General features: G+C 37.1%; 6 protein-coding genes across 7 annotated transcripts; all 6 read right to left on the bottom strand.

Moving 5' to 3' along the window:
* Nucleotides 1-19,537: 19,537 nt before the first annotated feature.
* On the bottom strand, nt 19,538-68,085 carry LOC134839505 (uncharacterized). The gene is made up of 3 exons (XM_063855083.1): nt 67,953-68,085; nt 21,170-21,384; nt 19,538-20,683 (listed from the first exon to the last, which is right to left on the bottom strand). The coding sequence occupies exons 1-3, from the start codon at nt 68,077-68,079 to the stop codon at nt 20,207-20,209; spliced, it is 819 nt and encodes a 272-aa protein (XP_063711153.1). The 5' UTR covers nt 68,080-68,085; the 3' UTR covers nt 19,538-20,206.
* Nucleotides 68,086-79,129: 11,044 nt separating this feature from the next.
* Nucleotides 79,130-80,201, bottom strand: LOC134839495 (AP-1 complex subunit sigma-2-like). The gene is made up of 2 exons (XM_063855070.1): nt 79,932-80,201; nt 79,130-79,662 (listed from the first exon to the last, which is right to left on the bottom strand). Exons 1-2 carry the CDS (start codon nt 80,186-80,188, stop codon nt 79,446-79,448), a joined length of 474 nt encoding a protein of 157 aa, XP_063711140.1. The 5' UTR covers nt 80,189-80,201; the 3' UTR covers nt 79,130-79,445.
* Nucleotides 80,202-80,512: 311 nt separating this feature from the next.
* LOC134839494 (protein ERGIC-53-like) lies at nt 80,513-82,471 on the bottom strand. The gene has a single exon (XM_063855069.1). The coding sequence runs from the start codon at nt 82,465-82,467 to the stop codon at nt 81,016-81,018; it is 1,452 nt and encodes a 483-aa protein (XP_063711139.1). The 5' UTR covers nt 82,468-82,471; the 3' UTR covers nt 80,513-81,015.
* A 1,042-nt stretch (nt 82,472-83,513) lies between these two features.
* LOC134839225 (uncharacterized) lies at nt 83,514-85,635 on the bottom strand. The gene is made up of 3 exons (XM_063854706.1): nt 84,869-85,635; nt 84,408-84,792; nt 83,514-84,102 (listed from the first exon to the last, which is right to left on the bottom strand). The coding sequence occupies exons 1-3, from the start codon at nt 85,601-85,603 to the stop codon at nt 83,657-83,659; spliced, it is 1,566 nt and encodes a 521-aa protein (XP_063710776.1). The 5' UTR covers nt 85,604-85,635; the 3' UTR covers nt 83,514-83,656.
* A 710-nt stretch (nt 85,636-86,345) lies between these two features.
* On the bottom strand, nt 86,346-93,172 carry LOC134839493 (nuclear cap-binding protein subunit 2-like). Of its 2 annotated transcripts, none has more exons than XM_063855067.1 (3): nt 93,007-93,172; nt 92,211-92,408; nt 86,346-86,697 (listed from the first exon to the last, which is right to left on the bottom strand). In XM_063855067.1, the coding sequence occupies exons 1-3, from the start codon at nt 93,073-93,075 to the stop codon at nt 86,479-86,481; spliced, it is 486 nt and encodes a 161-aa protein (XP_063711137.1). In that variant the 5' UTR covers nt 93,076-93,172; the 3' UTR covers nt 86,346-86,478. The 2 variants fall into 2 exon arrangements, with proteins under 2 accessions (XP_063711137.1, XP_063711136.1); XM_063855066.1 differs by having other exon boundaries at nt 86,347-86,697; nt 93,004-93,172.
* Nucleotides 93,173-93,270: 98 nt separating this feature from the next.
* LOC134839492 (uncharacterized) lies at nt 93,271-95,681 on the bottom strand. Its single transcript, XM_063855065.1, has one exon. The coding sequence runs from the start codon at nt 95,677-95,679 to the stop codon at nt 93,319-93,321; it is 2,361 nt and encodes a 786-aa protein (XP_063711135.1). The 5' UTR covers nt 95,680-95,681; the 3' UTR covers nt 93,271-93,318.
* Between the last annotated feature and the right edge of the window lie 30,330 nt (nt 95,682-126,011).

Raw genomic sequence — 126,011 nt, 5'->3', positions numbered from 1 at the left:
TAAGTTATTCTTTCCCTATCCCAGATGGTATTTGTCGGGAACAATTTACCTCCACTTGAATTAAGGGGCAAACAGCATTTAATTCGCTATTACAGATTTGGCAAAAATTTAACAAATGTCCAATTTGTTTTGCATGAGATCCAAAGCATGAGATTTTTGCTTTGGATTTTCTTTCAAATTAAACTCAGATTTTTCACTTTGGATGGATATCATTTTCAGCATTCAATTATTTGGAAACAGCCAATATGGCACGAGTGTGCACTGAGTGTTTGCAATAACTGCTTAAAAGTTGCCTTCTTTCTCCAGATTTTGGATGATTTGTACTCGACTTATTAACAACAATTAAAATTCATATTATTTAGAAGCCAAGATTTTTCATCGGTGACTCAAATTTAAGCAATTCACTGGAAAAGCTCAACAAAACACCAAAATTGATTCGCTGCATAAAGTTATATTTTAAATCAAAAACCAAAAAAGGAAAAAAAAGAAAAAAGAACAGCTCCATAGTGAAGTCCTGTCTTTGACGCTAATGGTAGAATGAAGATGTTTGATTAACATTCTCTCTCTGACATCTAAAAAAATGAACTTCTCGAATTTGTCTTCAAACAACAATGTATCGGACAAAAGTTTATCCCTTGAAAATTTTGAGGCCTATGCGATCGATTTATACAATTTGAATTATAAGGCCAAACGGAATTTATTTCGCTTGTATATCTGTTTTGCCAAATACTTCTAAAAAGCAAAAACGTCTGATATAACTGCATTGGATCTTTGTTTTGGATATTTTTTCATTGCTCTCGATTCTTTCAATTTTTTTGCCAAGTTGAAAACTTACATCGAAAGTGTGGATGGGGGTCATTTTCAGCTTTAAAAAAATTGAAAACTGCCAAAAGTTTATGTGCACAGTGTTGGAATGGGTTGCTAGAATTTCATCTTTTTGCTCTAGTTAAATGGGTAGCTTTGATGCAGACGTTGGCCGAAAGTTTTGGGTGCAGTCGATGCGCCTTTAAGCCGACATCCGAAAAAGCAGACGCACAGGCCTTTTCAGGTATTCTGATTGTGAATTTTTGATCGACGTGGAGCTGAGTTTTCGGATTTTTCCCGGTGATCGCTCCGTCTTCAAAACTTGTCCCACAAATTTTTTAAAACTTGATGCTATCAAATTGAAAAAGATGTTCTATATTCTTTTCCGACTCAAAGCGAGCTCCGAGCTCTAAAATTTTCTCGATACCAAATATTTTGTTCTTAAACCAGAGTACTACTTTTTCTCGAAACTGAAATATGTGCAATTGGTACGAGGACAAATTAATCTAGTTTTTTTCTCGATACCAAAATTTTTGACTAAAATTTTCAGGGTCTCAAGATCCTTGTGATCGGAACATACACAACGAACAAGTGAATAACTCGAACCCGCTGACTAAAAACTTTAAAAAACTTTGGGAAAAAACCTCAATTTTCGGCAAAAATATTCCAAAAAGTACCCCGAAAAATCAGTAAAACTTTGCTGTAGTTGATATCAAACACGAGTTAGGTGGTCTGTTAGTGTGAAATCAGGCAAATTAAGCTAAGTTTTTTCAGGCTCAGATTTTTCCGTGTGTTGTGTGAATTCAACCGACTTGCCTGACTCCTCACCCTCTTGGTAACGATTAAAACACACCCCGTTCCTCTCATAAGTCTATCGATTAGGTGGTTTCGCTGTTATGTTAAGTGGTCTGGTAGGGTGATAATACGTTTCATTTTTTTCAGCCTCAGTTTTTTCTTTGTGTGTTGTAGGAGTTACTTAGGACCTACTCAATCGACCTACTTAATTCCCAATCCCATTTGGTAAGACACCTGAGTTGGTGTGCGTATGGTGTTCATCCTAGGAGCTAGTTTGTTACGTCACGCGGTTCGCACACTTTCCGCACCGTCTCAAAAGCGCATAAAAAAGACTTGCTTCACGAAACCCGGTTTTAGTTCGAACTTCAACGCTAAGGCCTCGCAGAAGACTATTCAGTTCTATCTGCATCACTTTCTATCGCCACGAACCCACCTTGTCATTTGGTACGACGCCATTAATAAATCCAAAAGAAAACATAGCAGTAACACTAACCGTAGACTAAGTACTTTGCAAGTTACAAATTTGTTATTAGGGTACAAGCTAAACATTTGTGCAATAGTTTACTGCCAACGGAGCGGTACTGAAAATATAGAGAAGCAATTAGTTAGAACAGGTATTCTCGTGCTTAACTTGGTGAAAGACTTCATTTCTAAGCGTAAAGCTAAGGACCAGGTACTCCTTGAGAAGTACAAGGATCTTCACCAGCCCCCTCGTCTTCAGTTAAAGAATTTCCTCTTCTTGAGGCGTTACAGTGCTAGCCTCAGTGCCCTCAAAACTCGTAGGAAACAGAATTGTTTACCACTTAAAAACCGAAAAGCCATACAAAACAGGCTTAAGGCAGAGGCTTTAGGTAGTCAAGTTATTACCCCTGAAAGTTAAGCTGTCTGTGATAACATTCTCGTAATTTAAAAAAGACTGCGAAATTTCAAGGTCTTTAGCGCTTGCTTTAATAAGCAAGGAACATATAAGGCCTGTTCATTGATAGCTTGAATCTTCATGGTCTCCATTTTAGCTAATTCGCAAGTTGTCTCCTTTTTCGTCTTCGAGACATCTTTCCGCTCGTATACTGAGCCCCTCTCGAGCTTGCCAGTCAGCTTTTGAGCTTCCTTGAACTCAAAAGTTTTCAAGTCACAATTATCTTTGTAAAATTAATCGTAAATAAATGGGTTGTTAAAGTCGTAGTAGTTGATTGTTTATGCCATACAAAAATAAATTATTCTTTTAAGCTTCGTTTGTAATTCACTGAGCATCTAGCAAAGAGATTCGCTAAAAGCATGGATGAAAAGATACAAAAAAGATTAAATAAATTGTTTGAAAACAGAGACTCCACAGAAAAAGATCTTTACAAATGCAATGCTCTCGTACTAAAACACATTGAAAATCAAAGCTGCTCGACAAAAATCGAGACAGTTATCAAAAAACGCAAAACTTTAATGAAACAGGCAATTGAAAAAAATGAGGAAATCATTCAATTGGCTGGAAAAGCCGAACACCCCCACAAATACATACCAAAACAAGATCTTTGGCTCCACAAATTAACAAAGACTAGTAGTAAGATTTTACAGGAGGCTGAAATTTATAAATTTTGTTTAGAAAAATCAGAAGTAAATGAGACTGAAGAAAAGACTCCAAAATGAAGTAGCTGGCGACACTAGGATTCGCTTCAAATTGGAGGCACGGGGTCCAAAAGGTCAAATGTAGCTCTTAAGAAATCGAACACAAAACGAGCCATGATTCAAGTTCAAGCTCACGTTCGAGTCGGTATACGGATTGGAATCAAAGAACTCTATTGAGATGAACGCAATCTCGCATTAAATAAGTTGTAGTAAGAACTTGCCGGGAAGGCCAGCGTAGCTTTGAAGTTAAAACAGCAGCAAAATGAATTAGAATTGGAGGCCTTAGCTGAGGATCATAGGAGAAAAATAAGAGAAGTCGAGTTTGAATGATGGCAAAGGGAAGATGACCTATCTGCCGTAAGTGAAAAATTAGATAGGACGACGAGTTTAACAAAAGTCAGTCTTCAATTTGATGAAAAAAGGGAGGAGGATGGTACTAATGCCTCCTCGGTTTATTCTATCTAAGATCATACTTCTGCTGTCTCGGCCAACCAACTGGAAAACACATTTAATATTGAACAGCCAAGTCTTTCCACAACTGTGGTCGGATAGCAAGTGTTGGAGGCCTCGAGCCGGCCATATGCCCCTAAAACTACTAAAAACTATGTCTATTGATTGCCCGACCATACTAATAGCTTTTCTTAAATTATTCTTTCCCTATCCCAGATGGTAATTGTCAGGAACAATTTACCTCCACTTGAATTAGGTGGGCAAACAGCATTTAATTCGCTATGACAGATTGGCAAAAATTTAACAAATGTCCAATTTGTTTTGGATGTTTGCATGAGATTTTTGCTTTGGATTTTCTTTCAAATTAAACTCGGATTTTTCAGTTTGGATGGATATAATTTTTCAGCATTCAATTATTTGGAAACAGCCAATATGGCACGAGTGTGCACTGAGTGTTTGCAATAATAGCTTAGAAATTGCCTTCTTTCTCCAGTGTTTTGATTGGATGATTTGTACTTATTTTCGTAAAACTTGTCGCTTAATTATTATGTACTTGACTTACTTACAACAATTAAAATTCATATTATTTAGAAGCCAAGATTTTTCATCGGTGACTCAAATTTAAGCAATGCACTGAAAAAGCTCAACAAAACACCAAAATTGATTCGCTGCATAAAGTTATATTTTAAATCAAAAACGAAAAATGGAAAAAAAAGAAGAAAAAAGAACAGCTCCATTGTGAAGGGCGTCTTTGACGCTAAAGGTAGAATGAAGATGTTTGATTAACATTCTCTCTCTGACATCTAAAAAAATGAACTTCTCGAATTTATCTTGAAACAACAATGTATCGGACAAAAGTCTATCCCGTGAAAATTTTGAGGCCTATGCGATCGATTTTATACAATTTGAATTATAAGGTCAAACGGAATTTATTTCGCTTGTATATTTGTTTTGCGAAATGCTATTAAAAAGCAAAAACGTCTGATATAATTGCATTGGATCTTCGTTTTGGATATTTTTTCATTGCTCTCGATTCTTTCAATTTTTTTGTCAAGTTGAAAACTTACATCGAAAGTGTGGATGGGGGTCATTTTCAGCTTTAAAAAAATTGAAAACAGCCAAAAGTTTATGTGCACAGTGTTGGAACGGGTTGCTAGAATTTTATCTTTTTGCTCTAGTTAAATGGGTAGCTTTGATGATTTCTGCTGGTTTTCCTAATGCTTGTCGCTTTGTTGTAGTGTACTCGCTCAGTTAAACTAAGTACGACGATTTCCTAGCATTTATATTTGGATGCAAAAAATCATCTTAATCGTTGACCAAATTTGAGAAATGGAATAAATAAGCTAAAAACAACACCACTTTTGATTCGGTATATATGAGTTCAATTTTTGATAATTAAATACTTCCTGGACCTCTCTGACCCACAATATAATGATGGGCATCAAACCACAATATAATGATTTTATGGCGAGTGGCATCGATTTATCTCACTGGAATTAGAAGGGCAAACATCATAATTTTTCTCAACATCATTTTGCAAAAGGCTAATAAAAAACCAATTTGTGTTGCATGCTTGCATGAAAACTTTGCTTTGGATCTTTATTCAAACTTATCTGTTTTTCTTTCAGTTCTTAATGTGAAAGTTGAAGAATTATATCAAACTTTTGGATGGAGGTGAATTTCAGCGTTAAATTATTCGAAAACAGCCAATATTGTCAGGCTGAGCACAGGGTGATTGCAGTAGTTGGTCGAATCTTGTCTTCCTGCACTAGTAAGATTGGTTCCTGGATTTGTACTTGCTTTCGTAACAATTGCTTTGTTGTAAGGTTATCGCTTGGTATAACAAATTACAACGATTAAATATCATTTAATTTAGATGCAAATAGTTAATTTAGATGCAAATGGAGTTCAAATTTAGTTCATAAACGGAAATAGTGAAAAAAAAAATAAAAACGGCTCATTTGTGAAGTCTTGAATATGTCGCCAATGGTGGAATGGAGATGTTTGATGCTGGTTTCCTACCTGACATTTAAAAAAAAACAAATGTACTTCTCAAACTACTCTTTTCAAACAACAATGTATTGCCCAATGGCCTGTCTCGTGACTATTTTGGGGCCAATGGGATCTGGTTATACCATTTGAATTTAACTCGCTAATATATCTGTTTTGCAAAAAGCTCATAAAACACAAATATGTTTTGAACGTTTGCATTAGATCTTTGCTATAGATTTCTTTTTAAATCGAACTCAGTTCTTTCAATTTTTTTGTAAATTTGAAAATTTAACGCAAACTTGTGAGTGGGGCCATTTTCAGCGATAAAATATGTGAAAACAGCCAAAACCATAAGCGTCTGCGAATTTTACCTTTTTGCTCTAGTAAAAGTTAGTGCTTTGATGATTTGAGCTCGCTTTCGTAATGCTTGTCGTTTTGTTGTGTACTCGCTTAAATAATGGCTTACTTCACCATTTGAGCTTACGGGCTAGTTCACTGTAAATATCAATTTCACTGTCTGGACCAGCCAGACGAGATCCTCCGAAGCTCTTATCTCCGAACAAAAAACTGCAAAAAAGGCAAGAGCATGGTTTATTCCCACCAAAGGATACTTTGGACAGCTATGTTGACAATTTCGTATTTTTTTTTTTACTTTTTTTTTTCAAAAAAGTGGTTGTTTCAGAAATTCAACATCTGACACGTGACTAGGTTAGACACTCACTCTATTAGAGATCCTATGAAAAATTTTGCAGCAAGGGAATTATTAGCAGATCTCAGGTCATACAAACGCCGAAATAACGATTCAATAAAATCCCTGGCCTCTTGTAGGTCCCAACAGCTAATACTTTGAAATAACAGACATCGGATTTTTAGCGTAAAAAAAAGCAGAATCAATTACCTATCTGCAAGTCGAACTGTGTAACTAGTACTAGAACGCAATAACTGCAACTAGAACTTGATAACTGCAACTAGTTGTGAATGATGTACAATGCACCAACTACAGGGTGTTCCAAAACCTATGAGACTTTTGAAAAGGCTGTCATTTCTAACTGAATTGAGTGGACACATGAAAATTTGACGTTATAGACGAGATGTGGAAATATTTGTTAAAGTAAAAATCATTCATTTCAAGAGATGTTGAAAATGTTTCCCGCCATTTTCTTGACATTTGATCATTCGCTCGTGAATTGAGGCTGTGACAGCTGAAATCTGATCCTGTGTGATCCCACGACAGGAATTTTTAACCCTTGTGATCAGTTCGGCAGTGGTCCTGGGGTTTTCGCGATGAATTGCAGCACAACCATAGCCCCAGAATCAGTAGTCCAGGGGATTAAGGTCTGGGCTCTGAGCTGGCAAAGGAGTTTGGGAATTACGACAGATAATGCGGTCACCAAAAACAGTCTGTAGAAACTGTGATACTGCAGGGGTTTTATGGCATGTTGCGCCGTATTGTTGGAACCAAAGTTTCCTAATATCTCGCTGGTGTTCTACCAGGGGGCATACTTGGTTCCTGAGCATGTCGAGATAGACAACTTGGTTGACCGTTATTGGTCTTCCATTCTCATCTCTGAACCAGAAAGGGCCTATGACTTCGCCTTGTAGAAGGCCAGCCCAGCACAATATTTTGCTTTCGCCCTGATATCGAGTTTCTTCGAAATCATGAGGGTTGCAAGGTGCCCAAATACGACATTTTGGGTGTTCGACTCTGGGTCCAGAACCAACCATTTTTCGTCACTTCAGGGAACCTTCGAGTGAAAGTTTCGATCCTGAGATAAAAAACCACAAGCAAAATGTTTCTCACATTTCGTAATTTCCTTCTGATATTTTATGCAGTTTGTTGACTTTGAATGGAACAAACTTTAAGTCTCGCCTCAAAATCCGCCATAAACCGGTTGAGGGGATATCAAGTGCCCTTGATGACGCCCTTATGCTTGATTTGTGGTTGTTTTCATAGTGTCGGAACTCTCAGATATTTGTTATTTCGAATCTTTGGTCGACTACCTCTGTTGGTAACCTGTCCCACAAGCCTGTCTTGAAACCGTTGCCAATCACGTTGAAAATCGGCCAATCAAGGTGAACTTGCTTCTTTGCCTTCCCCAAATGGCATATGTTTCAAGAAATTTTCGCTTCACAGCAATTGCTGACAATTCTTTTGCGAATTGGAGGATAATGAATTTGCGCTGCTCATCATTGAATTTCATTTCTTTGATAAAATGAACGAGCTTGAAAAAACTGGCGTGAACAATTCAGTGAAGTATGGATTGAAAATAAAGAAAATGGCGCAAAACAATTTTTGTGTTTCTCCCAATTGTTATTTGTTCACGGATTCTCAAAATTCCACATCTCATCTATCACCCTGCGAAAAATCAGACTCATACATCATTTCAGTCAAAAATGACAGCCTTTTCAAAAGTCTCAAAGGTTTTGGAACACATTGTATATACCATTTTTAGCTTGATACGAATTCCAGGAACCTTTGAGTATCAATCCTGATTTAACTACAGCGCAACAAAAAAAACGTTAATGTTAATCAAATGTTCAATCGAAGCGTATTTGAGATATCTAAGCTCATAAAACAAAACTTCAACCTAAGAATTTGTATTACTAATTCGGCACCTTTAAAAATAGTAAGAACAGTGAAGTGCAGCAGAACTTTTTCCAGCCAAAATTATTTAATCAGAAAAAGTAGAATTAACTTCTGAACAGTATCGTCTGAGCCAGTGTTATTTTATCTTTTGATTCTAGAATGAAATTCAATTTGATTATAACTCACCTCCAATTATTAAAAACAATAAAAATTAGTAAAAACCTATCAAAATTTGGCAAATGGAAAGACAAATAACAAGTTTCTGATAAACTGACTAAATCAAACAGAATTGGATATGACTGAAATTTTGTTTGAAAATTTGCTACCGATCATCATACTTAACATCGATGCAACTCTGTGTTTTTAAAAATCTCCGGGTTATACATACCCAAAAGAACAATAAAATTTCTCGGTAAAACGAAAATGCTTTCTCCACGCCGAGTTAGAGTCTGATGTATAATTTCGTGGCATTAACAGAAAGAGAAGCATATATTATTATAGAGTGCGCTCTGCCGGTGTTGTTTCGGTAGAGTGTAATCGTGACCCGAAATTTAACACCGGCAGAGCGCACTATAGCTCCAGAGTAAATTTGGGCCAGCCTATCTGTACGAGCAAAACAACGAATTTCATCGAGAGAACCAGTCAAGTTAAAGTCGCCAGCTACTTCATTTTTGAGTCTTTTCTTCCGTCTCATTTACTTCTGATTTTTCTAAACAATTTATAAATTTCAACCTCCTGTAAAACCTTACTACTAGTCTTTGTTTATTTGTGGAGCCAAAGATCTTGTTTTGGTATGTATTTGTCGGGGTGTTCGGCGTTTCCAGCCAATTGAATGATTTCATCATTTTTTTCAATTGCCTGTTTCATTAAAGTTTTTTGAATTTTGGAAAAAAAATTACATACTTTTGATATTTATATGTGCGCTGTCGGCTTTTTAGCACTTCTACATTATTCATTAATTTTTAAAGAATTCTTAAGTTTTCTCTTTTTTTCTGGCACCATTTACCTATATTTGTTTCAAACGTACTCTCGAGTATAAAAATCAGTAACAAAGACACGCACAATCTGATGAGTTGGCTCTCAAATTTTGTCAGTCTTTTTCACGTTATTGAAAGCCTACTGAAAAAGAACGATTATTCTTCTTTTAAGCTTCGTTTGTAATTCACTGAGCATCTAGCAAAGAGATTCGCTAAAAGCATGGATGAAAAGATACAAAAAAGATTAAATAAGTTGTTTGAAAACAGAGACTCCGCAGAAAAAGATCTGTACAAATGCCATGCTCTCGTACTAAAACACATTGAAAATCAAAGCTGCTCGACAAAAATCGAGACAGTTATCAAAAAACGCAAAACTTTAATGAAACAGGCAATTGAAAAAAATGAGGAAATCATTCAATTGGCTGGAAAAGCCGAACACCCCCACAAATACATACCAAAACAAGATCTTTGGCTCCACAAATTAACAAAGACTAGTAGTAAGATTTTACAGGAGGCTGAAATTAATAAATTTCGTTTAGAAAAATCAGAAGTAAATGAGACTGAAGAAAAGACTCAAAAATGAAGTAGCTGGCGACACTAGGCCTAAATCTTCGCTTCAAATTGGAGGCACGTGGTCCAAAAGGTCAAATGTAGCTCTTAAGAAATCGAACACAAAACGAGCCATGATTCAAGTTCAAGCTCACGTTCCAGTCGGTATACGGATTGGAATCAAAGAACTCTATTGAGATGAACGCAATCTCGCATTGAATAAGTTGTAGTAAGAACTTGCCGGGAAGGCCAGCGTAGCTTTGAAGTTAAAACAGCAGCAAAATTAATTAGAATTGGAGGCCTTAGCTGAGGATCATAGGAGAAAAATAAGAGAAGTCGAGTTTGAATGATGGCAAAGGGAAGATGACCTATCTGCCGTAAGTGAAAAATTAGATAGGACGGCGAGTTTAACAAAAATCAGTCTTCAATTTGATGAAAAAAGGGAGGAGGATGGTACTAATGCCTCCTCGGTTTATTCTATCTAAGATCATACTTCTGCTGTCTCGGCCAACCAACCGGAAAACACATTTAATATTGAACAGCCAAGTCTTTCCACACCTGTGGTCGGATAGCAAGTGTTGGAGGCCTCGAGCCGGCCATATGCCCCTAAAACTACTAAAAACTATGTCTATTGATTGCCCGACCATACTAAAAGCTTTTCTTAAATTATTCTTTCCCTATCCCAGATGGTAATTGTCAGGAACAATTTACCTGCACTTGAATTAGGTGGGCAAACAGCATTTAATTCGCTATTACAGATTGGCAAAAATTTAACAAAGGTCCAATTTGTTTTGGATGTTTGTATGAGATTTTTGCTTTGGATCTTCTTTCAAATTAAACTCAGATTTTTCAGTTTGGATGGATATCATTTTCAGCATTCAATTATTTGGAAACAGCCAAAATGGCACGAGTGTGCACAGAGTGTTTGCAATAATTGCTTAAAAGTTGCCTTCTTTCTCCAGTGTTTTGATTGGATGATTTGTACTTGTTTTCGTAAAACTTGTCGCTTAATTATTATGTACTTGACTTATTTACAACAATTAAAATTCATATTATTTAGAAGCCAAGATTTTTCATCGGTGACTCAAATTTAAGCAATGCACTGAAAAAGCTCAACAAAACACCAAAATTGATTCGCTGCATAAAGTTATATTTTAAATCAAAAACGAAAAATGGAAAAAAAAGAAGAAAAAAAGAACAGCTCTATTGTGAAGTCCTGTCTTTGACGCTAAAGGAAGAATGAAGATGTTTGATTAACATTCTCTCTCTGACATCTAAAAAAATGAACTTCTCGAATTTATCTTCAAACAACAATGTATCGGACAAAAGTCTATCCTGTGAAAATTTTGAGGCCTATGCGATCGATTTATACAATTTGAATTATAAGGTCAAACGGAATTTATTTCGCTTGTATATCTGTTTTGCGAAATGCTATTAAAAAGCAAAAACGTCTGATATAATTGCATTGGATCTTTGTTTTGGATATTTTTTTCATTGCTCTCGATTCTTTCAATTTTTTTGTCAAGTTGAAAACTTACATCGAAAGTGTGGATGGGGGTCATTTTCAGCTTTAAATAAATTGAAAACAGCCAAAAGTTTATGTGCACAGTGTTGGAACGGGTTCTAGAATTTTATCTTTTTGCTCTAGTTAAATGGGTAGCTTTGATGATTTCTGCTGGTTTTCCTAATGCTTGTCGCTTTGTTGTAGTGTACTCGCTCAGTTAAACTAAGTACGACGATTTCCTAGCATTTATATTTGGATGGAAAAAATCATCTTAATCGTTGACCAAATTTGAGAAATGGAATAAATAAGCTAAAAACAACACCACTTTTGATTCGGTATATATGAGTTCAATTTTTGATAATTAAATACTTCCTGGACCTCTCTGACCCACAATATAATGATGGGCATCAAACCACAATATAATGATTTTATGGCGAGTGGCATCGATTTATCTGGAATTAGAAGGGCAAACATCATAATTTTTCTCAACATCATTTTGCAAAAGGCTAATAAAAACCAATTTGTGTTGCATGCTTGCATGAAAACTTTGCTTTGGATCTTTATTCAAACTTATCTGTTTTTCTTTCAGTTCTTAATGTGAAAGTTGAAGAATTATATCAAACTTTTGGATGGAGGTGAATTTCAGCGTTAAATTATTCGAAAACAGCCAATATTGTCAGGCTGAGCACAGGGTGATTGCAGTAGTTGGTCGAATCTTGTCTTCCTGCACTAGTAAGATTGGTTCCTGGATTTGTACTTGCTTTCGTAACAATTGCTTTGTTGTAAGGTTATCGCTTGGTATAACAAATTACAACGATTAAATATCATTTAATTTAGATGCAAATAGTTAATTTAGATGCAAATGGAGTTCAAATTTAGTTCATAAACGGAAATAGTGAAAAAAAAATAAAAACGGCTCATTTGTGAAGTCTTGAATATGTCGCCAATGGTGGAATGGAGATGTTTGATGCTGGTTTCCTACCTGACATTTAAAAAAAAACAAATGTACTTCTCAAACTACTCTTTTCAAACAACAATGTATTGCCCAATGGCCTGTCTCGTGACTATTTTGGGGCCAATGGGATCTGGTTATACCATTTGAATTTAACTCGCTAATATATCTGTTTTGCAAAAAGCTCATAAAACACAAATATGTTTTGAACGTTTGCATTAGATCTTTGCTATAGATTTCTTTTTAAATCGAACTCAGTTCTTTCAATTTTTTTGTAAATTTGAAAATTTAACGCAAACATGTGAGTGGGGCCATTTTCAGCGATAAAATATGTGAAAACAGCCAAAACCATAAGCGTCTGCGAATTTTACCTTTTTGCTCTAGTAAAAGTTAGTGCTTTGATGATTTGAGCTCGCTTTCGTAATGCTTGTCGTTTTGTTGTGTACTCGCTTAAATAATGGCTTACTTCACCATTTGAGCTTACGGGCTAGTTCACTGTAAATATCAATTTCACTGTCTGGACCAGCCAGACGAGATCCTCCGAAGCTCTTATCTCCGAATAAAAAACTGCAAAAAAGGCAAGAGCCTGGTTTATTCCCACCAAAGGATACTTTGGACAGCTATGTTGACAATTTCGTATTTTTTTTTCTCAAAAAAAAGGTTGTTTCAGAAATTCAACATCTGACCCGTGACTAGGTTGGACACTCACTCTATTGGAGATCTTATGAAAAATTTTCCAGCAAGGGAATTATTAGCAGATCTCAGGTCATACAAACGCCGAAAAAACGATTCAATAACATCCCTGGCCTCTTGTAGGTCCCAACAGCTAATACTTTGAAATAACAGACATCGAATTTTAAGCGTAAGACATGGTTTCTTCTTTTTTTTTTTAGAATTTCTCGACCTTTCGAATATCGAGCTGGTCTCAATTACGCTTGATAGCTCTTTTGAATTAAACAACTTTTTCTGCTGAAAAACTTCACCCTAATAAACAAAAAAAGCCGCTAATATGGTCGAATTGCAAGTGTTGGAGGCCAGAAGCCTGCCAAATGCCCCTAAACCTACTAAAAACTCAGCCTATTTTAGTGCCCGACCGTACTAAAAACATTGTTTCAACTTATTCTTTCCCTAACTCAGCTGGTAATTGTCAGAAACGATACGTTCCTTTTTGAGAATAAAAAGGCAGAATCAATTACTTATCTGCAAGTCGAACTGTTTAACTAGTACTAGAACGCAATAACTGCAACTGGAACTTGATAACTGCAACTAGTTCTGACTGATGTACAATGCACCAACTACAGGGTGTTCCAAACCCTATGAGGATTTTGAAAAGGCTGTCATTTCTAACTGAATTGAGTGGACACATGAAAATTTAACACGTTATAGACGAGATGTGGAAATTACATTTAAAGTAAAAATCATTCATTTCAAGAGATGCTCAAAATTTTTCCCGCCATTTTCTTGACATTTGATCATTCGCTTATGAATTGAGGCTGTGACAGCTGAAATCTGATCATGTGTGATCCCACGACAGAAATTTTCAACGCTTGTGATCAGTTCGGCAGTGGTCCTGGGGTTTTCGCGATGAATTGCAGCACAACCACAGCCCCAGAATCAGTAGGCCAGGGGATTCAGGTCTGGGCTTTGAGCTGGCAAAGGAAATTGGGAATTACGACTGATAATGCGGTCACCAAAATAGTCTGTAGAAACTGTTATACTACAGGGGTTGTATGGCATGTTGCGCCGTCTTGTTGGAACCCAAGTTTCCTAATATCTCGCTGGTGTTCTGCCAGAGGGCATACTTGGTTCCTCAGCATGTCGAGATAGACGACTTGGTTGTCTGTTATTGGTCTTCAATTCTCATCTCTGAACCAGAAAGGGCCTATGACTTCGCCTTGAAGAAGGCCAGCCCAGCACAATAATTTGCTTTCGCCCTGATATCGAGTTTCTTCGAAATCACGAGGGTTGCAAGGTGCCCAAATCCGACCATTTTGGCTGTTCTACTCTGGGTCCAGAACCCACCATTTTTCGTCACTCCAGAGAACCTTCGAGTGAAAGTTCCGATCCTGAGATAAAAACAACAAGCAAAATGTTTCTCACAATTCGTAATTTCCTTCTGATATTTAATGCAGTTTGTTGACTTTGAATGGAACAAACTTTAAGTCTCGCCTCAAAATCCACCATAAACTTGTTGAAGGGATATCAAGTGCCCTTGATGACGCTCGTAAGCTTGATTTGTCCTTGTTTTCATGGTGTCGCAACTGTCTTGAAATCGTTGCCATTCACGTTGAAAATCGGTCAGGGTGAACTTGATTCGTTGCCTTCCCCAAATGGCATATGTTTAAAGACATTTTCGCTTGACAGCAATTGCTGACAATCCTTTTGCAAATTGGAGGATAATGAATTTGCGCTGCTCATCATTGAATTTCATTTCTTTGATAAAATGAACGAGCTTGAAAACCGGCGTGAACAACTCAATGAAGTATGGATTGAAAATCAAGAAAATGGCGCAAAACAATTTTTGTGTTTCTCCCAATTGTTATTTGTTGACGGATTCTGAAAATTCCACATCTCATCTATCACCTTGCGAAAAATGACTCATACATCATTTCAGTCAAAAATTACAGCCTTTTCAGAAGTTTCAAAGCTTTTGGAACACCCTGTATATACCATTTTTAATTAGATACGAATAGGGCAACCTTTGAGTATCAATCCTGATTTAACTGCAGCGCAACAAAAAAAAATGTTATTCAAACGTTCAATCGAAGCGTATTTGAGAACTCTATGCCCATGAAACAAAACTTGAACCTATGAATTTGTATTACTAATTCGGTACCTTTAAAAATAGTAAAAACAGTGAAGTACAGCAGAATTTTTTGCAGCCAAAATTATTTTATCAGAAAGAATTAACTTCTGAACAGTATCGTCTGAGCCAGTGTTATTTTATCTTTTGATTCTAGAATGAAATTCAATTTGATTATAACTCACCTCCAATTACTAAAAACAAAAAAAATACAAACCTATCCAAATTTGGCAACTGGAAACACAAACAACAAGTTTCTGACATACTGACTAGTTCAAACTGAATTGGATATCACTGAAATTTTGTTTGAAAAATTGCTACGGACCATCATACTTAACATCGATGCAACTCCAATGTGTTTTTCAAAATCTCCGGGTTATACATACCCAATAGAACAATAAAGTTTCTCGGTAAAATGAAAATGTTTTCTCCGCGCGGAGTTAGACTCTGATGTATAATTTCTCGTGGCATTAACAGAAAGAGAACCTTATATAGTTACAGAGTGCGCTCTGCCGGGGTTGTTTCGGCAGAGTGCAATCGTGACCCGAAAATTAACACCGGCAGAGCGCACTCTAGCTCCAGAGTAAATTTGGGCAGTCTATCTGTACCAGCAAAACAACGAATTTCATCGAGAGAACCATTCGAGTTATCAAGTTTTTTGAATTTTGAAAAAAAATACTCACTTGGTATTTTTTTAATTTACATGTGCGCTCTTTCGACTTTTTAGCACTTCTACAATATTCCACAATTTTTAAAGAATTCTTAAATGTTCTCTTTGTTCTGGTACCAATTACTTATATTTGTTTCAAACGTACTCTCTAGTTTAAAAATCAGTAACAAAGACACGCACAAGCTAATGAGTTGGCTCTCAAACTTTGTCATTCTTTTTCACGAAATTGAAAGCCTGATCAAGTTTTCCAGCTTACCAGTAGGTAACGGTGCTTCTAGTCAACATGGTAAGGTGCTTCTTTTTATACATATAGACTATTGGAAACTATTTAAGAAAAAAACAAAGTTGTATTGAGCCAACAAATAAATCAAAATTCAGGCACAAGAACGTTCCGTGTCTGGACAATTGTTTCCAAGACATTTTTTTCCCGGACAAAAATTTCTGAAAATTAAAAAATGTCCAAGATATTTGGTTCCCAGACAACATTGTCCAAAACTTTCCAGCTAATTGACAACCCCGATAACAACCGGAGTATTTAAAAAAAATTTGAATAAGAACGATCAACTTGATGAGGCCGCGCAACTAGGCAATAAGACCAGAATTTTCACTGATTAGCATTAGAGACTCAATTAAACGAGGACTCAAATCAGTTACACATACCTGAACAATTATCGCTTGGTTGGTGCTCACGCCAAACGTAGCTTAGCTATGACTGATTCGAATATCCTTATAAAAGCCCTTGAGTTTGTGTTGAACCATGGAAATCCTTAAGGCAAAAAAAAACAACGAATTGCTAGCTTTTGATGCATACGCTTATTTCAACTATCGATTTCTGACAGACACTTCAATTTCGTGGCGATGTGTTTTATCAAAATGTGATGGCCGCCTGCGCGATTGGCTGGATGATCAAAGTGAATGCACAAATGATCACAATCACTCCCCAGATCCAGCTGACCTTGAAAAGCGAAAAATCAGAGCAGCTCTTAAAACTAGAGCAGTTGTAGCAGATGAGCCTTCTAGGCAAACAATTATTTCCGTTCAATGTGACCCTAACAGAAAAACATCAGCAGCAGTGATTCCAAACTGTTAACCCAACCAGAGAACCGTCCACAGAGTCAAGCCGGCCCAGAATGCAGGAACAAAAATTAATAATTGGTTTTGAACTACCAGACTTGCTGAAAGTCACTCACAGTGGCGAACGCTTCCTTCATTTTGACTCTGGTCCAGATGATACTAAGCGAATTATGGTTTTCACCACTCTTCCAGGACTGGATTTCCATAGTGGTGCTGATGATTGGTTCAACGAGGCACGTTTTCAACGGCACCGAATGTTTTTTTTTTCAGATAAGCACAAAACATGCATCAGCTGAAGGAGTTCTGGTCCCTATTGTGCATCCAGATTGCTTCCAGACAAGAAAGAATAGTCTGATATTCGACTGTTAAACTGTTTCGAAATAGAACTTCCCAAATAAGCAACCATTGATTTCGAAATAGCGGTCAAAAATGCACTTACATCCCAAGCCAAACATTTAAAAATTCAATATTGTTATTTCTATATGTGCCAAAGCATGTGGCGCCACGATCAGTCTACTGGAAAAACAAATAACTATAGACTTGACTGACCTGCAGTTCCGTGAGCATGTAAAAATAAAAATAACTATAGGATTGATCTGGAGTTCCGTGAGCATGTAAGAATGCTACTAAGTACCGCTTTCTTGCCAGTAAGCGACGTTTCCAAGGCATTTGAAACACTGCAAAAAACGTGCCCCCGACAGCTCAACCGATCTTCAACTATTTTAAAGATAACTACATAGGCCGACTGGCGGCAAATGGCTCTCGTCAAAAACCTAGATTTGACATTGAGAGTTGGAGTTGCCAAGCTTGATGAATGTAATCAAGCTTTTCTTTCTTACCCCCTTTCCTTCTTACCCAACCGAGTCAACTCACATCGAATTTGCCCTATTCACCCAACTTTGGGTTTTTCGTAAAGAATTTTCAACCAAATTGAGAAAGAAAAACTTTTTCCGATCCGAGATTTTAACTTCCGACCTTTCATCTTGAAACTAATGACTTCACCGCTCGGTCTAAATTGCTTTGAACTTTTTAAAAAATTGTTTATCAAAACTCGGCCTCGCTTTAATTTTTCTATGGCTTTTGGTACATGAAGAACCTAATAGGAGAACGATCAAACATACGGAAAACATCAAAGAATTAAAGATCACAAGGTCAAATGGAAGAAAATAATTTCAGACATTTTCGTCTGGACAAAATGTCTGGTACAATTTTATAGTTTAGGACAATTTTGTCAAAGACACAAATGTCATGGACACAAATGTCTATGCACCGAACTTTCAATCCTCGTATATATAAACAATCAAGTTGTGTCCAATTTTTCCAGTCTAAATAAGAATTGACTAAAACCCGAATATGCTTTTCAGCCAAGTGTTGTTTCATATTTTCATGCTACAGTTAAATTCAATTTACTCAAAATTCAACCCAGGAAAAATTATACAGATGCGAAGCACAGCTTTGAACAACTTGCGATACGACAATAAATAGCACAGCAGCTAGTTCAAAAAAGACAAACGCCTGAGTAAAGAAAATTGAAACGAAACATTTTTAAATCTGACTTTTTTGTTTGTTTGGAATGCGGTTGGGTTTGAGGAAAGTTACTGAGAAACAGAGCGGCCAGTTTTCAATATGCAACAAAAACAAAACTTATCAAGTGGATACTGAGCAGACTATACTTGGGTAGAAGACTGTTGAGCCGAGACAATGCGCTTTAAAACATTTTGAGCCTTACGAAAATTCTCTAGCTTGACGGCCTCTGTGGAAGCACAAAAAAATCAAAAATTAGTCCTTCAAACGACAACTTTTGAGAAAATTAAACAGAAATAACATCAGTCGAAACCATTTAAGCCGAGACAAAACCTTTAGAAGAAAAACTAAATCTGTCAATGGAACTGCCATTTAAAACGCAAACATGCTCAAAAAGTCTGTTGCCAGACATTGTCTTCTGCTATCATCAAAACTATCAAACTAAATGAATCAATTGATCTTATTAAACTAGTATTCAACCTGTTCAGTGGACTGTAGGAACTTCACTTGTGGGGTTGATTCCGGGGCCGTTTCCATATGTGTCAGAGAGCTGGATTGTTTGCAACCAGCTTGAAAGTAGCCAAAGTGGCAAGTTTTGGACTCACGCGCATTTTCTTTGGTATTTATTCGAGATGGCATTATTTATCGCGGTATTTATTTAGCGTTATTTATTTAACTGTCTTAGTTTAGTTGGCTAATACCATATGCCAAACCAGTATCACCCAGATTACAGGCATAAACTACCAGATAAAAAAGCTAATTATGGATGCATTCGAAAATGCTTTGTCACCAGAGGATTATTACGATTTTTAACGCTACCATTTTCGATTTTTTATGCCTTTTCATGGGTAGCAAAGCTTTTTCTGATTATTTCCTTTTTTTGGTTGAACAGGGACCGCGAAGACTTTGAGAGCGGCGTGTATCGTAATACACGTTCTCCTTCGCAACCAGATACGATTCGATGGTTTTTTCGCTTGCCCCCTTGGTGACGTAGATTAGCCTACGTCGCCTTTGATTTTAATTTTGACCAGAAAAGAACCGTCAAAAATCTCCTATTATGAAATTTTTTTGCGAGAAAGATTTGGTCAAAAACCACCTTGAAAAATTTTCGACCACGGAGATTATCATCATGCGAAAAGATTTGTTTTTAAAGATTTATTACCCTGACGAAACAAAATTGCGAAAAGATTTGTTTTTAAAGAGGGCATGTTTGGCATATATTTCCCAGGCAAAACAGAATTTCCCTGGCGAAATAGGTAAATTTCAAACTGAACTGTTAGAAAACCCCAGTCCATTTTCAAATAAGATTCAATTGGATATCATGATGAATTTACCAGATATGACATAATCTGCGACCATTACCTCAAGACAGACCATGTAAAAACATCGCTTGCACCTATTCCCTCGGCAGCGTATCAATAACCAATTCAAATAACAGGTTACTGAAATGCAGGCCAAATGTAACTAAAAATTTTTTTTCCAATCTTTTATCTAAAATTTGCTCAGTGCTCGCCTTATTTTCATCTTCTTCTAATAATATCATACAAAAATCACTGCTTATTTGAGCTTAGAATTACTTTTAGCCAAGAAAAAAGCACACAGTTGCACGAACAAATAAAAACATTAAGTAAAATATTGAAGGCTTAAGATCAATTTGAACAAATAATTGAACTAAGATGAATTCGAAACGAATGGTTCGTGGTTGTCTAGCAGCCATTTTTCGTCGAAATGAACAGTGGAATAAACACGTTTGGGGCTGCTTGATTCCGATTGTTGAAAAATTATTTGATTGCTGCAATAATTACTTCTGAGGCAGTTTCTAAACCACTTTGAACGGCTGCGAATTTGGAATAGATACAATTGTGCCTGTTCATCGGTTCTCTTTTTCCATCATTTGCAATTACCATTTCATTTTCCGATAGTTTTACCTCTTCCAATAATGAGCTTAAAGGCCAATTCACTGTAAATATCATCATCACTGTCCGAACCATCCTCGTCTTCAGAAACCCTGCATTTGTTCTCAGATGAAGACGAGCCAGACGAGCTCCTGCCGACTCTGGTCCCTCCCATTCCCAAGGCAAATCCGGAAGGAGCAGGAGCCTGGCTTCTTCCGACCGAAGGATAGCTTTGAGTAGCTATGTTGACACCATTCATTTCATATGAAGTGAAGTTGCTCCCCCTGCCTCTGCCTCTTCCCCGACCCCTTCCCACCGCTCTCGGGTAGTCACTGTTAGTTGAAGTCCGCAATCCCAAATTAACATTTGTTGCCTTTTGCGGTGCTAATGTAGTTTCCAGTAGAGCACCTCTATTCATTGAGTCAGAAGTGCGTAATGGGGTCGGTCCATTGAGGCAACGAATCATGTACGGCTTCCCGGGTTTGCCGGTCTGAATAAACAACTTCGAAAGTCTGAATTTAGAACTTCCAACTTCGGCTCTTTTCTCCTACCCCTACCCCCCCCCCCCCAACACACACACACACACACACACAAGCACGCACGCACGCACGCACACACACACACTCACAGAGGGGCGGATCTCGGATTTTCTCGAGGGGTGCGGATGTTCGGAAGTTTTTTAGGTCGACCAAAATGATGTCAGAACTCTCCCTAAGCACTAAAAAACCTTGATTTAGCCAAACTTTCTACCCCGCAGGTAAAATTTTGAAAAAGACTTTTTTTGAAAATTTTGACCAAAAAATAGTTTTTTTTTGGCACGCGCTTCCCACTAAAATTATTACATATTGGCGCCGAAGTTTCATTTCGAAAAATTCTAAACTCTACAGGAATCCAATTTATATATAAGCAACTTTGGTTTTCACGCCTATTTTTCCTGCAATGAAACTTTAACGAGCCCGTTAAAACTCTTGCCTACCATTCTGGCAAACGCTTTCGCGTCCTCAGTCGTCACTTCCGGGGCGTTCACAGGGGGTGGGAAATTGAGATTTCCGTGGATTTTGGGCACATGTGGCCTCAGGTCTGCCTCCAATATGCCCTTACTTTGACACTCCTCGTAGTGATCTTCCATGGACTGCCTGTCCAACCGAATCACGTGTCGGGTGTTGAATTTGCAAAATGCAATTGGGACACCTGTAAAACAATTTTATGTTGCTTTTTGGAAACAATTAATTACGGCTCTTTGCTATTATACCGCCCCCTTCTCGCAAAGCAAAAAAAAAAACAATTTAGGGCTCTGATCCACCATTATTGCAAACTTTCTAGTTTCACACTTGTTTTACGTATTATAGCGACCCTTTGCAGCTAAATCTCCGCCTGAAAAATGACAGCATTTATCTTAAACAAAAAATTCTGGTATATCTGAGACGGCTGGCTGGTTAAATAGCTGAACGGATGGACGCTGGATGGAAGGATAAATAAATGCTCGGCTGGCTGGAAAGACGATGTCTGGGGATAGATGTATGGATGGAAAGCAGGCTGGTTGGGCGATGGCTGGCTGGATGATTTACGGCAAAATAGATATAGGGCTTGATGAATTGACAGATGGCTTGATAATTGGCTGATGTAAGAATGATGGTTGGATGAATGGCATGATGGAATGCTGATTGATCAAATGGATGGATGCATTCACTGTTAACAGAACTGATGAAGGGACGATGGATGGCTGGCTGGCTGGAGGGATAGATTGCTGGAGGCACTGATCACTTGATAGAAAGCCGGTTGGATTGCTGGACGATGGATGGCTTGAAGGACGGCTTGATGGCATGCATGATGGATGGCTAGAGAGATGAATGTCTTGATAGATAGATGGCTGGCTAGACGAATGAATGAAGGAAAAAAACGGATTGTTTGAGGAATGGATGGCTTGATATACTGATATACTTTCTTGATATAGTTGATATGGCTTGATTTACTTTCTTTTGCGAGCTTATTTCGCGCAATCACTTTTAAAACTGATCCTTTTAAAGGGGCTCAATCGATTGTTTACATTGAGTCATACTCGAATAACAGGCATATTTAAATGTAGCACTTTATGGAAGCATGTTGTTTAGCATTGACATTTAAAAATTAATTACCTTGTAACTGCTTTACCTACATATGCGTGTAGCACTACGTGAAATCACCTTTCTTGATGATTCTTCCCTGGTCACTGATTAGGATATGCAATAAAAAAAATTTAAATACAACTTGAAATAAATAATCGTTGAAATGTTTGAATTTAAGGCTAGGCACTCAAAAATTCTGAGCACAAGAAATTTTTTAACGCAATTGACTATTATAAAGGGAATTACTGATATAAATTATGTACTTCTTAGCACACGATTGATCAAATCAATTTGACTACTTAACTAGTTTTGAATTCGAGAAATTTTGTGGAACTCTACTTGCAAACTCTTGTCCCTTTTAACTTGATATAATGTTTTGAAATATAGATGCTATTCATTTTGGAACCTGATCTAAACTATATTTTATGATTGGATAAATTAAATGTTTTACCAATGTAAAGTATTTAATATTAACCAATCACGATCCATCTAACTAACAACCCACTTATTTGTAAGTGCTGAAGTTACTTGTAATTTCAGCACCAGAGAGATTTGAATTTAACTTAGAAATTAGTTGGACTCTCCCGAGCACTTCAGCAGCCGCAATAAACCAGTATACCCTAGATCTATTGAGCCTAGCAGAGACTAGTTAAACAACCTGAGACTAGATAGTATAAGAGTAAGATTAGGATCGGTATTAGACTAAGAAGTTGCACGAATCTATCCGGCCGAAAATAAGATAGCGTGACGAGCAGACGGTGTACCCTATCCGAAATTACTCTATGAGTTAACCAACTCGGTCCTAACTCATCTGGTGCGACCATAAGTCTCGAACAAGACCTTAATAGCTTAGAATTAACCAAAAATAGATTAGAAATTAGACAAAAACATTTAAAAAATGTTATACGACAATAATTTAATCGAAATGTCTCTACGACTCAATAGATCAGAGCCAATATTCCGAACCATAACAGAACTACCCGGAATTGGAAGAAGACCTCGAACCAGAGACGACATACGACAAAGTAGAAACTTGCCATATAGCTATATGATAGTTAGGCAAAAACCAGAACAAACTTTTATATTTAGAATACTACTGGCAATGAATTTAGATTTTCATTTGCAAACATAAAACCTTGAAGTTAATCTTCAAAATCATTTCAGGCGCTAAACAAAATTATTAATATACAATAACGATTGATAAAAAGATCTAAGATCGTTTTCCTAAAACTCTGCAGTAATATACAAAACATGTTTGAAAAATATTTATTGAAAAATAAAAATAAAAATTAGTAGCATGACAATAAATGGTTAGTAATCATAAATCATCCTGTTGTTCCAGCTCCATCATCTAAAACATAACAGCAATCATAAACCCACTAATATCATCAAAACACTAAATCTTTCCTTTACACACATTTAAAAATTTATTAAAACTTAAATTCACTTAATTTTAAAACCAGATCATCAAGGCTTATCCTTGGATCTTAAATCATTTTCTCCTTAATTAAATTTTAAATTTGATCATCAAGGCTTATCCTTGGATCAAACAGAACAACTTTGTTCTCCCCCACCCACTTAATTAGTGTCTAACGACCTCAAACGTCGATTCACTACCCAAACCTTTCTAAAGACCTAAGACTAATAGAAATTTTTAAACAAAACTAATCATTCAAATTAGGATAAACAGTGAAGAACTTCGGTTATTCATCCTTCACTTGACCCCCCCTCTTACCAGACCCAGGATAAATCTTAGACTTAGTAAGTTTAAAATAGTATCTAACGAACTACTCGCGTTCTAATTATACCTGAACCTTGTGGATCGATTTACTATTCTCCAACCCTTGAACACAATCACTACCCCTAAGTAAGATTAAGTAAGTTAACACCTTAACTTATACTAGCCACGAGAAAGTAAAAAATCATTCTTCGGAATCGATATACTTTTCTCTCCAACCCTGAACAAATAGACCCAGGTTAAGCTAACCAAAAAATCGTAAGAACTAACAGTTTAGGAAAATAGAAATCATTTAACAACCTTTTGCATCCGTCATTCTAAACCTTATGTCATTTAAAAACCTAGGAAATAAACAAACAATCGTTTTACACAATTGTGAAATAGATAACAAAAAATACGACCTTGTAATCACACCTCATACACAAACAGTTGGATACATTCGAACAAAACGACAAACATTAAAAAGAAAAATAATAACGAAACAAAGACAAATAACACGAAAAAGATTTTCAAAAAATCGAAACGCATTTTCAGAATCAGAAACCAACAGTTTAGACGAACTTTACAAACTAAAAGAATCAATAGATAAAAATTACCCACTTCACGATCAATTATATTTTTCTGACTCAGAAACAACTTCAAATTCATCAAAAAGAGGAAAAAGAAGAATAAAAAAGCAGTACAAACACAAACCAGTACATTTATACAATTGGAATCAACCAATTAGACACATTGATAATTACATATTAACAGTCACCGAACGAAAAAATGAGCTCAACGCACACTCCAGGTGAAGAAAGTCCAGATGATGATGAAATCTTTCCTTTTATAGTAGATGCAGATACTGATAGAGGACAACACATATTTTGTCAAAATTTACTCGTAAATTTATTTGAACCCGGAATCAGTCCATGTAAAACAGAGTTCCCCGATGTAAAAATCAAAAGACAAATCATAGATCACTACTTAAAAGATATATGCAACATAACACAACAGTATGGAATCTACTCCATAGAATTCACCTCACCAAACCATAATAATAGAAAATATACAATTCAAACAGACGATCTTGATTTAGAATTTTCAAAAGTTTTTTCAGAATATATAAAAAGCATCCAATATCATAACTCACAAAGAGCAAACTCCATATTCACCAATGAAGTTTTCGCAATAATATATAGTTATATTTCGATATTAGAAAACGAAATCCCAATAACAAATGTCTCACCGACAGAAACATCTAAACATTTAAGAGTACGACATGAAATCACACTACTCTCTAGTTATTTAAACATCATTAAAGAAAATTTCACGAAAGACGACGTTTCACAACATACAAAACACGATCTACAAAAAATTTTGGCATGGTTCATAATAGATTATTTCACACACAATATTGATTTAATTGCACAAGCAAGAAAAAATTTTAGACCCCAAAACTCGAACGATGATACCGCTATCACAGAACAATCAGATTATGTTTGGGACCCCGAATGGTCTCATCCCGCATTTATAAGCTTCCCACAATCAATCTCAAGTCAAGCAATAAGCACGATATCTTACATAAGAGATTATGTAAAAGTAATACCATTAACCATTGATGCGACACCATTAAACTATAATACATTTTTACCCGATACACAAAATAATAGTTTAAACTCTACAGTTATACACAATGAAAACCTCAATGGAACTAGGAATCTTACTCAACAAGATATCCAGACACCATCACACTTCATAAATGAAGAAATTGTACACACAACAACTACACAACAAAGTATTTCACCAATACGCCCAAATTTAACAACACCAAGAAATACAAATCCTTCACAAACACAGGTAACCTTACAATCAACCGTTAAACCTTCGGTTGCCCCTAAATACTCACATATGGATTACCAAACATACAGACCCATGACAATACCATCAAAAACACGCAAAACATTCACTAGAAACAACTTTGCAGACCATAATTATAATTATACACATCCATCAAAAACATATAATCAACCACAAAGAAATTTTAACCAATATACAAGATCCCGAAATTGGGATAACCCAATGACCCAACCTAATTCAATAAATTTCCAAACAAATCCTCCACAGGATCACAGTGAAAATTACCCATTTTTTCAACAAAATAAAAATAAAAAACAGACATCTTATCAAATGGATTATTTATCCTCAGATGATGATTTCTTACAACCAGATATATTTGCACCAAATACTCAAGAATATCGTAGACAAGGAATACAGAGAACACGTACAAATCATAGAAATTTTTCTCCACAACCAATAGATGCACAACATCAACAACCAATTCAACAACAAAATCTAATTAATACACAATCTTTTCAACCAATTCAACAACAAAATCCAATGACTGCACACTCGTATCAAGCATCACAAATGCAAAATGAAATACCACTCCCATATTATCTCCAACAACATGAAATAACAAGAAACCAACTTTCGAATTTTTCTCAAATGCCAAATGCAGCAGAATCATTACAAATGACAATGAATCCATACCTTATGGGTGGATCATCAATAACATCAAACAAACCTTTAATGGTTTTCACAGGAACAGACCCTGAATACTCTGTAGAAGATTATTTAAATGCAGTAACAGCAAACCTGATTTTAAATATTGGACCTGAACCAATTAATACGCCACTACATCAAAATTGGATACATCGACGCACAGCGTTAATACAAACAACCTTAGATGGCGCAGCCCAAAAATGGTTTTCAGTACTACCTCTAGAAATAAAATCAAACTGGAAAAGGTTTACACAAGAATTTTCAAAAATGTTTGACTCCGAAAGAAACAAACAACAACAAAGAGTTTTATGTAATGAAATTCGCAGATTACCAAACGAAACCATCAAGCAAATAGCAGTACGAATCGAAACACTAGTTCGAAAAGCATATTCATTAAATACACATGACTATAAAAACACAAAGATGACAGAAATCTTAATGATGACCTTAACACCACAATTAAGGAAAATAGCAATAAAAAAGAGAGCATCCCATCCTTCTTCAATTCGAGAACCCGATTTAGATTTTCGAAAACTAGTAGACAAATTAGAACAAGCAGAAATCACGATGAAACTAGAAGAAACGGAAAATCTGAAATTACAATACGTTAATAGAATTGAAACGACTCCCACTAATATTAATAATATACAGGAATCAGAGACAGACCTCGTTGAAAAAATCACTGAAATACTCAATATCTACGAAAAGAACCCAAACTTTAAAGGCAAACCATCTTTCAAAAAATGGTGTAATTATTGCCGACGATACGGACATAGTATTTCCGAATGTAGACAAAAACAGCAAGACAATCAAAATAAACCTCAAAAATATAAAGAACCAAATAAATCATTCTATCAATACATGAAAAAAGATCAAAATCTACCGAACAAAACAGTCCACAGCAACAACAGTTCAGGAAAACCACTCCCGAACAATACAAATTATACAAGAAATCAATCACCATATAACTCAAGTTATAGAGGAAGATCACCAGAACGAAGAAACACGAATAATTCATCACAAAATCACTACAATAGACCAAATAGTCGAAATAACTACTCCAGATCAAATTCAAATACACAACGATTTGTTTCTAGATCTAATTTCCAATCAAGAAATAACTACTATCCAAACAACCAATCACGAAATTCATCATACAATAGGAATAGAAACTACTCCTATAATCGAAATAGAAGTTATTCAAACAACCGAAACCAGAATTACCCGAACAATCAATCAAGGAATAACTCATATAATAGATCGAACTATAACAGACCAAACAATAATTACCAAAACAGATCGCGAAATAATTCACAAAATCGACACCCAAGTTATAATAATCGTTATAGAAATTATTCCCAATCACCACACCGGAATAATAATAACTATAATAATTCTAATAATCGCCACAGAAGTAGTACACCTAAACATCAAAGACAAATCAATCAAGTACAATCTAACCCAGAAACAACATCAGACCCTCCAGGTATTGATGACACAGTAACTGATACGTTACAACTCAATCAAATAAACTGTACATCATCAGATTCAGAAAGTGATACTGAAAACACTCTTTCTATCAATATGATAAAAGTCGAAAATGACTATGAATCTGTCATATATGAACAACCCTTTCCATCACACATATATGAAAATCAATCAGAATTTCTTCAAAATTATTGCACTACACCCATAAATTCCACACCAACGACGCAAGAAACAAACGAGATTAACACTACAGATCAAACCAATAAAAATACCAAAACAAAATGCTTGAATACAAACCACATTTATCAAAATATACAAAAAGAACAACCCAAAGAAAAAATTTGGACAATACCATTTCTCTTAGAAAGCCCAAGAAATAAAGAATTTCAACCACCAGACCTTGAAATAGATTTTTTAATTGATTCAGGAGCAGAATCAAACATAATAAACATCCCCACATGGAATGAAATAAAAACCTTACACCCAAAGCTAACACCTCTTGAAACCTCCAGCAAACTAGCAACAGCACAAGGATCAACATTGATAAACTACGGAAAAATCCAATTATTTCTCCTCCCCACCAGAACAATGGAACAAAGCAAAATTTTAAATAAGCCATTTAAACAAATATTCCATATCACTGACATTAAATATAATATCATTGGAATACCATTTATTTCGAAGTATATACCAACAATTAACATACTAAATAGTAAAATATTAATCAAAGATAAATATACAAAAACAAAAGAAACATCCTTAACATTTTTTCAAAGATTAAATAAACAACCACCATTCTTTTCAAAATTCTACCCGATATTTAACCAACAAAGAAAACACCTAAAACCACTATCAGGAAATATCTATAATTTTTCAATCAAACAAGTTCACCAATATGATAAAGAACAAAACAAACAAAAATTTTATATGTCAGAATTTGAATTCAAACCTATTCACAAATTTTTCAAAATCACAATCTCATCCATAAAATATTTGAAAAATTCGAATTCCGATATCATTTCCTTACATGTCTATAATAACACACCTTACCAAGTAACATTACCTTTAGGACTTTTAGGATATTGTGAAACCAACGCTACAATATCACCAATACACGAAAAAGCATACCGCGTAAATAATATACTCCAATTACTAGATATTTGCCAATCTACAATTCTTAATGAAGAATTATCTATAAATAATATAATAAATAACGAAAACAGAAATACGGATTATTTCACAAAAACTCCATATTTCAAACCTACATTCAACATAAGTAACTACACAGAGGACCAACAAAAATTTTTAACAATGTTTAATTTCCAACATTCACAAATAACACAAGACGAATTCGAAAAATTAGCCAAACAGCTAATTAAATATTCATCAGTCTATGCAACATCAAAATTCGATGTTGGAAAAATCAGTTCATCACTACATCTCCCGTTAAAACCAGACGCAGTTTTCAAAAAACAAAGAGCAAGTAAAGTACCAATTCACTTACACGATAAAGTAAACAGATTACTCGATATTTTAGAACAATACAACATTATATCACCAGTTAATAAAGAAGAACAACCAAAAGGGAACACATTTATCAACCCCGTTATCATTCTAGCTAAAGGAGAATCATTAAAAATCGTTCTCGACGCTAGATACCTCAATTCACTCATAGATGAATCAAAATGTAATTGGCCCATTGAACCAATACAAGTTATTTTAACAAAAATAAACGGCAAATACTTTACAACCGCCGATATGAATAGTGCATACAATCAAATGCCACTAGATGAACAATCACGACGTTTAACACAATTTGTTATCGGAAACCAACAATATGAATTCAACCGCTTATTCTATGGAATATCCATAGGACCAGCAGCATTTTCAGCTTTTATGAGCAAAATTTTTAGACCACTAATACTCAAGAAAAACGCAATCACCTATTTAGACGATGTTTTTATGCAATCACAAACAAAAGACGAGATGTTCAATGTTTTAGAAAAATATCACCAAATACTTCAGAACGAAAATCTGAAGGCCGCCCCCGATAAATCACACTTCTTTTTGACAAGAGTTAAATTCTTAGGACATAATATAGAAAGAAAAACAATCACTCCATTGAAATCACGCATTGACGCTATTCAAAAACTTCAACCACCAACAAATAAAAAGAAAATCCAAGAATTTCTTGGAATGTTAAACTTTTTAAGTAAATATGTTTATAAAATGCAATTATATCTACGACCATTTTATAACATCCTTAGACAACAAAATAATTTTGAATGGAACATAGAACATCAAACACGATTTGAAGAAATAAAGAAACTTTTAACTGAACAAATTTCAAACACAATTCCAGATCAAATCAACCATTTTATGCAATGTGCGATGCTTCGAACTTTGGCATCGGTGCAGCACTATTACAATCACATAATGGTACAAATAAAATGAATCTCATATCAGCAAATTCTCGATTATTCACTCAAGCAGAGCTACGACTCTCAACTCTAATGAGAGAATGTACAGCCATAATATATACACTGACAGAATATGAATTTCTGATACTTGGATCAAAACATCCAACAGTTCTATTCACAGACCATAAACCAATCATCTTTCTCTTTACACAAAAATCTAACCCAAACCACCGAGTTTACAGATTTCAACTAATTCTAATGAAGTTTCCAAACTTACATATAGTTTGGACTGCAGGAAAAAATCTTGCATTACCAGACACCTTAAGTCGAAATACACCACCTGAATTACTTACACGAAAAACAACAGTTGAAATACCCAAAAACATAAAATTCTACCTTGCAGAAAACGAAACATCACCCCGATTGGAATGCAAATATGCAGTAAAAACTGATATTGAACAATCACAAATAAATAATTTACAACATTTCCCACTTTATTTAGATTGTCAAAATAATCATTATGAAGTTGATCTACTTGGCACATCAACTTTCAAACCAATCCCATATTCTCAATGGATAAAAAATAACACCCAACAAAAACGAACAAAACAACACCCGCCTAAGAAAGACCATTTTCCACTAATTGAAAAAGAAGATTTAACTGATAAAATAAATTTATCAGGACCACAAACAAATGATTCAAAATACACAATAAATCAAGTTTTTGACCTTCACGACCCACTTGATACAATACCCTTATCTAAATTCGAAATTGAAAACATTTTTCTCCCTCCAACAGAAACGATTACAATTTCAACACTGAAACAATATCAAAATCTTGACCCGATAATTAGACAACTGAAATCACGGCACAAATATAAAACTAAACCTATCAAAGCAGATTCAACCATTCTAGGAAACAAAACACTCCTCCGATACTTTCGCAAAATTAACAACACAACAATTAACGAAAATACAGACCTTTTAGAGTATAACCTAAATGAATCTACAGTTCCCTGTCTCCCTTTAAGTATGATTCTTATAGCTTTTAATATTTCACATACACAAAATATTAAAGGACACTCTGGATCAGAGAAAACATATTCAAATTTTATACAAAACTTTTATTTCCCAAATGCACCAATTTGGATAAAAGTACTATGCAATGACTGTATAGTATGTCAACTAAATAAACCTTACCCAAATCAAAAACAAATAGCACAAAAACAAGATTTTAAAGGACAAAGTTTGTACTTTAATCATCGTATCTCATTTGATACTAAAGGACCAATTTCACCCTCATCAGAAGGAAACTCGTACATTATGGTAATTGTTGACGCATTTACACATTATGTAGCACTTAACCCAGTACCACATTGTAACGCTTATTACGCTTACACAACACTCTATGAACACTGGATAGCAAAATTTGGACTACCAGAAATTTTAGTTACAGACAACGGTACAGAATTCATAAATAATGAAATTATCACACTATGTCATTTATATAACATTAAACACAAACCACGTACATCTCATGCACCTTGGACAAACGGCTTAGTCGAAGGTATGAACCGTTCATTACAAGAATATCTTAGATGTATCATCAACGGAAATGATACAAAATATACCGAATGGTCAGCAGATGTAAAATTATTTCCCTTAGCATATAATTCACAAATAACGACAACTTTAGGAATGTCACCATATGAAATGGTTTTTAACCAAAAACCACGCAAACCAATAATGTTTACAGCAAATTCTCATAAAAACGCACAAGGTTATTGTCAACCAAATAAAGATTCAATTTGTTATAACCTACCTTTACATACACACGATGAAGATCATTTTCATCATCCACAAATTCTTAAACTAGCCTCCGGTACACACACCGAATGGATTCTAAATAGAGATAAAAAACACAATGAAATTTATCAAAAAATAACAAAAAAGTTATTACAAAGACAAAACATTAATGAACAAATCAATTCACGTTTTACACCAGCCTCCGAATTAAAAATTGGAACATTTGTTTTAATACCTAATTTTAATACTCAAAAAGGAATTTCTAAAAAATTACAACCCCTTCGAAAAGGACCATACCAAATAATTGCAAGACCCACTGATGTCACATATAAGATTACCGATTCAAACAAAAAAGAAATCGTTCAACATCGAAACAACCTACTACCTTATTACCCAAAAGAATACGCACTCCGCGAATTAACTCAATTATATTCTTTCACAGGATTAAAAATCATTCAAAATGAACCACATCTGAAAAACACAGAACAAAATGATAACCCCACCGAAAATCAAAACACAAAACCAATCGCCACCAAAATCAATACACAAAACCATAAAGAATCACCAAAACAAAGAAAAAATAGAAAAATGACCGAACAAATAATACCCCAAGAACAAATCGACAAATCGGAAAATCGAAAAACAACAAGACTCCGAAATCAACCACGTAAAAACTATAAAATATTCATCCCCCAATCTAAAATTTTAAAGAAAGTGGAATTTCAAAAGTAATTTTAACATTATACTTCACTATCTTGAAACCTTTGAAACATTTTTCATTTACATTTTTCAAAATAACATGCTGACAAGTACGTAATAATTCTAGTTCAAAATAGACCAATAGGATTCATCCAATCCGTCACTTTCTCTAACTCAAACTAAGACCAATTAGACGAATCATATAGAACTCCAGGCACATCTATAACTATAACTTTACGACCTCCAGGTCAAAAATAAGCAAACCACTCCAACTTGACAACTAAAATAAATATCACCATAGTACCGTACCCCTCCCTTATCTAATAACCCAAAGATCAACAATATTTCCCCAACTCAGACCACGAATACCCCCAAAGCAAATTTGTTAACTTAGCCTAAAGTAACAAAATGAACATTTTAATTAGCCTAAAGTATAAAAATCTCACCATACCCCGGATCATTTGACAAACAAAAATAAAGAAAAAGACGACCTCCCAGTCACCATGAAAATTGCCCCCAACAATTTTTTACAGAACTCAACCCACTTGTCAAAAAACTAATAAATAATCCGACCACACTAGAAAATCGCCTCAAACAGCAAAAAATATTCGACCAAGAGATCATTTCTTAAATGCTCTTCTCTCAATCAGTTACTCAAATACTCATAAATCTTAAACATTTTTTTACAATACTTGAAACCTTTATAATATTTCTTTTTGATATACTTGAATCTTTTCTAATAATCCTAATAATTTTTTGTAACATTTTTTTAATTTTCTACACTATACTCGAACTATTCCTCCAACTTTCCAAAACCCTTGATTACATCCACAGGTACGATTCATATAACTTGTCTAAATGATACGAACAATTTTCAGTAGAACCGATATTTTTTTATTGTTTGTAATTTTCATAACATTTTTATCATCCCTCATTTTGACAATATGTAAATGTATAAAGAAAGCAATCTTCACATTTGCCCTAGCAACAATCCTTCTAATTCTTTTTTTGGAAGAATACTATAATAAACATAAACCTTCCCACTAAAGTAACAATTCAAAAATCCATCAAAAATTGCTACCCAACAGTCACAGAATCAGTCTTCACCGACATCATCCCAAGATAACCAAACACCACCTTCAACTACTCAAAATCCTCAAACATCTACACGAATTTCTTTTCAAGACAATCCATACACTTTTGAAGAACGACATGCTCGTTTATCAGAACCACTAGAACCAGTTCAACGACAAGCACCTTTAAGCGAACCAACATATAACCTATACCCAACACTACCACAAGAACTAAGTAGAATAAGAAATTCTAGTCAAAACCAAAATACAGTCGAAATAAATAGACAAATTATACATCCTCGACGAAACAGAAATCTTCAAACTCCCCGAGTTCATTTTGATATACCTCAATCCCCATCACAAAACACTCCAGAAAACCCCATTGGTATATTACCAGAAACCCCTACGCTTCTTTCACAACGTAGCACCTCAAGCCTACCATCAGATTACTTAGGTTCAACGCCAACATCTGAGCAAATACGTGAAAATCCTTTCAACCCCACAAACCAAACATCACGATTTCCATATTGGACTACACATTCATTTACACAAGGTGAACCAAATTTAGTCAATGACCCCATAGATATTTCTACGGATACAACAACATCCTCATCACTACCAGAAACATTATCACTACCATCAACACCATCAATAAGCCAATTTTCACCACCACCCTTTAACTTAAATTTTCCAAATAATCTCGACGCCAAATATCGAGAACAATCATCAATAAATATTCCTTTAAGACTAGATTGGAATACATTTACAGCACCTCCACCACTATTTGGACAACATCAAGAAAGTAACCGCCTTCATAACTGGGCACTTAATAGATTACAATATCGCCAAGATATTCACAACGATATCCGTGATCACAATATTCAAATACTCCAACAAAACAGTTTACAATTAAAGTTTGAAATAACAGTTAAGTTAAATAATATTACCCAACATCCCTACCCATTAAATCCACCTAACATAACAGCTCAATCACTACCACCACCGTTTATAACTACTGAAGTAATATACAAATACGACAGATATACCAAAAACACAATTGGCTACATTACATTTTATAATCCATACTCAGGATTATCATACACATGTATATTCTAAAATTATTAATTTTTCTCCAACTCCTTTTTCTAGTAATCTCAAATCAAAACATAAACCCTTCTCCTCGTACAGGACCACAAGATTTATTAGTAACACATTACGATTGTGAAGAAAATGAACAAAAAACACTACATAAATATGCAATAAATCAAGTATCACAATGTGAAACAGAACCACAAGCTATAGAAACCACAGATTTAATAGCAACACTCTATTCAAAAGCCCGAGCAACAACAGTTACAGGTTATAAATTCACAGCAACATTTTCCGAAAAGAAAGTACATTGTTCACAAGTCTCGAATGGAAACAAAAACCGACTTGACCATGAATCATTCTATCAAAGTAATATAGAACGTCTTTTACATCTCAATCCCGACGATTGTAAAAATGAATTACTTAGACTAAACATCACACAAAATAAAAACTCCCAAAGAAAGTTAGTTAATTTTCAAGTTTTTCCAGACTCTGTACATCAATCACAACTTGAAAGACATCAAGGACATATAAAACTAGACGAAAAATACCCGTATAACGGCGCACACGGACGATTAACCTATGACCTACACGATAAACATTGGATACCACACATTGGTATAAATGACCCATCAAACTGCAAAGCAGACACAAAAAATAAAGGATACCAAGAAATAATGTTTTTCGATTGGAAAATACAACTCGAAAAAATACAACTAACACGAGATTTATCAGATAATACAATGATCTATCAAGGAATCCGATTACCTTGTAAAAATGATCAAGGTTATTGCGACCCTACAACGAGAACACAAGCAACAATTGTTTGGTTCCCCGAAGATACATGTACAACATTTCAAGTAGCAAAAATACACGCTCGTATGATAAAATTTCACGAAAAATATTTTATACAATCAATTCCATATGAACAAGTCCATCCATCACGAAAACTAAGTTCTAATTTTAGAAACATAGACAATATAGAAAATAAATTGACACGTTTTCAAATATATCAAGAAACAGAACTTGCATGTAAATACAGGAATCCACTTCACAGAACACAATACTCTGAAATATTAGTTGAATACGAAAAAGGATTCGACATGACCACTGGAAAAGTAAAAATCGACCCATATGCAACAGGTCATCCTCTAAACGAAGGAACATCCTATATACCAGTTAATTTTGAAAAAAGCAACGGACAACCTGGTGGACATCTAAAACCCCATGACACCAGAAGCACACGCTTACAAGAATTATCACTAATGAATACTACATATTTCGGTAATATCCACTATGATATTCATTTAGATATGAAACTAGATTATACAATTAGCCGAATTTTTCAAGAAATGTCACTCTCCGAATTAGAAACACTACACCACCTATGCGAATTAGAACGAACACAAATATTACAATCACTTGCACTAGCAGTATTAAAAATACCCTATGCAGGATACTTATTATCTGGAAATAGATCAAATTTTTTAGACTATGAAGGAAACATCTTATGGTTTTATACTTGTACTAAAAAAGTATCACCACTATACGTTTTTGAAGATAAACGATGTTATAAAAGAATCCCTATCTTTTATAAGAATAAAGTACATTTCGTGGATACACTTTCACGAAGAACCTATTTCTGGGATACCGCAGTCCCATGTGGATCAGAAAATAGCCACAATGTAGTACAACTAAACCCTGATGAAAATAAATATTATCTTCTCACTCCATATCCCACATTAATGCAATCACTCAAAAAATTTTCACCAGAAAGCATTCGCGCTATTGCTCGAAACCCAAATATAGACTTACAATCAATAGGAATCTATTAAAAATCAGATATTCAACATCACATTAGAACACAACAATTCCAAGAATTATTAACACAAATGGACACTATACAAAGACAATCAATAGACCAAAATTTACGCAAACTTGCAGAAACCGCAGGATTTGCCGATATCTACACGCAAGACTATAGCGGATATTTTAAAGACATTAAAGATTATATATATCTAAACGGTGAAAAATACCGTCCCCAAGATATATCACCAATTAACATTTTTAGCTTTGTTACACTCAAAAATGAGATCCTCGATTTTCTAGGATGGCCCTACTACATCTTAGAAAAATTGACTATTTTATACGCAATGTTTAACTTTATTGGATTTCTTTTCTCACTTTTAAAAGGAATCTACAACACATGTGCTATACACACACAAGTCAATCGACAAGCAAGTGTAGCACGCATACTCTTTGCAGGATTTTTTGGAATCTTTTCTACATCTATAAACAAAATTCTTTTAGACGCACAAATAAAAGAATATAACACAAAAATAGCAACACGACAAAATACATACGACGAAGAACATAACAATGTAGACATAACGCCAACGGCACCACAATTACCACCCCTACCAAATAACCATCCACTATCCCTAGTCCCACGAAATTTTCGAAATTTAGCCATCACACATAATCCAAATTTTCGACTCACCACATCACAAAGTCCCATCCAACATATAATGACACACCAGTCACAAGATGATAATACTTATGAACAAATTATTGAACAACCCCATACCACCGCTTTTCAGTCTCAAAATAATCATTTTTTTAGCCCACGATGAGCCGCCAACTTGGATCACTACACCGATCAAATTCCCACCCAACCAATCTTACCTCTCCAATCCCAATAATACCACTTTTTGCTTTTCCGCCACCCGATTTCACATCTAGTAATGTAACATCAGGCATGAATTCCGACACTAATTCACACATCTCAGTTTTATATTCCATCTCACAACTCAATAACCCGAATATTGAAACCCCCGATGAATTTGCCGACTCAGAACCATCCCCATCCAATAATTTTCATAACTCTTCTAATTTTTCTCAACCCCCTTTTCAACCCATATTATCCAATAACCCTGACCCAATCACTCCCACACCCTCTTATGCTTCCCAAGTTACCCCAACCTACTCCTCATACCATTCTGACCAATCATCTCATTCTCCAGACACCCCCCGAATCTCCCCAGAGCTAGATAATTTTATTACCCTTCAACAACAACCCTACCACCTTAATACACCAACCATAAACCAAATCTCCTCCACAATAAATTCATCCAACCCACCTACCCCTACACCCTCTTCAAATTATACTGAATCATTAGCACCATCATCCACATCAACTGAATCTTCACTCAACACTAATAGAGCTTACCGCACTTTTAAAAGAAAGTTCCCCAACCATCCTTTCCCAGCAAAACCAGGAACAGCCCGTGAATACATCAACCACCCCAAGCATACTAACACAAAAGAATTTTTAGCCATCACCTTACCCTCATTCCCACAATACACCTTAAACACCCCCCACGACACTAACGAAACACGCAACTTTGTAGATGAATACGTTTTAATGCCCACTCTCTCTTGGACCTCATATTATCATTTTACTAACCCTCTTTGCTTACCTTTATCTAACACTCACATCGATATAGAGCGAAATACGGACATGCTATATCGACTCACTACACCACTAACCGCTAGACAATTTACTTACGTTGGATATAAAAAATCACTAAAAACACACACTGCACCTAGAGCTAACGAATATACACTCGAATACTATGATCACAACATCATCAGAGCTAACCAAGATCAATTCTTAGACGACGATCGCTTCGCTAATCCACAAATCACCGAGAAATTTTTCATTAAAACACCATATGTATTTACACTAAATATCTTCGATCGCAAGTTTGACCACATTATTTCAGAAGCACTAACAGACACACAAGCATACGAAAGTTTTAAAGAACGCTTCCAAATATTTTCACTAACCTTTCATTTCCTTGCACCACACGAAAGAGATTTACACTGCTCACACGATATTATGTTGCGCACTAAACAAACCCACACATATAGTTATTATCGCTTCATCCAAAATCACTTTGACCTACACACACCCTCTAGACAACCACACCATCGCTTTCAATTCATAAATTCCAAATACACTTCACCATTTTTCCTAAATTTCACATATTGCATTAAAGATACTAACCTTCATGGTATTCTTCGTAATTATGACCCCATAACCCAAATGTACATCTTCTGTCCCATCACCAAGACCTTCAACGCCGAAGAATCCCGACCCTTCCTTATCCCGCACGAGTTTGTACAACCTATAGAAATCCCAATTTTAGAATTCATCCACAACACTAAATTCAATCACAAATTATATAATCTAATCCAAAACACACCTTATGAGTTTGCAGTTGGCACTGAAGAACTAACCACTATCAAGGCACTTCAATTGCTTTGGCCACTGCTTCAGACTAAAAATATCATCCGCATCTTAGCTAAACTACTAACAACTTCAGAACTAATTCACGACATCTTCCCCCACGGTTTTTTCCCCGACGACTAACAGGTAAGTATGAATTAAATGAATATAACTAACTAATTGAAATATTAAAAACTTACCATACCTTATTCATGTTTTCTTTAGATTTTTAGCCTTCATCCGACGATCACCTACAAAAACCACAAAAGACAAATAAAAATCGCAAATTTCATCAAACAGATTTCAAAAATTCTATTAATCTCTTACACTTATAAATTTATAAATTTAATACCAATGCAGTAAATTCATTTCTAAAATTTTCCCCACAAGCAGTAAATCTAATTATGATGAAAATTTGTATCTTAAAATTCCCCCATAACTAGCAGTAAATTTCCAAATTCTATGCAGTAAATTAATAAAATGCAATTGCAGTACTAACCTTTTGATATTTTCATTCATTCGCACAGAAATTCTATCCACACTCGCACAGCTCGCCCACGAAGAATTGTTTAAAATAATGAATTTCAGTTTCAAGTTTTCACACTCAACAACTCTAACATATAATAACATGTTTCAAACTTTCCTTTAACCCGGTTGGAAAGGAATCATATACTAAACAAAACTAACCAACGCAGCTTACTAAATACCACAAATCATAGAATAACAGCATGACTAAGAAAAGGAAACCAACGGTACCCAAACCGGATTAACCCAGTTTAAAACTGGATAATTTATTCTTTTGAAGACTATTATAAAGTCTAAGAAAGAAATAATAAAACACAAAAAAGTCGAAAGACAAACCCATACCACAAACAATTTGATTTTTGAAAAAAGGACACAACCAACAAAACATAAGAAAAACCACAACAAACCCAACATAAAACGTTGTCACATAACAGGACCCCTCACAAAAACCGCATGAAATCATACTCCCACTCCTGGCCTAACCCACCAGGAAGGACGTCCTGAGCATGCTCTATAGCCGGCCTAACCCACCGTGCTACATCCACGCTTTGTGACCACACCTCTATTTTTAATAAGAGCTACTCAAGTGTGAGTAACTCTTCAAAATAACCGAACTAAAACAAAAAGCTTTTGTGAAAACAACTAACTAAAATCATTATTAAAAAATATTAAACTAATAAAAGTTTTATAAAATGTAAAATCACATGATGCAATACATAGATCAGAATACAACACCAAGGACGAACATCAAAAGACAAAACGACCCCACCACACTCGAGAGAGAATGACCAACTACAATCAATATGCCGCTCACAATCACAACTCAAAGGATTTAGAGTACGACTTGACCTCGCAGAAAAGGACTTCATTGAACTAGACCAATGACCACCTCGATGACCCAAGTGTACGTACAGATCCGAGTAACCAGGCATCCCCTCCACGCACAATCTCCACGCCATTCCCAAGCTAGATCAGACACAAAAGAAGTTCTCCCCGAAGAACAGAAAAACCTGACATAGCCAACCATTCTGAAATCAGAATTGATTTTGTTGCAGAGACTCAGTCGTTGTCACAAGAAGAACACAACGTCTTATGTCCCTAACTCCAGCTTCCTGAAACTTCTTTAACAAAGAAGAAGCGGAAGAAAATTATGATGTTCACCAAATACCAACGTCCATCATCCATCCTTGAATTACAGAAGAACTGTTCTAAAAAACTCTGTAAAACCCGGATGGGTGGAACCTGATCTAAACTATATTTTATGATTGGATAAATTAAATGTTTTACCAATGTAAAGTATTTAATATTAACCAATCACGATCCATCTAACTAACAACCCACTTATTTGTAAGTGCTGAAGTTACTTGTAATTTCAGCACCAGAGAGATTTGAATTTAACTTAGAAATTAGTTGGACTCTCCCGAGCACTTCAGCAGCCGCAATAAACCAGTATACCCTAGATCTATTGAGCCTAGCAGAGACTAGTTAAACAACCTGAGACTAGATAGTATAAGAGTAAGATTAGGATCGGTATTAGACTAAGAAGTTGCACGAATCTATCCGGCCGAAAATAAGATAGCGTGACGAGCAGACGGTGTACCCTATCCGAAATTACTCTATGAGTTAACCAACTCGGTCCTAACTCAATTTCAATTTATTAACATAGGCGCTACGCGCAATACACCGAAGGCATAGAAACTGAAGCAAAAACCAAACAACTTGAACAACTAATAATTGAAGAATAACAGTTCTAGAACAAAAAATCGTACTAATACATGTATACACCAAAATTTTGCTATATCGAGAAAGAGCCTGAAATAACAGTTCTAGAACTAAAAATCGTACTAACACATGTATAGGTCAAATTTTTGATATATCAACGAAGATCATAAAATAACACTTCTAGAACTAAAAATCGTACTAACACATGTATACACCAAAATTTTACTATATTGACAAAGAGCCTGAAATAACAGTTCGTGAGCTAAAAATCGTACGAACACATGTATACACCAAAATTTTGCTATATTGGCAAAGATCATGAAATAACAGTTCGAGAGCTAAAAATCGTACTAACACATGTATACGTCAAATTTTTGCTATATTGACAAAGATCATGGAATAACAGTTCTAGAGCTAAAAATCGTACTAACACATGTATACACCAAAATTTTGCTATATTGACAAAGATCATGGAACAACAGTTCGAGAACTAAAAATGGTACTAACACATGTATACAATAAAATTTTGATATATTGACAAAGATCATGAAATAACAGTTCGAGAACTAAAAATCGTAATGACACATGTATACACTAAAATTTTGATATATTGACAAAGATCATAAAATTACAGTTCGAGAACTAAAAATGGTACTAACACATGTATACGCTAAAATATTGCTATATTGACGAAGAGCCTGAAATAACAATTCTAGAGCTAAAATCGTACTAACACATGTATACACCAATGTAAATCTCGTTGGCAGCGTTCCCTGTAAATCGTTGTACGCTAATTGGTGATATACAGATCTTTCTGAAAATATCCTAAACAGAACAATAAATTGAAAATCATTTTTTGCTTTTAACTACATAGCTAAGAAGTAAAACATCAAATTTCACAATCAAACAACAAAGACGCTAACTAAATAAATGAACGAACAAACCAACAAATGAACGAACAAACCAACAAATAAATAAAAACAAACACACAAATAAATTCATCTTGGATAAAAAAGACAGAGCGATGAAACTTTTATTTGATCATCGTTGTATCTTTTATCCAAGATTCTATCCAAACAAATTTTCACAAATAAATACATAATTAAACAAATGGATAATTACAAAAATAAATAAACATAAATAAATAAATGAATAAATAAATACATACATGAATAATAAATAAAAGCAAAACTAAATGAAAGAAAATAATTAAATAAATATAGCAATAAATATCAACGAATAAACAAAACACACCTGATAAATAAATAAACAATAAAAAATTAAATCAATACATAAATAAATAAATACATACATAAATAAATAAATAAATAAATAAATAAACGCAAAACTGAAATGTACAAATAATTAAATTAAAATGAAAAAATAAATATCTCATGAACAAATAACCAAACAAACAGACCCATAATATAAATAAATGAAAGTGAATGAATTAAATAAATACACATACATAAATAATTAAAGCAAAACTAAATGAAAGAAAGAATAATTAAATAAATATAGAAATAAATATCAACAAATAAACAAAACACACCTGATAAATAAATAAGCAATAAAAAAATAAATCAATACATAAATAAATAAATAAACACATAAATGAATACATAAATAAATAAATATATAAATAAATAAAAGCAAAAGTGAAATGTACAAATAATTAAATAGACATGAAAAAATATATATGAACAAATAACCAAACAAACAGACCCACAATATGAATAAATGAAAATAAATAAATGAAATAAATACACATACATATATAATAAAAGCAAAACTAAATGAAAGAAAGAATAATTAAATAAATATAGAAATAAATATCAACAAATAAACAAAACACAACTGATAAATAAATAAGCAATAAAAAAAGAAATCAATACATAAATAAATAAATAAATACATAAATAAATAAATAAATAAATAAATAAAAGCAAAAGTGAAATGTACAAATAATTAAATAGTCATGAAAAAATATATATGAACAAATAACCAAACAAACAGACCCATAATATAAATAAATGAAAATAAATAAATTAAATAAATACACACGCAGAAATAATAAAAGCAAAAGTAAATGAAAGAAAGAATAATTAAATAAATAAACAAAACACGTGATAAAAATCTTCGGTGTAAAAACGCATTGTAACTATTGAACTTAGCACAAATTCATATTACAACGGGAAATTTAAAGGTTACAAAAACACGATATTAAGCATTAAATAATTTTTCTCATTGAGAAGACGGGTTAATACATGGAAGATATGAGAGTGATATAAATAGTTTGCAATTGACAGCTTGAATTTAGCTCAATCTCTCCTCTCTATCTTCGTTATGGGCATTATTGGTTCGGGTCTCCTGCTCTATTCCAAGAAAGAAAACTGAATTCTTACTTGATTGATATCTGGTAGGCTTCCAACTCGCTTTGAGGCAGCTCCATGTATTACACGCGGATCTGAGAGATCTCGTTGTTGTAACTCCTTTTTGTCGGCATCAATGCTAGTAGAGGTACGCCGAGGGATGCTACGATAGATCAATGAATTACAGGAATGTTTTGTTCTAGTTTGTCTACAAAAGTCGGTTTCAAAAGCTTCAAATCGTGTGCTAGTGGCTCCGCTATTTCATTGAGTTGACACTTCAGTGTGAAGTGTGGACTATCGATCAATTTGGCTTTGACATCGGACAACAAATTCACTGCTCCTGTATTTGATTCGAAGTATGGTAATTACCAGAATTCGGATAGCTCGGATAGGAGGTGCGATGAAGGTGCGGCAAATTAAAGGAGATCCACTTTGGTGGGATTTAATCGCAACTATCGAGGTCTGGTCTTGTCTTAAAACTCTTGCTACTTATGTATTTCACAGTCTAACGTTATCAAGCATATATTGCAGCCTGTACATTCATTTCTTTAGGGTGGGTCTATTTCTCATAAGTTACACTCTCTTAGCGAAAAAGTAGCACTAGCTAGGTTATGTGCTATATGGCGTACCCTACACTCGTAGCTTTCTCCGGCATTTTGCCCCTTTGACAAATTAACTTGGTTGGAGATGAACCAATTTCCTTGACTTGGTCCTGACTAATTACTTTGAGTTTAGGCGAACCAGTTTCCTTGATTGTTGATTATTGTTGATTGTTCCCATCACTTATCTCCTGCGTCGAGGGTTGAGTCTTCTGTTTCCTCTGGTCTGACAGCTCGCTAATTGAAGTGTTGCTCTATTTGCTCAACTTCATGAGATGTTGTCAACTTCATTAATGCGCTAATCCGAGTTTGGCAAACTGTCTCAATGAATTCATTGAACCCAGGATGGTCTTGGCTACGGCAGATAATCTTGATAATCATTTCGTGACGGGCCAAGTCAAATCATTCACTGACCGTAGCTGCTGCTGGTTCTATCATTTATAATTAAAGCCACGCGTATTTACGAACTGTCGTTTCATCTGCTCGTTTCTATGATCAGTGACCGCAGAAATACAGTACCGTCGTTTTTCAATGTAATCTCTGTCCACCAGGTCCGCTGCGCCAGCAGAATTACTAGGTTCTAGGTTAACGGGCGGTAGATTAGGTGTCATCGCGTAGGCGCGCTCTGCTTTCTTCGTGAGACTCAACAGATAATTCTCTGGTGAATCTCTAAGAGTCGAGCCTCCGCTGTTTGACCTTTAACACTTGTAGCAATTCAGGATTAAAAAATGTTGTCGTTATGCTACTAAACTGGCAGAAATATTCCCTCACGTCACTGCTGGCAGCGTTTGGTAAAAACGTAGAGCAGTATCTCGTTAAGGTAACAGAAAAAAGTTCGGCGGTTGTGCTACTAGTATACCTGCTCCTCCCATGTATCCCTGGAAAAGCGGTTCTGTTTATGCGATTTCTTCTTTCTTGATACACCCGAACGATTCGATTGGAATTTGCGCAATGGGACATCTCAGAGCAGTCAGTTAGGGTACAGTTGGTTATTTCAATAAGCACAGGACCAATTTAAAGTAGAAATTATCAAGGCCAATAGGTACATAAAATTTGGAAACAATGTTCTGCTCAAAATATTTCTTTAAATTTCTCAGTGTTGCAAACTACAAAAAAGAGTTAACTAACTCTAATTTATGTTATAGTAATATATTTCCGCTTTTCGAATACCTTTTCCTACGGCTTTGAAATTTTCAAAATTTTTCTTTTAATTTTGAGTTTGAATTTAAGCACTGCATAGTTTTAGATAAATCATACGAATGGTTTTGATGTGTCTGAATTCATAATGAGCACTCATCAAATTAGCTTAAGTACCGAAAGTTTCAGTTAAGCTAAATAATTCTGATCATTTAAATAGTTTTATGTGAGATGTAGCAAAACTGGTAGCTGTTATCAACACGCCAAAACCAGAAAGCAAGGCAAAACCTGAACATGCCTTAACTCTGCTCTATTCTTTCACTGCCCTAAGTCAGTCTTTAGTTTTGCCCCCCTTTTTCCTGTTTGAGCAAGAAACTGGAGACAGTGATCATTGCTTCAACGTCTGTGCGAAAGCGGAATTCGTCTTGTCTTGGGTGTTGAATTTGAATTTAAGCACTGGATAATTTTAGACAGATCTCACAAATAGTTTTGGTGTGTCTGAAATCAAAATGAGAACTAACCAATTTAACCTACCACCAAAAATTTCAGTTAAACTTAACATTTCTGATCACTAAAAAAGTTTTCTGTGAAGCGTTACAAATCTTGTAGCTGTCATCAGCACGCCGGAGCTAGAAACGAAGGCAAAACCTGAACATGCGCTCATTTTGCTGTATTCTTTCAATGGTCAAAGTCAGTCTTCAGTGTTGTCCTTCTTTTTTACTGTTTGAGAAAGAAACAAAGAGACAGTGATTTGTTTCAACGTCTGTGCGATAGTGGCTTAACCAGTCTTCAGTTTGTCCCTCTTTTTTCCTGTTTGAGCAAGAAACTAGAGACAGTGATCTTTGTTTCAACGTATGTCCTTGTAATCGATGTTCAGTTTGAGATCTAGATAATTTTAGATAGTTCTCACAAATGGTTGTGATGCGCCTGAATTCAAAATGAGAACTCATCAATTTAACTTTACCACCAAAAATTTCAGTTAAACTTAACATTTCTGATCACTAAAAAAAGTTTTCTGTGAAGCGTAGCAAATCTGGTAGCTATCATCAACACGCCGAAACCAGAAAGCAAGGCAAAACCTAAACATGCGTTAAATCTGTTCTATTCTTTCACTGCCCTAAGTCAGTCTTTAGTTTTGCCCCCCTTTTTTCCTGTTTGAGCAAAAAACTAGAGACAGTGATCATTGCTTCAACGTCTGTGCGAAAGTGGAGTTCGTCTTGTATTGGGTGTTGAATTTGAATTTAAGCACTGGATAATTTCAGATAGTTCTCACAAACAGTTTTGGTGTGTCTGAATTCAAAATGAGAACTCATCAATTTAACTTTACCAGCAAAAATTTCAGTTAAACTCAACATTTCTGATCACTAAAAAAAAATTCTGTGAAGCGTTGCAAATCTTGTAGCTGTCATCAGCACGCCGGAACTAGAAAGGAAGGCAAAACCTGAACATGCGTTCATTCTGCTGTATTCTTTCAATGGTCAAAGTCAGTCTTCCGTGTTGTCCTTCTTTTTTCATGTTTGAGAAAGAAACAAAGGGACAGTGATCTGTTTCAACGTCTGTGCGAAAGCGGAATTCGTCTTGTCTTGGGTGTTGAATTTGAATTCAAGCACTGGATAATTTTAGACAGATCTCACAAATAGTTTTGGTGTGTCTGAAATCAAAATGAGAACTAACCAATTTAACCTACCACCAAAAATTTCAGTTAAACTTAACATTTCTGATCACTAAAAAAATTTCTGTGAAGCGTTACAAATCTTGTAGCTGTCATCAGCACGCCGGAACTAGAAACGAAGGCAAAACCTGAACATGCGCTCATTCTGCTGTATTCTTTCAATGGTCAAAGTCAGTCTTCAGTGTTGTCCTTCTTTTTTACTGTTTGAGAAAGAAACAAAGAGACAGTGATTTGTTTCAACGTCTGTGCGATAGTGGCTTAACCAGTCTTCAGTTTGTCCCTCTTTTTTCCTGTTTGAGCAAGAAACTAGAGACAGTGATCTTTGTTTCAACGTATGTCCTTGTAATCGATGTTCAGTTTGAGATTTAGATAATTTTAGATAGTTCTCACAAATGGTTGTGATGCGCCTGAATTCAAAATGAGAACTCATCAATTTAACTTTACCACCAAAAATTCCAGTTAAACTTAACATTTCTGATCACTAAAAAAAGTTTTCTGTGAAGCGTAGCAAATCTGGTAGCTGTCATCAACACGCCAAAACCAGAAAGCAAGGCAAAACCTGAACATGCCTTAACTCTGCTCTATTCTTTCACTGCCCTAAGTCAGTCTTTAGTTTTGCCCCCCTTTTTCCTGTTTGAGCAAGAAACTGGAGACAGTGATCATTGCTTCAACGTCTGTGCGAAAGCGGAATTCGTCTTGTCTTGGGTGTTGAATTTGAATTTAAGCACTGGATAATTTTAGACAGATCTCACAAATAGTTTTGGTGTGTCTGAAATCAAAATGAGAACTAACCAATTTAACCTACCACCAAAAATTTCAGTTAAACTTAACATTTCTGATCACTAAAAAAGATTTCTGTGAAGCGTTACAAATCTTGTAGCTGTCATCAGCACGCCGGAGCTAGAAACGAAGGCAAAACCTGAACATGCGCTCATTTTGCTGTATTCTTTCAATGGTCAAAGTCAGTCTTCAGTGTTGTCCTTCTTTTTTACTGTTTGAGAAAGAAACAAAGAGACAGTGATTTGTTTCAACGTCTGTGCGATAGTGGCTTAACCAGTCTTCAGTTTGTCCCTCTTTTTTCCTGTTTGAGCAAGAAACTAGAGACAGTGATCTTTGTTTCAACGTATGTCCTTGTAATCGATGTTCAGTTTGAGATCTAGATAATTTTAGATAGTTCTCACAAATGGTTGTGATGCGCCTGAATTCAAAATGAGAACTCATCAATTTAACTTTACCACCAAAAATTTCAGTTAAACTTAACATTTCTGATCACTAAAAAAAGTTTTCTGTGAAGCGTAGCAAATCTGGTAGCTATCATCAACACGCCGAAACCAGAAAGCAAGGCAAAACCTAAACATGCGTTAAATCTGTTCTATTCTTTCACTGCCCTAAGTCAGTCTTTAGTTTTGCCCCCCTTTTTTCCTGTTTGAGCAAAAAACTAGAGACAGTGATCATTGCTTCAACGTCTGTGCGAAAGTGGAGTTCGTCTTGTATTGGGTGTTGAATTTGAATTTAAGCACTGGATAATTTCAGATAGTTCTCACAAATAGTTTTGGTGTGTCTGAATTCAAAATGAGAACTCATCAATTTAACTTTACCAGCAAAAATTTCAGTTAAACTCAACATTTCTGATCACTAAAAAAAAATTCTGTGAAGCGTTGCAAATCTTGTAGCTGTCATCAGCACGCCGGAACTAGAAACGAAGGCAAAACCTGAACATGCGTTCATTCTGCTGTATTCTTTCAATGGTCAAAGTCAGTCTTCCGTGTTGTCCTTCTTTTTTCATGTTTGAGAAAGAAACAAAGGGACAGTGATCTGTTTCAACGTCTGTGCGAAAGCGGAATTCGTCTTGTCTTGGGTGTTGAATTTGAATTCAAGCACTGGATAATTTTAGACAGATCTCACAAATAGTTTTGGTGTGTCTGAAATCAAAATGAGAACTAACCAATTTAACCTACCACCAAAAATTTCAGTTAAACTTAACATTTCTGATCACTAAAAAAATTTCTGTGAAGCGTTACAAATCTTGTAGCTGTCATCAGCACGCCGGAACTAGAAACGAAGGCAAAACCTGAACATGCGCTCATTCTGCTGTATTCTTTCAATGGTCAAAGTCAGTCTTCAGTGTTGTCCTTCTTTTTTACTGTTTGAGAAAGAAACAAAGAGACAGTGATTTGTTTCAACGTCTGTGCGATAGTGGCTTAACCAGTCTTCAGTTTGTCCCTCTTTTTTCCTGTTTGAGCAAGAAACTAGAGACAGTGATCTTTGTTTCAACGTATGTCCTTGTAATCGATGTTCAGTTTGAGATTTAGATAATTTTAGATAGTTCTCACAAATGGTTGTGATGCGCCTGAATTCAAAATGAGAACTCATCAATTTAACTTTACCACCAAAAATTTCAGTTAAACTTAACATTTCTGATCACTAAAAAAAAGTTTTCTGTGAAGCGTAGCAAATCTGGTAGCTGTCATCAACACGCCAAAACCAGAAAGCAAGGCAAAACCTAAACATGCGTTAACTCTGTTCTATTCTTTCACTGCCCTAAGTCAGTCTTTAGTTTTGCCCCCCTTTTTTCCTGTTTGAGCAAAAAAACTAGAGACAGTGATCATTGCTTCAACGTCTGTGCGAAAGTGGAGTTCGTCTTGTATTGGGTGTTGAATTTGAATTTAAGCACTGGATAATTTCAGATAGTTCTCACAAATAGTTTTGGTGTGTCTGATTTCAAAATGAGAACTCATCAATTTAACTTTACCAGCAAAAATTTCAGTTAAACTCAATATTTCTGATCACTAAAAAAAATTTCTGTGAAGCGATGCAAATCTTGTAGCTGTCATCAGCACGCCGGAACTAGAAACGAAGGCAAAACCTGAACATGCGTTCATTCTGCTGTATTCTTTCAATGGTCAAAGTCAGTCTTCCGTGTTGTCCTTCTTTTTTCCTGTTTGAGAAAGAAACAAAGGGACAGTGATCTGTTTCAACGTCTGTGCGATAGTGGCTTAACCAGTCTTCAGTTTGTCCCTCTTTTTTCCTGTTTGATCAAGAAACTAGAGACAGTGATCTTTGTTTCAACGTATGTGCTTGTATTGGACGTTGAGTTTGAGTTTAAGCACTAGATAATTTTAGCTAGTTCTCACAAATGGTTTTGGTGTGTCTGAGTTCAAAATGAGAACTCATCAATTTAACTTTACCAGCAAAAATTTCAGTTAAACTAAACATTTCTGATCACTAAAAAAGTTTTCTGTGAAGCGTTGCAAATCTTGTAGCTTTCATCAGCACGCCGGAACTAGAAACGAAGGCAGAACCTGAACATGCGTTCAATCTGCTGTATTCTTTCAATGGTCAAAGTCAGTCTTCAGTGTTGTCCTTCTTTTTTCCTGTTTGAGAAAGAAACAAGGGGACAGTGATCTGTTTCAACGTCTGTGCGATAGTGGCTTAACCAGTCTTCAGTTTGTCCCTCTTTTTTTCCTGTTTGAGCAAGAAACTAGAGACATTGATCTTTGTTTCAACGTATGTGCTTGTATTGGACGTTGAGTTTGAGTTTAAGCACTGGATAATTTTAGCTAGTTCTCACAAATAGTTTTGGTGTGTCTGAGTTCAAAATGAGAACTCATCAATTTAACTTTACCACCAAAAATTTCAGTTAAACTAAACATTTCTGACCACTAAAAAAGATATCTGTGAAGCGTAGCAAACCTGGTAGCCGTCATTAACACGCCAAAACCAGAAAGCAAGGCAAAACTTGAACAAGTGTTAACTCTATTCTATTCTTTCACTGCCCTAAGTCAGTCTTTAGTTTTGCCCCCCTCTTTTCCTGTTTGAGCAAGAAACTAGAGACAGTGATCAATGCTTCAACGTCTGTGCGAAACTAGAAGTCATCTTGTCTTGGGTGTTGAATTTGAACTTAAGCACTGTATAATTTTAGATAGTTCTCACAAAGTGTTTTGGTGTGTCTGAATTCAACATGAAAACTCATCAATTTAACTTTACCACCAAAAATTTCAGGTAAACTAAACATTTCTGATCACTAAAAAAAGTTTTCCGTGAAGCGTAGCAAATCTGGTAGCTGTCATCAACACGCCAAAACCAGAAAGCAAGGGAAAACCTAAACATGCGTTAACTCTGTTCTATTCTTTCACTGCCCTAAGTCAGTCTTCAGTTTGTCCCTCTTTTTTCCTGTTTGAGCAAGAAACTAGAGACAGTGATCTTTGTTTCAACGTATGTCCTTGTAATCGATGTTCAGTTTGAGATCTAGATAATTTTAGATAGTTCTCACAAATGGTTGTGATGCGCCTGAATTCAAAATGAGAACTCATCAATTTAACTTTACCGCCAAAAATTTCAGTTAAACTAAACATTTCTGATCACTAAAAAAAGTTTTCTGTGAAGCGTAGCAAATCTGGTAGCTGTCATCAACACGCCAAAACCAGAAAGCAAGGCAAAACCTAAACATGCGTTAACTCTGTTCTATTCTTTCACTGCCCTAAGTCAGTCTTTAGTTTTGCCCCCCTCTTTTCCTGTTTGAGCAAGAAACTAGAGACAGTGATCATTGCTTCAACGTCTGTGCGAAACTAGAATTCGTCTTGTCTTGGGTGTTGAATTTGAACTTAAGCACTGTATAATTTTAGATAGTTCTCACAAAGTGTTTTGGTGTGTCTGAATTCAACATGAGAACTCATCAATTTAACTTTACCACCAAAAATTTCAGGTAAACTAAACATTTCTGATCACTAAAAAAAGTTTTCCGTGAAGCGTAGCAAATCTGGTAGCTGTCATCAACACGCCAAAACCAGAAAGCAAGGCAAAACCTAAACATGCGTTAACTCTGTTCTATTCTTTCACTGCCCTTATTCAGTCTTTAGTTTTGCCCCCCTTTTTTCCTGTTTGAGCAAAAAACTAGAGACTGATCATTGCTTCAAAGTCTGTGCGAAAGTGGAGTTCGTCTTGTATTGGTTGTTGAATTTGAATTTAAGCACTGGATAATTTCAGATAGTTCTCACAAATAGTTTTGGTGTGTCTGAATTCAAAATGAGAACTCATCAATTTAACTTTACCAGCAAAATTTCAGTTAAACTCAACATTTCTGATCACTAAAAAAAATTTCTGTGATGCGTTGCAAATCTTGTAGCTGTCATCAGCACGCCGGAACTAGAAAGGAAGGCAAAACCTGAACATGCGTTCATTCTGCTGTATTCTTTCAATGGTCAAAGTCAGTCTTCCGTGTTGTCCTTCTTTTTTCCTGTTTGAGAATGAAACAAAGGGACAGTGATCTGTTTCAACGTCTGTGCGATAGTGGCTTAACCAGTCTTCAGTTTGTCCCTCTTTTTTCCTGTTTGAGTAAGAAACTAGAGACAGTGATCTTTGTTTCAACGTATGTGCTTGTATTGGACGTTGAGTTTGAGTTTAAGCACTGGATAATTTTAGCTAGTTCTCACAAATGGTTTTGGTGTGTCTGAGTTCAAAATGAGAACTCATCAATTTAACTTTACCAGCAAAAATTTCAGTTAAACTAAACATTTCTCATCACTAAAAAAGTTTTCTGTGAAGCGTTGCAAATCTTGTAGCTGTCATCAGCACGCCGGAACTAGAAACGAAGGCAAAACCTGAACATGCGTTCATTCTGCTGTATTCTTTCAATGGTCACAGTCAGTCTTCAGTGTTGTCCTTCTTTTTTCCTGTTTGAGAAAGAAACAAAGAGACAGTGATCTGTTTCAACGTCTGTGCGATAGTGGCTTAACCAGTCTTCAGTTTGTCCCTCTTTTTTCCTGTTTGAGCAAGAAACTAGAGACAGTGATCTTTGTTTCAACGTATGTGCTTGTATTGGACGTTGAGTTTGAGTTTAAGCACTGGATAATTTTAGCTAGTTCTCACAAATAGTTTTGGTGTGTCTGAGTTCAAAATGAGAACTCATCAATTTAACTTTACCACCAAAAATTTCAGTTAAACTAAACATTTCTGACTACTAAAAAAGATATCTGTGAAGCGTAGCAAACCTGGTAGCCGTCATTAACACGCCAAAACCAGAATGCAGGGCAAAACTTGAACATGTGTTAACTCTATTCTATTCTTCACTGCCCTAAGTCAGCCTTTAGTTTTGCCCCCTCTTTTCCTGTTTGAGCAAGAAACTAGAGACAGTGATCATTGCTTCAACGTCTGTGCGAAACTAGAATTCGTCTTGTCTTGGGTGTTGAATTTGAACTTAAGCACTGTATAAATTTAGATAGTTCTCACGAAGTGTTTTGGTTTGTCTGAATTCAACATGAGAATCATCAATTTAACTTTACCACCAAAAATTTCGGTTAAACTAAACATTTCTGATCACTTAAAAAGTTTTCTGTGAAGCGTTGCAAAGCTGGTAGCTGTCATCGGCACGCCGGAACTAGAAACGAAGGCAAAACCTGAACATGCTTTCAATCTGCTGCATTCTTTCAATGGTCACAGTCAGTCTTCAGTGTTGTCCTTCTTTTTTCCTGTTTGAGAAAGAAACAGAAAGACAGAGATCTGTTTCAACGTCTCTGCGATATTGGCTTGACCAGTCATCAGTTTGTCCCTCTTTTTTTCCTGTTTGAGCAAGAAACTAGAGACAGTGATCATTGCTTCAACGTCTGTGCGAAAGTGGAATTCGTCTTTTCTTGGGTGTTGAATGTAAATTTAAGCACTGGATAATTTTAGATAAATCTCACAATAGGTTTTGGTGTGTCTGAATTAAAAATGAAAACTCATCAATTTAACTTTACCACCAAAAATTTCAGTTAAACTAAACATTTCTGATCACTAAAAACGTTTTCTGTGAAGCGTTGCAAATCTGGTAGCTGTCATCAGCACACCGGAACTAGAAACGAAGACAAAACCTGAACATGCGTTCATTCTGCTGTATTCTTTGAATGGTCACAGTCAGTCTTCAGTTTTGTCCTTCTTTTTTCCTGTTTGAGCAAAAAACAAAGAGACAGTGATCTGTTTCAACGTCTCTGCGATATTGGCTTGATCAGTCTTCAGTTTGTGTCTCTTTTTTCCTGTTTGAGCAAGAAACTCGAGACAGTGATCTTTGTTTCAACGTCTGTCCTTGTATTGGATGTTCAGTTTGAGGACTGGATAATTTTATATAGTTCTCACAAATGGTTGTGATGCGCCTGAATTCAAAATGAGCACTCATGAAATTACCTTAAGCACCGAGAGTTTCACTTGACTAAATATTTCTGATCATGCGTTCATTCTGCTGTATTCTTGCAATGGTCACAGTCAGTCTTCAGTTTTAACCTTCTTTTTTCCTGTTTGAGCAAGAAACAAAGGGACAGTGATCTGTTTCAACGTCTCTGCGATATTGGCTGGACCAGTCTTCAGTTTGTCCCTCTTTTTTCCTGTTTGAGCAAGAAACTCGAGACAGTGATTTTTGTTTCAACGTCTGTCCTTGTATTCGATGTTCAGTTTGAGATCTGGATAATTTAGGATAGTTCTCACAAATGGTTGTGATGCGCCTGAATTCAAAATGAGAACTCATCAATTTAACTTTACCACCAAAAATTTCAGGTAAACTAAACATTTCTGATCACTAAAAAAAGTTTTCTGTGAAGCGTAGCAAATCTGGTAGCTGTCATCAGCACGCCGGAACTAGAAACGAAGGCAAAACCTGAACATGCGTTAACTCTGTTCTATTCTTTCACTGCCCTAAGTCAGTCTTTAGTTTTGCCCCCTTTTTCCTGTTTGAGCAAGAAACTAGAGACAGTGATCATTGCTTCAATGTCTGTGCGAAAGTGGAATTCGTCTTGTCTTGGGTGTTGAATTTGATTTTAAGCACTGTATAATTTTAGATAGTTCTCACAAAGGGTTTTGGTGTGTCTGAATTCAAAATGAGAACTCATCAATTTAACTTTACCACCAAAAATTTCAGTTAAACTAAACATTTCTGATCACTTAAAAAGTTTTCTGTGAAGCGTTGCAAATCTGGTAGCTGTCATCAGCACGCCGGAACTAAAAACGAAAAAAAAACCTGATGATGCGTTCATTCTGCTGTATTCTTTCAATGGTCACAGTCAGTCTTCAGTTTTAACCTTCTTTTTTCCTGTTTGAGCAAGAAACAAAGAGACGGTGATCTGTTTCAACGTCTCTGCGATATTGGCTTGACCAGTCTCCAGTTTGTCCCTCTTTTTTCCTGTTTGAGCAAGAAACTCCAGACAGTGATCTTTATTTCAACGTCTGTCCTTGTATTGGATGTTCAGTTCAAGGACTGGATAATTTTAGATAGTTCTCACAAATGGTTGTGATGCTCCTCAATTCAAATTGAGCACTCATGAAATGAACTTAAGCACGGAGAGTTTCACTTGAACTGAATATTTCTGATCATGCGTTCATTCTGCTGTATTCTTTCAAAGGTCACAGCCAGTCTTCAGTTTTAACCTTCTTTTTTCCTGTTTGAGCAAGAAACAAAGAGACGGTGATCTGTTTCAACGTCTCTGCGATATTGGCTTGACCAGTCTCCAGTTTGTCCCTCTTTTTTCCTGTTTGAGCAAGAAACTCCAGACAGTGATCTTTATTTCAACGTCTGTCCTTGTATTGGATGTTCAGTTCAAGGACTGGATAATTTTAGATAGTTCTCACAAATGGTTGTGATGCTCCTCAATTCAAATTGAGCACTCATGAAATGAACTTAAGCACGGAGAGTTTCACTTGAACTAAATATTTCTGATCATGCGTTCAGTCTGCTGTATTCTTTCAAAGGTCACAGTCAGTCTTCAGTTTTGTCCTTCTTTTTTCCTGTTTGAGCAAGAAACAAAGAGACAGCGATCTGTTTCAACGTCTCTGCGATATTGGCTTGACCAGTCAACAGTTTGTCCCTCTTTTTTTCCTGTTTGAGCAAGTAACTAGAGACAGTGATCATTGCTTCAACGTCTGTGCGAAAGTGGAATTCGTCTTGTCTTGGGTGTTAAATTTGAATTTAAGCACTGGATAATTTTAGCTAAATCTCAAATGGTTTTGGTGTGTCTGAATTCAAAATGAAAACTCATCAATTTAACTTTACCACCAAAAATTTCAGTTAAACTAAACATTTCTGATCACTACAAAAGTTTACTGTGAAGCGTTCCAAATCTTGTAGCTGTCATCAGCACGCCGGAACTAGAAACGAAGGCAAATTCTGAACATGCGTTCATTCCGCTGTATTCTTTGAATGGTCACAGTCAGTCTTCAGTTTTGTCCTTCTTTTTTCCTGTTTGAGCAAGAAACAAAGAGACAGTGATTTCTTTCAACGTCTCTGCGATATTGGCTTGATCAGTCTTCAGTTTGTGTCTCTTTTTTCCTGTTTGAGCAAGAAACTCGAGATAGTGATCTTTGTTTCAACGTCTGTCTTTGTATTGGATGTTCAGTTTGAGGACTGGATAATTTTAGATAGTTCTCAAAAATGGTTGTGATGCGCCTGAATTCAAAATGAGCACTCATGAATTTACCTTAAGCACCCAGAGTTTCACTTGAACTAAATATTTCTGATCATGCGTTCATTCTGCTGTATTCTTGCAATGGTCACAGTCAGTCTTCAGTTTTAACCTTCTTTTTTCCTGTTTGAGCAAGAAACAAAGAGACAGTGATCTGTTTCAACGTCTCTGCGATATTGGCTGGACCAGTCTTCAGTTTATCCCTCTTTTTTCCTGTTTGAGCAAGAAACTCGAGACAGTGATTTTTGTTTCAACGTCTGTCCTTGTATTCGATGTTCAGTTTGAGATCTGGATAATTTTAGATAATTCTCACAAATGGTTGTGATGCGCCTGAATTCAAAATGAGAACTCATCAATTTAACTTTACCACCAAAAATTTCAGGTAAACTAAACATTTCTGATCACTAAAAAAAGTTTTCTGTGAAGCGTAGCAAATCTGGTAGCTGTCATCAACACGCCAAAACCAGAGAGCAAGACAAAACCTGAACATGCGTTAACTCTGTTCTATTCTTTCACTGCCCTAAGTCAGTCTTTAGTTTTGCCCCTTTTTTCCTGTTTGAGCAAGAAACTAGAGACAGTGATCATTGCTTCAATGTCTGTGCGAAAGTGGAATTCGTCTTGTCTTGGGTGTTGAATTTGATTTTTAGCACTGTATAATTTTAGATAGTTCTCACAAAGGGTTTTGGTGTGTCTGAATTCAAAATGAGAACTCATCAATTTAACTTTACCACCAAAAATTTCAGTTAAACTAAACATTTCTGATAACTAAAAAAGTTTTCTGTGAAGCGTTGCAAATCTGGTAGCTGTCATCAGCACGCCGGAACTAGAAACAAAAACTAAACCTGATCATGCGTTCATTCTGCTGTATTCTTTCAAAGGTCACAGTCAGTCTTCAGTTTTGTCCTTTTTTTCCTGTTTGAACAAGAAACAAAGAGACAGTGATCTGTTTCAACGTCTCTGCGATATTGGCTTGACCAGTCTCCAATTTGTCCCTTTTTTCCTGTTTGAGCAAGAAACTCGAGACAGTGATGTTTGTTTCAACGTCTGTCCTTGTATTGGATGTTCAGTTCAAGGACTGGATAATTTTAGATAGTTCTCACAAATGGTTGTGATGCGCCTGAATTCAAATTGAGCACTCATGAATTTAACGTAAGCACCGAGAGTTTCACTTGAACTGAATATTTCTGATCATGCGTTCATTCTGCTGTATTCTTTCAATGGTCCCAGTCAGTTTTCAGTTTTGTCCTTCTTTTTTCCTGTTTGAGCAAGAAACAAAGATACAGTGATCTGTTTCAACGTCTCTGCGATATTGGCTTGACCAGTCTTTAATTTGTCCTCTTTTTTTTCCTGTTTGAGCACAAAAACTCGAGACAGTGATCTTTGTTTCAACGTCTGTCCTTGTATTGGATGTTCAGTTGAGGACTGGATAAATTTAGATAGTTCTTACAAATGGTTGTGATGCGCCTGAATTCAAAATGAGTACTCATGAAATTAACTTAAGCACCGAGACTTTCACTTGAACTAAATATTTCTGATCATCGGTTCATTCTGCTGTATACTTTCAATGGTCACAGTCAGTCTTCAGTTTTGTCCTTCTTTTTTCCTGTTTGAGCAAGAAACAAAGAGACAGTGATCTGTTTCAACGTCTCTGCGATATTGGCTTGACCAGTCTCCAATTTGTCCCTTTTTTCCTGTTTGAGCAAGAAACTCGAGACAGTGATGTTTGTTTCAACGTCTGTCCTTGTATTGGATGTTCAGTTCAAGGACTGGATAATTTTAGATAGTTCTCACAAATGGTTGTGATGCGCCTGAATTCAAATTGAGCACTCATGAATTTAACGTAAGCACCGAGAGTTTCACTTGAACTGAATATTTCTGATCATGCGTTCATTCTGCTGTATTCTTTCAATGGTCCCAGTCAGTTTTCAGTTTTGTCCTTCTTTTTTCCTGTTTGAGCAAGAAACAAAGATACAGTGATCTGTTTCAACGTCTCTGCGATATTGGCTTGACCAGTCTTTAATTTGTCCTCTTTTTTTTCCTGTTTGAGCACAAAAACTCGAGACAGTGATCTTTGTTTCAACGTCTGTCCTTGTATTGGATGTTCAGTTGAGGACTGGATAAATTTAGATAGTTCTTACAAATGGTTGTGATGCGCCTGAATTCAAAATGAGTACTCATGAAATTAACTTAAGCACCGAGACTTTCACTTGAACTAAATATTTCTGATCATCGGTTCATTCTGCTGTATACTTTCAATGGTCACAGTCAGTCTTCAGTTTTGTCCTTCTTTTTTCCTGTTTGAGCAAGAAACAAAGAGACAGTGATCTGTTTCAACGTCTCTGCGATATTGGCTTGACCAGTCTCCAATTTGTCCCTTTTTTCCTGTTTGAGCAAGAAACTCGAGACAGTGATGTTTGTTTCAACGTCTGTCCTTGTATTGGATGTTCAGTTCAAGGACTGGATAATTTTAGATAGTTCTCACAAATGGTTGTGATGCGCCTGAATTCAAATTGAGCACTCATGAATTTAACGTAAGCACCGAGAGTTTCACTTGAACTGAATATTTCTGATCATGCGTTCATTCTGCTGTATTCTTTCAATGGTCCCAGTCAGTTTTCAGTTTTGTCCTTCTTTTTTCCTGTTTGAGCAAGAAACAAAGATACAGTGATCTGTTTCAACGTCTCTGCGATATTGGCTTGACCAGTCTTTAATTTGTCCTCTTTTTTTTCCTGTTTGAGCACAAAAACTCGAGACAGTGATCTTTGTTTCAACGTCTGTCCTTGTATTGGATGTTCAGTTGAGGACTGGATAAATTTAGATAGTTCTTACAAATGGTTGTGATGCGCCTGAATTCAAAATGAGTACTCATGAAATTAACTTAAGCACCGAGACTTTCACTTGAACTAAATATTTCTGATCATCGGTTCATTCTGCTGTATACTTTCAATGGTCACAGTCAGTCTTCAGTTTTGTCCTTCTTTTTTCCTATTTGAGCAAGAAACAAAGAGACAGTGATCTGTTTCAACGTCTCTGCGATATTGGCTGGACCAGTCTTCAGTTTATCCCTCTTTTTTCCTGTTTGAGCAAGAAACTCGAGACAGTGATTTTTGTTTCAACGTCTGTCCTTGTATTCGATGTTCAGTTTGAGATCTGGATAATTTTAGATAATTCTCACAAATGGTTGTGATGCGCCTGAATTCAAAATGAGAACTCATCAATTTAACTTTACCACCAAAAATTTAGGTAAACTAAACATTTCTGATCACTAAAAAAAGTTTTCTGTGAAGCGTAGCAAATCTGGTAGCTGTCATCAACACGCCAAAACCAGAGAGCAAGACAAAACCTGAACATGCGTTAACTCTGTTCTATTCTTTCACTGCCCTAAGTCAGTCTTTAGTTTTGCCCCTTTTTTCCTGTTTGAGCAAGAAACTAGAGACAGTGATCATTGCTTCAATGTCTGTGCGAAAGTGGAATTCGTCTTGTCTTGGGTGTTGAATTTGATTTTTAGCACTGTATAATTTTAGATAGTTCTCACAAAGGGTTTTGGTGTGTCTGAATTCAAAATGAGAACTCATCAATTTAACTTTACCACCAAAAATTTCAGTTAAACTAAACATTTCTGATAACTAAAAAAGTTTTCTGTGAAGCGTTGCAAATCTGGTAGCTGTCATCAGCACGCCGGAACTAGAAACAAAAACAAAACCTGATCATGCGTTCATTCTGCTGTATTCTTTCAAAGGTCACAGTCAGTCTTCAGTTTTGTCCTTCTTTTTTCCTGTTTGAACAAGAAACAAAGAGACAGTGATCTGTTTCAACGTCTCTGCGATATTGGCTTGACCAGTCTCCAATTTGTCCCTTTTTTCCTGTTTGAGCAAGAAACTCGAGACAGTGATGTTTGTTTCAACGTCTGTCCTTGTATTGGATGTTCAGTTCAAGGACTGGATAATTTTAGATAGTTCTCACAAATGGTTGTGATGCGCCTGAATTCAAATTGAGCACTCATGAATTTAACGTAAGCACCGAGAGTTTCACTTGAACTGAATATTTCTGATCATGCGTTCATTCTGCTGTATTCTTTCAATGGTCCCAGTCAGTTTTCAGTTTTGTCCTTCTTTTTTCCTGTTTGAGCAAGAAACAAAGATACAGTGATCTGTTTCAACGTCGCTGCGATATTGGCTTGACCAGTCTTTAATTTGTCCTCTTTTTTTTCCTGTTTGAGCACAAAAATTCGAGATAGTGATCTTTGTTTCAACGTCTGTCCTTGTATTGGATGTTCAGTTGAGGACTGGATAAATTTAGATAGTTCTTACAAATGGTTGTGATGCGCCTGAATTCAAAATGAGTACTCATGAAATTAACTTAAGCACCGAGACTTTCACTTGAACTAAATATTTCTGATCATCGGTTCATTCTGCTGTATACTTTCAATGGTCACAGTCAGTCTTCAGTTTTGTCCTTCTTTTTTCCTGTTTGAGCAAGAAACAAAGAGACAGTGATCTTTGTTTCAACGTCTGTCCTTGTATTCGATGTTCAGTTTGAGATCTAGATAATTTTAGATAGTTCTCACAAAAGGTTGTGATGCGCCTGAATTCAAAATGAGAACTCATCAATTTAACTTTAACACTAAAAATTTCAGTTAAACTAAACATTTCTGATCACTACAAAAGTTTACTGTGAAGCGTTCCAAATCTTGTAGCTGTCTTCAGCACGCCGGAACTAGAAACGAAGGCAAATTCTGAACATGCGTTCATTCCGCTGTATTCTTTGAATGGTCACAGTCAGTCTTCAGTTTTGTCCTTCTTTTTTCCTGTTTGAGCAAGAAACAAAAAGACAGTGATCTCTTTCAACGTCTCTGCGATATTGGCTTGATCAGTCTTCAGTTTGTGTCTCTTTTTTCCTGTTTGAGCAAGAAACTCGAGATAGTGATCTTTGTTTCAACGTCTGTCCTTGTATTGGATGTTCAGTTTGAGGACTGGATAATTTTAGATAGTTCTCAAAAATGGTTGTGATGCGCCTGAATTCAAAATGAGCACTCATGAATTTACCTTAAGCACCCAGAGTTTCACTTGAACTAAATATTTCTGATCATGCGTTCATTCTGCTGTATTCTTGCAATGGTCACAGTCAGTCTTCAGTTTTAACCTTCTTTTTTGCTGTTTGAGCAAGAAACAAAGAGACAGTGATCTGTTTCAACGTCACTGCGATATTGGCTGGACCAGACTTCAGTTTATCCCTCTTTTTTCCTGTTTGAGCAAGAAACTCGAGACAGTGATTTTTGTTTCAACGTCTGTCCTTGTATTCGATGTTCAGTTTGAGATCTGAATAAGTTTAGATAGTTCTCACAAATGGTTGTGATGCGCCTGAATTCAAAATGAGAACTCATCAATTTAACTTTACCACCAAAAATTTCAGGTAAACTAAACATTTCTGATCACTAAAAAAAGTTTTCTGTGAAGCGTAGCAAATCTGGTAGCTGTCATCAACACGCCAAAACCAGAGAGCAAGACAAAACCTGAACATGCGTTAACTCTGTTCTATTCTTTCACTGCCCTAAGTGAGTCTTTAGTTTTGCCCCCTTTTTCCTGTTTGAGCAAGAAACTAGAGACAGTGATCATTGCTTCAATGTCTGTGCGAAAGTGGAATTCGTCTTGTCTTGGGTGTTGAATTTGATTTTTAGCACTGTATAATTTTAGATAGTTCTCACAAAGGGTTTTGGTGTGTCTGAATTCAAAATGAGAACTCATCAATTTAACTTTACCACCAAAAGTTTCAGTTAAACTAAACATTTCTGATAACTAAAAAAGTTTTCTGTGAAGCGTTGCAAATCTGGTAGCTGTCATCAGCACGCCGGAACTAGAAACGAAAACAAAACCTGATCATGCGTTCATTCTGCTGTATTCTTTCAAAGGTCACAGTCAGTCTTCAGTTTTCTCCTTCTTTTTTCCTGTTTGAACAAGAAACAAAGAGACAGTGATCTGTTTCAACGTCTCTGCGATATTGGCTTGACCAGTCTCCAATTTGTCCCTTTTTTCCTGTTTGAGCAAGAAACTCGAGACAGTGATGTTTGTTTCAACGTCTGTCCTTGTATTGGATGTTCAGTTCAAGGACTGGATAATTTTAGATAGTTCTCACAAATGGTTGTGATGCGCCTGAATTCAAATTGAGCACTCATGAATTTAACGTAAGCACCGAGAGTTTCACTTGAACTGAAAATTTCTGATCATGCGTTCATTCTGCTGTATTCTTTCAATGGTCCCAGTCAGTCTTCAGTTTTGTCCTTCTTTTCTCCTGTTTGAGCAAGAAACAAAGAGACAGTGATCTGTTTCAACGTCTCTGCGATATTGGCTTGACCAGTCTTTAATTTGTCCCTCTTTTTTTCCTGTTTGATCACAAAAACTCGAGACAGTGATCTTTGGTTCAACGTCTGTCCTTGTAGTGGATGTTCAGTTGAGGACTGGATAAATTTAGATAGTTCTCACAAATGGTTGTGATGCGCCTGAATTCAAAATGAGTACTCATGAAATTAACTTAAGCACCGAGACTTTCACTTGAACTAAATATTTCTGATCATCCGTTCATTCTGCTGTATTCTTTCAATGGTCACAGTCAGGCTTCAGTTTTGTCCTTCTTTTTTCCTGTTTGAGCAAGAAACAAAGAGACAGTGATCTGTTTTAACGTCTCTGCGATATTGGCTTGACCAGTCTTCAGTTTGTCCCTCCTTTTTCCTGTTTAAGCAAGAAACTCGAGACAGTGATCTTTGTTTCAACGTCTGTCCTTGTATTCGATGTTCAGTTTGAGATCTAGATAATTTTAGATAGTTCTCACAAATGGTTGTGATGCGCCTGAATTCAAAATGAGAACTCATCAATTTAACTTTAACACCAAAAACTTCAGTTGAACTAACATTTCTGATCACTAAAAAAGATATCTGTGAAGCGTAGCAAATCTGGTAGCTGTCATCAACACGCCAAAACCAGACAGCAAGGCAAAATCTGAACATGCGTTAACTCTGTTCTATTCTTTCACTGCCCTAAGTCAGTCTTTAGTTTTGCCCCCTTTTTTCCTGTTTGAGCAAGAAACTAGAGACATTGATCATTGCTTCAACGTCTGTGCGAAAGTGGAATTCGTCGTCTTGGGTGTTGAATTTGAATTTAAGCACTGGATAATTTTAGATAGATAGTTCTCACAAATGGTTTTGGTGTGTCTGAACTCAAAATGAAAACTCATCAATTGAACTTTACCACCAAAAATTTCAGTTAAACTAAATATTTCTGATCACTAAAAAAGTTTCCTGTGAAGCGTTGCAAATCTTGTAGCTGTCATCAGCACACCGGAACTAGAAACGAAGGCAAAACCTGAACATGCGTTCATTCTGCTGTATTCTTTCAATGGTCAAAGTCAGTCTTCAGTGTTGTCCTTATTTTTTCCTGTTTTAGAAAGAAACAAAGAGACAGTGATCTGTTTCAACGTCTGTGCGATAGTGGCGTAACCAGTCTTCAGTTTGACCCTCTTTCTTCCTGTTTGAGCAAGAAACAAAGAGACAGTGATCTGTTTCAACGTCTGTCCTTGTATTGGATGTTCAGTTTGAGAACTGGATAATTTTAGATAGTTCTCACAAATGGTTGTGATGCGCCTGAATTCAAAATGAGCACTCATGAATTTAACTTGAGCACCGAGAGTTTCACTTGAATTGGCTTGACCAGTCGTCAGTTTTTCCCTCATTTTTCCTGTTTGAGCGAGAAACTCGAGACAGTGATCTTTGTTTCAACGTCTGTCCTTGTATTGTATGTTCAGTTTGAGGACTGGATAATTTTAGATAGTTCTCACAAATGGTTGTGATGCGCCTGAATTCAAAATGAGTACTCATGAATTTAACTCAAGCACCGAGAGTTTAACTTGAATTGGCTTGACCATTCTTCAGTTTGTCCCTCTTTTTTCCTTTTTGAGCAAGAAACTCGAGACAGTGATCTTTGTTTCAACGTCTGTCCTTGTATTGGATGTTCAGTTTGAGGACTGGATAATTTTAGATAGTTCTCACAAATGGTTGTGATGCTCCTCAATTCAAATTGAGCACTCATGAATTTAACTTAAGCACCAAAAATTTCAGTTGAACTTAACATTTCTGATCACTAAAAAAAAGTTTTCTGTGAAGCGTAGCAAATCTGGTAGCTGTCATCAGCACGCCGGAACTAGAAACGAAGGCAAAACCTGATCATGCGTTCAGTCTGCTGTATTCTTTCAATGGTCACAGTCAGTCTTCAGTTTTGTCCTTCTTTTTTCCTGTTTGAGCAAGAAACAAGGAGACAGCGATCTGTTTCAACGTCTCTGCGATATTGGCTTGACCAGTCATCAGTTTGTCCCTCTTTTTTTTCCTGTTTGAGCAAGAAACTAGAGACAGTGATCATTGCTTCAACGTCTGTGCGAAATTGGAATTCGTCTTGTCTTGGGTTGAATTTGAATTTAAGCACTGGATAATTTTAGATAAATCTCACAAATGATTTTGGTGTGTCTGAATTCAAAATGTAAACTCATCAATTTAACTTTACCACCAAAAATTTCAGTTAAACTAAACATTTCTGATCACTACAAAAGTTTTCTGTGAAGCGTTCCAAATATTGTAGCTGTCATCAGCACGCTGGAACTAGAAATGAAGGCAAATTCTGAACAAGCGTTCATTCTGCTGTATTCTTTCAATGGTCAGTTGTCCTTCTTTTTTCCTGTTTGAGAAAGAAACAAAGAGACAGTGATCAGTTTCAACGTCTGTGCGATAGTGGCTTAACCAGTCTTCAGTTTGTGTCTCTTTTTTCCTGTTTGAGCAAGAATCTAGAGACGGTGATCTTTGTTTCAACGTATGTGTTTGTATTGGACGTTGAGTTTGAGCTTAAGCACTGGATAATTTTGTCCCTCTTTTTTCCTGTTTGAGCAAGAAACTAAAGACAGTGATCATTGCTTCAACGTCTGTGCGAAAGTGGAATTCGTCTTGTCTTGGGTTGAATTTGAATTTAAGCACTGGATAATTTTAGATAAATCTCACAAATGGTTTTGGTGTGTCTGAATTCAAAATGTAAACTCATCAATTTAACTTTACCACCAAAAATTTCAGTTAAACTAAACATTTCTGATCACTAAAAAAGTTTGCTGTGAAGCGTTGCAAATCTGGTAGCTGTCATCAGCACGCCGGAACTAGAAAGGAAGGTAAAACCTGAACATGCGTTCATTCTGCTGTATTCTTTGAATGGTCACAGTCAGTCTTCAGTTTTGTCCTTTTTTTCCTGTTTGAGCAAGAAACAAAGAGACAGTGATCTGTTTCAATGTCTCTGCGATATTGGCTTTACCAGTCTTCAGTTTGTGTCTCTTTTTTCCGGTTTGAGCAAGAAACTCGAGACAGTGATCTTTGTTTCAATGTCTGTCCTTGTATTGGATGTTCAGTTTGAGGACTGGACAATTTTGGATAGTTCTCACAAATGGTTGTGATGCGCCTGAATTCAAAATGAGCACTCATGAATTTAACTTAAGCATCGACAGTTTCACTTGAACTAAATATTTCTGATCACTAAAACAGTTTTCTGCGAAGTGTAGCAAATCTGTTAGCTTTTATCAACACGCCAAAGCCAGAAACGAAGGCAAAACCTGAACACACGTTCACTCTGCTGTATTCATTCAGTGGCTACAGTCAGCCTTGTTTTGCCCCTCTTTTCTCCTGTTTGAGCAAGAAACTAGAAAGTTTGTCTCAACACCTGCGCGATAGTGGAAGTCGTCTTGTATTGGGTGATGTGGACACTTTGGTACCATCGCCCACTATATGTCACCATACAAGAGAGCATTGCTGGCAATTGTCGTTTATTATTCTCATTTTATTTTAGATGTTAGCTTGCAAGTTTATAACAATCTTCAACTAAGGGATGTGTTTTCCGGATGCAATCAACCTATCATTCGGTTTGGACATTGCTATAAAAGCGGGTAATACCCAATTAATTAGCTTTTGCTTTCGTGCAATTTCTTTTATGATTGATCCTTTTAAACGGCCTCAATCTATTGTTTACATTGGGTCACTAATCGAATAACGATAACGACAACTTAACATTTTTTGAATGTGGCACTTTATGAAATCATGCGTTATGCATGACTTTTAAATATTAAGTTAATTTGAAACTTTGAAAATGATTCTTAACTCCAACGTATGCATGTAGCACTATGTTACACTGTTACAGGGGGGGGGGATCAACAAATGCGAATAGATTTTCTTCATTCCTTACATTGTAACATTACGCATTAAGCTATAGCAAAAAACAGGTTAAAAAATTAGAAAAAGACAAAGTTTGAAGAGAGGGAGAGGAAAAAAGCCTAAAAAAACCTTATTTTAAAAAAAAAATTTTGCATTTCAAATGTGGGGGGCCCAATATAGCTCCACAACACTATAAATTTTGTATTATGGGGCAAGAGCTCTTATTTTTACGAAAAATTGTTATGTGCCGTTAGCGAAAAAATTGGTTTATGTTCCAACCAGGGGCGGATTTAGGGAGGGGCGGACGCCTCCTCCCCTCAGGGATTCGACCCCCTGCCGACCCAAAGGGTCCCGCCTTTGTAATATTTTGGGATATCCATTTTTGGTGAGGGATCATAAAATTTTTCTAAAGGCGCCTTCAGCGCCAATATATACTAATTTTGAGGGGGGAGCGCGCGCCGAAAAAACAGGATTTTTTGGTCAAAATGTTCTTTAAAAAGCCTAAAAACGCCTGATTTGGCCAAAACAGGGTCTCTGTAGTGCTTTGGGATAGCTCGGAAAATCAATTTGGTCGACCTAAAAAAAAAGTCGACAACTTTTTTGATTTTTTTTTGTTGAAAATCCGCACCCGCCTCCCCCACGAAAAAATTCTAGATCTGCCTCTGGTTCCAACTATATTAACTTATCTATCCGCTAACTTTCCGAACAAAAAAAGAATGTAATTTAGAATCTTTCCCCATTATACCCCCCTACAAATTATAGCTCATATTTACAGCTCCACATTGTAACTTATACTTTCTGAAAGATCGCCGCATTGACTACAATTTCTCACTTGGATGTTGGAGACGACACTTGTCTATGTGATTTCTCCATTTGTATGCGTCCAATTGATGGTTGGCATCAAATGGGCAGGTGTGTTTTTCGTACTTATCGAAATCGGCATTTGGTCCACCAGACATTATACAAAATCTGCAATACAAAAGACTGTTTAATCAAATCAAAAGTCTAAAACAATTGAAAAAATACTGATGATGAGGGAATCAGTAATCAATTGTCACAATTGATGGGTAGTTTTCGAAAAAAGAAGAAAAAGACTCCAAACAGAGGCGAAGCTGAGCTTCGCATCACTTGCGACAAGGACAAAAAACTAGATTTATATTTAAAAACGAATAAGACTAGTTTTGAAACAAAAACATGACAAGACAAAAGAATGTGTAATAAGCATCGGAAGATAATGAGCCCAGCGGTAACAAAGCCGAAAGTACCTTGCCAGAAACCAAATCGTGGCAAAAAAAAAGACAAATCCCGTACAAGAAACAATATATGCTAATTATATGCTAATTATCGATCGATGGAGCACGACTGAGTAATGGTTTGGAGTGGCATGGGAAAAAATGATTCCTCGGTCTTACTTAGATTCAGAATACACTCCTGAATAGCTAATATATGTCCAAAATTAATTGCTACATAAGACTGCATTTAACCAAATCGGTTTACCAATTGGTCATATCAGTTTAACACAGCATTTTTTAAACCAATTGATTAACAATTGATTTAACCAATTGGTTAAAAAAACCGCACTGTTTAACTGATATGAACCAATTGCTTAAACCGATTTGGGTAAATACAGGTCTTATTCAACCAATTATGTTTGGCTCATTTTAGCTTTTCAGAAGCGTATTTTGGATATCACTGCCACTAAATTCTGAAAGTTCAGATCTTCATGATGCCCGCCAAATTTGACAATATGGGAAATTCAATAAATTGCGTTCGATTCACGTGACCCCTGAAAAGTATCAAAAATATAATGAATAAATTTTCAGATCAATTGAGCCCTCTCTCCCCAGGCAAAAATGGTAATAAACTACCAAAAGATGTCAACAAACTTAATTTAACGGTTGATTTGTTCATAGCACCCTGTAAATTGTCCGACTGAAGTTTGTTTATTTGAGTATTGAGAAAAAATTTGAAAAAAAAATCGTAAATTATATGAAAATAATTATTTTGCAAATTTTTGTTTGGGCGGCCGTTGCCTCATCGAGGAAATCAAATTACCAGGATGGTGCTCTATCCTTGTATTTAAATACAAAAAAAACTTCTCCGCAACACCTTAATAATGTACGCAATAGCTTTTTTCCATTGTCAGAAAAAAGTCGCTTAATGTGCCAGTTTTATTGATTCTTTTTTTAAACTGTTTTAATTTTTAAGACTGGATATTGTAAATTTTGGCGTTCTGTATTCGTTGAAGAATCTGGTTTATGATTTCATAATAGTCAAGCCACTTTCAAGTGGTAATAAACATGTCTGAAGTACCTATTGAGCTATCTCCCCCACGACGCGAGAATGGGGAAGATATTGCTCAATTGATTCAAATTATCTATTATGAAGGTGAGGGGGCTTATTTTTTTCGACTCAGCGGCTTTCGTGTTTTCTATCGCAAACATTAAGAAAAACGAAAGAGTGCTTATGCAAACCACGCGGAAGCTGAAACTGCCATTGATCAATGGTTTGTGACGTTTGCATCTAATAAAAGTTCAGATGGAAACTTGGAAATATTGTTCATTGCAAGCTTCGCGATGCTCCGATGATATCATGGAAGAATTTTCCGAAAACTCAATATCAAAGATTTTGATAGTTTCTTATTGAATACTTATAGTTCAAGCTTCAATTGAATGGTAGCTTTTTAATTGCTATCACGAAACTCATATATACAGAAAAAAAACTCGAAGGTGTCAGAGTAAAGTCTCGAAAAGTCTCGTTGATATTGAAGTTGATGGAAAAACGCGTAAAATGCATTTAAAAAAATTCATAAAATGATGTACGATGGTGACAAGTTTCAAACTTTATATAAAAACTTTAATCACGCGTCAGATGAAACAATATGCGGCACTATGATGATATAATATTGGCCGAAACCTATTGAGCCGAAAAAAAGGAAAGTAAAAACAAAGCCGAAAAAGACTAATAAAAATATAAGACTACTAAAAAGTCATTAAGTCGCCCTCACCCCTCAAAACACATACACAGTTCGTGCAACAACGCAAAAGTTGGCGACTAAGGCGATGCAATATAGGCCAAAACCCATCAAGCCAAAAAATGAAAAAACTAATCAAAACTAATGAGAAGTTATTAAGTCCCCCTCATCCTCAAAACACAAATACGCTCACACAAACTTTTTTCGCCCATCGATAGGCGCAACATGCGGACATTAAACCGATATAATATAGGCCGAAACTAATCAAGCAAAAAAAAAGAAAAAACAAAAAAGCCAAAAAAAATGTCATGAAAAACTTGAACTATAACTAAATTAAAGTTTTCAGCATTTTGTGCAATCCGGAGGTGAACATAAAAACCTTGTTTCTCTTGAAACCACTCGAAATTGGGCCACTAAACCTGATAAAATAGGCTCGAGCCTATAAGGCCGAAAAAAGGACAAAAAAATATAATTTTAACAAATCGAGTTGGAAAAATCACAACCAACATAACATACAAATTTTGAAAAGGACGGATATTTAAAATAATAAAATCAACCATGATTATTATTTGAAGCCGAGAGGAGTAGGATTTGCTAACAGGACGAAGAAAAGAGGATTTGCAACGAGGATTTGTGAAGGAGTCCAGAAGTGACTCCCTTCATTATGACAATAATGTCAACGTAGTTTTTTTCGAAGAAAAATTCAAACGTGGGCTGGGCTGATAAAAGCCAGGATTTCTTCAAAAAACGAATCGTACATTAGAAGAAAACATCAAAAACATTTTCTAAGAAAATGCCAAAAAACTTCAAAAGCTCTTTTTTACTAGTTAAACTAAATTTTCACGGCTCAACTTGAATAACAACAAACAAAAAAACTTCAAACCAGTTGTCCTGGACAATAAGAGAAAATTCTGAAATTTTTCTAATGTAATTCGAATCACCCTTTAAAGGGCTTGAATATCATAAATCACTAAGCGCTTTCCAATGATTTTTGTGGTACTTGATTTTGCTAGGTATAGCCAAAAAAAGCATACAAAAAAACACCCCACGACAAAATTTCTCCCCAGTTTCAGTGTTCGGAACAAAATACAAAATATCAAAACAAATTTTTGACGACATCATGACGCTGTCTCGAAAATTCTTCACAGAGGCGGATCTGAACATTTGCAAACACAGCAAGAAAGGGCATAAGATCTTTACAATTGCAAGAAAACGCAAAAAAAGTAAGCAAGGTTTGAAAAAAAATTACCCGACTGCACTATTCAATCCACGAACACCCGACAATTAGGCATGCATTTTCCTGACTGAGCCAACTGTCTTACAGCTACCAGGCTTATCACTCAATTGCTCACCGATGAAATGAAGCGCAAAAAATCAGCACATATTTCTGCAAGTATGCAGTTGGGAAAAAAAATTTGCTGGTACAATTATCATAGAGGCGAAACTGCACTTCGCAAACATCAGCGAGAAACAGCAACAAGTAGCAGCCGTGTAAGGTTGACATTTAGAAAGAAGGATTAGGCTAATAAAAACTACTGTGCCGGAATCAAGACCCCGACGTCGAGATTGAGAGTCCAACGTCCTGGCATCTGCGCCATGGGCGCTTGATAAGCATCAACACAGAGGCGCAAACACTACAGAAAACATGAAAAGAAGCAGTTCTATAAATTGCAATGAGTAGAAATGAGTCTCGAAATAGTTAAAATTCGGCTACAGCTCGGACTCGAACTTACGTCCTTCAAAATATGAGTCTCACGCAAAAAAAAACACTCAGCCACGGACGCTTAATTGAAAAAAACACTAGCCACACAAAAAAAGAGAACAGATGCTATGCAATTTCCTATAATAGTTAAATTTCCGTATAAGTCAACACTTTCGATGAGCACTTTTATTGGCGAGTTAGCTTAGAAAAAAAGAAGATTCCTACAAAAACACTAGCTTCTCTCTAGGGAAAACATTAGCCATCAAAAAACCAGATACAAGGCGAATGCAACAAAATTAAAACCAGATATAATGCAATGCAGCAAAACTGAACCGATACACACACGGAGCAGCAAATTCGCAAACGCAAGCAGGAAAGCAGCAAAAACTAGGGAGCTTTAAATTCCATTTAGTAATTTGGAATGTAATACACTAACTGCATGCAACAATTTGGAATGTAAGGATTCAAAAGCCTAGCCGTTCCACTTTTTGGTTAGCGCCGGCCCTGCTTTTTTGCATCGGCTCAAAAGGGTTCCCGGTGTCTGAGACACTTGGGACTTCAATTTTTGGCAATAAGACACAATTTACATAATTCCTATTGAAAAAAACGGGAAAAATTGGTTTATAAAAATTTGGGGCCAGGCAAATGTCAGTTTTTGGTCGATATTTGGGTTGAATTTTTTAAATGTTTTTGGAAAGCCCTGCTCATGTAGTTTCCGAATATGTATCAATTGTTGGTTTAAGATAAGTATTTAAGAAATTTTTTATGTCTGTTTATCATTGAAAATGATCCAATTTATGAAAACTCAACGGTTCTGGTGGTTTCTCGAACTAAATTAACCGACTTGACTATAAAAAAAAATTTAGGGCTAACTTTCCAAGCCAAAATGAAAAATCTGCACTAAAGTGTAGTTACTCTGACACCCCGACTTTGATCGAGGTGATTCAGCTCCGAAAGAATTGACAATTAAGTAACTAAATAAAAATGACCTCTAGGCCCTATTTTGAACACGATGGTGATGTTGTTTTTTAAGTAGAAAAATTTTCTAGGCTTTTTTCCACAATTTTAGTTTTTAGCCCTAGAGATGTCACTTTTTGGCAGGAAAATGAAGATTAGGTTGTATTTAGCCTAAGATTGCTTACAAATTTTTTGAGTCATACACGCCTCACCTCTTCTCATTGAAATGAGCTTTCCAGCGAGCACTTATTTGCTATGATGCGATTTCTAGAACTTGAGAAATTCAAATTTGAGATAAGGTGAAATTTTTGTCTTATGAAAAAAAAATTTTTGGGTCATTTTACGAGCTTCAATTTTGTAGTGAAAACTTATACAATCCAACATGCGTTCAAAGATATGAAACTTCATTGATCCAATCAATCCGGACATGAAAACATATTTGGCGTGCTTTAAAACGATGAAAATGGACTTTTTTTTGAAAAGTCGAATTTTGGCGGCCAATTAGCCGTTGGTCAGTTATAATACGTTACAAACAAGAATTTTAATTGTCTTCCTTGTTTGGGCACTATTGAGGGCTTTTCAACGACTCCTTGAGGTAATTTTTAAAATTTGATTATATAGAAAATGAGCTGATTTTTTTGTTCTAGGCTAGTGCTTTTTTGACTCACTTTCGATATTTTTGTCATCTATTAGGTTAAGAAAGCAAAAATTGTGTAAGCGAACTCTTCGTGGGGTGTATAAAACAACCTCAAAAAGTAAAACAAGTTTGAAAAAAACTTGAGTCATATCTTTATCTTCAATTATGGAGTAAACTATGGATAGTTTCTAACATGTCGTTCAATGAGATTTAACTTCAAAGACGGATTTAAACTATCACCATAGGTGTCTAATACACTTTAGAAAGGTTTCAGATTAACTTTAAGCTTCAAACTATAGGTGGCTAAAGCAAGTATAATGAACTTAGACAAAAAAAAACGAAACTTTTCAAAAAAAAATAGAACTTTGGCGAAGATATAGTAGCCTTGGATTAGCTAGAAAACATATTAACTATATATATTTGTTTATTTTCCACGTCTAACCAATAAAATTAGCTTTCCAAAGACTCCCTGTTCATCATAATGCAACTTTTAAAAATTGATTAAACTGAAGTTGAGCCGATTTTTTTTTCAATGTTAGGCCTTTTTGACTCATTTTTGATTTTTTCATCATCTATTGGACTTATGAAACTAACATTGTGTCTGTGAACTCTTCTTACACCGTATAAAAAAAACCTCAATGAGTTTTTAAAAATAGATGAATTTTTGAGTCCATTCTTTGACCTTCAATTTTGGAGTGGACACTGATACTCTCGAACATGTCGTTCACAGAGATTAAACTTCACGGACAAATTTATTCTGATAGTTAAAAAACGATCCCCATATAAGTCTAGTCTAATGCACTTCAGAAATGTCTCAGATACTTTTGTAGCTTGAATTTAAATGTGGCTAAAGCAATTATGATGAAGTTTGACAAGAAAATTGAAAAAGTTATAGCCTTTGGTTAGCTATTAAAGATTTTAACTATATTTTTTTTGTTTTCCACGTTTAACCAATATAAAGAGCTTTCCAACGACTACTAATTCATCGATATGCAACTTTTACAAAATGGGTAAATCGAAGTTGAGCTGATTTTTTTCGTTTCGAGGTTAGGGATTTTTTCCTCCATTTTGATTTTTTCATCATCTATTGAGCTTCTGCAGCTAAAATTGTGTATGTGAACTCCTCGTAAACTGTATAAAACAACCTCAATGAGTAAAATTGTGTACACATTTTTTTGGCTCAATTTACGATCTTCATTTTTGGAGTGAATACTAATACTCTCGAACACATCGTTCAATGAGATGAAACTTCACTGACAGCTTTCTTCAAGTTGTGAAACCACAAAAAATGAACAAATTATGTGTCTAATACCTTTTTTGTAAAACTCCTAGATGGTCTTTTGGCCGGAGACCCGTTTGTGGCTAAGTCAAGATAGATAAGTTTTGAAAAAACAATTTTTTTCAAATCAAAATTTGGCTAGAGTTTTGCTTTTGGTATGCTGGAAAAATGTTTGTTTCTAAATTGTTCTGATAATCACCGTTTTGTAATTAAAAACAGCTTTTGGTTGACGCCTTTCTGCTTCAATGAGATTTTTACAAGTTGAGATATTCAAAAATGAGCCGGAGGAACATTTTTGGTGTGATGGCTTTTTTTGCATCAAGGTGGTTTTTCTCAACAACCATTGGCAAGAAATTGATGAAATTGTGTATGTACACTCTCCATAGTGTCTTAAGTATATCTTGAATGTAAATAGTTCGATTGAAAAAAATTTGGGTCTTCTTACTAGTTTAATTTTTCGAAAGAACACTGATAGTTTCGAATACGTTGATCAAGGAGATGAAACTTCACTGACACCATCAATCAGGTTATTAAACCACTTAATCTGAACACAATTTGTCCCTGATATAAGTTGAAAAACTTGTAGACACTTTTTAGCTGGAAAACCGTTCGTGGCTTAATCAAGTGGTGTGAAGTTCGAAAAAAATTCTCAAACGTTTGAAAAATCAATTTTTTAAATTGAACTTTTTGCTTTTCAAAATCAAACCCTGCTGAAAAAGTGTGAATAATTTTTCATTGTTGAAAAGTGAAATTTCTTAGGTATATATCTCCCCTTGGTTTGAGATGCTATGGTTGATTTTGGGGTTAATTTTGTTTTCTGGGTGTTGACAAATTCGAAGAACATTTTTTTCAGTCTTTGGTTTGGGGGTTTAAATATCAGTTTTTTGTTTTTCAGTAAAATTTTTAGTCGGTTCACCTCTTGAGAGAAGATTTAACCGCAACATGATGTTTTAGTTCAGTTTCATATCGAACTTTTTGTTTTTTGGATGATTTTGTGGCTAGGAGTGTTTTTTTGGGTTGGGCTCAATTTCCATTTTTTTTTTATTTTTAGTCAATTTGCGTGTTGATAATGCTAATAATTCTAGTTTTCAAAGATGCAACAAATTTTTTTGCTGCTCTTTGGTGTTTTTATGGAATTACTAAGTGTTTTTACTAGGTGTGATTTTTGAGTTTCAGCTAATTTCCGAAACAAATGAGGTTGAGAAAACAGGCTTTTTTTCTTCACCCCAATTTTAGCGTTGGGCATCAAATACTCAATTACTTATTTTTCACAATAGTTTTCAGTCAATCCCATCTTGAGAAAGGTTTAATTCGTAACATTATGTTTTATTTCATATAATTATCGATTTTTATTTTGTTTTTGGGGCCAGGGGTCTTTTTTTGGGTTGAGCACTTTTTGGGCTGTTTTCCTATTATTTTCTAACTTTTAGTCAATTTACTTGTTGAAAACTATGTAAATTCTAGTTTTTTGTGTTTATTCAATAAAATAAGAACCTTTTTATGGTTTTAGGTAATTTAGTAAGGTCTTTCAGACGAATTTCAGCTATTTTCCAAAAAAAGTAGACCCTTGTCACTTTTTGGTAATTTTTCCCAAGTTCCAAAAAGTGACAAGGGGTATGTCACTTTTTGGCTTCGTTAAATTGACCAAAATACCTTGTCACTTTTTGGCTACATAAATTTCCCTGCTCATAGCACTTTCTGCAGACCACGTAGCCAAAAAATGAGCGGGCTAGGACCCTAACCAACCACGCTAACTTCGCATGTAATAAATATGATATTATTAAACCAAATTGCGGATAAATTTTGCATGAAAATTCTGAAATCGAATTTCAATTATTATACTGTTGAATAATGATTATTAGCTGTGAAACAAATAGCTTTTTTTGGTTCACTTATGATATTTATTTGTCATTGCAGTCTCCTGGTGCACAAGTGCCACCAAACGTGGCACTTCTTTTCAGCTTGGATTGGAAAAATAATTGACGGTGTCGTATCACACCTCGCTTCGCTTTGGTAAAAATGGTACTGCTACAAAAGTGCCACCGTTTTTGCTCATTTTAGTTTTGACTGTGGCTGAGAAAGAAATAGATTTCACCATATGACACTCCAGATAGGAATTTTACGAGCAATGCTGCCCTTTGCCGCCATATTTAGCTCTCGAATAAGTGCTAACTTCGCATGTAATAAACATGATATTATTAAACCAAATTGCGGATAAATTTTGCATGAAAATTCTGAAATCGAATTTCAATTATTATACTGTTGAATAATGATTATTAGCTGTGAAACAAATAGCTTTTTTTGGTTCACTTATGATATTTATTTGTCATTGCAGTCTCCTGGTGCACAAGTGCCACCAAACATGGCACTTCTTTTCAGCTTGGATTGGAAAAATAATTGACGGTGTCGTATCACACCTCGCTTCGCTTTGGTAAAAATGGTACTGCTACAAAAGTGCCACCGTTTTTGCTCATTTTAGTTTTGACTGTGGCTGAGAAAGAAACAGATTTCACCATATGACAATCCAGATAGGAATTTTACGAGCAATGCTTGCCCTTTGCCGCCACATTTAGGTCTCGAATAAGTGCTAACTTCGCATGTAATAAATATGATATTATTAAACCAAATTGCGGATAAATTTTGCATGAAAATTCTGAAAGCGAATTTCAATTATTATACTGTTGAATAATGATTATTAGCTGTGAAACAAATAGCTTTTTTTGGTTCACTTATGATATTTATTTGTCATTGCAGTCTCCTGGTGCACAAGTGCCACCAAACGTGGCACTTCTTTTCAGCTTGGATTGGAAAAATAATTGACGGTGACGTATCACACCTCGCTTCGCTTTGGTAAAAATGGTACTGCTACAAAAGTGCCACCGTTTTTGCTCATTTTAGTTTTGACTGTGGCTGAGAAAGAAATAGATTTCACCATATGACACTCCAGATAGGAATTTTACGAGCAATGCTGCCCTTTGCCGCCATATTTAGGTCTCGAATAAGTGCTAACTTCGCTGTAATAAATATGATATTATTAAACCAAATTGCGGATAAATTTTGCATGAAAGTTCTGAAATCGAATTTCAATTATTATACTGTTGAATAATGATTATTAGCTGTGAAACAAATAGCTTTTTTTGGTTCACTTATGATATTTATTTGTCATTGCAGTCTCCTGGTGCAGAAGTGGCACCAAACGTGGCACTTCTTTTCAGCTTGGATTGGAAAAATAATTGACGGTGTCGTATCACACCTCGCTTCGCTTTGGTAAAAATGGTACTGCTTGAAAAGTGCCACCGTTTTTGATCATTTTAGTTTTGACTGTGGCTGAGAAAGAAACAGATTTCACCATATGACACTCCAGATAGGAATTTTACGAGCTATGTTGCCCTTTGCCGCCACATTTAGGTCTCGAATAAGTGCTAACTTCGCATGTAAGAAATATGATATTATTAAATCAAATTGCGGATAAATTTTGCATGAAAATTCTGAAATCGAATTTCAATTATTATACTGTTGAATAATGATTATTAGCTGTGAAACAAATAGCTTTTTTTGGTTCTTTTATGATATTTATTTGTCATTGCAGTCTCCTGGTGCACAAGTGCCACCAAACGTGGCACTTCTTTTCACCTTGGATTGGAAAAATAATTGACGGTGTCGTATCACACCTCGCTTCGCTTTGGTAAAATGGTACTGCTACAAAAGTGCCACCGTTTTTGCTCATTTTAGTTTTGACTGTGGCTGAGAAAGAAATAGATTTCACCATATGACACTCCAGATAGGAATTTTACGAGCAATGCTGCCCTTTGCCGCCACAGTTAGGTCTCGAATAAGTGCTCTCCATTGACTTCTGTTCCGGTCGGTTTCTTTGCACAAAACAAAGCATTGTATCTATCAGTTCTTCAGCGTCATTTAAGGGCTTCATATGACACTACGCTCCGCTCCAGTAAACAAACTACATCATAAAGGACTTCAATACAGTACATAACACGACTCCAACTGAAGTTAAGTAATGGTACCTGAATTTTTGTAACAAAATGAGATGTTACGCCCGGAGATCTTATATCGCCTGCTACCTACCAGAAGTGGATTAAGGGGGAAGGTTTCGACCACCTGACCTTTGGTACTAAATTAGGACTTGGTTGACCAACCCTAAAAACTTTTCCAAAGGCGCATTTGGTGTCAATAAATAATTACGGAAAAAGCGCGCCAAAAAAGCGAAAAAAGCGCGCCCAAATTTTTGGTCAAAGCCTTCCAAAAGAGCCTAAAAACGTTTTAATTGATCTGCTTTTCCAAAAATTCGCCCGCGTCACAAAAAAATAGAAAAAGGTCAACCAAATTTTTGGCAATTTTTTGAAAATCACCGCCCCCTCGAGAAAACCTTAGATCCTCCTCTTCCTGTAACTACCACCAATGCCTTTCTCAATCAAATTATAGAGAAAAAAAGTTGACGCGTATAATAGCCCAAACTATATTACCATGAGTGTATTCCAGTAATTAATTGCAATTAACCCTATTTGAAACAATAAATTGGCGTAGAAACACTATTTACAAATAAAGCATTTATACTTCAACAATATGCGCAGACTAACTCTTGGGAAATAAATCTACTTGTAGAATGAACATTGGGCAAACAGAAGAGAAACCTTGAAATAAATAATACTTCTCTGCAGTTCTCCTATACAATTTTTGCTCAATTTCTCTTTTTCAAAACTCGCACTTTCACGCAGCTTTCAATATGATATACCAAGCTGACCTTTCAGCTCAAGATTACTAAGTCAGTCCGATCTCCTCGAGAAGATTGCGCGTCTCATGTTCCTCTTGCAGAATGTCCTGGTCTGCTATTGCTTTGAGGACATTTTTCTTACTCGTCTCTTGGATCTCACCTCCTAGCACTAATTCCCCCAGCATGTAATAGGCCTTCTCGAAGTTGAAGATGATATCCAGCTCACAAACACTGCCGAAGTATTTGTCAAGCAGTTCCACGTACCTGAAAAATGCAACTCAAATTCGCGACTTCCAACCATCAGACATGTCAAACAGTGCCTGAAAACATAATTACCATGTACTACCATGGCCATGCCATGTAATTATTATGCCAAAAATAAACATTTAACACATGACCTTTAAAATTAAACGGTTACGATCCAAAGACAAAAGGTTCGATTTAAGGATTGAACTTTTGCCGTCAATTGAACTGGTTGCATTTAAAAGCCGTTTGAGCAAATATTGACCTCTCGTACAGCATGTTGTACACACCTGTGGATCACTTCTAGCACTATGAGTTCGTTATCGTTCTGCTCTACCGCACAGCAGAAGTACAAACTAGCATATCGTTTGTATATGACCTTGAGTTCCTTGTACTCCAGGAAGCTGCTCATCTTTGGCTTGCGTGACAGGATGACTGCGATTAGTTCTCGCATCGTCTTCTTCTTCTGCTTCTCGGGATATGCCTCGTACCACTGTTGCAGCCTCACTTTGCCCTGCCGGCTGAACAGCAGCATGAACTTAATCATTCTCTGCCCTGAAAAAAAAAACACCAAAATCAATGTGAACAAAACTGACAGAGACTAACAAGCGCTGAAAGTAAAAGCTTGACAGATAGAAATGTGACTGCTGATCTAGATGTAGCTATAGAAACCCGAAAAAAAACCGAGGTACAAGAAACTCTAGATACCGCCCTGGTATAGTTAGCACATAGACTTACAAGCCAGTCGCGAGACATTCAAAATTTCATTTATCGAATACAAGAACCAGTACGGAATCTGGAAGTACAGAATCTGCCTATCTGGAAGTACAGGATATTTAGTCCTTGTTGGTGCTAGTTCAGAAATAAAAACTGAAATGTCTAATTTTAAATTAGTCAGGTCAGATTAGCCTTCACAGAAGTTAACAAATAATGAAAATTTGTAAATACTCTATAGCTTAATTCAAATCAATTAACAGTCACACTTAAACACAACTTTCCTCCACGCACCAAATTGATTGACTAGTATCTTTATTTAACTTAGGTATGATATCATAGCACTGATTGCTTAAAACTAAACAGAACCAGTTCGGTATCATCAGAAGTAAAAACAGTTCAGGCAACCAACTTTAGCTGTTAAGAGCACAAAAAAGCGAAATATTAGACTATGAGAGTGACATTAAAAAAACAATAACTAATATAAACCGAACTGGTTCATTTTTGAAATTGAACATTTAATTTGCGAGGAATGTAAAATAAAACTTGAACATAGCTTGATTACAGTAGTTACACCAACAAACTTAGCAAAGCAAGCCCGGCTTTTAAAGCAGGCCGGACGACACAACCTGTTCGTCGTAGCGAAAGGAAGATCTGAAGTTAGAAAAACTTCTTGGCTGACTGTTCCTTTTGGCGCTGGAAGTAAACGTAAATACCCATTAAGACTATTTGAAGTACTGCAAATATTATAAACGTCGAGTTACCGATGCAGTTTCCGTCTGATTCACTCGCGGACGCTGAAAGTCTAGGCGGAATCTTTGGACACTCAATCGGAATTTTTCGAACATTCTCTTTTAGTCCTGCTAGGTCCTGTTTGATTGATGTTAAATCATCCTTAGCCACTGCATCTAGGCCTGCTCCAGTCGTGGCACCTGGTACTTGTCCAGGGCTGGGTGCTCTGCCTGTTTGTATTTGCACTACTCTATTTTGGATTTCGCGAAGAATGGTCTTTTGCTCATTGGCTACTGTGTACACGTGGTTAATTGTGCTTCCTATACTGCCTAATTCGGTTTGTAGCCGCCTTATTTGGTCGCTAGATACTGCACTACCGCTAGTTCCGGTTCCAGGCTTTCCAGACCCATCTAACTTGGCTTTGATTTCATTGAGAGATCTGAACAAGCGATGTTGGCCGTCAAAGATGAGTCTCAACTGACGCTCCTGGACATCCTCAAAATCTGGATCATCAATATCCTTGAACTTACTTGGATTTTCCTCCCGGAAATTCTTCTTCCGCTCTTCCATTGTATCTGAGAACTTTTTGAACTCCTCTGAGAGTCTTTCTTTATCCGCATCTGCTATCTTCTGACTATCTTTTGCCTCTTTAGGCCTCAGACTGTACGTCAAGAAACTAAGTACATCATGATCATCAGCTAGTCCTCCAGTAGCTGCAGAAAGACCTAAAAATTTGGAATCTGGCATTTTATCATAATAATGAGTCAGGCAAAGCTCATACTCTGGTTCTTGCGTCAGACCAGCTGAGTACCAGAGTTTTATTTCTTGTTTGTAGTACTTGAACTTCAATTTTACAGGGTATGGCTTGTTTCTGAAATCATACTGGCATCCTGCCAACACCATGTCTCCGCCGTCAGCGGCGTGGTCGTAACTTTTGCTTCCGCCGTTCGCAACAATCGATATGTAGGGGTTGTTTCCTTTTCCATCATTGTCATAGGAATCCATGAAAATTCCTAATCCATTCCACATGTCTCGGTTGCCATAGACATTTCCTTCAAATCCAGGTGAGTCTGTAAACCACACGGCCATTCCATCGGCACCGATTCTACCTCTACCTGTTATTTTAAATGTAACTTCGACTTCAAAGTCTTTACTGGCATATGCGAATTGGGACCAGACGAATCCTTTCTTGCTACGGATTGAGGGCACAAGTCTAATTTGGTCTTCGCTCGGTAGAGCACTTTCTCCATGGCTCCAGAAGGGAACCTGGTTGTCTATGGTTAGCTGTGGGCCTTTGAAACTGTACTGGTATTCGAATTTGCGGATCAGGTCATCGCCAGTGGCGACCAAAAATAAGGCGGATACTGCAAACAACCACATGAAATAACCTGAAAATAAGAACCGAAATATCGTTATTGAAACACAGAGGCGAAGCGGAGCTTCGCACCACTTGCGATACAGCACAAAAATTAAAAAAAAATAAAAACCAAAAAAAAAATTTGCAATAAACTAGGTCATGTAAACATGCCAGGCACTTGAATTTCAAATCAGCAACAACGGAACAAAACTTACGAAAAGAAACAGCGGACAATCTTTGAGCAGACACAAGTTGAGCCGGAAAAAAACATAATAATTTTATTTGAAAAAGCTTAAAGTCCCACCTTAAACACCAATGGACAACTCTGGCACTTGCAACTACAATGCAAGTTGTTTACAGCACAAGAAAAATCAGTGATGTGAAAACTAAGCCGACAATCTTTGAGCAGACACAACTGAACGGAAAAAGATTCTATGATTTTTTTAAAAAATCTCCTCAGTCCCCCTGAAACTAGAATGAACAAAGCTTGCACTTGCAACTAGAAAGAAAATTTTCTACAGCACAAGCAAAATCCGTTGTGGCAATTTGGCCGACAAAACTTGAGCGAACAAACGAAAAACCAACAATTCAATTTTCTCGGAATTTTTTTTCAATTTCCTTGATAATGAAAAAAAAAAAACTAGTTCCGGCGACGACTCGAACTACAGACCTTAGGGTACACAGGCAACTGTTTTACCTCCAGGCCAAGGGGGAAGCAACCTGGAAGAAGTTAAAAGAAGAGAAGTGAAAAGAAGTCAGCAAGTGATTCAACTGATTTCGTTAAACTAGTTGTTAACAAGAAAAAAATGTCTATATTCCAGTTTGATAACGCTTGCTTATCGAAAGCGTAACCATCCCTTACATCAATGAAGAAATTTTCTTCCCTTGAGTAACCAAGTGACTGATTTGGCCTCAAAACGGGGAGTTGGTGACAAAAAAAACTCGATTCAAATCTTCGCAAATTGCCCAAAAACTAACATTTCTGATATATTCTCTCAATGGGTCTTTTTAGTATTCTAGTGAGCTGTTAAAAACAATTAAATTTAAAGAAAATTTATTTTCATCCGCTTTTCTACATTTCCACAAGACTCATATTCAAAACAAAATTATCGTATATATCATATATTTCTCAAAGTTCTAAAACAAAAATTGTTGTAAATTAATTGATCATCGATACGTGGCATGTAGCACCCAAATAAATCAACCAAAAAATCAGAATTTTCCAGATTTATAAGTTATAACTCTGAAAGCCCGGGTTTTACGTACAGACATGTCGTTTCTGTCAAGTATAGAATCACTTTTTTGGAAATAGTCCAGACCTCTCCCCAAACACACCGACCATCCGTTATTGAATTTAATAATTCTGTCATGCAGGCGTGTGTCAAAAACAAACGCAAAATCAATGCACCTAGTTTTCTTCATGCAAAACTTCAATTCATTCAGAAGCGCTAATTGTTCATCTGCTCTCATACCACTTCTGCATGTTTTCAGTTCAACTTTAGTCACTGAGGTTCGCCTACAGAGCATATTGAGAAATCGAACGAGGTTTTGAATTTGGTGATTCAACTGAATGTAGGCGTCTTCAATCTTGACGTGAGTCACTGACATCGAAAGGTAGTCTGAGAAGATAATTTCGTAATCCAGTCCTATCGAGTCATCTAAAGTTGAGTACAAATTTAAGACTATTCGTTTCGTTTTTTGTCAAAAACAGCCTTAAAACAGAATACTTTACCTATGTTCATAAAATTTCAAACCCTGAATGAACGACAAGTACATAGGTCAAGAATGACAGTGAGCTTAAATAATAATTTTCGGTATCAGAACACAAAATCATACACAAGCTTCTTGTTTTATGTTTTCTTGTTTTAATTACCGGTTCTTCCCACCCCCGCCCCACTTAATCGGCCAGTGGTGCATCGAATACTCTGCTGAATTGGTCATTTTAACTCAATTAAATTCTTACGTGGAATGTCTCTTGAGTCGTATGTCACATCGTCTAACCGAGCTTGAGTGCATTGGATCCAATCCATGTCCATTCCAATTCCAGACATGCCAGAGTCCGCGTGATCATCCACCTCTTCTTCCAGTCGCCTCTTCTTCTTTGGAATTTTGAAACCATTCGTTGCCATACCAACGCTTCCACCAGGAGTATTCCTCGTCAAGGCTTTTCGAACGATTGTCGAGGCCCTGGTTCGTTTTCTGTTCAGAGGACTTCTCGGGTAATTTGCTCTTGCATTCGTTTTCTTCTTCGACCTGCTTGAGGCTATTGTAGCTTTGAGGCTGAACCAATCGTGTCTCAGATACCACTCGGTAGGAAGATCTTTTCGCGGAGCCAGACATTCCCCCTCCTGTAACACGCAGTGAACAATTCTATGCATTCTTGGGATCCAATATTAAGTTTGTGAGATATAAACCAAAAAAAACCTTCGTTAGTTTTCCAAGAAAAGGCACTGTGAGTGACCTTAGACTGTCCCATGATACCTCCGACAATTGTATCTTAGAAACCTCTGACGAAATGCAGCAAACACAGCCTCCCAAATCAGCACAAACAGAAGTTTGCATTCCTTTAGTTAGCGTCGCCACGTTAGTCTGGCTCCCATTGTCGATCAATGCCACCCATTTTTGAGATTGGGATTGCTTTACTCCATTTTTGCATTTGGCACATGCTGTAGCCATTCGTTCAGCTTGTATGCAGACATTTCGGGTTTTTGGCTTCCTGTCAATTTTTGGAGACTTCAGTGTTTTCTTTTCAGCTTTTGGTACTTTCTTAGCAACTTCAGAGACTTTCTTTACAGAAGAAACTCTATTCACTGCGCTTTTAGATGTTTTGACTATCTTTTTAGGACTTCGAAGAAATTCATCAGTCACATTTGAAAATTCTGGTTCAAAAGATTCTGCTTTAGGCTTGCATTGGCTTTTTGTGCGACGTATAATATTTTCTTCTACTTTTGTTCCCATCGTTTCACTAGATTGCGACTGCGATTGAGATCCTGACAAACTAACTCTGCGCGACTGAAAGCAATTAAAAGCATCAGGCAAATTCTGGTACTTCTCGACTGTTCTGGCGTCCAAGGAGCCACATTTGGCTTCCGCCTCATTCAAGGAGTTGTATATTCCAGCGTCTGCTCCATCCAGCACAACGAAATAGGAAGACGCCATACATTTCAACTGAAACGACCAAAACTATCTCAAAAGTTTTCAAAAATCAACAGTATAATCTTTTTTTAATAGCTACGACTTTCGCTTTATGATCAAACCGTCCATCTCAGTTGTCTAATTATGCTACACCAGTAGCGCATTCCAAGTTCCGCTACTTTAACACCCCCGTAGAAACTGACTTCTTCGCCCTTTATTGAAGCATGATCTTGGGTGATCACCAGACCTGACGTCATTGTGGTCAACTAATGGCCACAAGGAAGAGGAGGGCGATTGCTTAAAAACCTAGCAATAGGTTTTAATCTCTTAGCCGGTGTCTCAAAAATGAAAGAATCTGCTGATTACGAGCTTTTGGGCTATAAGATCTAAAAAATTAGTTTTGTTCACAAAAATTACGGTCTTTTGGTGAAAACCAAATACTTCAGAGTTATTGAGGTTCTTGTTACCAGCCACGTGAAATGACGATTGGTGAAATTGTTGGCCAACTTCATTGGGATAACCGGAAAAACTACCATAAAAAGCGATGGTGAAGCTAACATTTTGAAACTACTAACTAAAATTTTGCATCTCAATTTCACTATCAAGCTTCTAGTATTGCACAAGATAATTAAATAATCTATATTGATGATAACAAAGTTATAACAAAGACAAGGAACATCGAAATTGGAAAGTTGAGCTGAATATTTTCGTAACACAAATTTCAAAGAAAGGTTTTAATTCTGAAACTAAATCAAAGTTTTCCTTTTGAATCTGAGAAAACATTCTCGCAAATTATACTTTTACTCAGCTCATCTCAAACCAGATTTCAAAAAAAGACATCATCATAAATCAGCATAATTAGTTGTTTTAGACTGGTTTGAAATTAGGACAGGTTAGCTTCAGAAGGAGCGGACATGTTGCTTCATCTGTTTCTGCATTTCCTTTCCATATCCTCCTCTTCCCACATCGAAGTTAACTCTGACCTCGTCTCTTACTTGGCCCCCTGTTCGACCTCTTCCGAACTGCCGGCCCTCTTTGAAGCCAGCGTCCCAGTCTGTTCGGATAATTCTGTCGTCCAAGCGAGTTCCATTCACATATCGCATTGCATTCAGGGCGTCCTAAAGAGGCAGCACGAATAATACATAATAAATATATGTAACCAACGCATCATCTTCATTGAAACGTCGGTTGTCCAACTCTGACAACAGCTCAAATTACAAACTCTAAAAGAAAGGTGGTTGAGCCATATAGGTAATTGATAGTAAGATTTAACACAGAGACGAAGCGGAGCATCGCACCACTTGCGCTGCCAAATGAATGACTATTTAAAAAAACTATAACGACACAACAAAGCAGCATATTCCAATATTTCGCAGAATTGAATGATAAATATATCAAGAGAAATAAATAAATACTTCTTGTCTAAAATCTGTAGCAAAGCCAGCTGTATATATTGGAGCTGCTCTGAGGGGAAGGTGAGGAAGCTCCTTGTATAAAGAACATGGCCAACAGACAATTGAAAAAGAGTCTATGAACGCAACTAAACAGAGAACAACTGACTTATTATTTGAAAAATCTCAAGTTTCGAATTTCAAAGAAAGATAGATGAAACTGTTTATCACAAAATCAACATCAGAAAAACGCACAATAAAAACAAATAGAAAAATGCTTTTTTCTCTAAATTTCAGAAAAAAATTAAATAATATTTGCGGAAAAATTAGATCAACTTTGCTCTAACATGTGCTGAGTTTTTATTGAAATTGTTAAGAATCAATGAAAAAGCAAGTAAAAAAGCAATAAAATTTGTAAGGAAAGTTGTTTACGGGAAAAAAAGTCTAGTTCCCGATTATAAGACAGTTTCTCTCGCAAGTGTAAAAGAACAAGGAAACCAAAAAAATGACTGACAACTTTTGAACACTTTTCAACTTTCAAAGAGAAAAATATCACGCTGAAGCTCCTTGAATTTCATATTCTGATTATTATTGACACTTTTTCGCAAATTTATCGCACTTAGAGAAAACTGCATCAATAAGTCTTTCTTTTTTCTTTCCGCTGGAAATTCAGACAAATTTGAAACTAGAGGTCAAGTGGAATTCGCCCTCCTTTCTACAAATGCAATAAAATGAACTGAAGAAATCATGAACCACCAAAAGAAAATCATCAAGACAGACAGATGAAAATCACATCGTTCATAGAGGCCTAAGAATTAAATATTTTTCTGATTCTGTATTTTTCTGAATATTTGAGAATGCTTAATCAATAAAAACTTAAAATGACAAGAATGTTCTAATAATTCAATTCGGCAATAACACCGCCAAAATACGTAATCGCTTTTCAATTTTTTATGAGCAACAATCATAGTAAATTTCCACTTGATTCGAGAAAAACAAACAAAAGCATTTACTCGATTACATAATTTGAAACTTGGTAGGAGATTATCAGGTCTTGCTACCTGCTTCTAATCCCCTTAAAGACAGCAATATTTTTAAGTAGAAAAAACCATACATTCGAATAGACACACGAAAGCTTCGTTCAAACATTGTAATGAAAGATTCGTTCAAAATTGTAGAGATAAAAAAAAAGAAAAGAAAAATCATTGACAAAAAAATATATTTTTCTGATATCTAACAGTCTGTATAAAGTTCACGAAGAAACTTTTTCCAGTCAACTTGTATTGGGCTTTGAAAAACAAACCAAACAAAGCAGACTGCAAAAAAATGTTTTCTAAAATGCTTTGAGAAAGCAATTAGAAGAAAGAATATATACTGAGGCAGTGTGCGAAAAAATCTGAGCGGAAGAAAAACTATCCACCTATGGCGGGCAATGCTTGTATTTTACCTCTGCGACAATCGTGCACTTAAATTGGATTCAATAAAAAAAGCAAGTGTTGAAACATCTTATGTTCTTTAGTTCGAATTCAATGAAAGAACGATTAAAAAAGTCTAGCTTCCAATTGCAACATACTTTTCTCGCTTAAAAAGAATTCAAAAAAACCTTATCTACAAAACACATTAAATGGTTGCAGTGGATTTTCAGCAACCGGATTTGATAACATTTACATGTTATAAAAAAACTTGGATATTTTACAGCATCGTTTTCTAGTAGATCTTCTTCTAGTAGATCATCACTGCAGGATCAGTGAGTCTATGGAGCTTCCATTAACATAAACATTATACTTTGAGAAATGCGATGACTGGTACACAAAGAAATTGACCGGACAGAAGCAAACGCTAAGTGAATAATGAACTCGTTTAAGAAAGGCAAAGGTAAGCTTGAGAATTTTCCAAAAACAATTACCAAAAAGTTTCATCAATAAAAATTTAAAATGACAGAAGTGTTCCCATAATTTAATTCGGCAATAACACCGCTAAAATATGTGATTGCTTTTCAATTTTTTATGAGCAACAATCATAGTAAATTTCCACTTGATTCGAGAAAAACAAACAAAAGCATTTACTCGATTACATAATTTGAAACTTGGTAGGAGATTATCAGGTCTTGCTACCTGCTTCTAATCCCCTTAAAGACAGCAATATTTTTAAGTAGAAAAAACCATACATTCGAATAGACACACGAAAGCTTCGTTCAAACATTGTAATGAAAGATTCGTTCAAAATTGTAGAGATAAAAAAAAGAAAAATCATTGACAAAAAATATATTTTTCTGATATCTAACAGTCTGTATAAAGTTCACGAAGAAACTTTTTCCAGTCAACTTGTATTGCGCTTTGAAAAACAAACCAAACAAAGCAGACTGCAAAAAAATGTTTTCTAAAATGCTTTGAGAAAGCAATTAGAAGAAAGAATATATACTGAGGAAGTGTGCGAAAAAATCTGAGCGGAAGAAAAACTATCCACCTATGGCGGTCAATGCTTGTATTTTACCTCTGCGACAATCATGCACTTAAATTGGATTCAATAAAAAAAGCAAGTGTTGAAACATCTTATGTGCTTTTGTTCGAATTCAATGAAAGAACGATTAAAAAAGTCTAGCTTCCAATTGCAACATACTTTTCTCGCTTAAAAAGAATTCAAAAAAACCTTGTCTACAAAACACATTAAATGGTTGCAGTGGATTTTCAGCAACCGGATTTGATAACATTTATATGTTATAAAAAAACTTGGATATTTTACAGCATCGTTTTCTAGTAGATCTTCTTCTAGTAGATCATCACTGCAGGATCAGTGAGTCTATGGAGCTTCCATTAACATAAACATTATACTTTGAGAAATGCGATGACTGGTACACAAAGAAATTGACCGGACAGAAGCAAACGCTAAGTGAATAATGAACTCGTTTAAGAAAGGCAAAGGTAAGCTTGAGAATTTTCCAAAAACGATTACTAAAAAGTTTCATCAATAAAAATTTAAAATGACACAAGTGTTCCCATAATTTAATTCGGCAATAACACCGCTAAAATATGTGAATGCTTTTCAATTTTTTTCGAGCAACAATCTTGATTCCACTTGATTCGAGAAAAAAAAACAATAGTATGAACTCGTTTACATAATTTAAAACATGGTAGGAGATTATGAGGTCTTGCTACCTGTTTCTAATACCCTTAAACACAACAATAACTTTCAGCAGTAAAAACTATACATTAAAAAAGACATACGAAAGATTCGTTCAAACATTGTAGAGAAAGATTCGTTCAAACATTGTAGACAGATAAAAAAAGGAAAATCATTGATTTCACGAAATAATGTGCTACCCATGATACTATCAACTTATTTGAAGAAAGAAAAACAGTTTTTTTGATGAGTTTTAGCTACCAGAATATGAACTATGTTTTAACTGTTTGCCTAAAACGTACCAATTAGAATTCCCTCATCTACCTATATATATATATTCAAAAAAATATATCGAACAAGATATTAACAAGAGATTTTTTCAAGATACACAGCTAATTTTCATTTTTAGCAACGACATTTTGATTATGTTTTCAAAAATCTGAATGATTGCATTAAACAACTCTTATTCTGTTTTCGGGCATTTCACCTATTCTTTTATTTTTGTCACTTCTGTTTTGAGCCCCCTTATCTAATCTCTCCACCAAAGGATTTTTGTTCTTCAGTTTTGGTTTTTGCTGACTTCAAATCATCATTATGTGAGTCGAATCGTAAAATTTCTGCTAAAAGGCTAATCAGCGGTTTTAGATGAATCTCTTTTTTTCTTAGCAATTTCCTCTCACATCGTGCTTCAAACACACTGTCAATCTTTCAAAGATTCAAGCATAGTCTCCATAGAAAGTGATGTTATTTCTCTAAGTCTTCAATAACCGTTTTATTGGCAGTGCCGTATATACGTCAATAACAGTTTAATAATCGGATACAGGCCTAACATAGGTGTTGTAAACTTAATCATTTCCTTGTGTAAAAAATTTCCCAGTCGCAGCGCTTTTAGCAAACTTTTCTAAACATGTACAATATGCTCTTTGAAATTCAAACTGTTATCAGAAACCAAACCAAGGTTGATTATTCAGAGAAAAAATCTGACTTATTAATTTCAAAATTGACAATGCTATTTGTTTTTTGGTGGTACAAAAAATTACACTTTTTGTCTTTCCGCTATTTCTCGTCAGTATATAAGTGGTAAACAATTACCAATTATCTAAACTATTTTTAAAATAACTCAAATTTCAGCGAGATTCTTTTTCAATGTTTCCTGTTATATAAGTGTCATTGGCAAACAAATTTATCAGCATTTTCATAGATTAGGAGAAGTATGAGGCCGAGCGCAGAGCATTTGATAAAATTCTCAGAATTGATTGCTTGTTACAGAATTGATTGCTGTCTTTCATTCAAATATAAATTATGCATTGGTTCGCGTAGTCTATGATTAAAACACTTTTGTTAAGTCGATGAAGACACTGTCTGCTTTTATAAAATTTATTTTTTCTTATTTTTCGACGAGACTAATAATCGAAAGCATTTCATTTTTTTTTTCGGCAATCATTTTGCATGTTTGCAACATTGTTCTTTTCGAGAAACATAATCAATTGTTTCGAATATTATTTTCGAAAACGTTGCTGAAAATTGGCAACAGTGTTATGGGACGAGTAGGAGCAATCAGATTTTGACCTCTTGATTTTGTAAAATGAATTAATTTCAGATTTTCAGACTGAATCAGCTGGGGAAACGTTGTCCGAAATAGCCGTATTAATTAAAAGCGTCAAAAAAGGTGCTCGTAGTATTCAAATAATTGTTAATTCCAAAATAATCTATCACTAGTTAGTGTTTTAGATTTGAATTTGTATTAGACTTCGCTGAAATTTGTTTGCGACAGTACTACAGACTAAACACATTTTGAATTGTTTCTGTATTTTCATTATGAACTTTATGATCTTCAGCTGTTTTCACTCCTGTGGTTGTGATATAATTGTTCAATTGGTTCGCAGATAGATTGTGTTGTTCAACTGACTGTTTTTGTTTTGTTTCTTAATGATTTCATCATTTTAAAAGGTGTTTTTGCTATTGGTTTGTTCATTTGTTATGTTTTTGCAAAAAAAAAACGTTTTTGTGATACAATATACGTTTTTGGAATTTGACTTTTCTTCGTTGCTTTCTATAAGCTCGCCAAACTGTATTGGTTGGTTGAATTTTCAGTTTTAAAAGCAATTGTGTTGAATTACATCTCGTGTATAGTACTCCACAAAACAGAATCCACACGGTGTCTTCGTCACCCTGTCCAGACCCATGATCACTCGTCTAACGTCTCCCGCCCGAGAGAACAATTCGTAAATCTGTTCCTCAAAAGTGAAGAAGGAGAGGTTGCCTACATAGAGTGTGCTGCTGTTCGCTATCTGGTCCAAGTAGTCGTCCTTGTTACCCTACAATCAATAAGAAGGTAAAGCGCAACGCCGAAACAGAATGAACAGACAGCACAACCGAACGTTTGAAAACAAAACGTCTGAAAAGGTTCATATGGTCCAATATCGTTCTCTCGGATGTAAAAATCAGTGGTTAACTATACGATAACTCAATTTTGTTAGTGAGTATAAACCTGGAAACCGTTTCTTTGTTATAACTAAGGCCATAACTAAGGATTTTCATATCAGTCGCGAATCGCAGATTTTTGAAAGGACGGTTTTTCCAGTTATCCTGTTCAAATTATCGAATTAATGGGAGTTCGTTTGCATGTGTATGTAGACGGTCAACTACTCTTACATTTTTTCAACTCTAAATTGATTTTTTTGCTATGAAAATTGCCCATAACTATCTTCATTTGGAGCACTCCACAAGCCTACTAGTGACTTGTGGAAGCAAATTACGTATCAATTTCTCTAGTTCAAGGAATCTCTTTGCTTATCGACACTTAATATTGAAATAGTTATCGATACTTCACGCATGTCGAAGCATAACTCAGCATCAACGGATCGCCTGCAAATAGAGGTTTTTATTAAAAAGTAGTAAAAGTATCCACACTGCCTGGTATCTTCCGTCGAAGTATTCTGTCGTTTCTACTTGGCTCTTGTTCTTCACGTGGATCTTGTGCATCTCGGTGCTCTTTGATCACTAACCTGCTTCGATTGCGACACTCAAGGTACCAAGGCACTGCCCAATCTCCAGTTTAAAGACGCAAAACTAAATCTGAAAAGCATCCAAGAAAGGCAAACTTTTGATTTTCTTGTATCACACAAAACGAGACTCTGAGCCTTGATACTTTTACACTAGTCCTGCTAAAGCAAAAGCTAATTATACTAATTATATTTCTACAAAATTAATCTCAAAAACAATCAATTAGAAGGAACCCGATGCTATGTCTTGAGAGTATGATAATGATTTGAACGGATTCTTTTTGTTTTTAGGCAACACACTGCCTTTACATGGAAGAGAAAGTATAGATTTTTTGCTTTGAATCTGTTTTTGACGAGGTCCTTTAGTTTTATTGGATTTAAATTTTCCGTTATGCGAAAAATATTGCATATTCAGTTTGGATGTTATCATGGTTTCGCCTATTCTTCGCATGTCTGCATAATTAGAGGAAGCAAACGAATCCCCCGAATCACTACTGTCTTCTTCTGAAGTTTCTATGTCTGTATCTTCATCGGGTAACCGTCTCTTTTTCAGATTTGCCAACCTCGATGGCGAATTTTCACGACTAGAACAATTGCTATTAACATTACTTGCAAATGGTACAGCTGCGCTAGTATTACCGCCCGATTCCAGAATATTTTCTAGCATATTAGCTGCTGCGTTTGACTCATCATCTTGTTGAGCCTGTTGCTGCTTTCGATGACGCTCAGCTACACGTTGCAGCTTCTCCGACGCTTCGTATGACATCTTAGATGTCATTCTAGAAGCGTTCGATTTATTTGACGCCTGCGATTTGTCGCACGCCGTTTGCAACGCAGCTGTTTCCGTTGTAGTTGGAGTCCTTGAAACTACAACGGAAAGTTCTTTTTTAAGTGTTTTAGTAACAAACGCGTTGATCTCCGAGCAAATATATTTATCCAACATTGATTGCGTTACTTTTTGTTCAAATGCTTTCTTCTGTCCTATGAGTAGGTTATCGTTACATCCATCCACGACAACAACTGAAGACAGTTTGCAACGCATATTTAGCCGCAAATCTTCCAAATCATCTAACAAACACAATTTGGACATTTCTCCGATAACAAAAAGTACTGGACATGTCACATGAGCCATATAGTCTTCCACTGAAGTATGTTGTCCATTTATAGATCTGAGTGGCAAGCCGATGCAAACAAAAGCTGAAATTCTGTAAGATGCCTCAGCAGCTACCATTGCACAAACCAGCGACCCAAGTCCAAAGCCAACGAGAACCACAGATTTAACCTGCTTTGTATGCTTCATTTCGTCAAGTTTTGTGTGGACCGAAGACAAAGTACGGGATAGGTAGTTCTCCGGTGTCGACGTCAAATCTGATCCTGTCTGAACATTAACCGCAGTTACTTTTCCAAGCGATGTCATTTGACTGACATAGGACCTGAATCGTTTTAGAGAATGTTTCTGGTGAGTAGTTCGATCCATAGCAGCTAGATTAGGAATGACAATGACTTGAGTACTTTCAATGTTATTCTTCTTGCGATTGTCTTCATGGCTTTGCGACAGAGCATTGTTTACAGCAGGATCAACAAGTCTCCGATTTAAGCACATCCAGAAATCGGACGTTAACGTGCTGATTTTGAACTTGTTCCTTTCAATTATTCCTTGAATGAGACTGGGTATGTCTAGCTTAAGATTTTGTAGCAATTGGAGATACACTACAAGCAATTGGTTGCTCAAATGATTACACAAAATACAATGCATCCAATCTATCAAATCCAAATCCCAGAAACAAAATCCTGCGAGGATGTCTCTGAAAGACTGAGAGGAGTATCTGATGATGTTGAGGGTATGGATGGAAGCGAAATCATTATCAATTTGATACACAAGACGCTTCAGGGTATCCGTAGCTAGCAAACTGAGCACTTTTTTGAAAAATGTCATTTGTTCGTTATTCCATGATGATTTATCGACTTTTGATTCCCACATTACTCCTGGGTCTGATTTCCGGATGAACCGAACAGACCGCTCCAATTCACAAAGACTCGTCCGCAGTTTTTCTTTGTCAAACGAGAAAGCTTCATTTTCGGGACTTCTATTGCAATCATCATTGCAACTTACAATATCTAATTCTTCGTATCCAGAACTGGTAGAAAAATATGATGTGTGCAAAATATGCTTTGCTCTCTCAACTTTGTCAGTGTTGGCATCCGCTTTTTGGGAGGGTAGCAGATCAGAGTTCAATTTTTTTGTTTCTAGTTCATTCAAATCTTTAAAATGATTTCTTTGACCTTGAGGTAATTCCGGTTTCACGCATCTCTCAATTATGATAGATGAAGGGGCCTTACTTTTTCTGGACTTGAATGGCAAAATTTTTAGCTCTTCTGGAATTTGTTGGTCCGAGCTTGCTTCGGAGTGTATCAGGTTACTGGAGCTCTCCTGTTTCGCAGTCTGCAAGCCAACGGTGTTTTGAGTATTAGAACCTGGCGATTGCATATGACTCAAAGACGCATACGAGTGGTCTTGCCACACGATGTCAGCGTCGCTTAAACTATTAGCAACATTGTCCAAATTGGAGTAGGACGATTCCATTAATTCCTGAAAAGGTATTTTATGTTTAATTAATTTTAGAGGTTAAAAGTATTTTAATCTTAATAGTAATTTAGAGGTCAACTGTGATTGGCTAATTTTTTATCATGATGGTTTAGAACCAAACTGTATGTGATTTATTGTATATAACATTTGTAAATTGATGTTTTATCGTCATTTAGAGTAGTTTATTGTAAAAATCCTGACGATGCACACAGTTGCGAAAACGTTTGAAATTTACTTTTTAGCAAAAATTTCTTCAATTTTACTTGTAAATTCGTGATAAACCAAAAAGCGAAGAGCTTGAAATTCCAACTGTTTTCCCATTAAAGGGCCAGTATAAAAATTTGAAATGATTTTCATCAATGTATAGAGAATTTTTATAGTGTTTTTTTATCGATACGTAAAATATGGCCGATTTTTATTTGAGTTACCGAAATGTTTCATATTGTAGCAGCTAGCTCACTGTTCCACAGCATCAACACCCTTAACACAGGTGAGAAAAAGCAATACGAGAGCCTTGTTACAGCAATTCCTGGCCTATCCCTTAATAACAACTTGCTGAACCAAGGAAAGAACCTCCGACGACTACTGGAAGACAGTCCACTGAAGGAGAAAAAAGTGGTTGTGTGGCACGACGTGGTGAACACCACCATTAGCAGCCACAGAACAAACAACTATCGCCCAGCCGGTGTCGAGGAGCTGACAAACTATTTGAAGTCGAAGAAGCAGCAGATATTGGCGATATATTATTGCAGAAGGGAAGGAACGCCCGACTTGTTTAGTCAACTTCTCGGCACAGGGGTGCTCATTATTCCAGCTACAAAACGGCTACTCTCCAAGAGCAAGCAAAACGACCCGGAGCAGCTCAAGGAATATTTGAAGCTGCACCAGAGTGCTGATTTGGTGCAGGAATCTCTGCGATTGGTAGTGGCACACAAAGAAAGGATGTCAGAGCTGATTGGCAATATCAGGGGCAAACAACAGAGACCATCACAGACAAGGAGGAAGGCGGAAGCAAGACGTGAGCAGAAGCTGAAGGCAGAGGAAGTGTCTGCGCTTCAAAGACAGGGGTGAGAAGAGTGTGATTTGTTTTGCTTTGTGCCTTGTGAATTTCATTACTCGTGGCCTGCAAAACAATGACCACAGTACTTTTGCCTGCTGTTTGGCTCAGAAAAATTTTAAAAAGAAAACTATTTTGGAAAATTGTGTTAGAGTATTTAAAATTCTTTAAAAAAGTTCAAGTATCTGTACATAGACTGAAGTTTCTGAGAAAATGTCTGAAAAACGATCTAATACCGGATTTTTTCAAGTTTAGGGTCCCCGAGAACGGGGTTTTTTTCTGACCAAGCTGTGCATAATTTTCAATTGAAACTACTAAGGACTGAAACTTCTAGGGCAATTGAGGATAGGAAAAGGTACGAGGAGATGCTAAGGAAAGCAAGATCACTGGTGCAAAAAGAAATTGACAAACAGTGGTGGGCATCCATTTTTCGATTCGTGAGGCGTCAAGTTGAGGCAAGCTTAAAGACAACATCAGAAAACCATAGAAAAAAGTTATAAAAACTGTCCGAGAGACAAGATAAACCTCTTGGGGGGAGAAATGAGCGATCAGTTAAGGTACTTGATAATATTGAACTGCCTGAATGGGTATATGAAGTGCTATCAATGGGCCCCAAGCATCCAATTAGAGACAAATTTAACGAAACACATTTTTTGGCGGATATAGACATTTTCCTCTCACAATTGAAAAATCAAAAAACAGCTGGTGAAACGTTATGTGAAATAGAAGCCGCGGCAAAGGCATATGCAAAAAACGTACGGCAAACCCCAAGAGACAAAGCCGTTGAAAAAACGAGGAAACATCTCAAAGTTAATGGGTTGCTGGCTGTGCCTTTTGATAAGGGGGTTGGTTTTTGCATAATGAGGAAACAAACATATGAATCAAAGCTGGAATCCTTGTTGCAATCTGCTCAGTTGCCGAAACTGGTATCATCTAAAATGCGGAAAAAAATCCGATGACGTATACGCATCAATAACCGAGATAGTCTGGTACTGTGAAAGCTGCTGCCAAGCTAAGAACAAGGAGAAGGATACTCCCCAGGTGAAATTGTTCCTCAGGTATGTGGATGACATTGTTAGAACAGTCAGAGGGGAGCCGAGTTGTCTTCTCGATGCCGCCAATTCTCTACTAAATTTGCAGTTCACTCTAGAGAAAACTAATTCTGAGGGGAATTTGCCGTTCCTGGATTTGAACATAAATGTATCGCAGGGTAGGCGTGTAACTTGCAGTTGGTATCAAAAACCAACAGATACAGGGACTATACTGAACTATAGAAGCTGCGCCCCAACTCAGTATAAACGTAGTGTTATCCAAGGCACTGTACACAGGTTTTTAGGAGTACATCTAGCTGGGAGCAATTTGATAAGGCTATGGAAACTAATAGGGCGCAATGGCTGACAAATCAGTACCCTGAAAATTGGTCCGCAAAGGTGGCTTCAGACGCCTTGTGCAAGATCATCGAGGGTAAGGGCAAGCCCTTGGATAGTGACAGGGGTTTGTCAGTTCAATCACCAAAGGATGTGAAGCCCCCAATGCTGATGGTGCAATATAGAGGTAACCAGAGCCAATATTTTGCTAACAGGTTACGAAAATTAACTAACGTTCAAGTGGTTTTCACCACAAGAAAACTGCAATCATGTTTACCATCACTGAAGTCAGCATTTTCTAATGACCTCGAGTCAAGAGTGGTTTATAACTTGTCATGTAGTGGATGCACTTCCACCTATATTGGACAAACTGTTCGACATTTGACCACTAGAATTGAGGAACATAAGAAAGCAGACTCACCGGTAGACATCCACCTTCAGCAATGCCAACTTGAGGGAAATAGCGCAGATCTTAGTTGGGAAATTATAGATAGGTCAAACAACCAAACAAAATTGCTAACACTAGAGGCAATACATATCAGGAAAGAGAAACCGGGCTTGAACACGCGCGATGAGTTTAGGAGCAGGGAGTTAACACTGAAAATTTAGTCCCAAAATATTTTTGGTTTTTTAATCAAAACGTACATGTCTAAATCGAAATTATGACTCAGAAACTTCCAGACAAATTAATTCAAAAATGTTTAATTAATTTTAGAGGTTAAAAGTATTTTAATCTTAATAGTAATTTTAGAGGCCAACTGTGGTTGGCCAATTTTTTATCATTATGGTTTAGAACCAAATTGTATGTGATTTATTGTATATAACATTTGTAAATTGATGTTTTATCGTCATTTAGAGTAGTTTATTGTAAAAATCCTGACCATTCACATAGTTGCGAAAACGTTTGAAATTTACTTTTTTGGCAAAAATTTCCTGAAAAGGATATCTGCGAGTAAAAGTACTTGTATTTAGGAAGAAATTTTTGCTAAAAAGTAAATTTCAAACGTTTTCGCAACTATGTGCATCGTCAGGATTTTTACAATAAACTAATCTAAATGACGATAAAACATCATTCAACAAAGAAAGCAAAAAGCCTAAAACACTTCTAGTTACGCTTGAAAATCCAGCAGCAGTCAATCTAGTGATTGCAAAAAGTACTGAAAAAAGAGATGAAATGAAAGAAATGAATATATTTCTGTCACGTGCCCTAACTAAAGAAGATTCTATCAAAGAAAACCTCTGCCTGAAACGACGTAGGGAATTGCTTGAAGAAGGCGTACCACGTGAAAAACTGAAAATAAGAAACCTTGAGCTTTTCCATGATGGAGCAAAAGTTCAATAAAACCAAACTTCCCAGCCAGAACAAGAAAATGCAACCTCCAACGTTTGACTAGATCATCTCCACATTTGACAAATTAATGCACGCAGTTTAGTTAACTATGAAAGAAGATTCAAAATGGCAAATGCAATAAAAATTGATTTGTACAGCGTTAGTTCTATTTGTGAGACCTGGTTAAACGAAAATATCTCAAACTCTGAACTACTACTTGCTGAATACCACATTTACCGAGCGGATAGAGCACATCAGACTACCAGGATTAGAGCAGTTATAATTAGATAAGGATCGCAACCCTTGAGATTAATCTGATAGCCCTCATTACAGGGCTGGGTACTTGAGATTTTCAAAAAAAAATTGTCATCCAAGTTTTCTGAATTTTTTTTGAAAAAATCTTAAGAAACGTCATACCTCAAAAACTACAGGGATTTGAGCAGTCATAAATGGAGACAAGGTTCGCAACACTTGAGACCTTGAGACCACTCTGATAGCCCCATACTAAACGCTTGGGAAATTCAAATGTAGTGATAAAATTAAATTAAAAGATTTTCTGAAAAATTTTTGAAAAAAAATCACAAAAAACGTCATGTCTCAAAATCTACAGGGATTTGATCAGTTATAATTGGAGAAAAAGTTCACAACTTCTGGGGGTACCCTGACAGAGCCTCACTATAGAGGTGGGAACTTCAAATTTTGTGAAATTATACGTATATAAGTTCTTTTAAAAATCTTGAAAAAATCCTAAAAAACATCAAATCTCGAAAACTCCAAAGATTTGAGCAGCCATATTTAGGGGCAAGATCTGTAACTCATGGGGAAAACCCTGACAGAGCCTCACTTTAGAGGTGGGATTCAAGTTTTGTGAAACTATTCGTATCTAGGTTCTTTTAAAAATCTTGAAAAAATCTTAAAAACCATCAAATCTCGGAAACTCCGAGGATTTGAGCAGTCATATTCAGAGGCAAGATTTGCAGCTCCTGGGAAAACCCTGACAGAGCTTCACTATAGAGGTGGGAACCAAATTTTGTGAAATTATTCGTATCTAAATTCTTTTGAAAATCTTGAAAAAATCTTAAAAAACGTCAAATCTCGAAAACTAAAAAGATTCGAGCAGTCATATTCAGAGGCAAGAATTGCAATTCCTGAGAGTACCCTCACTGTTTCCGACTACAGGATTGAGATCTTCAAAGTTTTCGAATTTTTTAAATCTTCAAAATTTTTGAAAGTTTTGAAAAACCATTAAAAAACGTCATATCTCGAAAACTACAAGGATTTGAGAAGTATTAATTGGAGGAAAGAGTCGAAGCCTGGGAGTACCCTGACGGCACCTCTACAGGGTAGAGAATTCCAAATTTTGAAGAAAAAAATTAATTCAAACTTTTTGAGAAATTTTTGAAAAAAATCACAAAAATGTCATATCTCGAAAACTACCAGGATTAGAGCAGTCATAAGTAGACAAGGATCGCAAACCTTGAGAGTAATCTGATAGCCCCCAACTACAGGGCTGGGAATTTGAGATTTTCGAGAAAAAAAATTTCATCCAAGTTTTCTGAAATTTTTTTGAAAAAATCTTAAAAAACGTCATATCTCGAAAACTACAGGAATTTGAGCAGTCACAAATGGAGAAAAGTTTGGCAACCACTTGAGACCTTGAGACCACTCTGATAGCCCCATACTAAACGCTTGAGAAATTCAAATGTAGTGAAAAAAAATTAAATTTAATGAATTTCTGAAAAAATTAAAAAAAAAATCACAAAAAACATCATATCTCGAAATCTACAAGAATTTGATCAGTTATAGTTGCAGAAAAAGTTCACAACTTCTGGGAGTACCCTGACAGAGCCTCACTATAGAGGTGGAAACTTCAAATTTTGTGAAATTATACGTATATAAGTTCTTTTAAAAATCTTGAAAAAATCTTAAAAAACATCAAATCTCGAAAACTAAAAAGATTCGAGCAGTCATATTCAGAGGCGAGATTCGCAATTCCTGAGAGTAATCTGATACCCCCCCCCCCAACTACAGGGCTGGGAATTTGAGATTTTCGAGAAAAAAAAATTTGATCCAAGTTTTCTGAAATTTTTTTGAAAAAATCATAAAAAACGTCATATCTCAAAAACTACAGGAATTTGAGCGGTCATAAATGGAGACAAGGTTCGCAACACTTGAGACCTTGAGACCAGTCTAATAGCCCCATACTAAACGCTTGGGAAATTCAAATGTAGAGAATTAAAATCAAATTTAATGAATTTCTGAGAAATTTTTGAAACAAAATCACAAAAACATCATATCTCAAAATCTACAAGGATTTGATCAGTTATGGTTGGAGAAAAAATTCACAACTTCTGGGAGTACACTGACAGAGCCTCACTATAGAGGTGGGAACTTCAAATTTTGTGAAATTATACGTATATAAATTCTTTTAAAAATCTTGAAAAAATCTTTAAAAAAATCAAATCTCGAAAACTCCAAAGATTTGAGCAGTCATATTCAGGGGCAAGATCTGCAACTCATGGGAAAACCCTGACAGAGCCTCACTATAGAGGTGGGATTCAAATTTTGTGAAACTTTTCGTATCTAATTTCTTTTCAAAATCTTGAAAAAATCTTAAAAAAACATCAAATCTCGAAAACTCATATTCAGAGGCAAGATTTGCAGCTCCTGGGAAAACCCTGATTGAGCTTCACTATAGAGGTGGGAACCAAATTTCTTGAAATTATTTGTATCTAAGTTCTTTTAAAAATCTTGAAAAAATCATAAAAAAACATTATATCTCGAAAACTACAAGGATTTGAGAAGTATTAATTGGAGGAAAGAGTCGAAGCCTGGGAGTACCCTGACGGCACCTCTACAGGGTAGAGAATTCCAAATTTTGAAGAAAAAAATTAATTCAAACTTTTTGAGAAATTTTTGAAAAAAATCACAAAAATGTCATATCTCGAAAACTACCAGGATTAGAGCAGTCATAAGTAGACAAGGATCGCAAACCTTGAGAGTAATCTGATAGCCCCCAACTACAGGGCTGGGAATTTGAGATTTTCGAGAAAAAAAATTTCATCCAAGTTTTCTGAAATTTTTTTGAAAAAGTCTTAAAAAACGTCATATCTCGAAAACTACAGGAATTTGAGCAGTCACAAATGGAGAAAAGTTTGGCAACCACTTGAGACCTTGAGACCACTCTGATAGCCCCATACTAAACGCTTGGGAAATTCAAATGTAGTGAAAAAAAATTAAATTTAATGAATTTCTGAAAAAATTTAAAAAAAAATCACAAAAAACATCATATCTCGAAATCTACAAGGATTTGATCAGTTATAGTTGCAGAAAAAGTTCACAACTTCTGGGAGTACCCTGACAGAGCCTCACTATAGAGGTGGAAACTTCAAATTTTGTGAAATTATACGTATATAAGTTCTTTTAAAAATCTTGAAAAAATCTTAAAAAACATCAAATCTCGAAAACTAAAAAGATTCGAGCAGTCATATTCAGAGGCGAGATTCGCAATTCCTGAGAGTAATCTGATACCCCCCCCAACTACAGGGCTGGGAATTTGAGATTTTCGAGAAAAAAAAATTTGATCCAAGTTTTCTGAAATTTTTTTGAAAAAATCATAAAAAACGTCATATCTCAAAAACTACAGGAATTTGAGCGGTCATAAATGGAGACAAGGTTCGCAACACTTGAGACCTTGAGACCAGTCTAATAGCCCCATACTAAACGCTTGGGAAATTCAAATGTAGAGAATTAAAATCAAATTTAATGAATTTCTGAGAAATTTTTGAAACAAAATCACAAAAACATCATATCTCAAAATCTACAAGGATTTGATCAGTTATGGTTGGAGAAAAAATTCACAACTTCTGGGAGTACACTGACAGAGCCTCACTATAGAGGTGGGAACTTCAAATTTTGTGAAATTATACGTATATAAATTCTTTTAAAAATCTTGAAAAAATCTTTAAAAAAATCAAATCTCGAAAACTCCAAAGATTTGAGCAGTCATATTCAGGGGCAAGATCTGCAACTCATGGGAAAACCCTGACAGAGCCTCACTATAGAGGTGGGATTCAAATTTTGTGAAACTTTTCGTATCTAATTTCTTTTCAAAATCTTGAAAAAATCTTAAAAAAACATCAAATCTCGAAAACTCATATTCAGAGGCAAGATTTGCAGCTCCTGGGAAAACCCTGATTGAGCTTCACTATAGAGGTGGGAACCAAATTTCTTGAAATTATTTGTATCTAAGTTCTTTTAAAAATCTTGAAAAAATCTTACAAAACATCAAATCTCGAAAACTAAAAAGATTCGAGCAGTCATATTTAGGGGCAAGATCTGTAACTCATGGGGAAAACCCTGACAGAGCCTCACTTTAGAGGTGGGATTCAACTTTTGTGAAACTATTCGTATCTAGGTTCTTTTAAAAATCTTGAAAAAATCTTAAAAACCATCAAATCTCGAAAACTCCGAGGATTTGAGCAGTCATATTCAGAGGCAAGATTTGCAGCTCCTGGGAAAACCCTGACAGAGCTTCACTATAGAGGTGGGAACCAAATTTTGTGAAATTATTCGTATCTAAATTCTTTTGAAAATCTTGAAAAAATCTTAAAAAACGTCAAATCTCGAAAACTAAAAAGATTCGAGCAGTCATATTCAGAGGCAATAATTGCAATTCCTGAGAGTACCCTCACTGTTTCCGACTACAGGATTGAGATCTTCAAAGTTTTCGAATTTTTTAAATCTTCAAGTTTTTTGAAAGTTTTGAAAAATCATTAAAAAACGTCATATCTCGAAAACTACAAGGATTTGAGAAGTATTAATTGGAGGAAAGAGTCGAAGCCTGGGAGTACCCTGACGGCACCTCTACAGGGTAGAGAATTCCAAATTTTGAAGAAAAAAATTAATTCAAACTTTTTGAGAAATTTTTGAAAAAAATCACAAAAATGTCATATCTCGAAAACTACCAGGATTAGAGCAGTCATAAGTAGACAAGGATCGCAAACCTTGAGAGTAATCTGATAGCCCCCAACTACAGGGCTGGGAATTTGAGATTTTCGAGAAAAAAAAATTTCATCCAAGTTTTCTGAAATTTTTTTGAAAAAGTCTTAAAAAACGTCATATCTCGAAAACTACAGGAATTTGAGCAGTCACAAATGGAGAAAAGTTTGGCAACCACTTGAGACCTTGAGACCACTCTGATAGCCCCATACTAAACGCTTGGGAAATTCAAATGTAGTGAAAAAAAATTGAATTTAATGAATTTCTGAAAAAATTAAAAAAAAAATCACAAAAAACATCATATCTCGAAATCTACAAGGATTTGATCAGTTATAGTTGCAGAAAAAGTTCACAACTTCTGGGAGTACCCTGACAGAGCCTCACTATAGAGGTGGAAACTTCAAATTTTGTGAAATTATACGTATATAAGTTCTTTTAAAAATCTTGAAAAAATCTTAAAAAACATCAAATCTCGAAAACTAATAAGATTCGAGCAGTCATATTCAGAGGCGAGATTCGCAATTCCTGAGAGTAATCTGATACCCCCCCAACTACAGGGCTGGGAATTTGAGATTTTCGAGAAAAAAAAATTTGATCCAAGTTTTCTGAAATTTTTTTGAAAAAATCATAAAAAACGTCATATCTCAAAAACTACAGGAATTTGAGCGGTCATAAATGGAGACAAGGTTCGCAACACTTGAGACCTTGAGACCAGTCTAATAGCCCCATACTAAACGCTTGGGAAATTCAAATGTAGAGAATTAAAATCAAATTTAATGAATTTCTGAGAAATTTTTGAAACAAAATCACAAAAAACATCATATCTCAAAATCTACAAGGATTTGATCAGTTATGGTTGGAGAAAAAATTCACAACTTCTGGGAGTACACTGACAGAGCCTCACTATAGAGGTGGGAACTTCAAATTTTGTGAAATTATACGTATATAAATTCTTTTAAAAATCTTGAAAAAATCTTTAAAAAAATCAAATCTCGAAAACTCCAAAGATTTGAGCAGTCATATTCAGGGGCAAGATCTGCAACTCATGGGAGAACCCTGACAGAGCCTCACTATAGAGGTGGGATTCAAATTTTGTGAAACTATTCGTATCTAATTTCTTTTCAAAATCTTGAAAAAATCTTAAAAAAACATCAAATCTCGAAAACTCATATTCAGAGGCAAGATTTGCAGCTCCTGGGAAAACCCTGATTGAGCTTCACTATAGAGGTGGGAACCAAATTTCTTGAAATTATTTGTATCTAAGTTCTTTTAAAAATCTTGAAAAAATCTTACAAAACATCAAATCTCGAAAACTAAAAAGATTCGAGCAGTCATATTCAGAGGCAAGATTCGCAATTCCTGAGAGTAATCTGATAGCCCCCCAACTACAGGGCTGGGAATTTGAGATTTTCGAGAAAAAAAAATTTCATCCAAGTTTTCTGAAATTTTTTTGAAAAATTCTTTAGAAACGTCATATCTCGAAAACTACAGGAATTTGAGCAGTCATAAATGGAGACAAGGTTTGCAACACTTGAGACCTTGAGACCAGTCTAATAGCCCCATACTAAACGCTTGGGAATTCAAATGTAGAGAATTAAAATCAAATATAATGAATTTCTGAGAAATTTTTGAAAAAAAAATCACAAAAAAACATCATATCTCAAAATCTACAAGGATTTGATCAGTTATGTTTGGAGAAAAAATTCACAACTTCTGGGAGTACCCTGACACAGCCTCACTATAGAGGTGGAAACTTCAAATTTTGTGAAATTATTCGTATCCAAGTTCTTTTAAAAATCTTGAAAAAATCCTAAAAACCATCAAATCTCGATAACTCCAAGGATTTGAGTAGTCAAATTCATGCGCAAGATCTGCAACTCATGGGAAAACCCTGACAGAGCCTCACTATAGAGGTGGGATTCAAATTTTGTGAAATTATTCGTATCTAAGTTCTTTCAAAAACCTTGAAAAAGCCTAATAAACATCAAATCTCGAAAACTCTAAGGATTTGAGCAGTCATAATTAGACAAGGATCGCAACCCTTGAGAGTAATCTGATAGCCTCCAACTACAGGGCTGGGATTTTGAGATTTTCAAGAAAAAAAATTTCATCCAAATTTTCTGAAATTTTTTTGAAAAAATCACAAAAATTGTCATATCTCAAAAACTACCAGGATTAGAGCAGTCATAATTAGACAAGGATCGCAACCCTTGAGAGTAATCTGATAGCCTCCAACTACAGGGCTGGGATTTTGAGATTTTCCAGAAAAAAAATTTCATCCAAATTTTCTGAATTTTTTTTGAAAAAATCTTAAAAAACGTCATATCTCGAAAACTACAGAGATTTGAGCAGTCATAAATGGAGACAAGGTTCGCAACACTTGAGACCTTGAGACCACTCTGATAGCCCCATACTAAACGTTAGGGAAATTCAAATGTAGAGAATTAAAATTAAATTTAATGAATTTCTGAGAAATTTTTGAAAAAAAAATCACGAAAAACATGATATCTCAAAATCTACAAGGATTTGATCAGTTATGGTTGGAGAAAAATTCACAACTTCTGGGAGTACCCTGACAGAGCCTCACTATAGAGGTGAAAACTTCAAATTTTGTGAAATTATTCGTATCCAAGTTCTTTCAAAAACCTTGAAAAAGCCTAATAAACATCAAATCTCGAAAACTCTAAGGATTTGAGCACTCATATTCAGGGTCAAGATCTGCAACTCTTGGAAAAACCCTGACAGAGCCTCACTATAGAGGTGGGATTCAAATTTTGTGAAATTATTTGCATCTAGTTTCTTTTAAAAATCTTGAAAAAATCTAAAAAACATCAAATCTCGAAAACTCCGAGGATTTGAGCAGTCATATTCAGATACAAGATTTTCAGCTCCTGGGAAAACCTTGACAGAGCTTCACTATAGAGGTGGGAATCAAATTTTGTGAAATTATTCGTATCTAAGTTCTTTTAAAAAACTTGAAAAAATCTTCAAAAAAATAAAATCTCGAAAACTAAAAAGATTCGAGCAGTCATATACAGAGGCAAGATTTGCAATTCCTGAGAGTATCCTCACTGTTTCCGACTACAGGATTGAGATCTTCAAAGTTTTCGAATTTTTTAAATCTTCAAGTTTTTTGAAAATTTTGAAAAAAATGTCATATCTTGAAAACTACAAGGATTTGAGAAGTATTGCTTGGAGGAAAGAGTCGAAGCATAGGAGTACCCTGACGGTCCCTTTACAGGGCAGAGAATTCCAAATTTTGAAGAAAAAAATTAATTCAAATTTTTTGAGAAGTTTTTGAAAAAAATCACAAAAATTGTCATATCTCGAAAACTACCAGGATTAGAGCAGTCATAATTAGGCATGGATCGCAACCCTTGAGAGTAATCTGATAGCCCCCAACTACAGGGTTGGGAACCTGAGATTTTCAAGAAAAAAAAATTCATCCAAGTTTACTGAAATTTTTTTGAAAAAATCTTGAAAAAACGTCATATCTTGAAAACTACAGGGATTTGAATAGTCATAAATGGAGACAAGATTTGCAAAACTTGAGAGAACTCTGCTAGTTCCCAACTACAGGGTTGAGAATTTTAGAATTTGAAGAAAAAAAATTCATCAAATTTTTCTGAAATTTTATTGAAAAAATCCTAAAAAAAAACATATCTCAAAAACTACAGAGATTTGAGCCGTCACATTTGGAGACAAGATTCGCCATCCTTAAGATACTCTGATAGCTGCCAATTACAAGATTGAGAATTTGAGATTTTGAAGAAAAAAAGTTCATCCATGTTTTCTGCATTTTTTTTGAAAAATCTTAAAAAACGTCTTATTTCGAAAACTACAGGGATTTGAGCCGTCATTTGGAGGAAAGATTCGATAAGATTCTGTAAATGACCACTGGCACTGTATCTTGAGACGCACATAGCATTCTGGGGCCTCACTGACAGACGACGATACGCGACGAGGACATCGAACTTGAGTCCGGAGAGTATGTGCCAGTTGGTCATATTTGGAAGTTTGACCTTGAGAAAAACGTTCAGTCTTGATTTTGGGATGAAACGCAGTTTTTCAAAAATTCGAATTGAGCATGTCATGCTTAAGTTTCTCGCGGCAACTGAAAATATCAGAAAAATAAGATCAGAACAACCGAATTACAATCGCGGGAAAGTAGTCAAAAATAGGAGCGGGAAATTGCTATTCGCAATTTCCGATACTTAATTCCAACAAGAGTAGAGCTGTTTTATTCGTGGCAGGAGACAAAAATAATTGCGAGTGAAAGGAGAGTAGAAATCAAGTGGACCAGACAGATCCTTCGGAAGGCTGGACACGCCGTCCCAACACCCTTCCGTTTTTCTCGAGTTCTGCGTTAAAACGATTGTAGTAGCACAATCGTTACAACTCGGAACGGTTCCTGACAAATTCCAATCACAGTTTCAATGTGTTGTCGTTTTCTGGTAGTTGTTTTCACTGCAACTATTGTTATTCTGTTTCGCCGTTTCAGAGTTTGCGAAATATAAAAAGGTTACGTGTCTTTTACGCCCAAATCGAAATTTTAAAAATTAGTTTGTCAGTCAAAACTAACCCTTCCGGATTTGTTTAATCGTTCAAATAACGCTGCTTATCCATTAAAACCATCAATCTTCCAGGTCAGATGTTCTTTTTCTGATCGATAAAATTTCGAATGCAAAACTGCTTTTTCGTACATTCTGGTCGAATGTCACATACTCCTCGGACAGCCCGGTCAATGTCCTCGTTTGAGTCTCGTAGTCCTCATCGAAATGGTACAGTGCCATCGAACAGAATTTACAAAATGCATAAAATCACTTTTATCCACGTCATATCGACTCACTGCAGAATATAAATGGCATCTTACTACACTACTATAGCCTTCCAAATTCTTTCACCAACCTACACTTTCGAGGATATACTTTAGATAAAACATCTTTTTAGACTTCCAATGTCTATGTCCCGATTTAAAATTTTTTCTCCTGGGTTTTGAAAGTGTAGGAACGCAGGACAATCCTGCCAACCCACAAACTAAAATTATCCTACTAAGCTTCTTCCCTTCGGAAATTTAGTTGTTACTGGCCCTGAATAATGAAACTAAGGAACTCGGTGGTTAGAAGGAACAATGAAATAATCTCCTTCTTCAAGAGATTACCCAAGCCTTTCATGTCACCACAAAGTGATCAGTTGTCCTAGTTGATTAAAACAATCATGCAGGCTGGAATATTTTAATATACTCTTCACTTGTGCCAGTCGGTCATATTTGGAAGTTTGATCTTGAGCAATACGAACAACGTGATTTTGGAGTCAAATAGAATTTTTCAAAAATTCGAATTGAACCTGTCATGCTCAACTTTCTCGCGACAACTGAAATTCTCAGAAATATAAGATCAGAACGACCGAACTACAATCGCGGGAAAGTAATTTAAAAAGCAGCGGGAAATTGCTATTCGCATTTTCCGATTTTTAATTAGAGCGAGAGTAGAGCAGTCTTATTCGTTGCAGGGGAGACAGAAAATAATCGCGAGTGAAAGGAGATTGAATTTCAAGTGGACCAGAGTGAAACTTCGGTGGAAAGGTGGACAACCGAAGTCTCCCAATGGTCCAGACCCAAAACTTATTTCTTGAGCTAAAACTAATTCATTACAAGCTTCTCGAGTTTAGCTTAATTACCCATCCAATCTAGAGTCGCTAGTTAATTCAGTTACTCCAATTCTCGAGTGTGCTGGTATGTGAGTACCCAATTCAGTTTTCTTGAGTGTGTTTTAAAACTGTTATGTTGAGGTGAGGAGAGTTTTGAGGTTGATCCATCTGAAATGGATGAAAGTTCCACTGTCTAATAAAAAGTAACTGTACGGACTGTTCTGACCCTGTTTTTAATGGCGTTTGCGTGTTTTGGGTATTTTGAGAACTAACTGTGGGGATTTATTATTTTCTAGAGTGGGCGGGTATTTTGGTAGTGGCCTTTAAGCTGTAACGAGGGTTTTAGTCTCTTGTCGCAATTGAAACGATTTGGCTCCGACCGTTCGAGGTAGAAAAACACAAGAGATAGTGTCCTTGACTCTTGAGCCAATGGTAATAGGGCCTATTTTTCTTTAACCTCATATGTCACTTAAGAAGGCGGCTGTTACATAGTGTTTTTTTGGCGCTCCTGGGTGTTTTTACGACGACAAGACTACGGAGTCGAACCCACTTTACACAGCTCCGCGCTACATGCCGCTTCTAGAGTACCGGTGATACGGTTGAGCGGGAACGTGTAAACCTTCCGGTTGTACCGTGATAGCTTTTTAAGAAAACTCGAAAAAAATTCCTGGTACGCTCTCCGAATGAGTGTTAAATAACCGAGTAAGGGGTGACTAGGGGGACAAAAAACGAGCAAAAAGACAAAAAGCGAAACAAAAACCGAAAAAAAAGGACAGTGACTTTGACACCAGATTAGTTGGATCAAACCTTTATACTAATTAAATTGTATACATATACTGTTTTCATAAGACCGATCATTTCAATCAAATCAGCAATTTAAAAAGGTGCCCGAGTGTGGGGAGTTGTTAAGAGTTTTCAGATAGCTTCCAACTTAGCTGGACCACTAGCAGACTTGACTGGAAGAGGTGACCAGCCAAGTGGGAAAGTGGTGCTGGTGATCAGGTGCCGGACACGTCAGGGAGACAACCAGCACGGAATCAGAGCAACCAGAGGAGGACGCGCAGGGGTGTTCTCAAGTTGGTCAATCGGGTATCGATAAAATACACATTACATTATAGGAGATAAGTGTAAAATTGGATAAGCGGAACCCCACTGTTTTGAGGAACGTTTTTACTTAAGCAGAGCCTGGAAACAGGTTCTACGGTTTTCTTTCAAGAAGTTTAGCACCCAGCACTTAGGGTAATTTTCGGCTTAAGAGGGGGGCTAAATAGGTGGGAGGTTAGAAGGGTCGCTGGTAAGATTAGAGGTTGGCGGTTGCGAATTGTTAAAAGGGGGAAACATAACAGTAACTAAGTGATCGTCATCTTCGATTTGGTTACATTAGAATATTACACGCCTGAATTATAAGGAGAAGATATCCAAATTTAAGATTGAATTAAGGTAGATACCCTAGTCAGATCGGGTGGGGGAACGGAAGTAGACAGTTTTTGTAAACCGGAAGGAAAATACCCCATGAGAACGTTAGCAGGGGGGAGGAAAACGCGTGGCAATCAGGTACCAGACGTTTTTTCTAATAAAAGGCTGACATCATTTACCATTGAATTTTAGGTGGGTTCATCTCTCCGTTTTTATGATTTTTTCCTGTTTAGAATTTACGTGTTCGGTAAAAATTTTAATCGGTTTTGAACAAACAGGTGATAACAAGACACCTGCGAACAAGTTGGGTTTCAACTTGCATCATAATAATAAAAGGGAGATAAATACAAAGAGGTTGGTAATTGAAACTTTTGGCCAGTAAGATTGGATTTTTGGAATTCTTTTTTACTAGAGCCCAAGTCGTGGTACCAGGTACAGTAGTTCAAGAGTCCCGACAACGAAAAAGAAGAGATCCGACTATCCCAACACTTGGTGGCAAGGTCTTGGGACATTACAGAAAAGTCTTGGGACAGCACCAAGAAGTCTTGGGACAGTGCAGGAAAGTCTTGGGACAGTACCAAGAAGTCTTGGGACAGTGCCAGAAAGTCTTGGGACAGTACCGAATAGTCTTGGGACAGTACAGAAAAGTCTTGGGACAGCACCAAGAAGTCTTGGAACAGTGCAGAAAAATCTTGGGACAGTACCAAGATGTCCAGGGACAGTGCCGAAAAGTCTTGGGACAGTACCAAGAAGTCTTGGGACAGTACAGAAAAGTCCTGGGACAGTACCGAAGAGTCTTGGGGCAGTGCAGAAAAGTCTTGGGACAGTACCAAGACGTCTTGGGACAGTACCAAGAAGTCTTGAAATAGTACAGAAAAGTCCTGGGACAGTACCGAAAAGTCTTGGGACAGTGCCAGAAAGTCTTGGGACAGTACCGAATAGTCTTGAGACAGTACCAAGAAGTCTTGGGACAGTACAGAAAAGTCCTGGGACAGTACCAAGAAGTCTTGGGACAGTGCTGGAAAGTCTTGGGTTAGCACCGAAGAGTCTTGGGACAGTACAGAGAAGTCTTGGGACAGTACCAAGAAGTCTTGGGATAGTACATAAAAGTCTTGGGACAGTATCAAGAAGTCTTGGGACAGTGTCGGAAAGTCTTGGGACAGTAACGAAAAGTCTTGGGACAGTGCCGGAAAAACTTGGGACAGTACCGAAAAGTCTTGGGACAGTACCAAGAAGTCATGGGACAGTGCGGAAAGGTCTTGCGACGGTACCAAGAAGTCTTGGGACAGTGCTGAAAAATCTTGGGACAGCACGGAAAGGTCTTGGGACAATACCAAGAAGTCTTGGGACAGTGCTGGAAAGTCTTGGGACAGTACCGAAGAGTCTTGGGACAGTACGAGGAAGTCTTGGGACAGTACAGAGAAGTCTTGGGACAGTAACAAGAAGTCTTGGGACAGTACATAAAAGTCTTGGGACTGTACCAAGAAGTCCTGGGACAGTGCCGGAAAGTCTTGGGACAGTACTGAAAAGTCTTGGGACAGTGCTGGAAAGTCTTGGGACCGTACCGAAGAGTCTTGGGACAGTACGAGGAAGTCTTGGGACAGTACAGAGAAGTCTTGGGACAGTAACAAGAAGTCTTGGGACAGTACAGAAAAGTCTTGGGACAGCACCAAGAAGTCTTGGAACAGTGCAGAAAAGTCTTGGGACAGTACCAAGATGTCCAGGGACAGTACCGAAAAGTCTTGGGACAGTACCAAGAAGTCTTGGGACAGTACAAAAAAGTCCTGGGACAGTACCGAAGAGTCTTGGGGCAGTGCAGAAAAGTCTTGGGACAGTACCAAGAAGTCTTGGGACAGTACCAAGAAGTCTTGAAACAGTACAGAAAAGTCCTGGGACAGTACCGAAAAGTCTTGGGACAGTGCCAGAAAGTCTTGGGACAGTACCGAATAGTCTTGAGACAGTACCAAGAAGTCTTGGGACAGTGCTGGAAAGTCTTGGGTTAGCACCGAAGAGTCTTGGGACAGTACAGAGAAGTCTTGGGACAGTACCAAGAAGTCTTGGGATAGTACATAAAAGTCTTGGGACAGTATCAAGAAGTCTTGGGACAGTGTCGGAAAGTCTTGGGACAGTAACGAAAAGTCTTGGGACAGTGCTGGAAAATCTTGGGACAGTAACAAGAAGTCTTGGGACAGTACAGAAAAGTCTTGGGACAGCACCAAGAAGTCTTGGAACAGTACAAAAAAGTCCTGGGACAGTACCGAAGAGTCTTGGGACAGTAGCAAGAAGTCTTGGGACAGTACAAAAAAGTCCTGGGACAGTACCGAAGAGTCTTGGGGCAGTGCAGAAAAGTCTTGGGACAGTACCAAGAAGTCTTGGGACAGTACCAAGAAGTCTTGAAACAGTACAGAAAAGTCTCGGGACCGTACAGAAAAGTCCTGGGACAGTACCAAGAAGTCTTGGGACAGTGCTGGAAAGTCTTGGGTTAGCACCGAAGAGTCTTGGGACAGTACAGAGAAGTCTTGGGACAGTACCAAGAAGTCTTGGGATAGTACATAAAAGTCTTGGGACAGTATCAAGAAGTCTTGGGACAGTGTCGGAAAGTCTTGGGACAGTAACGAAAAGTCTTGGGACAGTGCCGGAAAATCTTGGGACAGTACCGAAAAGTCTTGGGACAGTACCAAAAAGTCGTGGGACAGTGCGGAAAGGTCTTGCGACGGTACCAAGAAGTCTTGGGACAGTGCTGAAAAGTCTTGGGACAGCACGGAAAGGTCTTGGAACAATACCAGGAAGTCTTGGGAATGTGCTGGAAAGTCTTGGGACAGTACCGGAGAGTCTTGGGACAGTACGAGGAAGTCTTGGGACAGTACATAAAAGTCTTGGGACTGTACCAAGAAGTCTTGGGACAGTGCCGGAAAGTCTTGGGGGATACCGAAAAGTCTTGGACAGTGCCGGAAATTCTTGGGACAGTACCAAAAAGTCTTGGGACAGTACTGAAAGGTCTTGGGACAGTACGGAAAGGTCTTGGGACAATACCATGAAGTCTTGGGACAGCACGGAAAGGTCTTGGGACAGTACGGAAAATTCTTGGGACGGTACCAAAAAGTCGTGGGACGGTACCAAAAGGTCTTGGGTCGGTGTGAAATAGCCCAACATTCAATTGAAAGCAAACGGACCGGTCAGAACGATTAAATTGCAAAAAATGCGCTCTTTTAAGATCACGAATTGAAAGTTTTTTTCTTCTTCAAGAGAATTAGGAAGACTTCTTAGAATTTTTATCCTTAGAGTAGAGTTTTGTAAATATTAATATAGCAAATAGAGAAAATTGTAAATAAAAATCATGAGGCGAAGTAGGGTACCGATAGCAGAAAAAAGAGTTATAGAGTCAAAGACAAATCATAACTCGTTGCAACTAAAAGCAACGCCGTTAGATCAAAGAGTAACAAGAAAGAACTTTTCAGTGAGCATGGTCAACACAAGAAGCGCAAAGGAGAACAAGAGGAAAATAACTGCTGAGGAGTGACGAACGGAACCTGCTATAGAAATTGATCTTGATACACCAGATCAGAGTGTTGATGAGGTGGAAAAGAAAACAACGGAGTCAACACCGATGCCGAATGCGGAAGAGCAAAAGAAGAAGACAAGAGTTCTCGCCAATTGACACTGTGGAGGACACGACAAGCAACACGCCGGAAAATATAAAGGATGACTCTCAAACGAAAAGAACGTCATTCACAGAGAGGATCGCAATGAGGGTCGGAATGAAACCAAGAGATAAAGAGGAAGTAGAACCGACGGCCGAGAAAGGCAAAACGTTTGGAACAGTTACCACGATAACTACAGAGGTCAAACATGGGGCAAAAGTTAAGCACGAAACAACAACTCCTCTCGAGCTGGGCCATTTAATGGCGAAGTTAGATCAAATCGACAAAAAACTGAAGTGCAGTGAGGAGGATCGACAATAAAAAAAAGGAAATAAGATACAACAAAAACGAGTACCTGGAAAACTACTTCAACCTGACGAGGGCGACGGAGGAAAAGCTTCAGACAAGGTAGAGGCCACTGACAAAGAGCGCGAGAAGAATATCAAAAAAGACATGCAAGAAATGAAGCAAGGGTATGACACTGTGAACAGTAAGTTAGGGAGTCTGGAGACGAGAATAGGCACAATGAGCAGAGACCGGGCTGAGAGTTCATGTGCCATACAGATCAAGCTGGATGCCATCTTGAGAAACTCTACAACACAAGACAAGCTGGTAACAGATCGAATGCAAGGCAACAGAGTGGATTTCGTGGAACCGCAACGGAACAAGCGGGAGTCAACACCGTTACCGTTACCCCGGGGTGCAGCGATCATAGCACCAGGGGGGTCAAGACAATTATGAAGAGTGGAACCTCAAATACGACAAATGGTCCAGGGGATTCCACAACGAACAATAATGTGGGACCGGATGCCATGACGTGGGCTAACACCTGGGAAATGATGAACAAGACACTGGAGGCGTTCGCCACAAGGAACACCGACTCGAGTGAAAGAGGAGGTGGCAAATCCAGGAAAACCTTCAAGAAGCCAAAAGAAATTGAAGACGACTCAGATGGATGCATCGACACATGGGTAGAAGTCATGAGACTACATCTGGAGCAAGACAACTTGAACGACGAGAGACAGGCCTGCACGGCGATACTGAGTAACCTAGAAGGCACAGCGTTAAAATGTGTAGTTGCGAAGATGGAAGAGGAACATGACACTGCAGACAAGATCTTCGAGATATTATTGAACCGATTCGGGTCAGGTATGAAGGGTCAACAAGCGATGATGAGATTTGAAAAGAGAACACAGAGGGACGATGAATCGATTGATCGGATCCTGGACGATCTTGAGAGCTTGATAGGAAGGAGTGACCCTGAAGAATCAACAAATTGAAGGAACTTCAGCATTGCCTCGAGTTTCATCGATGGGGTGAAAAGTGACGGCGTGAGAACAATGTTAACAACGTACTAAACACTGTCGAAAGATAATGCACCGACTCCAGAAGATATGAGACAAAAGTCAAGGGAGTAATGCTGATGAAACCTAAGAAGTACTCGTACTCGGATAACAGGAACATGCAAGGGGGGGATGCAAGCCTAGAGATGATATGGACAAACGTAGGTCATGCGCAAATTGTGGATCAGCGGATCATCATGTGGCGGACTGCACGACGTATAAACAAGGCATGAAGAGTCTGGGATATGCAACGGATGAGGAAGATAAGACATGGAAGAACACGAGTGCTATAGTGGCTTGATCATCAAGATAGATGCGCGATGCTTCTTCTGCAATCAAGAAGGACACTTCAGGATGGACTGTCCATTGTTTTGGGAAGCATTCAAGAACCAAAGTCACCCCAAACACAAGTTAGCGTTAGCGGCGGTGCAGAACACGAGAAACAGACAAGCCGAGTTTAAAACAAAAAATTCGGAAGCACCGAGTGCGGAACTACCGGAGAAGACGGTGAAGGCGGTAACGCAAGTCAATAATGCCATGGAGGCGAAGGCCTGGAATTCTCTAGAGGTAAATTATGATAGAGCAGCTGCAGAGGCTATCAACAAAGTGAAACAAGAGCTCGCGACGAAGGAGATTGAGCAACGATTGAAACAGGAGATCGAAAAGCAGAAGTTGAATGAGACGTTAAGTATATTAGTGCCAAGGCCAGAAGCCGAAGTGGGAGCGACAAAGAGTGGAAATTGCAACACTCTGAAAATGGTGACGGGAAATCCATTCCGCATAACAAAGATTGGAGCCAGGATAATGTCAATAATCACTGTGGGCGGCCACGAAGTAACGAGGAACCTGAGCGAGCCCAGCGATCAGACAATAATGCATATTGATGTGTACGCATATTACTTAAGTGCAATAAGTCCGCTGACAACTTCTAGAGCCTTGAGGGTACTACTCACAAGAGGTGGTAGCAAGTCAGTCCGCGTCGAGAACAGATACACGGAAGTTTATGGTCCACATGAGGTGATGTTAAACATAGATGGGATAAACATCTACACGAAAACCATGATAACATGTGACGAGGACCTAACCGGACAGATCTACGTGGGCAAAGAAGAACTGAAAGTGAGATCGATTGGACACTGCGCCATGTTGGAAGAGGATGCAACACACATCGGGACGGAGGCAGACGTATCAGTACACGTGCCTGACATAAGTGGCAAGAAGGCTCAGTTACGGGGGTTACTTATAGGGGAGCAGTCTTGAGTGTTATACCGATCGAAACTTGGGAGCGAATGGGTTTCAACAAAGATGATTTGATAGACTCGAGAATACGGCTGTCAGCTGCAAACAAGGAGGCGCTGCGGGTAGTGGGCAGAACACCAATAATAGCCCTAAACCTAGAGGAACGCAACCTGTTGATGAACTTTCTTGTGGTGGAGAACCTAGATGAGTCTGACCAGTTCATTTTAGGCAGAGACTTCATCAGGAATTTCGACGTAACCATTGATCTGAACAATGCCATCTTCAGAATACGGAACCCGGATAGGAAATACGTAATTAAACCGGTAAATCTGATAATGGCAAATGAGAATAAAGCGCCGGTATTCTTGAGTAGGAGGGTAAGGCTGAAAGCGAACGAAGCGGCAATTGTAAGCTTGCGGATGAAAAATTATAATGAACTAAGTGATAACAAGCAAGTATGCATAGTTCCAAATCCAAATAGTCGAAGTGCTGCTGTCTTAGGAATGAATTGACTGAAAATGCAAAACAGAATGAAGTACTTGATTGTTCCAATCATAGGGACAAGATTTGTATCTTGAGAAGATTGAAGAAAATAAAAGATTCATCAGGTCTTGTAAAATCACTTCAGTCAGAAACAGACGATGGACTTTCGAGCTGTTCGAATTTTCCGGAAAGACCCAAACTAGAAGAGATGGAAATGAATAAACCGGTTTTACCAGAAATCGAGCACTTGAGGGCCAAGGTAACGGACGAACAGCTCGAAGCCATCATGGACGTACTACAGCGGAACAAGGACGTTTTTTCGAAACATAAGGCAGACATTGGATGTTGTAATTCCGTTGAACATGAAATAGAGCTTGACGAGTCTGCGGTACCGCATAGGGAGGGGGCGATTACCCCACACAAATCGGATGTATGTAGAAAAAAGATAGAGACCTTACTAAAGTATGATATGATAGAACCATCCAAATCACCGTGGGCGTGTGGAGTAGTGATGGCTAAAAAGAAGGACGACCAATTAAGGTTTTGCTGCAATTTTCGGTATCTGAACTCCGTCACGGTGAAGGATGAATATCCCATACCTAGAATTGAAGAGAGCCTCTCGAAGTTGGGGGGCGCAAAATTTTTTACGACTCTTGATTTAGGATCAGCTTTTTCGCAGGTACCACTGCGGAAGCAAGGCAGAGACAAGAAAGAGTTTGCCTGCGAGCTGGGGCTGTTTCAATGGAAAAGGATGCCTTTTGGTCTTTGCAACGCCACGGCTCATTTCAACGATTGATGGCACACGTATTGATAGGTGTAAAAAAGAAATACGGCAACCTGGTAATGTGCTACGTGGATGACGTGGTAATTGCGACGCTGACACTAGAGGATTATATCGAACGACTAGACGAGGTGTTTGCCTGCATGAAGAGATCGGGACTAAAATGCAAACCATCAAAGTGCGAAATACTCAAGGACACGATAAAAAACCTGGGAAGAATAGTGGATAGACATGGCATCAGATCAGACCCAGATGCAGTAGAAGCTGTTCTGACCTGGAAATCGCCAAAAACGCAACATCAATTGATGAGCTTCCTGGGTTTTGCGAACTATTACAGGGAGTTCATTAAGGGCTATGCGGACAAAATGTACCCGATGCAACAACTAATGAGGCTTAAAGGCAAGAGGTTCACGTGGAACAACGCGGCGGAAGAGTCATTCGAGAGAATAAAGAAGGAGTTGTGCGAAGCACTGGTGCTAGGGATGCCAACAGAAAAAGGAATGTACGTACTGGACACGGATGCGTCAGTAGTTGCGATTTCTGGCATTCTCCATCAAGAACAGGAATGGAATGGGAAAACAGTTTTAAGACCAATAGCGTACGGGAGCAAAGTCTTGAGTGATACCGAGATGAAGTACGGGGCGCCTAAAGCAGAGATGTTCGCGGTGGTTACCTTTGTCGAAAAATACAGGGCACACCTAGGTATCGAGCCGTACAAGCTACGAGTCGACAACAGGGCACACAGCTGGTTGAAAACGTACTCAATGGACCAGAGCTACATTGGAAGATGTATCGTTCGCCTGGATGAATACAATATGGTAATGATAGTTGAGCATAGGACAAGAGGCAAACATCAAAACGCCAATAGCTTGAGTATGAACACAGAACTCTACGAGAGATAGGAACAGAGGGATGCGGATAGGCCAGAAATCAAGGATGGCTTCTCTTTCATGGATAAGGAAACGTATGATAATCTTCCATCCACTAGATAGCTCGATAAGTCTGGCAAGCTTATGGAACATCACCCCGAATTACCGTAGGGGTGTCCAGAGAAAACAATCCTGAGAAGAACTCAAGGGATGCCAATGTCGATCATGCTCAAATCAAAAATCGTGAGGGAGACACTCAAGGCAAAAGGCTATGATCTAAACAAGGTAGAGACGGGAAGAGCAGTGATAGATGAAGACTTGAGGAGATTGCTCGAGAAACTGGCAGAATATTAACCCGTGATCAAAAATAAAGCAAGGAGGAACCAGAAGTCACGATATTGAGAAGGAAAGAAGCGGATGGTAACGAAGACTCTTTGAAAGAAAAGAAATCTGATGGAAAAGAAGTCGTGCAGTCATTGGTTGATAGAATCCCTGAAGACATACTTGAGCGGACTCGGGTTAGAAAGAAGAAGAATGCATTCAAGGAGGAGGCTGAACACCTTGGACCAAGTCAAGAGTCCGGGGAGTGGCCCACAGCGGAGGAAGAGGCTGAAGAAGTAAAATTGTCCGGGGAGTGTGAAGAGTGGGATGGGGACTCAGAGAAGAGCAATGATGACCAAGATAGTCTATGCATGATACTGGCAGAAGAGAAGATGAGGCACCGCGACAGGTAACTACAGACGGATCCCTCCTCAGGAACGTACAATTTGGATCAGCAGGAGGTGCGCGGAGGTGAAGAACTTGAGAAAATTGCAGTATCAAGGAAAACGTTTAGTGAGCTCTCATGTAACTCGAATGTCAGAACAAACATGTTGTCAGAGGATGACAGGAAGGTCTTGAGGAGGAAAGTATGCGTCAAACTGAAGGATGACATCCACAGTCCCGGGGAAATGAATGGTCAACTGATTGCACTGAAGGAGCATGGGTACCAAAGAAAAAGGGGATCTGGAAGAAGACAGCTACAAGATCTTGTGCCAGTTCTACAAAGAGAGAAAAAAGTTACTCTATCACACAGCTGATGGGGTGGTAGCATGCAAGAGAAATGATGAGGAGAAGATACTACACGAGCATATCCTCATCATACTACCACATTTGTATCAGACGGAAGTATTATTCAGATCGCACGATCAAATGGGGCACCAGGGGATAGATAAAGTGCATCAGAGAATACTACACAGGTTTGATTGGCCGGGATTAAGGAAGGCTTGCGAGAGATAGGTGAGCGCATGTCTGGAATGTCTACAGGTGAACGACCCAAGGAAGATGTAGTTCCCACTCAAGTCCGTTGATAGCTCGGAATTCAACGAAGTTATGTAGATAGACCACCAGAAGATCTGCATGACAGAGTCGGGATATAACCAAATATTAATCATAATAGACCACTTTACGAAGCTGGCAGAAGCAGTGCCCTGTCAAACGGCCTCAGCGGAGGAGACTTGTGAACAATTGATATTACATTGGATATCACGATATGGCTGTCCGATGACATTTCATTCGGACAACGGGAAAACCTTCGCGGGTGACCTGACGAAAGAATTGACGAAGAGGTCACACATTGCTCAAGCGCACTCGACGACTTACCATCCTCAGACTAATGGGTTAGTGGAGAGGCAGAACAGGACGTTGGTGAAGATGCTGAGGGTATACTGCTCGAGATATATGACAGACTGGGACAAATATCTGCCGCATCTAGCAGGGGCGTATGACAGCACGCAACACTCAACGATGGGAATCAGCCCCTCATGATGTTACCAGACAGGGAAAGAGCAATGCCTCTAACATTCTTCTACCCATAATACGAAGAGAAGAAGACGTCGCCTCAATTTTACGTGAAGGAAGCGGTCAAGAGACAACAGGAACTAAACGAGCTCTGCAGGAGGTATACGGCGCAAGCACAAATGAGACAGGGGAAGAAATACGATGAGAAGATACTTCAAGCGAAACCATATGCAGTGAGCCAATACGTCTGGGTATTCCAGAATGTTATACCTCCCAAGGGGACAAAGAAACTACTGAGGAAATGGCGAGAACCGTTCAGGATAACGGAAGTACACCAACAAGGACGGTTCTACCGCTTGAGTACGAGGCGAGCAGCGCATTATGAAAACCTGAAACCTCATGTCCCTTTTCCAGAAGACTGGTGCGTACCGCAGAATATGGAGGGACTTGAATGGAGTGACTTGGAGCCAGCATGCGAGGTGAAAGAAAAAGGTACCAGAAAAAAGAATGACGGCAACGAGGACTTGAGCTTGGACGACAGTGAAAAGATAGAAGCGGACTCAGATGCGGAATCCTTTGCGGAAGAGGACTGGATTTATCCAGAGCAGAACGAGGTGCCAAAGTGGACGGAACCAGACTTGCCTATAACAGCAGGAACAAGGAGTGGCAATCGCAAACGGACAGGCATGAGGAACAATAGGTACGGGGATGACTTCTTGATTGACAAGATAGAGCCTGATGAAGTAAGCGAAGAGCTACTGAGTGTGGGTGAACTGGTAGCCGACGATGAATGGCAAATCATCAACGACAGTGAAAACTACCCGCAGGAGGACTACTCCACACCAGAACAAGAAACAAATCTGAAGCAGAGCGAGATAGAATGGAGGGAGAACACAAACTTGAGGATACTAGAATGGATGCGCGATGTCAAGAGCAAAAGCGATCAGGAACAAAGCATCCAGCAAGTTGAAGTGTCAGCAGAAAAACACGTGAAAACGAAAGATTCCCTCTTCGGTTGGACAGCAACCGACAGGCCGCTCAAGATACCGCCAGACAATTTAGACCCAGCATCATCGAAGGGGACTCCGATAAATATTTTTGTCCGGGGAGTGGGGGTAGGACTTATCCACACCGAAAATTTGTTGATAAAGAAACTCAGAGAAGTGAGAGAAACAAGCGGGCTGGAACTGGATGAAGAAGAGGCTGAGCCTACCATAGGACGGAATTTCTAAACGAAATTTGAAATACCTAATGAATAATCGGAGAACATCCTGATCACGGACAGCGACTTCATTTTGTCAGACAGGACTAGCGCGATCTGTATAACGGCGGACATGAGCTTCAAATCAAGACTAGAGGCCGACTTCAAGAGAGAGTATCAAAACGTGGAGTTTCTATTTAGGCAGAGACTGGGGCTGGGAGGAATGACTGCGCTTCGCCCATCAGTTTCACAAGTTCCGGGTAAATACCTGTGCTTTCTGGTAACGAGGGTCAATGAAATCCTGAGCATGTGATGTTGGCACTAGGGAGGTTGCGAGACTTCATGGTCGAGAGAGGAATAATGGAGGTCTCGATGCCGGTCTATGACCCAAACAGGGGCAAGTTGATCCCAAGGGAATTATATGCTATCCTACACGTGGTCTTCGCAGAAACGGAAATAATGGTACATCTACACAAGAAATACTACTTGAGTATCGCCTGAGTTTCGGGTACATGGGAATCTCAAGTTAGGTATATGGGAATCTCAAGTTAGGTATATTGGGGCGCGAAGCAGGTAAATGGATTTTAACGCTATTGGCATGACAATTAAATTTTAGAGAGTTCACGGTGCTAAAACATGAAACGAAGCTGCACGCTTTTGAAACCCCCAATTGAATTATTTTACTGAAATAATGGAAGAACAATGTTTTAAACACAATAATGAGGGGGGTTTGTTTAGGTTAGGAGCTGAACATCTGAGTCTAAAAATGGTTTTTATTTTCAGATTGATTTGTAAAATTGAGTTGACGACCTAGCCGCACTCGTTTGAAAAGAAAAAGAAGATCTTGAACAAAATTCACGATAAGCAACATTCGAAGTGAGACATTTCTCAAATTCTCAAGTTTGAGAAATGTTTGAGTTGGTAAGTTCATTCTCAAGTTGGTTGGTAAGGTAATTCTCAAGTTGGTTGACACACGAGATCATCTGGAAATTGTGACAATGGCAGATCGCTTTGTGAAATCCATGCCTGCAGCGCTCAAGAGACCTACGCTCGATGAACTGTATAAACGCTTCAGGGATCTGGACTACACCCAAGTCGATGAGAGGATGGCAGTGATGTTGAACGCCATTCTGCAGTTAGAGGCGCAAGGTGAATGCAGGGAATCAGCGACAGAAGCTGTCTTGATGGTTGCTTACACGACAGAGGGGATACCCAATCAAGAGCAGACCAGATGGTTGTCCTCGAATTTGGATGGAGGAGTGAGGGGATTCGACTTGTCAGGAAATCCTGGCTTGAGCAACAACACGACCGACCAGACCACCGGCAAGATCCGCAGGCCAGTCCACGAGTAAACCACCGTCTATGACACCGTCACAACAGACAGAGGAAACATATCAGGACCTCAGTAACCTGAAGAGGGAACTAGAGAGGGCGCAGAGGGAGAGAAACAAAGCGAGTCTTGACCGGGATGGCGCGAAGCTCGAGAGGGACCAGGCGAATTTGGAAAGAGATCAAGCGATCCTCGAGAGAGACCAGGCGAGGCGTGATCTTAACATGATGAGGGCAGAGTACCAACAAGAGCTGAAGGTACGCGAGAATGAGGCGAATTGTGAGCAATTGAAGTCGGGAACTGAAAAAATCCAGCGGCGACAACGAGAGTTCGCGAGACAAAAGGAAAAGGGAACTAGGACCACAGAAGGAGCAGCTGCAGGGTCAAGGCCAGAGTCGCGGATGGAGGTGGATGAATTCCTAGGTCCAGTGGACGATTCAACCTGGATCGAGCGGCTCAGGAGCACATCAACGAGGGACTGGAAGTGTGGATACCACCCGAACCGGTGTCCTCAGTGCGTGGTTTGGAGGCGCAACCGATACGTCCACTGATGGAAGTAGCACTGCTGGGATACACCTCGAGTTCAACCCCGGGCAGCAGTCAAATTAGCGGGAGTTCATCACGTCTCAAGGAATTACACGATAGATTGCAGTCGGGAACCCGTGAAGATCCAATTAGAGTGGAGCGACCCCCTTCTTGGATGGACCAACCAGTTAGGAGTGTGGTGATCGCGAGCTGAAAAAAGAATACGGATGGCAGGTATCACAGACACAACCGTATGGATTGGAACACGGCGCAACGGGCGAGAAGAGGTTGCTTCCATGATACGGCTTGGGCTGAATACTACACACAACCAAGAATACCGGAGGGTGCGGTCCACCTGATCATAGGGGACAGCCTGATACGAGTGCTGAGCCGGATCCAGTCGCACTGGCAGACTGGAGTCTTGAGCTTTTCTGGTCAAGGCTCCCAGACTCTGATGATGGGAACCAATGACGTGTCCAGAGGTGAATCGAGGAAGGTGATGAGGCTACATGAGAAAATGAGATGCATTCTAGAGGAGTTGCGGATTCAGATAGATCCCGCTATACTCACGATTTGCACCATCCCTTATAACATGAAGGCCAATCAGCATGCGATGGAAATGAACGAGAAGGTGGGAAACCCCAACGAGATAATCAGGCAGATACAGCAGAGGAGCGTGCTTGCCGTCAGATTGTTGGATGTGGCAGACCTGATGGAGCGATTCTTCCCGGAGGACGCGTCTTCGGATGGCATCCATTTTGACAGACCCAAGGGTGTGGAATGGTTAAATGGTGTCTTCCAGAGGCACATAAATACGCTAGAGGCGGATCTGCTTGTGACAGCCCAATTCACCTTTGGTCCACCCCAACACCCCCTTTCTTTGCCACCAGATCCCTGTCTAGTCGACTGGGAGCGAGAGTCGATTCAAGAGACAGCTCGAGGAGCATTCGGACCAGACTACCAGGGCCCATGCCGATGGAGGCCGAAGAAGCAGAGTCGTCCACACACCAAAGTTCGGTGATATTCTCAGTGTTGGTGGTGGATAGCAAGAGAGTGGAAAGACTAACGGAGTTGAGCCGGACAAGATATCTAGAGAGGATAACGGAATTGGACCTGGAAGATCTGGAATGCAGACAGGAGTTGGCGGAGGCCCTGGGGCTCAAGCACGTGTCACATGAGGACTTGAGTCGACACCATTGCGTGGATTGGTTGAAGGCCCACGAAGCACACTTCTCGAGAGCGAGGATGATGGAGACGGCATATCTGACCGGGATCTCTCTGAAGTCAGTAATGGGACCGATAAACTTTAGGCCACTCA

This window comes from Symsagittifera roscoffensis, chromosome 2 (genome assembly GCF_963678635.1).
Source record: "Symsagittifera roscoffensis chromosome 2, txSymRosc1.1, whole genome shotgun sequence".
Classification (NCBI taxonomy): domain Eukaryota; kingdom Metazoa; phylum Xenacoelomorpha; order Acoela; family Convolutidae; genus Symsagittifera; species Symsagittifera roscoffensis.
The sequence above is the reverse complement of the archived record's forward strand: the minus strand, read 5'-3'. Positions and strand labels throughout refer to the sequence as shown.

Bases quoted from the DNA above. Each gene is read 5' to 3' on its own strand.
- LOC134839505 (XM_063855083.1), bottom strand. From the start codon at position 68,079: ATGTCTGGTGGACCAAATGCCGATTTCGATAAGTACGAAAAACACACC. The intron at 21,385-67,952 runs GTGAGAAATTGT...ATTGTTTTACAG, and splicing joins GTGTCGTCTCCAACATCCAA to GTGTCCCAATTGCATTTTGC. The intron at 20,684-21,169 runs GTAGGCAAGAGT...TTGTTTATTCAG, and splicing joins CGAAAGCGTTTGCCAGAATG to ACCGGCAAACCCGGGAAGCC.
- LOC134839495 (XM_063855070.1), bottom strand. From the start codon at position 80,188: ATGATTAAGTTCATGCTGCTGTTCAGCCGGCAGGGCAAAGTGAGGCTG. The intron at 79,663-79,931 runs GTGTGTACAACA...TGCATTTTTCAG, and splicing joins GTGCTAGAAGTGATCCACAG to GTACGTGGAACTGCTTGACA.
- LOC134839494 (XM_063855069.1), bottom strand. From the start codon at position 82,467: ATGTGGTTGTTTGCAGTATCCGCCTTATTTTTGGTCGCCACTGGCGAT.
- LOC134839225 (XM_063854706.1), bottom strand. From the start codon at position 85,603: ATGGCGTCTTCCTATTTCGTTGTGCTGGATGGAGCAGACGCTGGAATA. The intron at 84,793-84,868 runs GTTTTTTTTGGT...TGCGTGTTACAG, and splicing joins TTCTTGGAAAACTAACGAAG to GAGGGGGAATGTCTGGCTCC. The intron at 84,103-84,407 runs GTAAGAATTTAA...ACTCAACTTTAG, and splicing joins CGACTCAAGAGACATTCCAC to ATGACTCGATAGGACTGGAT.
- LOC134839493 (XM_063855066.1), bottom strand. From the start codon at position 93,075: ATGCACAAGATCCACGTGAAGAACAAGAGCCAAGTAGAAACGACAGAA. The intron at 92,409-93,003 runs GTGTGGATACTT...TATTGATTGTAG, and splicing joins TCGACGGAAGATACCAGGCA to GGTAACAAGGACGACTACTT. The intron at 86,698-92,210 runs GTAATTCAACAC...CTGCCTCTTTAG, and splicing joins TGGAGTACTATACACGAGAT to GACGCCCTGAATGCAATGCG.
- LOC134839492 (XM_063855065.1), bottom strand. From the start codon at position 95,679: ATGGAATCGTCCTACTCCAATTTGGACAATGTTGCTAATAGTTTAAGC.